At 35.4% G+C, this 113,648-nt stretch overlaps 3 protein-coding genes and 1 pseudogene across 19 annotated transcripts; 2 read left to right on the plus strand and 2 right to left on the minus strand.

Annotated features, from left to right (window-relative positions):
- Positions 1-4,407: 4,407 nt before the first annotated feature.
- On the plus strand, positions 4,408-44,750 carry Supt20h (SPT20 homolog, SAGA complex component). Of its 13 annotated transcripts, none has more exons than XM_078016088.1 (26): positions 4,408-4,567; positions 6,897-6,987; positions 9,766-9,801; positions 10,384-10,442; positions 11,177-11,243; positions 13,764-13,893; positions 14,776-14,879; positions 17,553-17,669; positions 17,786-17,839; positions 19,796-19,935; positions 21,995-22,151; positions 22,237-22,293; positions 24,043-24,114; positions 25,337-25,494; positions 26,474-26,500; positions 27,009-27,041; positions 28,441-28,558; positions 29,056-29,158; positions 29,457-29,615; positions 31,318-31,624; positions 32,107-32,261; positions 34,370-34,425; positions 36,752-36,889; positions 41,692-41,797; positions 43,452-43,555; positions 44,286-44,750. In XM_078016088.1, the coding sequence occupies exons 2-26, from the start codon at positions 6,985-6,987 to the stop codon at positions 44,415-44,417; spliced, it is 2,592 nt and encodes an 863-aa protein (XP_077872214.1). In that variant the 5' UTR covers positions 4,408-4,567; positions 6,897-6,984; the 3' UTR covers positions 44,418-44,750. The 13 variants fall into 13 exon arrangements, with proteins under 13 accessions (XP_077872214.1, XP_077872221.1, XP_077872217.1 ...); XM_078016095.1 differs by having other exon boundaries at positions 31,555-31,624; XM_078016091.1 differs by having other exon boundaries at positions 13,767-13,893.
- On the minus strand, positions 44,674-51,659 carry Exosc8 (exosome component 8). Of its 2 annotated transcripts, XR_013423436.1 has the most exons (12): positions 51,541-51,659; positions 50,502-50,538; positions 50,271-50,334; positions 49,888-49,961; positions 48,746-48,791; positions 47,930-48,035; positions 47,799-47,844; positions 46,957-47,053; positions 46,119-46,239; positions 45,928-46,024; positions 45,226-45,332; positions 44,751-44,884 (listed from the first exon to the last, which is right to left on the minus strand). XR_013423436.1 is itself a non-coding variant. In XM_078016103.1 (11 exons), the coding sequence occupies exons 1-11, from the start codon at positions 51,555-51,557 to the stop codon at positions 44,769-44,771; spliced, it is 831 nt and encodes a 276-aa protein (XP_077872229.1). In that variant the 5' UTR covers positions 51,558-51,612; the 3' UTR covers positions 44,674-44,768. The 2 variants fall into 2 exon arrangements, 1 of the variants encoding a protein (XP_077872229.1); XM_078016103.1 differs by lacking the exon at positions 45,928-46,024 and having other exon boundaries at positions 44,674-44,884; positions 51,541-51,612.
- A 2-nt stretch (positions 51,660-51,661) lies between these two features.
- On the plus strand, positions 51,662-92,517 carry Alg5 (ALG5 dolichyl-phosphate beta-glucosyltransferase). Of its 4 annotated transcripts, none has more exons than XM_078016102.1 (10): positions 51,662-51,798; positions 57,269-57,438; positions 57,763-57,809; positions 58,824-58,892; positions 63,236-63,328; positions 67,008-67,121; positions 80,489-80,548; positions 84,617-84,768; positions 89,439-89,524; positions 92,316-92,517. In XM_078016102.1, the coding sequence occupies exons 2-10, from the start codon at positions 57,345-57,347 to the stop codon at positions 92,429-92,431; spliced, it is 831 nt and encodes a 276-aa protein (XP_077872228.1). In that variant the 5' UTR covers positions 51,662-51,798; positions 57,269-57,344; the 3' UTR covers positions 92,432-92,517. The 4 variants fall into 4 exon arrangements, with proteins under 4 accessions (XP_077872228.1, XP_021586148.2, XP_077872227.1 ...); XM_021730473.3 differs by lacking the exon at positions 51,662-51,798 and adding an exon at positions 51,809-51,942 and having other exon boundaries at positions 57,269-57,440; XM_078016101.1 differs by lacking the exon at positions 51,662-51,798 and adding an exon at positions 51,821-52,048.
- On the minus strand, positions 67,947-75,422 carry LOC101978148 (large ribosomal subunit protein eL42-like; annotated as a pseudogene).
- Positions 92,518-113,648: the final 21,131 nt, after the last annotated feature.

Here is a 113,648-nt window from a genome sequence, read left to right on the forward strand (position 1 = left end):
AAAAACCCTAAAATCTAAAGTTCTGAATTTGAATTGGAATATCCATATAAGTTAATGATCTATGTTCATGTCGTATGTATTTTATTTTTATTCATATTTATATCTACACTTATTTCCTAGCTCCGTCCATTGAAATTCCTAGAAACAATGACTGATCCCAGAACCGTGAGCACTACTAGCACCCAGGTTGTGATTATTTCACCCTCAAATGATCAGGGCTCAGTACAGGTGTGAGGCCTTTTTGTTTTCTTTTTCAAAATAATATATGCTAGGCAAAGTATAGGCTAGAAAGAAACATTCCTTACTCCTTTTTATGGCCACTTATTACTCCATTTTGCAGCCTTTGCATGGCTTATTCATGTCATTTTTTGACAGAAATGTGGTACCTGTTAGATTTGTGCTATTACAAATCATGCCCATAATGATGGAGTCCCTGCCTTCACATTGTTTGATATTTTTTATTATGTTCATGTATTATTTGTCCAACTTTTTTAAAAAAATTACGAAGGAAAAAAAAGACAACTTTACCAACAATTTGAGTGAGGCTGAGATGGGAGATAGTGGGTGAGCCGGAATAGGAAGAACATGTTGCAAAAACCTCTAGTCATCCTGGTGCGAATACAGTAAACCAGAATGGTTTACATCCCCAGCCCTCTTTTGTATTTCATTTAGAGACAGGGTCTCACTGAGTTTCTTAGGGCCACACTAAGTTGCTGGGGCTGGCTTTGAACTAGTGATTCACTTGCCTTGGCCTCCAGAGCTGCTGGGATTACAGGCGTGTACCACCATGCCTGGCTGAATATTATTCTTATAACCTAAAAAATCTCTATTCTACCCAACTTTATGTTATTAGTCTTTTGAGCTGCCATAATAAAATGCTACAAGCTAATGGCATAAACAATGAAAAATTAATTTTCTCACAGTTCAGGAAGTTGGATATGCAAGGTCAAATCACCTATAGGTTTGGTTTCTCTGGAGGCCTCTCCCCTTGGCTTGCAGATGGCCTCCTTCTTGCTGTGTATTCCTATTCTTTAGTGTATCTCCTTATTTTTCTTTTATTTTTTTTTCCAGTACTGGGCACTTTACCACTGAGCAACATCCACAGCTCTTTTTACTTTTCATTTTGAGACCAGACAGCATCTTGCTAAGCTGCTGAGGACCTCCCTAAATTGCTGAGGCTGACCTCAAACTTGCCATCCTCCTGCCTTAGTAGCTTCAATTGCTGGGCTTACAGGTGTGCACCACCACACCCAGCTTTTGGTATATATCTTTGTGTCCTAGCCTCCTGTTCTTTTTTTAAATTTTTCTTTATTTGTTATATATATATATATATATATATATATATATATATGACAGTAGAGTCTATTTTGATGTATTATATATACATGGACCCATTCTAGTGGTTGTACAAAATTTGTATGTTGAAGCCAAAACCACCAGTGTTACTGTGTTTAGAGATAGGGAAGGTCTATAAGGAGGCAGTCAAGATTAAATGAGGTCATAAGGATGGGTCTCTGACTCCTTGATAGTGTCTTTATAAGAAGATAAACCAGCCAAATGCTGTGATGCACAACTGTCTTCACAGCCACTCAGGAGGCTAAGGCAGGTGGATTGCAAGTTTGAGGCCAGCAGAGGCAACTTAGGGAGACCCATCTCAAACTAAAAAATAACAAGGGCTGGGGCTGTAGCTCAGTGGTAGAGAGCCCTTGAATTCCATCCTCAGTAAACTAACTAACTGAATAAATAAATAATTGTACACCAAATGACATTATCAAGAAAGTGTGGCACATGTCTATAATTCCAGTGGCTTGGAAGGCTGAGGCAAGAGGATCATAAATTTGAGATCAACCTTAACAACTTAGCAAGGTTCTAAGCAACTTAGTAAGACCCTGTCTCAAAATAAAAAAATAAAAAAGGTCTGGGTATTTGGCTCAGTGGTTATGTGCTCCTGGGTTCATTCCCTGGTAGCAAAAACAACAACAAAAAAAAGACAACCTACAGAATGAGAAAAAGTATCTGTAAACAATAAACCTGATGAGTATCAGTATCCAGAATCATAATTATTACCACAACCTAAAAACAAAAAGATAAGTAATTCAATGTAAAAAAAAATGGGCAAAGGATGTGAATAGAGTTCTCTAAAGAAGATATACAAATAACTAATAAAGACATGAAAAATGGTTTCTTTGACCTTAGGGAAAGCACATCAAACCTACAATGAAATACCACTTGATACCCATTGGGACTGCTATTGTTAAAATACTGGGAAATAATAATGGTTGGCCAGGATGTAGAGGAATTGGAAACCCCTTACAATGCTGTTGGTGTGTAAAATGGCTCATCTGCTCTAGAAAAGCTTATGGTCCTCCAATTATTTGAATATAGAATTAGTAAAACATCCAGAAATTCCACTGCTATGCATATGCTCAAAGGAACTGAAAACAGACTCCAACAAATACTTTTACACAAATGTTCAGAATGGCCCAAAGGTGAAAACAACCCAAAATGTTCATCAAAAACTAGATGGATAAAATATGGTTTCTATATACAGTTGGGGTTGGGTTCTGGGTCTCGTGAATTTGAAGAATAAAATACACAGATACAAAAGTGATAGCAAAGTTACAGGATTCTTTAAAAACAGAGCAGAACTCCCAAAGAGGAAGGGGTCCAAAGAGGGGGATACCAAAGAGTGGCTATCATCCAGGGGTTCACTTCAATCTATAGATTTAAAGAAGTCAGCACCGCCCCCCACCACCACCTAATCCAGGGTATGCCAATCAGTGTTCACAAAGTATTCATGTAGCCTTTAGTCCAAACAAAATATCAATTGTAGTGGCACCCCCTTTCTCCACAGAAAAGTCTTAACTGGGCTTCTCCAGAAATCTTCACCATGGCTGATTTTAGGACTGTGAGTAAAGAGTCTCTACAAGAGTTTGATGTAGACAAACTTCCTGTTTTCCTGTTGTCCTGTCTTACTTGGCCACCAGCCAGGAAGAAATCAGCATTCCAGTGCTGGACACTCCCATACTAGTTTTTCACAAACATGTATCCAGCATACTAGTTTGTAAAATATGTAAACAAGGCCTCTGGCCTTGAGCTAGGCTTCAAAGAGATGTCTACATTTCTAAGATAAGGGAAGTTAATATTGTGGCTCCATGGTAACAGCTGGCAGGGGCAGGAGAGAAGGGGGAGATGAAGCTCTCCCCCTCTCAGGTGTTGTCCTTGAAGGGTTAATCTGCCCAAAACAGTGAAAGAAAAAGCTGCTTTTATGTGAACTTCTACAGACTGTGAACTTCTGAGCCCCTCCCCTTACACGCAGGATATTAAATTCTAAAACTAGCTAAACTCGAGGCTCAGGGGATTGATTGATTACAGCAAAAGCTGTGCCCTCCAACCTGGCTGCAGCCAAATAAAACTGTTTCCTGCTATCTTCTGTGCCTTCTGTCCCTACAACACAACCATGCATTTTTCCTTCTTGGGGAGGCATGGACCCCAGTCAGTATGTCCTGATTTTAAAATAGCCTTTTCATAAGTTTCTTAGCAAATATCTACAGGTGCTGTTTGTACTCTGGTGCCCAGGAAGTTACTCAGGAGCCCACTCCCTATCCTTCCTGTCTCCTCCTCCTGCCATCAATATTTGCCATAAAAAAGGAGTGAAGTACTGACATATGCTACAAGATGTACAAGGGAAACCCAGAAAAAAATCCTCTGTGGAAGGACACAGAAACAGAAAAAAAAATTCATATATTCCATTTATATGCAATATCCATAATCTGAAAGCTGATTGGTATTTGCCAGAGGCTGGGCGAGAAGAATCGGGAGTAACTGTTGGATGGGTTCACGATCTATTTTGGGTCAATGAAAATATTTTGGAACTAGTTAAGAGGTAGTGGTAGCACAACACTGTGAATATACTAACTGCCACTAAACTGTACACGTTAAAATTGTTCATTTGTTGTTAATTTCACAATTAAAAAAAAAGAAACATTTATTATTCAATGACCAAGTTACAATCAATTACAACACGCACTGATAATGCAGTTACTAAATTGTGCAATCCATCTCTGGAATGATTTTTTCAAAAAAGCATTGAATTCATTGGTACTTAATATTCCTAGGAAGATTGTACGGTTGTACAGAGTGTGCTAACAAATGTGCATTAAGCTGTCAGGCGAAAAAGATAATTGGCTCTAGAAATTCAACAGGGTTTCTCTCCCGTCCCCCCAAATAACTGTGCTTGCCCGGCCCATTTTGTAGAAGCCGGAAACTGGGCCTGAAAGAATGCTCAAGAGCACTGTCCCCCCCGCGTGGCTCCGGAACCTGAAATTCCGTGGCCTGGTGGGAATCTGTACACTGCTGCACTTCTAGCCAGGCCTATGTCTTCCGGTCGCGGCCCCGCCTCCCAACCTCACCTCTTCCTCCGGCTCACCGCTCCAGTCGGAAGTGCGGCCTCCTGAACCGGCGGTTGGCTGGGTAGCGGCTGAGCGCCGCTGAAGCGGTGGGTGGGCGTTGGGGCCCAGTGTGAAGGCCCAGCGCAGCCGCGACCAGCGAATGTGGGTGGGGACAGGTAGGTGGGCGGGTCTGTGGTGGGCAGGTGGATAGGTTATTTTCGCGAGATCCCAGTTGGGCAGAGGTGAGGAAGCCGCTTAGTGGGCTGCTCTCCGGATCCCGCGGGAAGAAGGTACTGTCCTCAGTGACCTGGCAGTCCCGGCTGCGGGCCAACCTTTCCGGAGGACCCCACCCTTTCGTTTTGTGGTGCTGCTAAGCCGCGCTTTTGATTTTAGTTCGACTTCTGAGTTGCAGTTACAGGTATTTTCTGAAAAACTCACAAGAATTTTGCGTAGCTCTTGATCGGGAATGGGTTTCTTGGTGTCCATATTGAAAAAAGGCCACCGTGGAATTGGCGTTTTGCGGGTAAAGCCTAAGTTGTTACGGAAGTTGAGTTGGGAGACACCCAAGTCTATCAGAGAAATAGGTGGAATTGATAGCTATATTTTGAAGCAAATTAATGAATTATTGGACCTTGCCGTGGTTACTAGGCTTTCAGAAATGAACTTGCACAATAGTTGCCTCTGAAAGCCATGTCCCTTAGCCACTGTTTAGTGGGGGTACATCAAAGTCTCTAGTGGGACTCGAAATATACAGTTATTTGCAAAGATTTTCGGAATTAGATTGAGTACAGTGTACTTTGGTTGGTCACCGTGATGTTAAAGTTCGATCAAAATTAAAATTATATTAGTCTGAGTAAAATCAATTTTTTATTTGAAATGCTTTGCCTGAAAAAAAAAATCTAAAAAAATGAGAGTTGATTTGAACGGTGTGAAGGTTGTAATGTTAAAAGGTAAAATTAAAAATTTTGAAGGCTGAATTCCAGTCTAATTCTGTGATCTTGAGAAAGCCATTAGTTCTGAGTGCCTTTTCTGTAAAATGGAGGTGTTGATAATGATTATAACAGTTTTCTCATCTATAGGCAGTTTGCTTTCTAAGAGATATACAGTTATTTGTTGGTTTGTGCAAATACTTAGTTACCCATCCCCCAATTTAGTAATAACAGATCTTACTATCATCACATTTTGTCTGTGAGTATAATGTATATTCATCTCTATTTAGTGACTGGGATTTTTTCACCTTAACCCAATTTCAGCTTAAACCTTCTATGAGCTATTTGAAAGTAGAACTAATGCCATTCTTATTTTTAAATGATTGTTCCTGGTACCTGTACAGTGCTTATGATGTATTGTTAGCTAAGCTCCCACCCCCACCTCCTTTTTCTTGTTTTCTTTTTTTCAGTTTTTTCTTTAACCTGAATTTGCTAAAGCCTAAGCTTTGGGGTTTACCAAAAAAAAAAAAAAAAAAAAAAAGTTCGCAAAATTATTTACATGGGGAATCTTGTTTTCTGTTACCAGAAGTTGTCCTTTAGCTCAGCAATGTACATGCAGCAGTAGTTACATGGGTTAGATGAAGAATCAGACTAAGCTTTATTTATCATCACTCGGATAGCAAACCTGAACCATCTCTGTGGTAGGCAGAGAAGTTACAGCAATGGGCTTCGACAGTGGCATTCCCTTTCAATCACTTAGGGGAACTCAAAGGACTGACCCTTGGAGCCCACTCTAGACCAACTAATCAGAATTGGGGAGATAGGGCATGGGCATCCTATTTAAAACTCAACAGCTTACTCCACTTTGCAATCTAGATGATAACCCCTTATTAGAGGAAATAGGTTCTTTAGGAGTCTAAATAGGCCCAGAGGGATTGGAGCTCCATCTGAAAAATTTAGCCTGAAGTGTTTAAGGAATATCATCTTTTTTTTTTATCAGCAGGCATAATGAAATCTGTGACTCATAAAGTGAACTGTAGACAGGCTATTAGAATAATCCACAGGAAAAGTAAGAGCACCAGAAGTAATTATGAGAAGAGATTTTAAAAAAAAATTTTTTTTCTTTCCAGAGGTTTTTTTTTAAAATATGAATAATTATTTTTTCAAAAAAAAATTTTTTAGTTGTTGATGAACCTTTATTTTATTTATATATTTATATGTGTTGCTGAGAATTGAACCTAGCGCCTCACCCATGCCAGGCAAGTGCTCTACCACTGAGCCACAGTGCCAGCCCCTTGAGTAATGATTTTAACTTGCAAACTGTGTTTGGCCTAACTAGCTACTAACAAAACTAACAAAACTACTAACTAAACTACTAAAACTAACTAACAAAACTACTTTTCAGCAATGAATAGATAGGTTGTGGTACATGAATTTTTGTTACAGATTATTTAAAAAATATGTTGGAAATATATGTGCCTCAAGTTATCTTCCTTGTTAACTACTAAATAATCTTATTTATTTCTCTTTATAGCCTTATGTTAACATGTGGGTTTCATTGTTTTTACTTTTACAGTGTATGACTGATATTTAAGACATGGTTTTCACCTCACTGCATCAACGCACATAGGTTTTCTCTTTTTGGATCCCTATCTTATGCCACAATGGTAAGCTTTGGCTCAGTATGTTCAAGTTTGGATTTTAGAATATTATTTTTGTCTTTATAAATATAAATACCTGTATTACAGATCAAGAAATGCTCTTGTAAGCCACTTTATCCTTATTGGTAAATTATTTAGCAGTCATGTATAAAATGTGTGCTCATTTCTCAATTTAGTGTTATTATGATGGTCACATCCAAGTCACATACATAATCTGTGTATTTAAAATTTTATTTCTAACTATTTTGCATTTATTCCAAGTCATTGGCAAGGAGGATGGCTATAAATACAAATAGTCTGGGGCCTTGTTGATTTCTCATTTTAAAGTTCTTACCGCCCCCCCACCTTCAGTACTAGGATTGAACCCTGAGCACTTTACCACTGAGTTCATCCCCAGTGCCACTTATCCTCCACCTTTTTAAAAATTTGAAATAGGGTCTCACTAAGTTGCTGAGGCTGGTTCCAACTTGTAATTCTGCCTCAGCTTTCCTAGTCACTAGGATTATAGGTATGAGTCATTGCACTCTGCTCATTTTTTTTTTAATTTAAAAATAAATGTAACCCTGTTAGTGCATCCAACATTTCAAGTAGCACCAGTGCTAGCCTTCTAGTGTCATATTTCTACTCACTGATTTATAGTCACTAAGCATTCTTACCTATAGACATTTAACTTTTGTCATTAAGATGTTAAAGACTTGGGGGGGGGTACTTTTTAATATTTGAAAAAAGGAGCATTTGAACTGGACACAGTGGCACGGACCTATACTCCCAGTGATTCCAGAGGCTGAGGCAGGAGGATCTCCAGTTTAAAACCAACTTGGGCAACTTAGATTCTGTCTCGAGATAAAAAGGTATGATTCCCTGACATACTACACAGAAAAGACTTAACTACCCAATAGCCACTGCTAAAGACACGCCAGAAGAAAAAGGTTTTAAAGAGAGGTGGTCAGCACTAGATAGCTGAGTTCAGGTTTCTGCTGCTCAGCTATGAGAATCTTTCTAACCAGGCACCTTAGTAAGTACTTAAGTCGCTTACGTATGCCAGACACAAAGCCAACAGAGAAGTCAAGTTGTGAAGCTGAGCGACGCTTTACCAAACAGCCTCGGGAACCCATTTGCCTAGCTTTTCTGGGACATTGAGTGTGTCACCACACCCACATGCATGGACAGTGCTCACAGTGCTGGATCAGACACTAGATGGGCTCCTGGTTCTGCCATAGTTACTCAAAACCCACTATTATATATAACTACAATGTACCTATAAAATTTTTCTTAGAAATTTAAAGGAAAAAAAAAAGATGAAAAGGGGTTGGGAATATAACTCAGTGGTAGAGAGCCATAGCTTCAATCGTCACTACTACAAGCAAACAAAAGAAGAGTTTGACAGGAGAGTAAGTGAACACTGACCACCATGTTGAATAATCTTTCCTAAAAACTCTGTCACACAAACTTAAAAAAAAACACTTTCCTTTTCCTTTTGGATCTTACCTTGCCCTGTTAGAGAAAAGTAGAACTGTCATACTGGGATTCTGACCTCATATTATATTTTGCATCTCTATTACTTAATGATATTCTCTCTTAAGTATTTGAAGGAGTAAGTGAATGAATGAGGCAAAGCATATCTCATTATATCTTCTGAAGTTTTAATTTCAGAAGATGAAATATTTACTTCAGACAACTGGTTATTTAAAATTATCCTAAGAGCTTATATTTGATTGTTTACTATAATTTTATATAAACTCACTTTAAAGTTTTGTGGCCAAAATTTAAAAGACCATATAGTTGTCAAGAGTATGTATGTTGGGGCTAGAGTTGTGGCTCAGTGGTAGAGTGCTCACCTAGCATGCACAAGGCACTGGGTTCAATCCTCAGCACCACATAAAAGATATTGTGTCCACCTGAAACTTAAAAATAAATATTTGAAAAAAAAAAAGAGTATGTATGTAGAGTACATTTTCTTGGGGAAAATGAGTTATGCTCAAGAGTCTTATTCTGAATCATGGGAACCAGTTTCTCTGGGAAACTGTTCTTTGATTTTTTTTGGTCCTGGAATTGAACCTAGGGGTGCTTAACAACTGAGCCACATCCCTAGCCTTTTTATTTTGAGGCAGAGTCTCCCTAAGTTGCTAGGGTCTTGCTAAATTGCTAAAACTGGCTTTGAACTTGAACTTGCCATCCTTCTGCCTCAGTGCTGGGATATTTTGTCACATGCAAGTTGGTAGATTGAATTATTGGAATCTAAAACATACTGTAAATAAAAATAGAAAGTTCTGTATCTCTGAAGTTTTGAAAGGACTGTCATTGTAAATGAAAAATACTATGACTCTACATAGTACCTGAAGCAACCCTAGAAAAAGAAATCACTAATGGTATATTTATTTAACTTTGTTTGGAACGTAGTATTTTTTATGTGTCTTTAGAAAAGTTTCATAAATAAAGATATAGTTTAACTTTATATTTCTCCCTCTTACCTTAAAATGAGGGTCTATAAGAAGTAGATGAAAGATGTAGATCTGTTAATTTCAATTATTGTAGTTGTTATATCCAGCCATTTTATATATTAGCCTCACAAAAAAACACTTACCCTGTCCAAGGGTGCTATATTTTCTCTTAGTTACATATCTTGATCATTCACTAGAATGGAGGAGAAAAATAAAGAATACATTGGACTTATTTCAGAAAATGAAACATTTAAGCACTTAATTAGGAATGTCAAATCCTTATTAAATTATTATTAAATTAATTTTTTTATGAAAATAATACTGCCAAATATACTTTTTACAGCAACAAGCCTTAGAACTAGCTTTGGATCGTGCAGAGGTAAGATACAACTAAATTACATATTAAACTAGTATTGTTTGTAATTGACAAAAAATTCAATTTTAAGAGATTTTTGTGTGTTATTCAAAGGAATATTTTAATTAATATAGGACAAGCATGTAGATAATCTGTAAACGTAGAAAAATGTAAGGTAATGTTTGGATTATCTCTTAACTTGGAATCCTCATTTGTTTTTCTATTTTAACAAGTTTTCTAACAGCTAAACAAAATAGTGCTTGCAATTAGATATATATTTTTCTATACATTAAACATATTCTGAACATTTATAAAACATTGATAATGTTTCTGATCTGTGTAATTACAATTCTTAGAAATTAAATACTGTACTCAACATAAATTTATGTGCAGCATAAATTTCACTTGTTTATAATATTATAAATTAAGCAGGTTTTTGTTTTTGTTTTGTTTTTTTTATTATTTTTGCTGTAAGATATAATTTAACATGAGAGACTTGTGACTAAATGGCCTGTTTAGTTTTGCATATGTTTTAGATATACAGTACTTAATTTGTTCATACACAAAGCAAAAAGCAAACTGTTTTCATAAACTTTTCTTTTTTAGTATGTCATTGAAAGTGCACGACAAAGACCGCCTAAAAGGAAATATGTATCTAGTGGAAGGTATGAACATTTAATTGATAAAATCTTACATTCCTTGAAAAATGATGTCACCATTTATTGCTCTTACCCGGATCTGGGCTTGAAATGTTATAGCTTCTTTGAAGATCCTAATCTGGAATTCTGAAATACTGGAAAATCTGAAACCTTTTACCCTGACATGTGGTCACAAGTGAAAAATTTCATATCTAACCTCATGTGACAGGGCAGATTGTAGGCATACTAAAAATATGAAACTACCTTCACTTCATTTGTATTAGTGTATATGAAACAGATGATTTTCATTTCTAAGCTAGGGTCTCAAGAAATCTATTAGATATATATCAAATATTCCAAATCCTAAAAAAATCCAAATATTTTGGTCCCAAGCCTTTTAGATAGGAATATTCAACCTGCACTAGTAATTTCTTTCTATTTTGGTGGTGGAAATTGTACTGGGGGTATTCTACCACTGAGATACATCCACAGCCCTTTTTTATTTTTTTATTTTGAGATAGTCTCATTGAATTGCAAATCTGGCCTTGAACTGGCAATCTTCCTGCTCAGCCTTCCTAGATGGTTAGATTATAGACATGTGCCAGGATGCCTGACTGCATTAGTAATATCTAAGTTTTTTTTAAATAACATATCCAACCCAGCTCTGCCCCCAACTTTGGGAATGTGGGGAGATCATTGAAACATTTATTTTATGATGATTAATGTTATTTTGTATATTGTCTTTATTAATTTTTTTCTAGAAAATCTGTGTTTCAAAAACTTTATGACATATATATTGAAGAATGTGAAAAAGAACCTGAGGTTAAGGTAAGTGTGAATTTTTTTATGGTATTGTGGCTTTTGGAATGTGTAGTAGAACAGAGAAATCTGGAGGAATTAGGTTTGAAACAGTTAATGATTTATATTTTTGTGGGTAAACCAGAAGTTTTTTCCAGCCATACTCTAGTGGGTTCTTAACTTTTCCAGAATCCTGGCTAATCTGGCATCAGGCATAGGTCACCTGCTGAGGTAGGAACAGGATACAGTGTTAACTGAAAGCAGAATATCTCACTGGCAAGTCATGAGCAAAGCCATAGTATGTATCTTTTGCTGTTTCTTTCCCTGAAGAGGTGATTTGTAAACTTAAGGTAGGAGAAAAGTAACCTGTTTCCTCTTGGTGATTTGAACTAGAAAGTCAAAAACTATTACAGAACATATAGGAAATTCAGATGTTGTAATAAAAAGTGAATTTGGTCACAAAATATGCTTATGACCTGTTTAATTCATATTTATTTAACATAAAGGTGTCTGCTATAGGAACATGATAAAATTAACTTCTTGATACCTTTTGAACTCTCAGGTTAGAAGGACCTTAAAGGGTTCTATGAACTTCTGTTCTGTCTTTAATTCAAAAATGAATATTGCTGAGTGTGGTAGTGCATATCTGTATCCCAATGACTCTGGAGCCTGAGGCAGGAGGATTGCAAGGTCAAAACTAGCTTCCACAACTTAGCAAGGCCCTGTCTCAAAATAAAAAATAAAAAGAGCTGAGATGTGTCTCAGGGGTTAAGTGCTGTGGGTTTAATCTTCAGTATCCCCCTCCTCCCCAAAAAGTTAGCATGCTGACCTAAGCTTTAAACTCTTTACATTGATTAAATTTATAAATATATCTTGTGGTATGTTTTTCATATGTTTTATTGAAGCACATGTGATATAGCAATGTATTATATATGTCTAAAGTCTACATTTTCATGTTTTTACATGCATAACTTATATATACTCCCATGAAACCATTGGCACAATCAGTACAAGTGCAAATCTATCACCTCCAAGACAGAACTAAGATAGGGGAGATACGTATATATGTCAAGATTCTCTAACCCACTTCATCTTTTCATAAATGAATCTTTACCAGAACTCATCACACTCATTTGTTTACATTTGTCCATAACTGCGTTTGAAATACAAAGGCAGAATTGAATAATTGAGAACCCAGACAATATGGCTCATCAGCCTAAAATACTATGTGGCCTTTAAAGAAAGGAATTTTCAACTCATAGTCTTAACTGGGAACCAACATATTTTTTTAAGAAGTACACATGCTATCAGAATTTATTTTTGCCTTAACTCAAATTATGAAGGTTTTCTCTATCCTCGAAATATTAAAAATTTTTAGGATTTTTTGTTTTTTGTATCAGGTGTTGAATCCAGGGGTGCTTAACCAATGATCACATCCCCAGCCCTTTATTTAAAATTTTATTTTGAGATAGTTTCTTACTAAGTTGCTAAGGCTGACCTTGAACTTGCCAACCTCTCACCTCAGCCTCCTGAGTTGCTGGGATTACAGACGTGTTCCACTGCACCTGGCTTTAAATCAAAGTGGTTAAAAGTTGTCTGCCTTTTGTGTTTTCATTTTCGGATTGCATAAAGTTCTTATAATATGACGATAGGAATTTATAATTCTTTCAGTTTAATGTTAGTATATTGTTATGCAGTTAAATGTAAGGTACTCAAAACTGTTTTTTTTTATTCTACAAAAAACAAATATTCTGTTGGCTAAAGTATCTTTCCTAAATAAGATTTGATGAAAGAAATTATTCAACCTACAAGAATCTACGATTGGATAGCCCATTAAGTCCCAAGTTTTCAATTTTAATATTTCAACAAAATTGTCCCAAATACTTTAAAATGGTTGGAAATCATAATCTAGAGTTTATATATTTTTTTAATTATTCATCTATTTTACCAAAAGAATAGAACTCTAAAAACATTTATTTCAAAAGTTACCATAAATGATACATTTATTGCTCAATTAAAGTTTTTTTTTTTTGGTGTTGGGGATTGAACCCAGGGCCTTGTGCATGAGAGGCAAGCACTCTACCAACAGTTATATCCATAACCCGCTCAATTTAAGTATTTATAGCTGTTTGACATCTGGAACAATGGGACTTAACTAGGTTAATCATACATCTTTCTAAAATTGTGGATTTTGATGTATGTGCATTTTATTTCCTAAGGGATGTTTTTTTAAATAATTGAGGTTTTTAAGATTTTTACTTTCTGTTTATATATTTGAAAGTACATTTTTATGTTTGTTTTTATTGTTTTCTAGGTTATACCAGTTTTCTTTTTGACATGAATTAATTTTCTAAAATACAGTAGTAGAAACAAATTAAGTCTACATTGCTTTCTATGAATAGTGGCCATAGCATATGATCTTCCCCATATATTTAGGATTATAATGTGGAAGAAGTGCCAAAAGATTATTCAGATAGGATTTTGTCAATTCATAACATTATTTTTCAAGGTTATAATGGATTATTGTCATCAGCTTTGCCTCTTTTAAAGCAGAAATTAAGAAGAAATGTGAACTTGTTAGAGAAGCTTGTTATGCAAGAGACTTTGTCGTGTTTAGTGGTCAATCTATATCCAGGAAATGAGGGATATTCTCTGATGCTCAGGGGAAAAAATGGATCAGGTAAGACCCTACAAAGTATAAATGACACAAAATACCTCTGCCAGGCAGGATGTGCTGCTTTTTAAAATTAGTTTCTTAACCTGCTCAGTGGTTTGTCCTTTGAACCAATGATGACTTAGTGGTAAAAGCACATTTTTATCTTAAAGTTTTCTTTATGACTTTTGGTAGAATGTAAGAAATTACTCTAATACTTATGATTATCCTTCCTGAACATGCATTTGAAAAGTATTCTAATTTGTCTTCGAGAAAGACATGATTTCTAAATAATATCAAAATTTCCTTTTGTTCAGTTGCTGAACAATATTTTAAGATAGTATAAGGTATCTTAAGGTATGTACATTTTTATATATTATTGAGTCTAAAACTTCAAAATTAATCAGACTCACTGCCTTTTGAGTTTTAAAATATACTCAGATTTAACTAAAGAGTCTCTTAAAAAATTCATATTGTATAATAATTTGAGTTTTATAAGGAAGTCACGCTAGTCAAGAATTTTTTCTTTGTTGAAAATTAATTAAAATGTAACACCAAGAGAATTCTTTTCTTTGGTCAGATGAGGTACCAAATTGTCATTCTAATTTCCAGACACTAGTCTTCAGTGAACTTTCAGTTTCTTTGATCTTGGAGTTTTATCATTTATGAATACTGCTGACTGTGATTTATTGTGATGTTATGCCAGATGTTTTTCCAAAATGTCAGGGTTTTGTCCTCCTCTTTTCTGAAGTGCTATATACAGTATAGTTAACAAGTTTTTTAGTAAATGTGGTTAATTTATAAGGTTTAAAGGTCATTAGGAGAGCCTTTGGCTTTATTTACTTATTTATTGAGAAGCCTTTTGGTGAGTCTAATCATTTTCATATACTTTTATGTTTTAAAATTAAGATTCTGAAACCATTCGACTGCCTTATGAAGAAGGGGAATTACTTGAATACTTAGATGCAGAAGAATTACCTCCTATTTTGGTTGATCTTTTAGAAAAATCTCAGGTATAAATTTTTTCTCTTTAAAATGTCCTGCTGGTACATGGTTTATGCCTGTACTCCAGTTACTCAGAAGGCTGAGGCAGGAAAAACTCTTGAGCTATGAGTTAGAGGCCAGCTTTGGCAACATAGCAGAACCCAGTCTCTAAAATAAGTTTTTAAAACTCTGTGGTTTTTTTTAGTATATACGTATGCAAATGTTATATGAATCTAAAGGACCGTATGGTTATTTTGTGATAAATGATATTTAATCTTTACCACTGTTCCCAACAGTGTTTAGAACTCGAAATGAGACATTATACATCATTATTTAGAAATTGATTTACTATGGAATATTTAAAATTTTTGCTGTACTGAAATGTACAGATTTAGTCAGTTTTTTTAAAATTGGCTACAACATTTAGATTATTGATTGAAATCTCCCTATAGTTACAATCGAGAAAATATGTAAGAAACTACTCTTAACTATTTGGGTGTGGAGGAGTGGTAACCAGGCATTGAACCCAGGGGTGTTTAATCATTGGGCCATATCCTCAGCCCTTTTGAGACAGTCTTGCTAAGTTGCTTAGGGCCTAAGTTGTTGATGCTGGCTTTGAACTTGTAGTCCTCCTGAGCCAACTCGGATTATGAGTGGGGGGTCACTGTGCCTGGCTTCTTTGGCTATTTATGAAAGTTTTTTAAATTGGGGACCAAAAATTGGTCTTTACATCTGTAGTTGGTTTTTCTCTCTTTTTTTATGGTATTAGGGATTGAATTCAGGGGTATTCTACCACTAAGTTACAGCCCCAGCCCTTCTTTATATACCATTTTAATATAGAGTCTCTTTAATATATTGGATACTTCACTGAGAGGAAAGAAACAACTTCAAATGAGAATTCCCATTTTTCTCCTAAGACTAGTTGACCAAAATCACTTTATGTCTCTCTCTACACGTTGCCTTTGCCTTTCTATTAAAATAAACAAATGCTATTCCTAAGATGTTCCTTCATTTGTTTTCTAGGTCCTTCCTTTTTCTAGGACTTACAATTATAAACTCTCTTTTCTATGTTTTTTTTCTCTGTTAGATTCAGAATGCAAATATTCTGTATTCTCAACTTTAAAAAATTCTATCTTGACCCCAATTCCTTCTCCTGCTATTGCTTTATAATTCTCCTTCTCCTGATAGCAAAACTAATCAGAGTTGTGTATAGTCATCGTCTCCTTTCTATCCTATTCCACTCTTTTCTCTACTCACGTTTTTGGCATTTTAACATCTACATTCTATAGAACCTGTTTTGTCAAATCACCAGTTATCTCCATGGCAGGGAATCAATTGATCAGTCTTATGTTCTAAATTGATCTCTTAGCAAAGTTCAATGCAAATAACTATTTTCTTCTTGAAATGCCCTTCTTTGGGCTTCTGCGATATCATATTTCTGTTTTTTTTTCTTCTTTACCTATTCCTCCAGTTCTCTTTGCATCATCTTTGTTCCACCCATAAATATGTGTGTTTCATAGTTCTGTCCTAGGCCCTCTGTGCTTTAATTAACAGTCTCCCAGGGTAATCTCAGTTCCTGTAGTTTTTAAAATGTTACTTAATCCCATGCTTATATGTCTGTTATTATGATCATTCCACCAAGCTTTATACTTACATATTTACTTGGATATATAAGTTCCCCAAACTTAACCTGATGAACACAGAACTTTTTATTTTATTTCCCAATCACTAGTCTCTTTCATTCTAATGGATGGCCCTACCCTCTCCTTCCATCTTCAGTCCATCAGCAAATATCATCTCTCTCTTTAAACTGGTCATGATATGCCATGGTTCCCTTCCTAAACTTCCTGCTTTCATTCTAAAATCACAGAGAGCCAGATAAGGTTTAAAATCCTCCTCTCTATGCACTCTTAACTGCACAAAATCTCTGCTCTCCTGTTTGCCTTCATCTTCTAATTCTGATTTTTACTCACTACACTCCAACCTGCCTTGTCTTCTTTCTGTACTAAATCAAACCAAGCTTATTCCTATTGGAAGGCATTTTCTTTGCTATTTCTCACTAGAGTGGTTTGCCCTGGATCATTCTTGTGATTCAGGTTTCATGTGAAACTCACTCCTCTCAGAGAGGTTTTTATTTTATTTTCTTTAAAGCAGTTATCACTGTCTAAAATTATCTTGTTTAGTACCTGTCTTTCTATCCTGAGAGCAAGAGTCTTACCACTGTATCTGTGAAGCTTTTTGAATAATTCCTGTCAGAGTATACATTGTACTTGGTCAGTAAATACTTGTTAAAAAGATTGAACACAGGTATGACTGACAGGTAACATGAAAGTCCCAGTCTAAAAGTTCTAAATGGATGAAAAACATGATGGTGTGAATGTGACCATGGGAAGTCATCCTTAGGGGCTCTTATATTTGGGTGTAGAAATAGGTGGTTTTTAATTTGAATTTATAGTTGGCTTTCCTCCTTTTATTAATAAGGTCCAAATACAATCCAAGGATCTGTAACTCCACTAATGTGAAAATGTCAAAAGTTGATCTGTTGATATTGTAGATGCATCAGTCTAGAACTAGAAACCAAGAATATAGGAGTGGCCAGAAATAATGCATAAAAATTGAAAGAATGTGAAACATTTAGTACAAAATACTTACATAGATTGTTGAAAAAATGACATTTGCTTGAATATTTTTATTCTAAACAGGTTAATATTTTTCATTGTGGATGTGTCATAGCAGAAATTCGTGACTACAGGCAATTCAGTAATATGAAATCTCCTGGTTACCAAAGTAGGCACATTCTTTTACGTCCAACAATGCAGGCAAGTAATGTTTAATTAGAAAGTGGTTTTTAAAACTTTAGTTAGTCTTATTTATTAAATATTTATGTTTGTGTAAATATATGTTAATGGATTTTTAAAAATTTTATTTTTTCCAGACTTTAATCTGTGATGTCCATTCAATAACAAGTGATAACCATAAATGGACCCAGGTTTGTTGTTTTGTTTTTGGGTTTTTTATATATATATTTTTTTTTTTTAAGTTGTTGATAGACCTTATTTATTTATTTATATGTGGTGCTAAGAATAGAACCCAGTACCTCACACATGCCAGGCAAGTGTGCTACTGTTGAGCCATAGCCCCAGCCCTGTTGCTTTGTTTTTTAATTCCAAATGAGCAAACTATAGGGTAAATATTAAGTAAAAGCTACTTTGTGCTCATATTTTTACTCATGTATTAAGTTCTTCCTGCAAAAAACTGGGCTTCTTTTATGAGTTTTAGAAGTTAAGAGTATCTTTATATATGCAGTAAATCCCTCGAGAAACTTTAATGATTTGGTCCCAATTGCTTATGACTGAGATCCCAGTTAGGCTGACCTGATGTGTAATGTGAAACTTAGTTCTTTTATCTTTTTATTTAGTTTGTTTTTTTCCATTTTTACTGGTTGTTTTGGCACTAGGGGACCTCTCCTGCTCCTGAGGTTTGGCTCAGCAGTGTTTGTGAGATGTCTAGTTATAAGGGTATTTACTTATTTCTCTGCTAATTTAGAGAGGAATAATTAATAAAGAAAATTATTCTGTCTTTGAAATGTGATTATAAAATAAGAGTTCATCTGTAACTGTTAAGTGTTGTGTTTTAATTTGATGTATTATTTTTTCATCTCTAAGGTTTTAAAAATATTCAAGCATAATCTTCATTGGTTAACATTTATGGATGTTCCTATTCTGAGAATTGAGAAAGTAGAGAGTATAATATTTATTCTATTATTTCTGTATAAACTATTTTAGGCAGCTAGATAGTATCTGAGGGAAGATTCTTTAGGGAAATTGCAACTAAATAAGTGTAAGAGAAATGGTAGACTTTCAAAAAATAAAACTCCCATGTGAAATAATACAACTTCCAAGATGTATTTTAAATTTTTCCAGCAAAACAAAAACAAAGTTTATGAAGATGGTCATTAAATGAAATTAAGTCATCACACTTTTCCTTTTGTGTGTAGAAGATTCCATAATAAAAAGAACAAAAGATTTTTTCAAAAGTTTTAGTTTTCAGCAATATTAATTTACTTACTTGACTTTAAAAGAATTATTATAGCAGGTCTGGGGTTATGCCTTAGCAGCAGAGTTCTTGTCTAATGTGTTTGAAGCACTGTTTTCCCTGATCCCCAGTGGTGAAAAAAAAAAAAAGTATTAATAAAAATTTAAAGTGTTAAACAGAAGAATAGAATTCAGTAAAGTTACGTGATACTAGTAAAAAAGCCTGTATCTTGTCAAGTGTGAGAGCATACACCTATAATTCCAGAAGCCTGGAGACTGAGACAGCATGATTGAGAGTTCAAAACTAGGCTCAGGAAAAAGCGAGACTGCTAAGCAACTCAGTGAGAATAAAATACAAAAAGGGCTGGTGATGTGGCTCAGTAGTTGAGTGCTCCTGAGCTCAATCCCTGGTACCACAAAAAAAAAAAAAAGGCTGTATCTTCTTTGGATTTGGACATGGATATATAGAATTTGCCAGTATTAATATAGTCAATTTTTTATTATTATTAAGTAGTCAAGCTGAGTTTAGAATGGGAGTGTTCCTTTTCAGTTACTGAAAGAACTGTAATCCATCATGACCTGGTAAGCTTCATAAGGGCAGAGGATTTCATCTATTTTGTTCATGGCTTTTATTCCCAAATCTTAGAACCTAACATGTTTTAGGTATTAAGTAAATAAATGTTGAATTGATGAATATTCATTTTTATAATTAACCATTTCATACAGTTTTACAGATGATGAATTTCAGTAAGTTATTTTACATTGTCAAGTTCCAAAGTTTACACACTAATTTTGCAACTTGATTTACTGTGTTTTACTGTGATCTTTAATAGAGTTCCAGACAATATTTCTAGCTTAAATATGTATGATTATTTTAGTCCGATACTGACATATACTTTTATACATTTCAGGAAGACAAACTTTTACTTGAAAGCCAACTGATTCTAGCTACAGCTGAACCTCTGTGTCTTGATCCTTCGATTGCAGTAACTTGTACTGCAAACAGACTGCTCTATAATAGGCAAAAAATGAATACTCGCCCAATGAAACGGTAATTGCCTTTGGGGAAAAGAGTGAATCAATGTCAAGCTATTTGATAAATGGCTCTAAATTTTGCTATTTATAGTGATTTTCTCTTCAAGGGAATAAGTGCTCTTGATTTTTTTTTAATTGGAAAATAGGTATTTTCATATTGTTTTATATGTTTTGAATTTGTAATATTTGCTCCTGTAATATATTTTCTAGTCTGTTAAAAGAACTTACTGTAAATTTGTAGTCTGTTTACCAAAAATGTAGAGAAGCTGAGAAGAGACCAAGTGTGAACAAAAGAATAATTTCTTAATTACTTTCTGATATTCAATAACCAGTTTAGTTTTTGTTAATTTTACTTTTGAGGAAAGAGTTTTTTTTTTAAGATTTGAGAAAATAGCAGCTTTAGAAATCTGTTTCTCTTATAACATAGCAATTTGTCTTATGTTTTAGTTATTTCTTCTACTTAACAAAAGAATGCATATTTGGGCTAAGGGAATGGTTGGCCCATCATTAATTATTTTTTTATGAAATTATTTGGATTATTCACTTTGAAACTTCAGATTCGAAAAGGTTCAAAAATGTACCCATTTTCTAAGTTTCATAATTTACTACAAATAGTATATTAAGAGAAAAAGTTTACAGCATTGGAAATATTGGAGTAAATTCATATAGGATTTATTGGCAGTTCTGTAGCTTCTTTGTATCTCTGTCTATATCTCTCCAGGCCTGTTGCCCATACCTTATTTCAAACCACCATCATCTTCCCCCTCTAATAAATTTATAATTGATTTTTCTATTTCAGCCTTTATTCCCTCCCAGTCTGTTTGCCATTCAAGTAAACTAGATCATACTTAAACTTAAGCCCCTTAAAACTTCCCCCAAAGCATTGCACTTCACATTAAATCTAAATACATTACTATTGGTCTGTAAGATCCTTGCCTTGATCTCTAATCTTACCTAACCTTTAGTGCTTTAGTTAAACCTAGTTTTCTGTTTCTGAAACAGATCAGATTTTTTCCCATTGTAGTACCTTTTAAAATTATTCTCTCTGCTTCAAATACTTTTTCTCCCATCTTTCAAAATGATTCCTTTTCTCTGGGCATGGTGGTGCATGCCTGTAATCCCAGCTATGAGGATCGAAAGTTCAAGGCTGGCTTTAATGAGTTAGCAAGACCCTCCCTATCTCAAAATACAAAAAAAAAAAATTAAAAGAGCTGCATATGTGTAGCTCAGTGGTAAAGCACTCTTGGGTTTAATCTCTAGTACAAAAATTTAAAAATATTTATTTTTTTCTTTGCCCTTTCCTTGTGGGAAGAATGAGATTTGTCTCCATTATTTACTGTGAGACCTCTTTAACCTCTTAGAGATAAAACTCAAAAAACTGTGTGGCCTCCCAGTGACTGGATCTCCCCATAGTTTTAATCTCATACTTGACCATGCTGAGCCTCCAGTAATTGATGAGTTAACTTTAGGTTACAGTGCCCCCAGCACTGGTTACCAAGGAAGTTTGTTCCTCAGCAAGCCAAGATGTTTCAATTGGCCTATTCTCCAAATTTGGGGACAGTGATTTGTCCTGTGACCTCACCTCTTTGATAGATCAAAGAATTGTTGGTTTTTGGGTTTATTAAGTCTTTTACTTGTTAGGATGCAGTGATGACTTCCAGCTTCTTACATGTGTGGATCTGAAATAATCCTCCTTATCCAGGTCTTTCTATGACTAGTTCCTTCATTTGTGCTTAACTTATTTCATTTCTTCAGAGGGTTCTTCCCTTCCCTAAGTATTGCCCTCCTTGTCACTTATACACCACAGTATTCTGATTTTTCTCCTACTGCTTACCATTCCCTAAAATCTAGAATTATCTGTTTACTTGGGAATTGAACATCTCTCTCCCTCTCTGGACTATTAGCTAGCCTCACGATAATGGGAATTTTGTCTGTCTTGCTCATTTTTATTTTACCAGTGTCAAGGACATTGCTTGGATATGATTTAATTACATAGTCAGTGCTTGCTAGTTTAAACCCATATGTATATTGTGAGTTTATTACCTTTGTTTAGTTTAAATTTTTTAATATTGCAGATGTTTCAAGAGATATTCCAGGTCCTCTCTGAATCGGCAGCAAGACCTGTCTCATTGTCCACCTCCTCCTCAGCTAAGGTTACTGGATTTCTTACAGAAACGAAAGGAAAGAAAAGCAGGTCAGCATTATGACCTCAAAATTTCTAAAGCAGGAAATGTAAGTATTTTAAATGAACATTACCATACCAGAAAACTTGCCTTTTTTAATTTTTGGTATATTTATACTGTTTTTCACTTTTTAGTGTGTAGATATGTGGAAAAGGAGTCCCTGTAATTTGGCCATTCCTTCTGAAGTGGATGTAAGTCAGTTCAATAATTGCTTTTTTTTTTTTTGTCTGCATAAGTTTCTAAATTTGATCCTTGATAGTTAGTACTATCTATCTCAATAATTGATTTATTTAATAAATTGCTCATTTTTAAAAGGTGTATTTTCTTCACATTGTTATATCAGAACATAACCTTTTCTATGTTTGGAGCCACGATTACAAAACAGTTTAAATGTGGAAAAAAATGGTATAACATAATATACATGAAATGCCTCTGTTTTTTTTTGTTGTTGTTGTTGTTTTGTTTTGTTTTTTGGTATTTCTTCATAATTTTCTAATGATGCTTTTTTTTCTGAATCTGGTTGCGTTTATTAATATTGGAGCAATGGCCAAAATTAGGAACAATCTTAGGCAATATTCTTTACTTGTCCATAATACACATCAACTATAATTGATTTAAGATATGAGAGGAATATTGTGAAAAGGGTTCTATATTTTACTTTTCTGTTTCTTTTTGTGTTCTTTTTTATTATTCACCCACTTTTTTACAATTGTATTCTTTTCATATATTTGCTATTCTCTCATATCTTCCTTGGTTAGTACATGTACTGTTCTTAAGATTTTGTAAAAAGTTGTCCAAAGCAAAAACACAATAGCATCTATAGAGTGTGTATACAACTCTGAGAATAGATCATTAGTGTAAGTTGTAAAAATGGTGAAATTTAACTTTGGAGGGAAGGGTAGGTGTCTAAAGCAGTATTTCTCAAATTTTAATGTATATATTACCTGGAGAATTTATTGAATTGTTGATTCTCAAGATATATAGTTCAGTGGTAGAGCATTGTGCATGACACTGTAGGTTCAATCCTCAGCATTACAGTTAGAAAACATCCAGGTTCTGTTTCAGGTCTGGGCTGGAACTGAGATGCTGCCATTTTCACAAGCCTCTAGTTTATGTCGTAAGGCCTATAGACCACAACTTTAAACAGCAGTGCCCTAATAACAAAGTTTCTCAGTCTGGCTCAGTCAACAGAATCATACAGGATATCAGACATACAGGTTTCAAACCCTAGTTCATACCTACTTAATTGAGATCTCTAAGAGAGGACATAAAAATCTGTATTTTAAGTAGGTACTCAGGTGAATCTAAATTACTTTTTTCTTTTTGTTTTGAGGGTTTTTTTGGGTGGTCCTTGTGTATGCTGAGCACAAGCTCTACCATTCAGCTACACCTCAACCTCAAATTTTTCTTAAGATCATGGTTACCAAGATGGTGAGAATATTTAGTTCACAGTCTTATGAATGCAGAATATATTGCCCAATTATGACTAGAAAGTAGAAAAAAATTAAAACATCTTTTCAATTTTAATATTTTATCTTTCTTAATCTCCTTATAGTTTGTGTATTACCACGAATACATGATAACTCCTGTTCATTTAAAACCCTGCCAAAAAGGACAAGATCCTGAATTTTAACTCTTGATATTCTAGTTTTCCTAAAGGAAAGTCTCTAAACAACAAATGTGATTCATCTTATGGAATAAAAAATAGAGGCAGAAACATAGCTGTGTTTATTAAATTTATATAATACCTGAAGATATTCTAATTTGACTTGTATTAACCATGTTTTTATAAAATAACAGGAGAATTTTAAACTAGTAAACATAATTATTTGGTATATTATAATGATTCAAGAATTCTTATGTTGGTTATATTATTGAGTTACATTGTTCCATTCAGTCTGAAAACTGATCCCATTGTGTCTGTTGTCTTGATTGTTTAGGTGGAGAAATATGCTAAAGTGGAAAAATCTATCAAATCAGATGACTCACAACCAACAATTTGGCCAGCCCATGTAAGTAGTCTTTGGTAGTCTGTCTTAATGATGTTTGTTTGTAATCTGAGATCTGAATTTATTAAACATAAATTTATTAAACATTGCTTTTAACCTGGGACCTTAAAAAAAAAAAAAGAAGAAGAAAAAGAATTTTCTAGGGATTGAACTCAGGGTGCTCACTCAGCTATATGTCCAGCCCTTTTTATTTTTAATTTTGAGACAGGGTCTCATTAAGTTACTGAGAGCCTTGCTAAATTGCTAAGACTGGCCTCAAGATCCTCCTGCCTTAGCCTCCCAAATCTCTGGGATTATAGCTATGCACCACTTCTCCCAACAGGTTCAGTAAATTAGAGAATAACTGTTTTGTCTATATGGTTTCTGTTTTAAGAAAAATTTTAATGCAGAACTGCATTTTTACTTTTGGTTGCATGTTGTTAGTCCTTATTTGATTTCTTTTATGAATTAATACATTCATCTGAGGATGTTTTTTTAATGGAAACGTTCTAATTTTTTCTAATTGCAATAACAGCTTTTTAAAGGGAAAAGTAGGCATAATGTATTAAATTAGATGAATCCTAGGAATGAAGTAATAAAAGAGATGTTTTGTACATAGGAATATTTTATGTGTGACAGGATAGGCTATGACAAAAACAGATCTGTTTTCGAAATTTTATCCTCTATTTTTTCATCCAAGTTACATATAGACATATGTATCTCCAATATATGGAATTCGGCCATATTTTTCTCAGGCTTATTCTATTGGAACTCTCATTCCTAAAGTACCATATAAAAATCCCATACCTCCCTATAGAACATAGAGTGGCAGGGCAGCACTAAGGTTTAAAATACAGGGTGGAGGATCTCTCCTCATTTCCTTCATCTTTAGCATGGAGGTAATAGTGGTGAAGATTACATGAAGCAGTACCTTTATAATGTTAAGAACAGTGTTCAATAAATGTTTATTGTTAGCATTTTGATTATTTAGGATTTTGATTATATTAATAAGTAATGTTATTGATCATTTATTAGTATCATTACATGTTCATACCTAACATATATGTTTATACTTTATCAGAAAAGAACCATTCTGAGCTTTATTAGGCAGACTTAAACATTTCTATAGTTTAAGTTCCATGTGTCTTTCTATTGCCAGACTTTAGAGTATCATTTATTTCCAACTTTTGCTAATTCTGATTGCTTGCTTGAGAAGGTTTTGTTTGGGATGCCCTATGTTTTTCAGGATGTAAAAGATGATTATGTATTTGAATGTGAAGCTGGTAATCAGTATCAGAAAACAAAGCTGACCATCTTGCAGTCACTTGGTGATCCACTTTACTATGGTAAAATACAGCCATGTAAAGCAGATGAAGAAAGTGACAGCCAGATGTCTCCATCCCAGTGAGTTCTGTTAAATATGTAATGGACAAAATCAGTCAACCAGAATTTATTTAGCAACTGCTGTTGAATTATTAATGAATACAAATTTGCCTTTGAGGATTCAGTTGTTAGTTAATTATATAACTCTTATATGTAGCACTGATGTGAGTAAGTTTATATTGTAGTTGCCATGTTGTCAGAGTTTTTTAAAATAATGATAGTTACTTTTTTTAAAACCCCCATGGTACGATTATTTTTATGTTAGCGCTAAAGGATCTTCCTGAGATATCCTTCTTGGTATATTTATGTTGGCAGTTTATATAGTTAATCTTCCAAAATGTATGTGTTATGCATATTTAGCACAGAGTGGCAGTGTTTAGTTTTCTTTTTTTTATTTTATTGCTGATCTTATATACACATTATGGCTTTATTTCATACTTGGGATTAAACCCTAGGCACTTTACAATTTAAATCATTTTGTTTTTTAGTATGTGTACTGCCAAAGCAAGCAGAGTCATTTTGTTTTTTAATTTTATTGATACTGCTTTGAAAAGAAGCAAAAACAGCATCTGAGCAGAAAAAGGTGGGGACCTGGTCTGTGGAGCAATGTCACCAATACCTAAAATAAAGTCAATAAGAATAGAAAGTAGTAGTCAGGGATTTCTCAGCTAAAAGAATACAAAGATTAGTTATTTTGATTACATGCTTTAAAAATCTTCCTAAAAAGACTTACATTGCTTATTTAAAATTTGTAAGTTTTTCTGGAGTACAAAGGTATAATATGTTTTCTTGTGAAAAATTAGGTCCAAAATCCAACTAATACTTTGTTTGACAGGAAGAAAATTTGAATCTTTGGCCATGACATAAGGGGGTTTCTGGGAAAATGCTGCATGATTTATTATCTTCCAATTATTCTATATTCATAAATAACCTTATTTAAAAACTGTGAAATCACAGTTTCATTTGCATTAATCAAGCTTTTTTTCATTTTATATTTCAGCTCATCCACAGATGATCATTCAAATTGGTAATTAAAAAACCATTTTAATCTGTTAAGAGGTCATAATAAATGTCAAACTTTTTAAAAAGGATTTGGTAAAGATAATTATTTGAATTGGCAACAATTCATCTTCTTTGTCTGAAAATATCCTAAGGTCCTACTGTGTAGATAATAAGAATGATTTCTAGAATTGAAGATTAAAATGAGCAAAGAACACCAAAGGCCTTTGCACAGTAGTTCAATGATTTTATTATGGCACGTCTAGTACTTGGTGATTTCCAGCCCAGATTATATTTCATAAATAATTCTTCTGACAAAAATACATTTCCTTAAGTTAAATCAGCCAAATTCATCACATGACTATGTCGTAATGCATGTAAAACTTTGCTTCATAACTTTAAATGTTTTTCAGACATTTTAATGATTTAAAATCAGTTTATAATATTATCATGACTAAAATAAGAAAAGGCACAAAACTAATCTTGGGACTTCTTAAGACATTTATTTAATCCTTTTTGTCTCTTTAACATTTTAGGTTCATTATTGGGTCAAAGACTGATGCTGAGAGGTAAAAAAAGAAAAATGTATTTTTTCAAAATCTTTTCATTTTGGGCAGGATAGATATGAAAAGGTTTTTTACCTTTATAGGATAGAGGATTTGATCTATATTATGAGTCATAAACTTTTATTTTAGTTATGCCTTTAATTGTTTGACTATAACATCATTTAATATTTGTGGGCCCCAGATGTAAAATTAGATAATTGAACAATGAAAAGTCTTAAGGTTTTTTTCTCACTTCAAAATCCTGTGATCCTAGGATCACTGATAAGATGTGATATATTAGACTATTAAGAATTGTTATTTTTTTTGGAGCTGGGGTTATGGCTCAGCGGTAGAGCACTTGTCTGGCATGTGTGAGGCACTGGGTTTGATTATCAGCACTGCATATAAATAAATGAACAAAATAAAGGCCCATTTAAAAAAAAAGGAATCTCTTTTTTAAAAAAAGAATTGTAATTTTTATGGGATGAGATTGCAGACACAAGTGCTTTTTCCTGATACTTTAAGTATCTAGGGTGTTTTTCTCATAGAATTAAGAAAATAATTAAAAGAATTATGTTTAAAATATAGGGGCTTTTTGTTTTGTTTTGTTTTTGGTATTAAGGTTTGAACCCAGGGGCACTTTATCTCAGTCCTTTCTTATTTTTTCTTTTGAGACAGGATCTGGCTATGTTGCCGAAAATAGCCTTAAATTTGCCATCCTCCTCCCTCAGCCTCATAAACAGTTGAGATTACAGACATGTACCACCATGCTCAGCTAGTTTTATTTTAAATTAAAAGAAAAACATAGATAATTTGCTATAACTAAGGAAAATGGTTTCTTGATAATACTTTATTTAATCCAAATCTAACAGAAAGGCAAAATGAGTACTTTCTTTACTGCTTATTGGTTAAATTGTTCCTTATAATTTCTCTATTGAAAATACAGCTTTAGACTATTAATTAGCAAAATATTTTACACATTAACTTTTCATTTAAAAGATTAGAAGAATGCACTTTTAACTCAAAGATAAATTGCCTAATTTTAATTTTTTGTGTTCAATTAGGTGGAATATTTTTTTTTCCAATAATAGCATCACTCATTTGTTACATAATAAATTTGTGTTAAAAACAGGATTAACGGCCAGGTACAGTGGCACACATCTGTAATCCCAGAAGCTCAGGAGGCTGAGACAGGAGAATCATGAGTTCGAGGCTAGCCTCAACAATGGCGAGGCACTAAGCAATTCAGTGAGACCCTGTCTCTAAATAAAATTTAAAAAAAAAAAAATAGGGCTGGGGATGTGAGTCAGCGGCCAAGTGCTTCTGAATTCAATTGCTGGGAATCTTCACCCCACTCCCACCCACCCAAAAAAACAGGGTTAGCTAAATCCTTACCTATACCTATTTTCTCCTGATATTTCAGAGTTGTTAATCAATATCAGGAATTGATCCAGAATGAAGCTAAATGTCCAGTCAAGATGTCGCACATCTCTAGTGGCTCAGCCAGTCTGAGTCAGCTTTCTCCAGGAAAAGAAACAGAAGTATGTTTGGTTATTGATATTTTTTGTACCTAATTGATTATTAGATCTGAGAAATCTAAGGATCATATTTTGAGGGTTTAGGGGGAGTTTAGTTTTGAATTTACTTTTTTAAATTACTTAACTTTTTATGATCAAAGTATTTCAAAGTAGACATAGAGGAAAGTATAATGAACACCTTTGTGCTAATCATCTGGCCTCAACAGTTGTTATTTTCTTAGAAAAATAAAGCGGTTAGAAGTTTTGCCTTTATCTTTCTATTCTACTCTTTCTCAGACTTTTTCTCATTATTCTATTACTCTGAAGTCTTTACCTCATCCTATATGTGTGCTGTAAAATATTTCATGGATCACATGTAAAATTATATTCGTGTGTAAAAACCTGATGTTAAGTCTGTAACCACTAAGATCATTTTGTAAAGTTGATAAATTGTTTTCATCTTGGAGTATGGTGATAGTAATTCTAATTTTAACAAGTATGTTTGTTGTTTTTTCTTGTAGCAGCCTGAAACCGTTTCAGTTCAGTCTTCAGTATTGGGGAAAGGAGTAAAACATCGACCTCCACCCATCAAACTTCCCTCAAGCTCAGGAAATAGTTCATCAGGTATTTAAATTCTTAGTTTTGTATAATGTAGAGTAGTGGGAAACATACAATTGTAACCTCTTTTGTAAAAAAACAAAAATTAAAAAAAAACTACTTCATACTTTGGTTTCTAAAATTTATGGGGCTGGGGATATGGGGCTCAGTGGTAGTGCGCTTGTGTGGCATGTGTGAGACACTGGGTTCGATTCTCAGCACCATGTATAAATAAATAAAATAAAAATCTATCAACAACTAAAAAATTAAAATTTATGGAATTTTGGATTATAATTGTAAGAGATAACTTTTATGTCCTTCTTAGGTAATTATTTTACACCACAGCAGGCCAGCAGCTTTCTTAAATCTCCAACTCCTCCTCCATCTTCTAAGCCACCAAGTCTTTCTCGGAAGTCATCCATGGATCTCAGTCAAGTTAGCATGCTTTCTCCAGCTGCCCTGTCTCCTGCCAGCTCATCACAAAGTGAGTCATAAACTTAATTCTTCATTAAATTATTATAAGCTTTTGCATTAGTTTAAGACAACTTTTTTCAACCTGTGAAAGTGAAATCTGCATGTACTGTGTATTCAAAATGTATAAGTTGCAAGAAGCATCAGGCAGAGCTCATGTTGATTGTATGTACTGTGTTTTATTGTAATTGTATTTGTTTTTCTGTATCTATGTATGCACTCTGAGTATACTTTCCTTTTAGACTTGCAACCTACACCTCTCCTTAAAAAAATAATCTGGTAGTTACACGTGGGCAATAAGAAACCAAAATATTTTTTATTTCAGTGTACCCTAGGATCATTTTTACATTTTATGTATACTATGTGACTGATACGAAAAAAAAATGTCATTAAGAGTTGTTGCTACAGGTCCTACCTTTGTATATGTAAGAAGCCAACTGGTTTCAAGGTGATGATATAATAAATTGAAAACCAATATTTCAAAAACACTTCTATAATCTTTTATAAATTGTTGTCAGTTACTAAAATGTGATTATCCTGAAGCATTATTCTATAGACATTAAAGTGTAATTTTTACTACTGGTTTCTTTTTTTTTTAACATGAAGAAGAGTTATACAAGAATGTAGGAATTAGTTTTGGAGAATCTCTTCAAATTAATAAATAAGAGTGTTTCATGTATCAATTTGGGAAAAAAGCATTCCAGTTTTTTAGATTTTTTAATAGATAATCACGTGCTGAAAGTTTTAGTACACTGCACAGTGATAGGATGGTCTTTGCATTAGATATAAACATCTTCATCTTGATAGCTCAAAAGGTGTCATTTTTCTGCCTTCTTGTTTTGCACAAAGAAAAATATATAAATTTTCTGAAAGTCTATTCACACTACTTATGTTGTGGGTATGGATTATGGTAATCTACTGCACACAGTTGTTACTTTAAGTAAGGGTGGAGTGACAGCTTCTGGACATTCACATTTCTTTCCTTTCTTTCTGCAGGACATGAAAGCTAAAAAAGAAAACACCTCAAGAGCTTTTGGTTTTACTTTTTGGTTTTTGTTTTTTGTTTTCATTTTTTTTAAATTGATAAACTGTGCATACTTCATTCACAACAGATTTTCTAAACATTCTACATTTAAACAGAAGTACACAGTTACTGTTAAAGATGCAGTATTATCTATCAAATATTTGCTTTGCTACTGTTTTTTGTAAATTTGTTTGTCAGGATAAACTTGATGTGTTAGGACTTAAATACATATATTTAGGTGCCAAATAAGATTGTTAACTATATGTAATTTATTAAATGTTTATCTCAGACTGTTACACTAAATAAGCAGTATTTTTAAAAGAAGTCTTGAATTAGTGAAATCATAAATAACAAAAATTAATTTGAATTCCTTTTGAACTTTTTAGGCCAAAGGCAGCATGTGGGAAACTAACTTTTAAATGGGTATTGTGGTAGAATACAAATGTATATTTTTACTGTTACTCTATTAGCATCTCGGATGGGATTTTTAGGTGATATACTGCATCCTTAATTGTAATTGAGTGTAGCAACACTCATGTATCATGTGTAGAAATTAACACTTGCAGTTAACTGCTTAAAAAAAAAAAACTGGAACAAATTGTCAGTGCTAAGTAAGATTCCATTAACCTTATTTTAAAAAGGACTGGCCATTTATAACAAACTAGCAATTTTTATTTTTCTCAATGAGCAGGATCTGGAACTCCTAAGCCATCTACTCCTACACCAACCCCTTCATCGACCCCACACCCTCCTGATGCTCAGAGTTCAACTCCTAGTACCCCTTCAGCCACCCCTACTCCCCAAGATTCAGGCTTCACCCCTCAGCCCACTTTGTTAACTCAGTTTGCTCAGCAGCAAAAGTCTCTGAGCCAGGCAATGCCTGTAACGACCATTCCTCTTTCCACCATGGTAACATCTATAACTACAGGAACCACGGCCACCCAGGTCATGGCAAACACTGCTGGACTTAACTTCATCAATGTAGTGGGCTCTGTTTGGTAAGTTTGCAGTGATGTCCTGGTTTCTTTTTTTTCTTTTGTAAAGATAGTCTGACCAATTTAAATTCATATTTGTGAAATTTAGAATAGTGTATTACTCAAACTGAAAGAGAATAGCTTAGGTATGGACAGAAGCTGCCTCACATATATGTTTTCATTTTAGAAATTCCTGTTACCTACATTAAGATATGTCATATTGACAGCAGCTTGGACTTTCATTTTATCCTCTTAACATCTTTTAATCCCTTGCTTAGCACTTTACTTCTCTAAATTGTATTTTAAAATCTTGATATATACTCAAAACTTAATTTAGCTGTCACTTTATGTCGTTAAGATGACACCAAACCTAGAAACTGAGGTAGAGAAATAACTAGTTGAGTTTGTTTTGTAGTTTGTTGTTTTTTAATCTAAGGAAATATGTGGCTGATTTTTGATTTCTTGTTTACAGTGCAAGTTTAATGCTTTGTCTTGTTCTCCTGCAGTGGGGCCCAGGCTTTGATGAGTGGTTCAAACCCCATGCTGGGCTGTAATACTGGTGCCATAACTCCTGCAGGAATAAACCTGAGTGGCCTTCTACCCTCAGGAGGTCTGCTACCAAATGCATTGCCCAATGCAATGCAGGCAGCTTCTCAAGCAGGTCAGAATATTGGAATAATAAACTCTAAAAAAAAAAAAAATTAAAGTACATGCTAAATTTAACAATGTTATTTTAAGGTTATTACAAAAGACATTTAATGTCATTATTTTGTGACATACCCCAGGTATTTCATTTCAAAAGCCTTTAAAATTATAATAGCTGAATCGAAAACTACTTAACAATAAGCCTCTGTGAAGAAACTTGGTAAACCTGTAAGTCTTTGCACATTATATCTTTTGCTTCCTAAACATTATAATAAAATTAATTTTGCTAGCTTTATTGCTATCAATGTAGTCATATTCCAGGGAAAATAAATGTTTTTTAAAAATATATATTGTTCAAGAGCGTCAACATAGTATGGTAGTTAACAGCCTGCATTCTGGAGCTGGATTGCCTCAGTTTGAAATCAAGTTGGGCAAATTACTGTTGAGTAATCTTGGGAAATTATCCTTGTGCCTCATTTTCCTTTTAAGTAAAATGGTGATAGAAATAATTATTTGCCTGGTGGTTATAAAGATTAAATGAGTTAATAAAGATGAAGTGCTAAAGCTATGTCTGAGACATGCATTCAAAAATAGTCATCATTTATAGTAGTACTAGTAGTAGTAGTAGTATTCATTGTGGTATTTTTATTGGAGTAGTTGAGGAAATTTAATAAGAAAACAGTGTAGAAAAATTTATCAAAACTTTTGAATTATGAAGAAAGAGAACTCCAAGAATATAGTTTAAACATGTTAACATGATTTCCTAATTCTAGCTTATATTCTTATTTCAAAAAGCACAAATGTGCTCTAGTAGCAAAAGCCCTGGAGTTAGAATCAAATCTTGAATTTAGAATATGTATGTTGATATGTAATTCTATTAGATGTACTAATTATGAATGGCTCCAATTGCTAAGTGTGGGACCTTCGAGAATTCACTTTATTTTTTATTCCTTAGCCTAAGTTTCATCTGCTTTAAAATGGGAGTAAAATTATTTTAACTTCAGTTGGTTTTATTAGAAATAAATGAAATGTGAAACTGTCTTTGGTAAGCTAGAAAGACTATATCAATGTCATCTACCTTTATGTACCACATAGCACTGAGAAATTTAAATAGACGCCAGTACCTGAAATGTATTTGCACAACAGTGATAGTTTATTTATTCCATTTCTTTTCACAAGGATTTTTCCTGAAAAGGATAGCCAATTTTATCCTTTTATATTTTGATTATACTTTTTCAGTTACTTACACAGTGCTTGATAGTATCATGAATTTCTTGGCTCTCATCTTTTTTTTAATAAAATTACCGGAGAATAGATACATTTTTTAATTAGCGTTCAGATTGATGTAGTAAATAAGGGAGAGTATTTTGTTTTTAGCATTGGGGATTGAACCAGGGGCACTTTACCACTGTGCTACATCCCTGGGTTTTTAAATTTTTTTATTTTGAGACAGGGTCTCACTAAGTTGCTGAGAGTCTCAATAATATACTGAGTCTAGCCTAGAACTTATAATCCTCCTGCTTCCACCTGCTGAGTCTCTAAGATTATGAATATGTACCACTGCACCCGGCTAAGATGTGCTCTTTGTTTTGTCCCTGATTTTGAGGAATAAGTTCAGAATTAACAGAGCATTGTTTCCTGACAGTTAAGTTTTGATCCGTAACAAATAGTCAGCATTCTTTAGCATTCTGATTATTTGCTTTTGTACTTCAGTTTTCAGAGATAAGATTATTATAATATATACACATTACATGGTACTGAGAAGTGTAAATAGATGCCAGTAACTGAAATATATTTGCACAACAGTGATAGTTTTGTATTGATGGTGTCCCCATAATTCAGGATTACTGTTGTTCAACCATCAGTCAGAATAGTGAAAAAGAAGTCTGTTTCTGAGATATAGAATATAATGTACATCCTATATTCCACATCTTTGAATAAAATCTTAGTTTTGAAATTTTGAAGAAAATGTGCTTTTTTGATTTTAAGATATTTTTAGAAGTATGGAAAATAAGAGTATCATGGAGAAAGGATATTAAATATGTTTGTCTTTACTGATGTATAGATTATTTTCATAAGTAATAAAATTTTAATTCCATTATAACCATGAGTTTTATTTAACAGGTGTTCCATTTGGTTTAAAAAATACTTCAAGTCTCAGGCCTTTAAATCTACTCCAGGTAAAACTGAAGCATCATTTTTGATTAAAGTTTATATACTTTGTTTTTTTATATGATCTACCTATTAGCATTTGAAATTTTGAGGTCTCTTCAGAATCTTCTAAAGCTATGGCTATTGCTACCTTTCTGTAGTCAGGTGAATAAGGAGAAAGAATCAGTACTTTTTAGACCCCACTTCCTTTGACTCCAGCAGCCCTGCCTTATCTAAAACTATCTGTTTGAATGGAGAGAGTTTACATTTACCCAGGAATGCACTTATTTATGACAATGGTAGTAGATAACTTACTAATTTCTCAACAGATAATTTATGTATACATATATTATACTGTTTGCTTACAATAGTTTGTGCTTGAATGGAGATTTTAAAAATGGATATGTATTCTTTTCCCAAGGAAAGTATGATTTCTCAATGCAGTGGCAATTACCTTATTGGTCATTCTGTAAACAAACATTTGTTGTGTATAATATGTATCTAATGATGAAGCTTTGCCTTTCTTGTACATGTTGTTTTGTCAGCATATTCATAAAGAAAGGTAGAATATAAAGAGTTTAGTACACATTGTGGACTTGAAATATTCCAGGTCTTATGCTAGGTCTTTTAATTTAAAGAAGGAGTCAGATATAAGCTAGTGGTGTGGAAAATGGATAAGATTATCTATGGAGAATTTAAAGGAAGACCTGAATATAAATATCTGATATATGAAGTGGCATAGCTGTGGATTATTGGGAAATAACAACCAACCTGGTATTTAGGAATAACAAATTTGGAAATTTGTTTAGAAGTTAAAACATAAAACTTAGTTCTTAAAAATTACGTAGTGTCAATATTGGCAGTCTGTAATTGTAGAATAGTATACTTACAATATGGAAAAGACTACATATCATATTGGTTTATTTCTTGTGTGTGTGCATAGTGTGTGTGCATGTGTGCGTTGCTTCGGATTGAACCCATGGACCCATGGCCTTGCACAGCTAGTCAGGCACTCTACCAGTTAGCTACAGCTCCCACATTGGTTTATTCCTACACCATATTGCTTTTGAAATTCTCTTGGGGACTTTCTCCCACTTTTTTTTTTTTTTTTGGTACTGGGTATTGAACCCAAGGGCACTTAACCACTGAGCCACATCTCCAGCCCTTTTCTTTTTTAATTTTTATTTTGAGTCAGAGTCTTGCTAAATTGCTTTGGGCCTCAAGAATCCTGCCTATTCCTCCTGAGTCGCTGGGATTACAGGCATACCTGCTGCACCCAGCTACTTTTTTCCGCTTTTAAGAGGAGTGAGGAAATCCTTATAACAAGAACAGAGCCACTTTATCAGGTCATATTTTTTCCTCCATTTACTGTTTACTAATTGGGGAAGGAACATTCAGCTATGCTGAATGCCTATGCTATGTGTCATTTTACCTACCAGTGATCTGTGCTAGATGTAGGTTTTTTGACTAAAGGATTTTTCTTTTTTTATTTTGGTCCCAACTGTATAAACCTAAGTGTTCTGTAGCTAGAATTTCCTTTGAGTTTATTCTGAGGACCTCAAATGTTTATAACTTAAACCCTTACACAACATAAAATGGAAAAACTTTATTTCTGGTACACTTGGAAAGCATCGCTTTAATTTTTAATCTCGAGTTTTCTGAATGCTGCTTAATTTTTATTTAAATTAATTTAGGTTTGGAGTGTGAGAGCAATTAATAGTCTCTATGCAAATTATGGACATTTAATACATTTTATTTTCAACTCCAGAAGTCCTCACTATGTTATATTAAAATCCATGTATTTTTGTTTTTTTGGCAAAGCTAGAACAGATTTGAGTTGGGTTGTCAATATACATTTCTTATTCACAACTTTTTTCTAATGCATTTAATGCTTTTTGGTATTGATACGACTAAAGAGTTAAATTTAGCTAACTATTAGCTTGAAGCAAAGGATTTGTGTTTAGAAGTGTAAATGTAGGGGCTGGGGATGTGGCTCAAGCGGTAGCGCGCTTGCCTGACATGCATGCGGCCCGGGTTCGATCCTCAGCACCACATACAAAGAAAGATGTTGTGTCCGGCAATAACCAAAAAATTAAATATTAAAAAAAAGAAGAAGTGTGAATGTATTTGCGACCCCAAAGTAATAGCACTTAAAAATTACTTTTAAATAGACTTTTCTTATGAATAGTCAGTTTGTTCTGTTTTTCTTTTTGTTCACTTCTGTTTCTTCAGTGCCTAGAAGAGTGCCTGACATAGTAAATGCTCCAAAATTATTTTTAAAATAAAGAAATACAAATATTTCACAGAAAAACAATGTCAAACTGGCTAATAAATTCTTGTTTAAATTCTGAATAGCTTCCTGGTGGTTCACTCATTTTTAACACCCTGCAGCAGCAGCAGCAGCAGCAGCAGCAGCAGCAACAGCTCTCACAGTTTGCACCACAACAACCTCAGCAGCCCACAACTTCTAGCCCTCAGCAGCCAGGAGAACAGGTATGGGTGTTTCAGCCTTCCCTATGTTTAATTTGTCAGTACTAGCTATCAGTCAGTTTGTGTGTACCTTTTTTGATGTTGTTGTTCTTAGTGGTACTGAGGAAGAAACCCAGGGCCTTATGCATGCTAGGCAAGCACTCTACCATGGAGCTATATCAGGGTGCATATTTCTGATAGAAAAGCTATGGTAAATAAAACATGTCTCTGTCTTATACAGGAATCAGGTTCAGAAAACGGATCACATAAAGCCATACACTGAATGGCAGAACGAGGTCTTTTTGCCCCTGTACCCCATGTATTTTCTGCTCAGTCATTGCCTTCTGTGGGATTTTGTTGCTGTTGGAATAGAGTTATTTCTGTTGTCATGAAGTGTAGGGCAGTGTGAATACAGGCAGATACACATATTGAACACTGACAAATAGAAATTGATTAGAACAGTGGTAATTAAAGTACAGGAAGAAGTACATGTGTTTCTGAACCTTGGCCACACTTTGGAATCATCTGGGAAACTAAAGTACTGATTTCTTCCTGGTCTCACCTCCAGAGTTTCTGTTAGCTCACAAAAATGTTCATCAGTCCATTGGCACAAGTCTTCCTAATTTATCTTGGTTGAATAAAGTTCATTCTCTAGTAGATTCCTCAGAAAAGACACATTTAAAACTATTTTTATTCTTTGTACATTAAGAATTCTGTAGCTGATAAAATCCTTAATTTGCTTTCTTTCATTTTGTTTATTTTTAACCGATAAAATACACATAACATAAAAATTTGCTGTTTTAACCATTTTTAAGTGGCAGTATAGTAGCATTGTGTATTTAACATTGTTGTGCAGTAGATTTGTAGAATTTTTTCATGTAGAAAAACTGAAACTATATATCCAATAAATAACTACTCCCTGTTTTCTCCTCCTCTTAACCTCTGGCAACTACTGTTCTACTTTTTTCAGTGAATTTAACTACTAGTTACTGCATATATGTGAAATCATAACATGTCTTTAAAGATATCATTCTTTAGGATATGTACCCAGAAGTTGTCTTGCTGGATCTTATTGGTCATTTTGTTTTTACTTTTTTGAGAAGCACCATATTGTTTTTCCATAGTAGCTGCACCATTTAACAGTTTTACTTACAATGTATAGGGTTGCATTTTGTTCAAATCCTCACTGGTACTTATATTTTCTAATGTTTTGTTTTGTTTTGTTTATTTATAGTACTGGAGATCAGACCCAGGACCTTGAGCACATTAAGTGTGCATTAAGCTACACTCCTCCCTCCCCCCCTCGTTTTTTTTTGTTGTTGTTGTTTTGCTGCTTTTAATAGCAACCATCCTCATAAGTGGGAAGTGGTAATCTTATTAGTCTTTGTTTGTATTTCCTTAGTGATTAATGATGTGATCATTTTTATATGTTCTTTGGGGAAATGTCTATTCAGGTCCTTTTGCAATTTTTTAAATTAGGTTATTGGGGTTTTATTGTTGTCCTTAAGTTGTAGAAGTTCATTATACATTCTTTATATATACATATCAGATAATACAACTTCCAAATATTTTTTGTATTTTTCCCATCTCCTCAGAGTTAACATATTTCATTTGTGGGTTGCTTTTTCAGTCCTCTGATTATATCCTTTGCACACAAGTTTTTTGATGTGGGTCATTTTATTTATTTTTACTTTCTTTGCCTGTGTTTTAGGGTCTTGTTGAAGAAATCATAATCATTTCCAAATCCATTGTCATGATGCTTTTCCCCTGTTTTTCACTAAGACCTCTGTATAGTTGTAGGTCTCTTAAAAATTGTTGATAATGCGTACCATTGACTTGCTTTTGTATATATTGGAAGTCTGATGTCAGCCTAATTATCTTGCTTTTGTAAGTGTATCTAACTGTTCATGTCAGCTAGAGGCCCCAAAAGGTTTGTCTGTTTTTTCCTTCAAGGTCAAATATTTTCATTATGATATGTGTCAGAATGAGTCTTTTCTAGATCTTTCCTGTAGAGCCTATTGTGTAGGTTCAGGTTTTCTTTATTTCCTGAACATTTTATTGGATCATAGATTTCTGATTTCTTATAATGGAATCTTATATTATTGGCTTTAGGTTCCATTCTTTCCTAAAATAAAAATTTAATTTTATGCATTTACTTTTCAGTAATTCCTAAGCTGCTTTCTATAATTTTTGATACATTATGGCTTCATCGTCATTGCCTAGAAGGTCTGTCATTATATATTCCTCCTAAATGGGCTTTAAAGATATCTTTGATTTCTAAATGTGTGTGAATTTTCTAGATTATTTTTCTGTAACTGATTTCTAGTTTAAATCCACTACCATCTAAAAACGTCTTTTAAGTTTGTTGAGGTTTGTTATATGATCCAGAATACAGCCTGTCTTGATTAACATTCCACATATAGTTGAAAAAAATTTGTGTCACACATTAGTGATGTTCTTTATTAGAGCATTTGGTGATAGTGTTCTGGTCCTGTATCCTTACTGATTTTTTTTCCTATGTATTCTATGAATCACTGAAAGAAGTCTTCAACCCAAACAATGGAAATTTCTCTTTCTCCTTTTGGCTCTTCTATCAGCTTTTGCAGAAAGTTTTTTTTTAAAAGCTGTTTTGTTAGGTGTGTATACATTTAGGACTGTTATGTACTTGATGTATCCATCAGTTAATAAATGGCCTCTTTTAACTCTGGACTTATTAATATTTTTTGCTTTCTCTTGAGATTATGATAGTATATTAAGTATGTCTTTTTCTTTTCATTCTTTCCCAAGTGTTTTTATTTGTAATTTTGTTTGTTATTCAGTGTGTTTAATCATTATTGTGCCTTTTTTTTTTTTTTTTTTTGTATTTCCATTTGGTATTTTATAATGTTCTTTAGTTTTGTGGGCTGTTTTTAGTGGGAGTTTTGTCCCAGCTATAGTTCTTTCATTTTTGGTTTTTATTTTGTTTTATAATAGTTCTATTCTGAAATTGATGTAGTTTACATTTTATATTTTTCATTTCCTAAATTGGATTCCAAGTTCAGGAGTGTCTTCTTAACATCAGTTCCATGCTTGTCTGTGTAATTTCTTTTAACAAAAACCACTCGAGTAATTTTTGAAATGTCTGGCTTTTATTTTAAACTAAAATGTTATTTCACACACTTATTTGGGGTGGTAGCAAAGGTTGTACTTTGCAGAGTGAGTTTTTAACTTAATCACATCCAAGTTAATTTATTTTATATAATGTCCTATGGGTGTGGTGATTGAGAACTCTTACTTTAGCGATGTGTCTCTTAAGATTTTCTCCTGCTTTCTTCTAACAATTTTGCAGTTTTCTATTTTAAATCTGTGATCTGTTTCTTAGTTAATTTTTATGTAAGGTCTGTGACTTAGGTCTAGGAATTTTGGCTGTGAATATTCAGTTGCACTGTTATCATTTGTTGAAAAGCTATCCTTCCTCAGTTGAATTACTTTCGCACCTTTGCTATTTGACTGTGAATGTGTTCCTGGATTTTTCGATCTGTTCCATTGATCTGTGGTCTACCCCTCAGCCAAAATCTTACTGTCTTGATCTCTGTGCACTCTGTCATAAGTCTTAAATCAGGCAGAGTGGTTCCTCCCACTTTATTCTTTTTTATAAAATTGTTGCTAATCTAGGTTCTTTACTTTTCCGTACAGATTCTAGAATCAGCTTGCCTATATTTACAAAAACCTTTTTGGGGTCTTTAAAGGAATTGAGTAATTTTTTAAAAAATATTCCATTTTTAGTTGGACATAATACCTTTATTTTTATGTGGTGCTGAGGATCAAACCCAGGGCTTTGCACATGCTAGATGAGCACTCTACCACTGAGCCACAACCCCAGCCCCAGGAATTGAGTAATTTTTGAAGGAATTGATAAACTATCAATCTCTTTCAGGAAGAATTGCCTTTTTTGTTTTGCAAGTCTTACAATCAATGAACACAGACACACTATGTAGGACAAAATCAACATTTGAAGTTTTTAATGTATATATTTTATTAGATATACATTTATATGTAATTTTTTTTATTCTGTCTTTTTGTGATTGTAAATTGTGCTATTATTTTCAGTTTCCATGTTTACTACTAGTATGCAGTATTGATTTTTTTTATATTGACCTATATTTTGCATTCTTACTTAAACTTAATAGCTTTTTGCATTTACCTTGGTATATCCTACATAAATGTTCATACCATTTGCATATAGGGACTTTTTTTTTTCCATTACATTCTGTATGCCTTTTATTTCCTTTCTGCTAGCTAAGAACTTTTGGTATTAGGTTGCAAGGGGTATTTTAAGCTTTAACCAATTGCTTTAGTGAAGCTTTGTAAAAGTCTTACGGCAACAGTGAGACCCTGTCTTCTTTTTAAAAATCTTAATTATTAAAATGGCATCAAACAATTAGCATTGATTCAGTTTTGAAAAAGTTTCATTTCCTCTCTTTCAAATCTTGCTAATTCTGTTTACTTTGTATGGATGTGTAGTACTGGGGATTGAATTCAGGGTTACTACTCTACCACTGAGCCGAATTCCAGTCCTTTTTTATTTGGAGACTAGGTCTCACTAAGTTGCCAAGTTACCTGGACTAGTTTTGCATTTCTGATCCTCTTGCCTCAGCCTCCCAAGAATTGGGATTAGCAGTGTCTGCTACCATGCCCAACCTAATTCTATATACTCTTAGTCTTTCTAATGTTATTTTTTAAAATAGAATTAATCTATTTTTTTCTCATACAGGAAAGAAACCAATTTCTTTTCATCAGCTCAATATTGTTTTTCCTTTGTATAAGTCATTATTTTTTAAATTCAGGGCTCTGAACAAGGTTCAACTAGTCAAGAACAGGCCTTATCTGCTCAGCAAGCTGCTGTTATTAACCTTACTGGAGTAGGAAGTTTTATGCAGTCACAGGCAGCTGGTAGGTATCTTTACATGCTGAATTTACTAAAAGTATCTAATCTATTAGAGGTCTCACCACTTAAAATTATTTTCTTTTCCTTCCTTGCAAGGTATGATTAGAAAAAGTAAAGCTATATTTAATTTGTGAACTATTAAACAAATTAACTGATGGCTGGCTGAAGTTTCTTTTTTTTTTTATTTGTGTGTGTGTGTTTGTGTTAATTCAGTACTTAAAAGAGCTGTGACTCACATGTAGTTAGAGCAGTTGTGTTTTCCTTATGTTAGTTTGTTGACAAAATTTTATCATGTATCCAAATCACATTTTCAGTGTTTCCAAGCAATTAATTCTAACTCTTGATATTTTGGACTATTTTCTCCTAGAATGCATAGTCTTTTGTCTCATTCTGATAGTTTGTGATTGCAAGACTTAAATCTTAACCATAGCATAACTTCTGTAAGCCACTTTTATCATTTGTTAAAAAAAATAATAAAAGAATTAAACTGAGAGACTACTCAGTGCTTCCAGCAATAAATAGTAAAATGAAAATAATGAATATTGTCTTAACAATTGACAATAATTCTAATTTCACATTATTTAAAATACTAAGTCGTGTGCATAAGAAAACTCGGATAAAGTTTGAAAATTTAATGAATGTGTTGTCAATATTTTCTCACCTGTGGGCTTACTATAATGTCTATAGATTTTTATACAGCACTCTCCCCGGCCTTTATTATTTTGGTAATACTGGGAATTGGACCCAGTAGCACACCACCTCTGAACTATATCCCTACCTAGTCGTTTTTATTTTTTTGAGACAGGGTCTCACAAAATTGTCCAGGCTGACAAATGAAAATCCTTCTTCTCCTCAGCTTTCCGAGTTGCTGGAATTACTGGCCTGCACCACCATGCTTGACTATAACTCCCAGTTTCTGAATTTCAAAGTCCTTTAGGATGGAATAATCAAGGTCTTTGTTTTGAAGATAATTAATTCATACGTAAAGTTTCCAAGTGGAAGTTTATAATTTTATATCTTTACCACACAAAGTTATAAATGTTCTAAAATAGCTGTAGTGTAATTTAATAGAAATAAGTCATGTGAAAAATCATAAAGTGTTTCCGACTCCAGACTTGGCGATAATTAACTTTGAGTTAAACTATGTAGGCCTTCCTTAAATCTTCTCATCTGTACCGGGAAGTGTTGAATTGATTACTGTGGTCCCAGTCAAATATAGTTTTTAGCCATCATTAAGCAAATAGTCTCACATTCATTACATCCTTTATTTAAAGTATTTGTCTACCAGCTGTATCCTTAGTTTGGATTTCTTTCATCTCCTTTTTCATTGAATATATTTTAAAAATACTCTATTTTATGTGGTACAAAATACTTCTATAAAATAGCACCAGTATCAAATTACATTGAGATGCAAGAGAGTGGGTAATGTGCTTTGGCACACATATACTCCCTTACCTTTCTTTGTCCAGAAAGTTCTATAATTGGTGATATCCTCAACTAACAGGAGACTAAATTTATTCCGAAATGTCTGTGATTTGATACTTAAGATTAATCATACTGCTAACTTTTCTATTATTTCATTTCCTGTGTTGTCCTTTTCTAACTCTGGTAGCCTTCAAACTTTTTGACTGGCCTGCTTTCCCCTTCTCCTCTCTGTAGTGTTGTCTCAGCTTGGCTCTGCCGAGAACAGACCTGAGCAAAGCCTTCCTCAGCAGAGATTCCAGCTCTCCTCTGCCTTTCAACAGCAGCAGCAACAGATACAAGTAATCCAGCAACTTCACTCTGATACATTTTTTGATACTCAGATCCAAAAGTACCTCAAAATATCTTGCTTTAATTTCACTGTCTCATAAGACTGTAATTGGTAAATAATTTAGTAAACTTTATTGAAAGTCTTAACATTTTAGCCAGTCAACTTGGAGCACTGGATGTATTTTTGTACATTTAAGCCATACTCTTTTCCTAATTTAAAATTTTATTGACATGCTGGTGGCACCTTACCATATATTTTTTTTCATTTGTAGTATATTTTGAAATAGTTTTAAGTGCCAATTATTAACTTTCTGATATTGTACTGCAAAAAAAGTGTTCCTATTAGTCAATGTCATACCTGTTCATTTAGAAAAATGTTATTAATTTAGGAAGGAAAATAAGCATATTAGAGTTGACAATCTTCATATTCAGGGTGGTTTCATATTGCTATAAACTATCATTATAAAACAAAATGGTAATTGAAGTTGCTGAGTTACTGCATTATAGACTGGCAGGGCAAAGTAATCCTTAAGTTTGCCAAGAGTTATTTTTAAAGCCCTCAGCAGGCTTCTGTGCCACTGGTGCTGTCTGACTGTGCATTGTCTCAATGTGTTATAGTCCCTTTTTGTTATCTTGGTGCTTTCTCCCTTTCAGTTGTGTTGTTTTCATCACTCTCAGAAAAAGCACCTTTCCATACCTGTCTGCTTTAACATAACTTGATTTTTTTCTTTCCTTTTGCAGCAGTTGCGATTCTTGCAGCATCAAATGGCTATGGCAGCAGCAGCAGCAGCACAAACAGCTCAGCTACATCGTCATCGGCATACAGGCAGCCAGTCAAAAAATAAAATGAAGAGAAGCACTCCAAAATTATGAGTTATTTTTTTCTTTTTTAAAAACTCAACAGCATTGAATCAAAATAATTGTTTCTACTTCATTTTTTAAAATGTGTCAGTATTTTACATTGTTAGATGTACAATCTTTATACAGAAGCACAACCCTATGATTTTTAAATAAAAATGGGGAAATGGCTTAAGGAACCAGGGTTGGTTTGCCTAAGTCATTGCTTTTTAAAAATGGTTTCAATGAACAAATTATATATGGAAGTGGCCTAAGAAATACTAGAAACATCTTTCAGAAGAATGTAGTTTGATATTTATTGAGTATAAAAAGTTTGTGCAGTGTAACAATATAGTTTTTACAAATCTGTTTGGAATATGTGACTTTTTATTTGGGTTTCATACTATTAATTACTTCATCCATGAGTTTTTTTACTTCTTTGTGTCTTGTAACTGCACGGCTCATACAATCCTGAAGTTTAGCTCCAGTGAGTCCACTGCCACCTGAAAAATTATTGTGCCAACAATTACTCAGTTATTTTTATAAAACATGAAGTTCATAGCAAATTATAAAAGTAATAGGATAATGTTAATTATGGTCTCAAGACGTGCAAGTTATGTTTTAATATGACCTCCAAGAGATTTTGATCTACAACACAAGTTGTAAGAAATGTAAGAACTGCCACATACAATACATAAGTGTAAGGAACTTGAAGTAGCAAAGAAACTAGTAACCTTACTTTAGATAAATAATAAAATATCGATCATTCCACTTCGCCCACCTTAATAAAGTTTACTGAGCTTCCATTTACATATGTTTAGGACTTGAAGGGATAGGAACGTGCCTGGTTTATGAAGACAACAGAGTCTGCCTTCCTCATCCATTACTATTGTTAAGGTTCCTGTTGCCAGATGCTCCTCTTCTCCAGTAGGGTCAACTATCAGCAAAGTGCTATTTTAAAAAGAAGGGGGGAAAAAAAGTGGGTTATCCCATAACAAATTTTAGTACTTTATTTCTTTAAATTGAACCCATGGCAATATACCACTAAGCTAAATCCCTACTTCTTTTTGTTTTTAGACAGGGTCTCACTATGTCACTGAACCAGGCATCAAAAACTCACAGTCCACTTGGCCTTAGCATCCTGAATCACTGTGGTTACAGGCATGTACCAACCCAGCCAACTGTTTCTTTAAAAGAACATTAAACATACTATTTGCCTTTTTAGCTCAGGTATAAAAAGAGCTAGAATAGAACTGGTAAAAAACCAAAAAATTAAGTAGTAACTTAAAATCTAATACTTGAAAAAAATTCTTAGCTGTTCAGTTTTTTAATGTATTCAAATCCTTGGCAAATACTAAAGACATCATAGAGAACATACATGAAGCAAGTGGAAGGAGTGACTACAAATAATTTTGCAGGGGCTCAAACTGCCCAGGGCAAAATTGGGTGTTATGGCCACCAAAGAAATTTTTTGAGAGAAAGCTGAAAATAACAAGCCATTTCCTTAACACTGAATATAGAAAAATTTTAAAATACATTAACTTACTCGCCAGGCATAGTGGCACATGTCTGTAATCCCAGCAGTTCAGTCTAAGGCAGGAAGATTGCAAGTTCCAAGCCAGCCTGAGCAACTTAGCAACATCCTGTCTCAAATAAACAGTAAAAAAAAAGGCTAGGGGTGTAGCTCAGTGGTAAAGCTCCCCTTGTTTAATCCCTGATACCAAAATAATAACTTACTCATCAAACACAGCAAAGGTAGTTGCCACAGGGTGAGTTCTAATATTCAAATAACTTTTCTTCTTTAAATTAACTTCTGCTAAAGCAGTTTCTTCATTTATAGTAACTTCAGGCAACTGTACTAAAGAAAAGAGAAACTTGTAAAGTCAGTCTCTACTTTTGAGTTAATTTTTTCTTCTATTTAATTTGACCAGAACATTAATAATCTTATTAGTGGAGATGAATATTGTTCAAAAACATCTCATGTTCCCGCCTAGCTCTTGTTAATTTAAAAAAAAAAATTAATTGTCTAGTCACTTTCTACATGCTAGATACTATTTTAAGAATTTTCTCTATATTCATTTAATCAACATTTCATAAAAAGTATTATCTCCCTTTTAATAAACATGCAGAAGCTTCAGCTCAGAGTGGTAAAGCCAGAACTAAGTCCTATACTAAATTTGCTATATTGTAATATTACCATATTATCTTCTTCCTCTAATTATCTGTTATCAATTCAGTAATGCAATGATAGGGGATATGCCTAGATATTAAAATCCTGACGATTCACTACCTAGATTCCTTACTAAGAAACTTTACAGTTAAAGGTTATATTTATGGCCTCAGAGTAAAAAAACAACAGAATCCATCATATTCCTTCTGACACAACTTTAAAAATACTTGTTGACCTAAACTCTGGTTGCAACTATCATTCCCTCAATTTTCATTAATTTTAGAACACATGAATAACTAAACATTAGAAATCTTTGAAAGTTTATTGAGCATATATAAAATGTTTTCACAAAATAGAATTTTGACCCCATTAATAGAAATACTAATTTTTATTATGGTTGCTTACCATTTTTTAAAGCTGCTAATAAAGCAAATGTGCAGGCATCCAAAATGTTTCCATCGTAGTCAAGGCAAATGAGATCACAGTATAGAACCCAAGCAAGCTAAAAATGGTTTGCACAAAAAAGAAATCTTATTGTGGACAGAAAGCAGTATTTGATTGGATTTAAAAATCACAGAACCCTTTGTTAAATAAACAAGATAAACTTCAAAGCTCAAAAACTTAAAAGTTTGACCTTTATAAAGAGGAAACAAAAAGAAAGTGAAAATTTGTTTGATTACCAACCTGAGAAGTGACAAACATCTCCATTCCCCTCAAGGGAGATATAGATGAAGAAATCTCCATTCTTATTGCTAGGTTAACAGATGAGGGAAGTACTTTAGAAAGCCCTATCTGAAACTCAAAAATGTACTTTCCCACAGATAATTCAATATAGGAAATGTTTAGGTTTTAAAATGTTAACTATATGTAATCCAAGAGGAAAATCTCTCTAGGTCCTCCTCAGCCTAGTTTTAAGTGTTCAGACTTTTGGTATCCACCATGTACATTCACCTTTAAACACATTAGCACAATCAAAAATTAATCATTTAAAAAAAAAAAGATGACTACATTTTTCTTCAAAAATTAAGGGAAGAAAATGAGCTTTAAAGAGCTGACAGGCGATCAACTTGTTTTTTTATAACAATTTATTTTGATAATTACAGAAGAAGACTGATTTTAAATGAATTCCATCTAGAATTTAAAAGGCCTACAAAGGCTATCAGAATTTCTTCTAATTGCCCTGTTTGCTGTATCCCCACAAACCCTTCTAAATTGATATAAGTTCATTACTTCTCTATACATCTTACCTTTCCTGAAGAAATGCACAAGTCCTCTTTCTGAATTATCTGTGAACTTGATTTAATGACAAATAGCACAGTAAATGAAAGGTCAAAAACGTTGAAAATGAATGACAGTAAAATTTTATCAATAGTCTTACTTTTCAATGACATCTGCAATGAACTGGCTAGCTACTTGGGCCTCTTCTCCAGGAGGTCCAGACCGAAATCTCGATGAACACAGGGGTGGTAGATCCACATTAGGAACTGTTTAAAGAAACACTCTGCAGCTATGAATTAAACTTCATCTTCTGGTTTACTAAAGTGTCAAAGGTATCAATCCATAGCAAAGGCAACTGTGGCCATGAATAGACTATCCAAGGGGAAAACATTGTAACATTATAATTACCTTCTTTTTGGTCTTTGTAAGACTCTCAGGGTTAAAAAGAAATTGTTTCCCTGATGTTTTTTCCAGCTTTTTAAAATTTTTTAAACATCTATGTTAGGATACAATCATCCTAATAAATCCTTTACCAAAATTTTCCTGGTTTATTTCAAAATAAACTGTTTACACCCAACTTTTTTCTTTTGTTATGCTGGGGATTGAATCCAATGCCTTGCTCATGTTTGGCAAGCACTTTTTTTTTCCCCCAATGTTGGCTCCTACCATAAAGAACAGATCATTCAAGACAACAACAAAAACAAGTATTAGGGAAAACAAATTTTGTAATGACTGCCCTCTGACTAAAAAAATTCCGTTTCCTTTGTTGATGACACAACAAATAACCAAGTTTGACAAAAAGTTAAATTTCAAAGCTGACTTTGACACAGAAAACTTTTTGAGAATATGCTTTACTCCTTGTATTTCTGAATGTTAGGAATTGCTGTCTAAAGCAACTAATAGGACCTTATCAAGAATTGTTAGTATCAAATGTGTTAAACTATTTATATTAAAATTATAAAATCACTGAACTTACCAACATATCCTTTATCAGGGGCATCTGTTGGTGGTGCTGCAAATTCCTATACAAGCAAATAAATGTTTTCTATTGAAAGAAGGAACTAAAAAATTGTGAAGACAGTTTACTAATACAGTTATGAAAAGCTCTACTAAAAACAAGCTCAGCTAATTGCCAGATCATAAGCATCTACTATGTCTGAGGAATTGTGTCAGAGGGTCTAAGAATGTTAGCACCAAACCTTACAATCCCTCTGTGAGGTAAAAAGGAATAATGTACAGAATGTTACCTAGGGATCTTCAAAAAGATTAATTGGGTTTCTGCCCCACCCTTCTACTCATTCAGTAGGCAAGAATCTAAATTATTCCTCAGAAGATACTAACAGCCAGATTTAGGCACCACTAGCATACAGGTCAAGAACCAAAGCTCTTAAATCACTAACCCAGTTTGAATGTCAGACCACACTTACTGAGAGATTTAATAGTGCCTACTTTTAGGGTTGTTCATGATGATCAAATAAAATAAGGCCATTAAATCCCTAGCATAAAACCTGGTAAGAAATAAAAGCTCAAATCTTGAAAATTTCACCCCAACTTTACCAAAGAAGAAAATCAGGTTAAGTAACAGGTTGTAATAAGTTAAAAAGCAAAGACTTTAGAATCGGATTTACGCCTCAAATTCTATTTATGAGCTTTGTGTGTCCGGACAAGTTCCTGAACCACATGTTAAAACAGGAAATGGAAACTAGATAATTCTGTACCCAACCTAATAAGGTACCTGAAAATAACCTCAGGTACTCAGTTAATTCCCTCAAACTTTTCTTTTGAACAATCTCAAGTGCCTGCACATTTACAAACATTATTACTGGCTAAGAAGGCATCACCCTAGTAGTTTCTCAAATGATACAACCAAATTCTTTAAAAACTTAGTTGTGATGAGGATTATGTTTTACTGTGGCCATTTTTCAAATATTCATGAATCATAAGCTATTAAGCTTGGGTCATATTATCTAAAACATGGGTAAAAGCTCCTAGGATACTTAATACAAAAAAATTAACAGATGACTGTAATCAACAGCAGAATTAGAAATGTATAATACTATCTCATAATTATATGAAGCTGATTTAGTATGTCAAATGTCAACAAGACATTAAACCTACCGCTTTAACTCCACAAACTACTGTAGTGTTCCCCAGCTTCACTAAAGCAGAACCATCTGCTGTACTAATTGAACCTGAAAACATAAGTACAGTATTTAAGCAAAATGAAATGTCCTTAAAGGGAAAACAACTACAGCATTATCTATACAATAAACTGTGTTTCTAATACATGACTATTTTGCAACATATTTCAGTTACCTAATGTTTTAAGATTTCCCTGTCCTTGAATTTATGTTAGTAATTTTTATTCAGTCACAGGGCTATTGTACAGATAGAAATCTCTTTACAGAATATCCTAAAATCCCATATACATGGTACAATCTATCTTGGAAAAAAAAGAACTTGGGAATGTCATACAAGCTGAAATAAAAATAGACCCTCACCTATGTTGACAGTTGTGGTTCTGAATTCACCAAGTTCTCTTCCATCAGGACGACAGTTTTCTTTCTAAACGTTTTTTTCAGGAAAATAGATGTGTATTTTACATATAACAAGAGAACCATATTAGACCTCATTAATTCAAATTAATTAAATGAATCTGTCTTTAAAAGAAGCATAATATTGTTATCAAACACTTTACCAAGGAGTAACATATGCATCACCACTTTACTCACCAAAAATCTCCTGTAATACTCCATAGGTTCCACAGTTCTGAAATGTGTTACAAATATACTATTGTAAGTTAATGACACTTTACATAAATCCAAAATCTGGCAGATTTTAAGTGATGTGCAGCACATCACCACAATCTGTAATTTTTTTTTCACGAATTCTGATGATTGTTAACACCTATAAGTAATTACTGAAAGTAGATACCCTTGCAGTAGCAATCACATTCCACTATTGTCCTTAACTCTCAATCATAGGATTGCAATCCAAAACCCTTTTTGAGACATCTTTAAAAGAGGATTAATCCGGTCGTTAAAATAATCATGTCATTCTCGCTCTGAAGGGGGGATTCTTAACCTAGTGATCATGAGAAAGGATCTTTACATTTACTACAACTGAAATTTAGCATATTATTCCACTATAGCTACAAAGTAATAAACCTTGCAACTTCAATATCTACCGAGATCATAAATGTTTTCGGTTTTGTACTTGTGGGAGATATGTTCACGGTTACTTTGAAATTGCCAACACTACACTCGCCATTACATTTTTTTTGTTCAAGGTTTATAACCCGAGTACATAAATAACTATTTCAGCATCACTTGTTCCAAGTAAGATTTGGAATCTTTATTTTGCTCATTTAAAAACTTTTGACAGTCCACAGGCTTCACCAGAGTGGCACCAAGAGTGAAATCTTCCGAGGGAGGCACAATTCTTTTAGAAATAAATTACGGGAAGTGGGAAGCCGGGCGGCACGAGGCTTAAAGGGTTACAGCTGCACCTCCCTGGACTGTGCGCTCACGAGGCACCAGGTTCCCAGCGCGCGGTGGGGACCGGGCTCTGCAGAAACCCTCTACTCCGTCCCGCGTGGGGGGAGAAGCGCCTCTCCTGGCACCCGACTACCGCCGGGTCCCTCCTGTCGCCTAGGAAAGGAGCGAAACCCTGACGGAGTCGGCCTCCAGGACAGAGCACCGAACTAAGGGTTAAGGGAAGCCGCCATCCGCCTGGAAACACCGCTAGGGCCCGCCGGCCGCCAACACTCACTTGAACCCGGCCGCCATCTTCCCGCTCGCGCGCCTGCGCCTGCGCTGACCTCCCGCCCGCGCCAGCTCCGCGGTCGCACTTTCGACTCGAGCTCCCCGGCACTCCCGCGGCGGGAGACTCGGAAGACTGGACTCCGCGAAGCTGGTCCTGGTGGCGCTCCGCACCGCCCTACCCTAGCGAGAGTCTTTCTAGGTTTTCTTGCCTGTGGCGTATTTTTAGCGAATCTGCTATTAGACTAGCGTCCCTCTTTAGAAAAAGGTTTGTAGTTCAGAATAAAACCAACAATTTAAAAGAAAACCGAGTTTATAGCAAAGAAGTCTGTTGATGCTAAACATCATTCCAATGTTTCTACGTCCTTTTCCCGCCGGTCTTAGGCTGGCCCCTGGGATGGCCTCTCCCCAGGTAACCGGCTCTCCGCTCCAGCACCTGAGAAATGTGAACTTTTCACATTCTCAGCGGTTGACTGCCATGACAAGGCTCTCAGCTCCTTCCTAGGCACGATTACTAGGTAAAATACTGGACACCTGGCCAGATGGCAATGCCTTATGTGTAAGGAGAGAAACAAGTGAGGAAATAAAGAGGAGAGACAGCTCAACAGTGACATCGGTTTAGTCGGGACAAACCAGCAAAGGGGCCCAGCGGCGACTGAGACTTGTCTTCCACTTACAGCCTGGAGCAGATACAGGGGCCTGAGGGAGTGGGGGGAGTTTTGCGGTTAGGGGATTGTCAATGAAAGGTTCTATGGGTTGTCCCCTCTATTCTTTGAGGTGGTCACTATTCCATGTCCATCCAGGTGTTTTCAGTATTTCAGTCCCAGACAACAGTTTCCTTTATTTGTATGATGATGAAGTTTTGTTTGGGGTTTCTTTGCATGATGATGTATTGTCTGGGGTTTAAAATCAGGCTGAGTCAGAGTGACTGTGAGGCTCTTCTGCTAAGATGGAGGATATATTTCAAAACGGTGTTTACTGTATCTAGTTCTACCTAACATTATGAACAGTATTTTTTTTTTTAGTATGAATATACCCGCAAATAGTGCATGTTATTAGTTGCTATCAGTGCTGGGAATGGGGGAGCAGGGAAAGTTTGAGTGGTGGTGAATGCACAGCATTGTGAATATAATTAATGCTACTGTATTATACATTTAAAATGGTGGGTACTCAAATTTGTACTGTAGAGCAAAGTATGTGCACGTTCTAATGAGTCTTAATGAATCCTACTATTATGTTTAATCACAGTGCACTGCACCAATAAAAGTTGTGAAAATTAATGTAACAAACCAAAATATTTAAATATGTGAGCTGTGTAATATATGAAATACATCTCACTAAGGATGTTTTAAAAAATTAGTTGTATTGTTGTTTATCTGAAACGCAAATTAAGTAGGCTTTTTGCATTTTACTTGCTAAATCTGGAAAGCGAGCTGCTTGTTCTTCGCTTGACCGCGCGGGGACGCTGTGAACAGCGCTGGCTCCGGGGTCGCGGCTGAGATTGGTCACGCGGGGGCGCTGTGGGCGGCGGGCGCCCGGCCGGCGCGTCCTCCTCGGAGGCGGAAGGCGGAACTCCTAGAGCGCTTCCGCGTGTGTGTAGGTGCTGGATAGGGCGGGAGGTGGCGGCTCGGCATGGAGAATGGCTCCGCTCCTGCTGCAGCTGGCGGTGCTCTGCGTGGCACTGGCGGCCGCAGCCCTCATACTGGTGAGCACCGGGTTGGGGACCGGCGCGACCTGAACTCACGCCCTCCCGGAGGCTGCGGCTCCCAGGCGTCTCCTACTCAGCGCTGCGGGTTCCTGGACGTGTCCCTTTTCACCCTGCTTTTCCCCCAATTCCTCCAGGGCTCCTCTCCAGGATTTTCACCCCACCCCTCTTTTTAATTCTTTTTATTTATCTTTACTTACTTAAGACTATTTATTTGGAATTATATTTGCCTGTGTGCCCGGAGCCTCGGGACGCGCCCACTCAGCCCGGTCATCCCAGACAGCTGCCTTGGCCCTCGCCCACCCGGCCTGTCAGCTCAGACCTCTCCAAGGCCTTTCCCCCAGCCTGCAGTCTCTGCACTTCGGCCCCACCTGGGGAGGTCTTGAACCCCCAGAAGGGTGCCATATGTTAAGGACTGGAATGATTCGGTGGATCAAGAAGAACCTCTGGGAAGGCAGAGTGAGCAAGGGAAACAGGCCTTGTCTTCTCCTCTTCTGGCTATGGGTCCTTAGGTCCCAGAATTAGACACTTCAGATTTGCTGCCTCTGTAAACAGCAGAACAATAGAATTCAAACCAAGATTTCCTCTGCCATTAATCTGGAAGTATAAAAACATTGTAAACACTTGCTGATCTATAGAGAACAGAATACTTGCCAAGTGAACTCTCTTCCACATAATTTGGAATGAGCCTACATCTAGTTAGTAAATGGAGAGTATTTCAGCATCCTTGGCATTCAGATCAGCTGCCTAGACAGCACTGCCAGGAAGGCCACTTTGCCATCTTCCCCAGAGGGTTGTAACCGGCCTCAGCCTCCTGCGTTGCCGGGATTACAGATGTGTATCATACATGGCTATTCTTTGTATTGTTGATGACTGCCATTCTAACTGGAGTGAGATAAAATCTCAATGTAGTTTTGATTTGCATTTCCCTAATTACTAAAGATGTTTAACTTTTTATATATTTGTTGGCCATTTGTATTTCTCCTTTTTTAAATTTTTTTTTTTTAGTTATTGATGAACCTTTATTTTTTATTTATATATAGTGCTGAGATTCAAACCCAGTGCCTCACAAATTCTAGGCAAGCACTCTGCCACTGAGCCACAACCCCAGCTCTGTGTTTCTTCTTTTGAGAGATGTCTGTTTAGTTCATTTACCCATTTATTAATTGGGTTTTTGTTTTATTGGTGCTAGATTATTTTAGTTCTTTATATATTCTGGATATTAAATCTGTGTTGGAAGAGTAGCCAGCAAAGGTTTTTTCCTAGTCTATAGGTTCTTTCTTCATACTCTTGTTTCCTTTCTGTTCAGAAGCTTTTTAATTTGATATTATCCCGGTTTACCGCCTTTCTTAATTATTTTAAACAAGCCCAAGATAATATTATCTATAATCCTCAACATTAATTTATATAAGAGCCTTTTTTTTATTTTTTGTTACTGGGGATTGAACCCAAGGGTGCTTTACCACAAAGGGACATTCTAAGTATTTTTTATTTAGAGACGGGGACTTTCTCAGTTGCTGAGGGTCTCACTAAGTTACCGAGACTGTCCTCAAGTTTGCAATCCTCCTGCTTTAACCTCCCAAATTGCTGGGATTATAGATATGTGCCTCCTACTATGCCCAGCTAGGAGCCTCCTTTAAAAAAAAAAAAATGTTATTGCAATTAGGTGATCACCAATTTTTTTTAACAATTATTTCATTATTTCAAATACCCTATTAATTCAAATGCCCTCTGTTGTCCCATATATGTTTCATTATAAATGTCTCAGTTCTGGTCGGTATTCAACAAGGGCCATACATGGCACTTGACTGATGTTGCAAGGCTTTTTATTTACTAACAGTTTCTACTCCTTTTAAAAATTTTTCTTTTATTGCTTTTTCTGTAGAACTTTTCACAGTATGGATTTCACTGATTGCATCCTCTTGGTTGGTGCCTTTTAATATCTTCCTGTGGCTACCGAATTTCCTGTAAACTGTTAGTTGGAATCTAGAGAACTGATCAAATGCATGTTAGTTTTTCAACCAAGAAAAGTGTGTGAGTGATTCTTACTACTTCCCCTGTTTCAGAGGCATATGATAGTTAGTTGTCTCTGGTGTTTTAAAAAAAAAAAAAATGGTCAGTGGGTTCAGGTGTTGCTAATTAGGCCCTCCAGTTATGAAATTTGTCATCAGTCTAATAATGGATTTAGTGGTCATTTGTGATCATTATCTAAATGCTTTATTTCACTGAGTTGCAAAGTAGAATACTCTAATTGTATCATTCTTTATTGATTACCTAGAATTTTATAATGAAAAGAATCTCATCTTCAGCTAGTTTTCCTGAAATAATTTTTATATATAAAAGATAAAGTTTTAAAAATTATGAGATGGTTTCCTGGCATCTTAAAGGTGACCAGTTTTTATTTTTAGTTTTATTAGGGTTCATGATTTTTTAAAACTTATCATGTGTTTTAATCTATTATAATTATTATCCTTTTTTGATACTGAAATCCTCCCCTGACAGGCCAGTGGGAGGCCCTTCAAGTTGACTGACTCCTTTGTCCTTTTGGCAAAGCCCTTATAATTATTGATAGTCTTTGATTTTTGGCATGATGTGTTATTCTACAGTTGTACATTTCCTGTCCCAGATCTGAATCAACTGTTCTTTTTAGGAGCACTAGTTGCTTTTAGTGAGAAAGTAAATTTAGAAATTGCAATCATGGCATTAGGGTACAAAGCAGGAACATTTTTTAAAAATATTTTTTAGTGATAGACACAGTACCATTTATTTATGTATTTATTTTTAAAATATTTTTTATTAATTGTTGATGAATTTTTAAATTTTATTTATTTATTGGTATGTAGTTCTGAGAATCGAACCCAGTGCCTCACACATGCTAGGCAAGCTCTCTACCACTGAGCCATGATCCTAGCCCCCAAAGCAGGAACTCTTAACCATTAGTTTGGCAACTGTCCCTTTTCTTATTCTAATCAGAGGTATATTCAGTTTCAGTATGTACCTACTTCTGTGTCATAAGTGATCATCAAAGTGCAAATGAGTAGAATTCCAAAAATGTATAGATCAGTTGTTTTGAAAGCAGAAAATACACCAGTAGAAGCAATGTTATAAAAGTGGTTTATTTCCAAAGCTTGCTTCCTTTCTGGGCATGGTGGCCTACGCCTGGAATCCCAGCACTACCCTCAGCAATTCAGCAAGACTTTGTCTCAAATAATAAAAAGAGCTGGGGATGTGACTTGGTGGTTCAATCCCTAGTACAAAAAAAAAAAAGAGAGAGAGAGAGAGAGAAAGAACCAAAACTAACTCCAAAGTGCATGTGACTGAGAGTCTACAAATTTTATGCTTTACTCCAGAAAATGCTGTATTCTGAATTCAAATTTGGGATGAATATCAAAATACATTTTAAGCATTACTGGTCCCAACTGAGGGGGGATAGGGCATCTTCCCTTCTTGTTCTGGGTCTATTTGGTCTTGGCTCGGAGGTCTGCCTTCATCTCACACATTCTGACTGCAATATGAACTTGTCCTCTGTTATGTATAGGCTCTGAATAGGGATGTCAGCTAGTATATGTGCACACATGCATGTGCACTGAGGATTAGTTTTTAAGGCATCTACGAGTGCACTGAACTTCCTGTAGTGACTATTCCCTATCCGATCTGGTACGATAGAGGCCTACGGAAAGAAAAGTGGGAAAAATAAAAGCCTCCATGGGCTGGGGTGCAAAAGCACATGGGAGGCACCGGGTTTGATCCTCAGCACCACATAAAGACAAATAAATGAAAATAAATTTTTTTAAAAAACCTCCGAAAGCATTTGTGCCTTAGCATTGGAAAAAAGGAAAATCTTCAACTCGTAAGTAAAGGATTAATTAGGGTACTGTCATCTTATTACGGAATTACCTCCATACCATTGTTAATGAACCAAATACAATGAATATTCCACCAAAATAAAAAACTCATGTAAATTATATATTCTATGGCGAATGCATATAAAAAATCAGCATCACATAATTTTTTAAAACATGTCTACTTTTAGATTTCCATAGTTGCATTTATAACTGCCACAAATGTGCCACTACTTCATCAACATGAAGAAGAGAAATTCTTCCTAAATGCCAAAGGTCAGAAGGAAACTTTGCCCAGTATATGGGACTCACCTACCAAACAACTTTCTGTTGTTGTGCCTTCCTACAATGAAGAAAAACGGTGTAAGCTTCATTTAACTTTTTTGGTAAGGGGAATTTGGGGGGAAAAGGAAATTTTTGAAGTGTTTTTGAGTTTGCTGTGTTTGCAGACATGGGCTGTGGTGAGTGCATTTTTGGTAACTATAGTACAGAAGAAGGAAACGGCACCATGAGGTAGTGGAACTGAAGTGTTCTAGGAAGGTAGTAAGATGAAGACAGATATTACAAATGAGAATGACTCTGGAGGGACTGTGAAATGAGTTATCAAATAAATTGGGACTTGTTCCATACATAAATGTAGTATGCTGGGGCTTGGTAACTAATTTTCAATTTTTTTTCTTTTAAGTGCCTGTGATGATGGATGAAGCCCTGGGCTACCTAGAGAAGAGACAGGTATCTTACTTTCTTTTTCAGTTTGATGTTTCCAGTTAAAACCAGACCAAGCTAGATGCACCATGGGAGACTGTACTGGCCACACTGATCCCTGAACCACCTTCTGGCTCCCTCTGCTAGCCATCAGCAGTACATAGGAGGCCACCTCCATAGGCCAGCCAGGAGGTGATACCCAGGACAAATCAGAAAACTGAAATTTCTCTTTGTGTATCCTCCTATCCACTTTTTATCCTCCTGGTGATGTATCTAAAGTTAAGTGACAGTGCACATCTGCACATTTTGTATGACAGAACAATGCAGTTTTTACTTCCGTAACTTTTTTAAAAAGAGGTATGTTTTTAAAAGACTTCTTTTAGATTGAAATTCTTTTGTTTCTTTATTATTCTCTAAAGCTCCCCTCTCAGGTATTTTCACCTTTTTTCTTCATGAAGACAAGAAAGTAACACATACCCTTTGTTTATAGCATTAATTGTCTTTAGAATCCTTGGAAAGGCTAAGAATTAAGTGAGCTTTATAACTTGGTTTTTTGTTTGTTTTGTTTTTTATTGTTTTATGGGGTTTTAGAAAATTCTTCATTTTGATTTACTTTACTTTGGGAGTTTTTTGTGTAAAAGGAAGAAAGCAGACTTGTTAAAAGAAAGGGAACTATTACCTACTTAAAAATTAAATTTAGAGAAAAAAGAAAGCAGAGTGAGCCCTTAGTATGTGTGAAGTATCTACCTCTTCTATTACATATGATCTTTATGTCAGCCACGTGAATTAGAAAATGGGCCAAAAAGTTAAGGTGCCCATGGTTATAAGACTAAGGAGTGGTCCAACCGTTGGAATATGCTCTCTCCAACTTCAGTCTTCCTGGGTTTTTTCCCCATACACTTGTAGCCTCTCTCCAGTGGGCCTTAGCACCAAAAGTACCTGGCTTCTATCTGTACATATTAACACTAAAACAGTTGTTTCTTAGTTATAGTTTTATTAAAATTCTTGACTATTGTGCCAGTTTATTTTTTCTTCTTGCAGAAACAAGATCCTTCATTCACTTATGAGGTGATAGTAGTTGATGATGGCAGTAAAGACCAGACTTCAAAGGTAAATAATGTGTTCTTAATCTTGCCAGTAGGTAGAAAATCTGGATTAATTTAGTACATATGAAATCTTTCTTTAGTTAAAGCTGTGCCTAGTACTGTCTGATATTATAGTGTGGGAAGTAGGAAAAAAAAAACAGATTTTATTTATTTATTGGTACTGGGGATTGAACTCAGGGGCTCTCAACCACTGAGCCACATCCTCATCCCTATTTTGTATTTTTATTTAGAGACAGGGTCTCACTGAGTTGTTTAGCGCCTTGCTTTTGCTGAGTCTGCTTTGAACTCATGATCCTCCTGCCTCAACCTCCCCAGCCACTGGGAATATAGGCGTGCACCACTGTGCCTGGCTCAGATTTTATTTATGGAAAATACGTTTATTGTTCCACTGTTTCACGTGGTTAGGGAGGCTTTGAAGATCACCAGATAGGGTGGGAATATACCCAACCACAGTTCACTGTGGCCTCTTTGCCCACAAATTTGTACTTCCTTTTTTCCCTAAGTGTGATTTCTTTGTATTCCACCCTGACTTACAGATTTCTAAAGCTGTCATTACAAATAGGAACCTCTCCTCATATCTGCCACTGGGTTCAAGTATGCCCTTTGGCAGGCTTCATCATGATTTATCTCTGGGAGGTCTTACCTCTGGGAGATTTCCCTCTCACGTCTATAATCCTAGGACGCTTATACCAGAGTTCGTGAGCCAGAACTTGGAGAAAGGGCTACTGACTTACTTAGAAGCTTGGGAAGTACTTGGCAAAGATTTAGATCAGTTAGGATTCATTCCCTAGGACCGTACACATTGTCACTGTGCAAGATTGTGGCCACGTCTGCAAGGAAAAAGGGAACATGCATAGTTAGGTGGGCAACTAAGTAATGGTAACTGTCATGGTACTCCAGTAGGAGTACATATAAGGGTCCATGGCCACATTTGTTCGATGAGAATATGCTCTCTCAGGCACTACAAATACAGCTGGCCCTTCATATCTGTGGGTTCCACGCCTGCAGATTCAACCAACCATTAATTTGAAAATACTTTTTAAAACTTGCATCAGGGACTAGGGATGTGGCTCAGTTGTAGAGTGCTTTCTTAGTATGCTTAGGGCTCTGGGTTCAATCCCACCACACACACTCACACACACACACACACACACACACTCACACACACACACACACACACACACACACACACAAATGCACCTATACTGAATATGTGTAGAGTTTCTTTCCTTGTGATTATTCCCCCCAAAATATAGTATAGCAACTATTTTGCATAGTGTTTGCTTTGTATTTAGTACTATAAGTTGATAGGAAGATATGTGTAGGTTTTGTTCAAACAGTATGCCATATTATATATGGGATTTGAGCATCCTTGGATTTCAGTATCCTGGGAGGTCCTGAACAAATCCCTGTGGAAAATGAGGAATAAATGTATTAACTTTTACCTTTAAGTAAGTCACTGCTGTGGAGGAAGACCTATTATGTGATAAGTAACAGTTGAATGGGAAAATACTTTTGGAGCAAAAGCAACTACAAAATTAGTGTTAAGATTATACTTTTTGAGAGGCTGGGGCTGTGGCTCAGTGGTAGCGCGCTTGCCTAGCATGTGTGAGGCATTGGGTTTGATTCTCAGCACCATGCATAATTAAAATAAATGTCCATCAACAACTAAAACATTTTTTTAAATTGTTTTTTAAAAATAAAAAAAAGATTATACTTCTTGGGGCTGGGGTTGTGGCTCAGTGGTAGAGTGCTCGCCTAGCATGCACAAGGCACTGAGTTCGAGCCTCAGCACCACATAAATGTAAAATAAAGATATTGTGTCTACCTAAAACTTAAGAGTAAATAAATAAATAAAGATTATACTTCTTTTTTGGCTGGCTCACACCTATAATCCCAGCAACTCAGGAGGCTGAGGCAGAAGGATCACGAGTTCAAAGCCATCCTTAGCATTAGCGAGATACTTAGCAACTCAGCAAGACCCTGTCTCTAAATAAAATATTTAAAAGGTCTGGGGCTGAGGCTCAGTGGTTAAGCACCCCTGGGTTCAATCCCTTGTACCAAAAAGAAAAAAAAAATGATTATACTTCTTTTTTCCTGGAAAAATTGAGGACGAGCATGGAAGCCAAGAAAAAGAACTGGTATTTGAGCTAAATCTAATCTGGCCTGACAGGTTGACATAAAGGAAAGCATGTTCTAGGGAAAGGTTTAAATATGTTCTGGAGACCTCAAAACTGCTGATACACAAAGTGCTAATGCAGCAACATAGAGAGCTGAGGCTAAAAAGGTTATGTGAGGCCCACATTGCAGAGGGTTTCATATGCCATGATGAGGAACTCCTTTTAAAAAGTAGGTCATCATGGAGACTTTTTGAACAGGGCTTCTAAGAATCGATTTATTTTCATATTAGAAAGGAGAGTGAATTAGGGAGGCAAGAGACATGGAGACTTCAGGGGATAGGATACTATGGAGTCAAGAGGCAATTCTATTCTATTTTTATACTATTTTATTCTATTCTCAGTACTAGGAGTTGAACCCAGGGGCACTCTACCACTCAACTACATCCCCAGTTCTTTTTATTTTATTTTGAGATAAAATCTTGCTAAATTGCTCAGGCTGACCTCAAACTTATGATCCTTCTGCCTCAACCTTTAGAGTAGTTGAGATTATAGGTGTCATCACCACACCTGGCTCAAGAGGCATTTTAGAATCAAATTGTAATAGATGATAGAATTGGAAAATGAGTCTCAGGTTTTTAACTTGAGCTAAATGATGATGCCATTTGCTTTATGAGAAATTTAGAATGAGCAAAAGTAGGAGCAGATGATTGAAATTCTGGAATTTTTGTATCTAATATACATCTAGGTGACAAAGGGAAGAAGTCTGGACTATAAACATGTGAGATCTTAAACATAATATAAGCAGTAATTAAACCCATGTTAAGTAATTAAACCCATTGTGCTTATTTGTTGAGAAGTGACCAAAGACTGCACATAAGCTATGCAGTTGTACAATGTAGGGTACTTGGGGAATTTTCAGCATTAAAGAAGCAAGCCACAGAAAAGAAGTTAGTGATGAAAATGAAAAGTTACAGTTAGGGGAGAAGGGAAAATGCCAGATGAGAATAGCTTCTTAGCTGTCTACAAAAAAATGATTGTCAAAAGGAAAGGGGTGAGGGCGCCTTCAGTGGGACAACATTGGTAGAACGGGGATGTGGGGAAGCAAAGGGCATGAGCCATGCTATAACAGATGAAGAAATGCAGGTAGCAAATGTAGATTGCTGTTTGACTTTTTTTTGGCAGGGGTAGAGAGGGTTGGTGCTAATTAAACCAAGGACAAGCTAGGCAGGCACTCTACATGTGCTACATCCCCAGCCCATAACTTTGATTATAAATCAGAGTAATGGTAATTGCTTAAGTGAATAGTGAAATTTTAACAATTAAAAAAAAACTTAGGATGCTGGAGGCTTAAGCAAGCTTGTGCAGGAGTCAGTGGAAAAGAAGAAATAAAAGATTTCAAAGAAAAGGACAAGTTATAGTGTCCTTTTCTACTGAGAGGAATTTGAATGAAAATTGGGAGAGGGGCTGGGGTTGTGGCTCAGTGGTAGAGTGCTTGCCTAGTATGTGTGAGGCACTGGGTTCAATTCTCAGCACCACATAAAAATAAAATAAAAGTTCATCAACAACTAAAAATATATATTTTTTTTAGAAAAAGAATTGGGGAAAATAGTCCAGGGTACAGAAAACTTCTCTTGTAAATAAGATAAATTACTGACTAAAATAAGTAAACAAGTCATGAAACAGCATCAAGGGCCCTGTCACAAGTTTGAGTTTTTTTGGCAAGGGTAGGGTGTTGCAGTTAACACATGGCTTTCCTTTTTTGACAGCTCAGCTTAGGTCAAGGAGTCAGGAAGAGACAGTAGCTATCTATTCTGCTAGGTCTTTGTGAGGAATTATATTGTGATTTCAGTGACTAATAAGTGGTTCATTGTTGTATCTTGGCTCCAGGAGCTCTACACTCTGGACTGCCAATGTGTACAGTGGGTAGAATCTAGTCACAAGAAAGGGTAAAAAAAAAACAGAGTTACAGTGTTTGAGTCCAAATGAAAAACCCAGTTTATATAATTTTTGGAATCCAAGTTGATTTTCAAACTTATTTCTTTATTTTTTTATTAATATATATTTTAAATTGACACATAGTAATTATACATGTATGTGGAATACAATGTGGCATTTCATTAACATATATAATGTGTAATAATCAGATCAGGATAACTGGCATATATATCACCCCAGACATTTATCATTTTCCAGTTAATTTTATTCTGACTTTTATATAATTTGACAGGTAGCTTTCAAATATTGTCAGAAATATGGAAGTGACAAAGTACGAGTGATAACACTGGTGAAGAATCGTGGAAAAGGCGGAGCTATTAGGATGGTAATATATACTTCAAATTTTTATCTAAAATGGAAAGGTATTTTGAACAACTTCTTTTGCAGATTGTAATACTGGCTGCATGAATACCAATATTTTGAGTTAGCTACATTATGTTTTTAATAATAACTTTATATATCTTAATCAAATCTGAACTTCATGTCATATCTGTAACATACTGCCTGATTCACAAAAATATCTTTGTTTGTCTTAAAGTTTAAAATGTTATACCTCTGTGCGTGTTTGACATATTTACCAAATAATAAGATTATGTTGTTTTTTTTTTTTTACATTTTACACAATGTTTTTGTGTATTAAGTTTTACCTGCTATGAAGGTAGTATATTGAGATTGGTAGCATGAACCAAGGTAAATCCTACATGGGTCTCTCCTAATGGAATCTACAATCTATTAGGAAAGATAAGCATTTTGATAAGTGAAAAAGACTTAGAAATGAAGTATAGATGAAGTGCTAAGAAGGTCCCCGTCAAAAGAGTCTACTTTCAGCTGAGACATTTCAGGTAGAGATTAAGTTACAATGAAAGTAAAATAAAAAATCTAGAGAACTGAAAGAAAATTTGGATAACATAGTGGCTTAAATGACTTTGAGGTTTATTTTTTCCCCTTGAAAAGAAGGCTTGTTTGTTCAGTAGCTCTATGGTGTCATCAGGAAACTGGGCTCCTCCCTTTTAGCCATTGCATCCACATTCCAAATTGGAAGGGGGAAAGATGTATGCCAGCAAGTTTGCCCCCTTTTGAGGAGCTTTCCCAGAAGCTCCACTCAATAACTTTTGTTTACATCTCATGAGCCAGAACAATATCATGGGCAACCCTATTTCCAAGGAATACTGAGAATTTTTTTCTAATATTTTCATTCCCAACCAAATTAGAATTACATTCAAAAGCAAAAACGAAAGAGTGATTCTTGGGTAGGTAACTAACAGTCTCAGCCACTTGAGGAAAATAGCCAATATCACAAAAGAGGTGTCACTGAGGATAGGTCTCTGGTGATGGTGAAACTAGGTTCCATTTACTTACTGATTGCTTATTTTGAACTGCAGAGTAAATTAACCACCTCAACATAATTATCTTTTTTTTTTTTTTTTTTTTTTGGATATCAGGGATTAAACTCACAGGCACTAAACCACTGAGCCACATTCCCAGCCCTATTTTGTATTTTATTTAGAGACAGGGTCTCACTGAGTTGCTTAGCACCTTGCCATTGCTGAGGCTGGCTTTGAACTCACGATCCTCCTGCCTCAGCCTCCCAAGCCACTGGAATTACAGGCATGTGCCACCATGCCCGGCTCAACATAATTATCACTTGTGATCCTCCTCAGAATTTCTCATAAATTAGGTCCCATCGTTTTGATTATATAGATGAGGAAAGTGAGGCATGGATTGGTAATTCAAGGTCACATAGATATTAGAATCAGTATTTGGAGTAGGTTAGTTAACTGTGAAATTCTTGCTTTTTACCCTCTGTATTTGAGAAGGGAAGGCCAGTCAACAAAGCCAGAAGAGACCGAAGCAGGAACTCTTAGAATATGTACTAGAATCATCAAGTTCACTCTAAGTAACAGGTTAGGCCAAAGAGAGAAAAAGGAAATGGGATTGGGATTAGGGGTGTTGCTCAATGGTGGAGTACTTTCCTAGCATAGGTAGGCCCTAGGTTCAATTCTCAGCACTACGAAAAAAAGAGAGAGAAAAAGAAATAATATAGAATTGATGCAGTTATCATGATGGGTTTTAAATCTGTCCATTTGTTTAGCCAACATTGTACCTCATTAGAGATACTAAGATGCAAGATGCCCATTCTGTCCATAAGGATATCATAATTTTGCAGGGAAACAGTTTTCAGATAGTGTTATAAATGCTTTGATAGAAGTATATACTCAGTGCTGACACCACCCTCTAGTAGGGAACAGCAGAAACTTCCCATAGAAGGTAATTCTGAATGGAGTCTTCAAGGAAGGTTAGGAATTATCTTTATGGAAGTAGGGAAGAGGGATCTTTGCAGAGGAGGAACATGATCAAAAACACAGCAATGTCGACAGATTGCAACAAGGAACCTACCAGTTGTACATGAGGCTTGACTATGGAGATAAGGCCTGAGAGTACATGGGTTCAGGTCATTAACTTTAGGCTGGGAGCCTGAGGTCAAGGTATAATGAATATTTATTTAGGTTATGATAGTGACACAACAGAAGAGGAGGAAGCATAAGTGGGAGATGTTAGAAATGAGACAGAATTGGTTCTGATAATCAAGGAAAACAGAACCTTTTCTAGGAGTTTGGAAATGACACACAGGCCATGTATATCTATATGTAGAATGGGATAATAGCAGGCTCTAAAGAAACCTTACGAAAAAACAAAAGATGAAGCTTCCACAAGTTTGAGTGCAATTCTTCATTAATGCTAAATAATAACCTCCAATTCACCATTATAATGTGTTATTTAAATGATTAGTCCTTTATTGTTGTTGTTTTTCTCATTTCAAATTAAGTTCCAGATTTTATCTTATAATGCTTTTTCTTTTCTGTAACATCATACATGTTTAGAAGCTAAATTTTGATAACTTCTTATTTTCTGCTTTTTTACACATAACCTTAATGGGTTTGATAAAGGGCCATCACCGATAATAATCACTGGGTTTATTCTGTCATAGAATAAATGATTAAATTTCTGTCTATATTTAGATGTGTCTTATCTACAGTCACACTATATTATCAAAGCTGCATTTTACTGTACAAACCATGAATAAAGCAGGCTTGATTGCCTATGTCTATAAGTTATCGGTACTCAAGAAGTTGAGGTGGGGTAATCACTTGAGCCCTGAGTTCAAGTCTAGCCTGAGCATCATAGTGGGACCCACCCTTCTAAAAAACACAAACACAAATATATTTACATTTGAGAAGCAATGAACTCACTAGGATACACCATTGAAATTGAGTCAATGTACAGTTTATTTCTGTGTGAAATGTACAAAATTGTATATCCATAATTTATGCAAAAGATTTATTCAAAAATTCAAAATTGATTAGCATAATTTTGCTAAATGTCACACTCTTCAAATAATAAAATAGTATTTAAATATGATCCAAATATATAGTATTTGCACACTTTCTAAATTTTAGTGACATTCTATGTCTTTATTTAGTGATTAATTTAAAAGCTTTACACTTAATAAAGAATATTAAAGATCTATAACCTTATGATTTACTTCATAGCAAATCTGCAAATGTTATTTTTGTTCAATCTTTCCATTAACATGATCTTTATATGCCGCTTTAATTTGTCCTTGATTCTTTTTAAGCACCATAACACACATATAATAATACATTTGATAAATGTATGTGTGTGTGTGTGTATATATCCACATATATATGATAGATATTTTATTATTCTTAGTGATGCAGAATACTTTTTATTTATCCAAATGTATTTTACTAACTTGATATTTTCCAGTGTGTTAGTAGAATGACCAAACAAGTTTTTAAAAATGAAATAGGCAATAAATACCTTAAGGAACATGTTAGCAAGAATAACAGTGAACTTTGACCTCCTGCCATTTTACACTAGTATTTCAATCTTAGGTATTTCAGTAAAGCAAATAAATTGAAATGTCATTGAATTTAATCATTTTTAAGTAACTTTATTTTACTTGGAATTTTTAAATATAGGGTGTATTCAGTTCTCGAGGAAAAAAGATCCTAATGGCAGATGCTGATGGAGCCACAAAGTTTCCAGATGTTGAGAAATTAGAAAAGGGACTAAATGATCTACAGCCTTGGCCTGTGAGTATAAAAATATAGTGTTAATGATATTCAATCAAGAATGTAAGGTCTAACTAGGCATGGTGTTATATACCAGCAATCCCATTGGCTTGGAAGGCTGAGGCAAGAGAAAGTTCAAAGCCAGCCTCAGCAACTTAGTGAGACCCTGTCTCAAAATAAAAAGGCTGGGGATGTGGCTGAGTGGTTAATTGCCATTGGGTTCAGTCCCTGGTACCAAAAATAAAAAAGGAATATAGGGTCTGAAAATTTAAATGAAAAATCAGGGTTGGTTGTTTACTTTTTTGTTGTTTGGTGAAAAATTGCTCTATGAGTGTTATAGTCCCATAGTGGAGCTAAGTGTTTTGTTATAAACATTCACTGATATTCTGGACACTTTTTTAATATTCTGACCACATCTATTGCTTGATTTCTAATTGCTTTTGCCAGAGTGTTCTTAGTTTTTGTTTTGTTTTGTTTTGAGTACCAGGGATTGAACTCGGGGGTACTCAACCACTGAGCCACATCCCAGCCCTTTTATATTTTATTTAGACATAGGGTCTCATTGAATTGCTTAAGCCTTACTTTTTGCTGAAGCTGGCTTTGAATTCACATTCCTCCTGCCTCAGCTTCCCAAGCTGCTGAGATTATAGACATGTGCCACTATGTCCAGCTAGAGTTTTAATATTATGCATATTTAGTGAGGTCTTATTTAAAAGCATAGCCTGAGACGTCTAGATGAAAATGTGAAATGAACCTGAATCAGAATCTTGTATTTGATGAAGCAAGCAAAAATAAATTCACAAAGGTTAAATATAACTTCAAGGCATAGATTTAAAAAATGAAGGTTTAGGAAAGAAAATCCTGGTGCCGTTCCCACCATTCAAAAGCCTTTTAGAGAAAGAAGGTAAACTTATCAAATCCTGAACTTTTACAAAACACTTCTCAGTCTACAACGAACCTAACTGAGAGAATGAAGGAGGACCCTTAGACAACATCATGCAATACACTTATTTTCTGCCAGGATCTCAGCAGAAGCAAGAGAATTTGCTAGGGCTTGCCAATGTCAGGGTTTCAAGCTAAGTTGTGAGCACAGATCCAAGAGATTAGATCCTTTCCTCGGTGGAGTGTACCCCTGTTCAGGACATCTGACAAAAGTTATAGCAAGGAGCCTGAGTAAGCCAACAATGCCACACAAGCCTCCTCCCTCTTTACTTCCCCTCCATGTAACACTCAGTTCTTGAAACACTAGTTCAAAGGGAAGAACAAGTGTCACAAAAGTAGAAACATATCAAGGAGAATCCATATGTATGGTAGAAGAGCTGCCCATGTTAATCTACGCAAATGAAAATAAATAAATGGCAGTTACATCAATACTTTACTACCAAAAAAAAAAAAAAAAACTAGAGATAGTTTAATACAAAAGAAGATAACCGGCCTGGGGTTGTGGCTTAGCAGTAGAGCACTTGCCTAACATGTGTGAGGCCCTCGGTTCAATCCTCAGCACCACATAAAAATAAATAAGTAAAATAAAGGTATTGTGTCCAACTACAATAAAAAATATTTTTAAAAAAACAAAAACGACTCAGTAGTAGAATACTCGTCTAGCACATGCAAGGCTCTGGGTTTGCTCCTCAGCACCACATAAAAATAAAATAAAGGTATTGTGTCCAACCACAACTAAAAAATAATTTTTTTTTAAAAAAAGAAGATAACTGGTAACTATCTGAAAGGCAGTGTCATTCAAGGAAAAGGATAAAATTACATGTGAGTATTTTGGCTAAAGACAAAATTCTTAATGAAAATTAGAATTCAGCATCACAGAGATTAGAAAGAATTTACAAAGTAAAATTGAAGGCCAAAAGAAGACGAATAGATGGGACTGTCCCTAATGAGATAGACCTAGTTTTAGAAGCAAATATTTTTGTTATATACTAAAATAATTCCTATTAATTATAGTAAAACCCAAACAGTGGAAAAAAGTGAACATAAAAAACCAAAAACAGAAAATTTAATAATAATTTTTAGAAATGCAAATCTGCCTAGAAATGTTTGTTTAATATTAGTTTGTGGGGCCGGGGTTGTGGCTCAGCAGTAGAGCACTCCCCTAGCACGTGCAAGGCCCTGGGTTCTATTCTCAGCACCACATAAAAATAAATAAGTATTTAAAAAGTTAATTTCAGTTTGTGAAGGATTTTTCTCCTCATACCGTCATCCATACCCATTGCCTTTTTTCCTAGCAGATATCATTTATTTTTATAAATGCTAAGTCATTTAACTAATATAATTCTTAAAAGGATATACTGTGAAAATATCCCTCTACCTATCCTGTTGAAAACACTAGCCACTAACTATAGGTGGCTATTTAAATTTTAAAAAATATAGTTCCTCTGTCTCATTGACCACATTTCAAATATTGTGGCTAGCAGCTACCTTATTAGATAGCTTTTCCATCACCACAGAGTTCTCTTGCACAGTGTTGCCATGTACTGTGTGATATGAAATCACTCTTAAATGTTATAGTTCACACTTACTGAAAAGGTGTTTCTTCCACCCTATGGCAAATCATGATAGGATACAGAAAAATGTAATTGGTAAAGTTATTGGGTTTGATTTCATGGTTTTCTTTAGAGGCTCTACAGAGACTTGGCAACTGCTTCTGCGAGCCTTTGGGGGTGGCAGTTGGGGAAAATGACATGGACTTGGACACACGACCTTCTCACCTCCTGGTGACTGGGAAGTATGAGTAGTCTTTTGAGTTTCTGCTTTGTATAGCTCTAATTATGTTCAAGCAGCCCATTCTGTCTCCACTCAGTTATAAAATTCCTCTTAACATTACGTGCAGTCTATTTCCTTTTAACCACCCCTTCTAGTTGCTGCTTTTATTGCTGCACAAAACAGCCAACTTTGTGGTGTGACAGCCCTTCAGAGAGTCAAAACTATTTTCCATTTGTCTTCTCTGTTTGGGGCTATCAACAGTTCTTCAAGTTTTTAAATATAGTATATTTCTCTTTCTTATCATTCTGGTAATTTTCCAATGCCATGGCTTCAGTTTGTGTGAATTTTCTTACTACATTACATTGCCATTGAACTCTGTCTCCCCATCGTTCTGTGATATAGTTGGTGTTTCTTTTGCTTTTTATTCCAGAGTGGAAATATGACTCTTTATCCCCATTATATATCAGCTTGTTAAATTTCAGTCTCTAGTGCAATTGCTATTTCCTTCTTAATTCACTTAAGCCACAAATGTGATAAGCATTCCTTACATGGATTCCCCTAATTCCTAAAAAAGGAGTAACTGGCATAAAACTGGAAATAATGAACAAGAACATGGAGCCAAGCATGGTGGCGCATGCCTATAATCTCAGCAGTTTGGGAGGCTAAGGCAGGAGGAAAATCCAAAGCCTACCTCAGCAACTCAATGAGACCCTAAGCAACTCAACAAGAGTCTGTCTCTAAATAAAATATTTAAAAAGGACTGGGGATGAGAGTGGTTAAGAGCCTCTGAGTTCAATCCCCACTACCTCCCATTCCCTCCCCCAAAAAAACATGGGTTTCATGGTCCTGTCTTAAAGTTACATAAGTGATTTATTAGATGGCAGTAGTTAACTTTAATGCCTTTTGACAATATTTTAAGTGCTTAAGTATTTTTTTCCAGGAACATTTTCAATAGCTTCTATGCCAAACTTATTTTTTTTTTAATTTGCTCCCTTTTCATACTTATATTTCCTTTTAGATTAACTGGGTTACATGTCTGGTCTCACTTTTCTTACAAGGTCAGTTTATAAAAGTTACCTCTGAAGATAATTGTTCTTTTAAGGTTTTAAAAATAAATGTAATTTAAGTAGAGCTCATTATTTCACACAAAAGTAAAATAGAATATTTTCATATTAGTTCCATATATTTTATTTGTGTTCTCTTTTCATTTCGTTTTTTTCCATTTTTTATTGGTGCCTTGTAATTATGTATATTGGTGGGATTAATTGTCCCAGTATCTCCCCTACATCAGTTTTTTAATGTGCAAAGCTTTCCTCCTATCTTTTAAATTTCCTAATCAGTGGTTATTCTGCCTTGTTTAATGAAAATATGTTTGGTTTTGTAATGATTTTTTTAAGCAAAATCTGTGATGACTACTTATTTCATAGATTAAGTATTCAAAATAAAATCCCAAATCCCTGAAGAGGCAAAAATAGATGACAAAAAGTCTGTATTTCATAATTGGAGTAATTCCTCAGGCCATGATTTATACCTTAAATTCTCATTGAGGCATAGATAAACAAGTTTTGTTTTTAACCCTACAAATGTCTAGTGATAATAACATGATAGACACATCAAAGTAAAATTGTATTAGGAAACACTATAGGAAGCCGATACTAACCACACACACACAAACCCAGCTCAGTCTAGAGTGATTACTTACTAATGACCATGATGTCACTTTGCCTTCAAATGGTTTACCCAGTTGTAGTTTGGGTGCACCAATATTTCATATGTATATGCTTCATTTAGTTGTTCCTTAAAAGAACAAGACAGTTACTGCTTTCCTTTTTTTTTTTTTTTTTTTTTAATGGACCATGTGGACAAGTTAGAGGCTAGTCTATTTGTTTTATCTTTGGAGTTTGTGGGTAAAGACCAGACAGTTACACAAACATATTGCTGAGATTTTTGTGAAAATTAAATGAGGAAGAATGCAAAAATAAAAGGGCAGTTTAAAAAATAATTTTTATTATATATCCAGATTATATAATTATATATAAAAATTACAGGTATAGTATATATAAAAACATAACATATATACTCTGTATATAACAGAAGTTTCAGGAGTCTTTCTCAGTATATCAGTGTGTTTCCTGAATTGTTAAAGAAGGTGACTCAGGACTAGAGCTGGCTCTGAGAGCTATGTTCTAATGTCAACAAATCTAATTCAAAAGCGGATAAGGAACAGCAAAATTCTCTGTTAGGGTGATAATCAATATTTTAGACTTTGTGAGTCACTTATGTTTTGTTTCTTCCTCTTCCTCTCTTCCTCCTTCCCACCTCTTCCCTTTAAAAAGGTAAAAAAACAGTTAGCAAGTTGGCTTTAACTCACTGGCCACCTCCATTCTAGAAGATTTAAATATTGATCTTAATAAATGTGATTTTTGTGCTAATCACAGAAATTTTCAGAATCTTAATAACCCAATGATTATCAAGAGATAAAAGGCAGGAAGGGATATAGGATATAGGAGTTGGAGGGATGTAGGAGTTGGAGAATGACTTTTATCTGAAAAGATTAAATTTGCAGTTCTTAAAGAAATTGGCTCGAGTGGAATTTAAGTACATAATATTTAAATTGGTCACTGCCTTCTGCCCCAGTGGAAGATAAGTTTCACTAGAAAAGGAACCTTATCACTAAAGTAGTACAAATATTAGGTGCTCAGTATATACTTGTGGAACAATTGAATACTACCATATATCAATTCCAAGGAGAAAGCCATGTTTTACATTTAAAAATGTAGTCATGAAGGGTACCCAAAAGCCAAATTCTCTTACAGGAATATATGAATAAAATACCAAATTTGTATAACAACTCATCTGGAATTTAGGAAAACATTATGAAGAGGTAGATGCAGAACTGATTGTAGAAATACTGCCAATGTGGCAAATGTTAAGAAGAAACTAGATGTAACATCCAGATAAATAATAGGGTTCTTGGGTTTTTTGGGGGGATGGGGGTGTACCAGGGATTGAACTCAGGGGCACTTGGCCACTGAGCCACATTCCTAGCCCTGTTTTGTATTTTCTTTAGAGACAGGGTCTTGCTGAGTTGCTTATTGACTTGCTTTTGCTGAGACTGGCTTTGAACTCGAGATCTTCCTGCCTCAACCTCCAGAGCCATTAGGATTATAGGCATGTGCCACTGCACTGGTTTCTTGTTTGGTTTTATTGTTTATATAAGGAAAGATTAGAAACAGCCTCAAGAGGAAAATAACTAGCCACATTCCATCACCCAGAAATAACTAGTGTTAATAAACTTTTTTAATGGACCAGTTTTTTTCTGAATATTTATATTTTAGCAACATAGTAGAGTTCTAAATATACTAATATGAAAGCATAAAGATTCACCATGGAATCGTTGGTAGTAAAGAAGTGAAAACCTTAAGTAGAGTGAATAATAGAATGGTTCCTCTCTTCATCCATCAGCCAGTTATAACAGTTACCAACATTCTGACATAATTCTTCATCCTCCTTTTTTTTTTTTTTAAGAAAAATTCTATTGTTTTAACACAACCTCAAGATTTTATTGTCTGCCGGGTTTCTGTTCTCGAGACTAAAAGGCTCAGGGGTCACTCTAGTTAAACTGGGCTAACTGGGCTGCACGAAATAACCACACAAGAGACACAAATACCTTTTTTGGGGGGGTTGTTGTGACGGCTCCTCTGACCTTAAGGGTCTGCAGAAAGAGAGAGAGCGCGAGAGCACGCGCTGACCCCTTTTATTGAGGAGAAGCTATTCAAATGAGGCAAGGGGTCAGGTTTCAGGGGGCTGAGTCCATCTTCATGATGTCCACTGCCAGCAGGTTGACTGACACTTGGGTAGGCCACACCCAAGGGCACAGTAAGAGGAGGGGACACACACAAGGCACTTCCATGGAAGATTCAATCCTAAATAGGGCAAGGGGTTTTATTACAAAGGAACAGGTGAGCATAGCTTCACCTATGGGGCTGTAGCAAGACACACCCATTTCTGTGACTGAGCGCCTCAGCACCCAGCTGGGGAGTGTAAGGTTGGCCTCCCACAGTTGTCTTCACAATAAAAGATGAAACTCTGAAGTGGATCACTTGATCCTTTCTTTTCTTCTCTCTTCATAGTTCAAGATGCTTGCATCTCTTGGTAGCCATCAGTCTCTTAGATGTGCAATTGGTCTTGACACACTCAAGCCTCAGCACACTCTTTGTACTTCTGCCTTCTTCCAGAAAACTCAGCTTAGTCTCTCCACCATAACCACTACTTCCAGTGATAACACCACTTTCCCTGGGCATACAGAGAGACTCCTTGCCCTTTTTCTACAGGGTCACTTTGTGGGGTTAGTGCTTGCCACACTTCTTACAGAAAGTACAGCAGGTTTTAGGAACATCACCACATTTGTTGGAGTGCTATTGGCATGGAAAGGGCATAGCTATATATTTTTTTTTTTTGGTTGTAAATACAATTTGAAAAGCTGTTTTTGCCAAATGAAATTTTTAAAACTAATTTCAACCATAGTATCTTATATAAATGAATGCATGTTATACTAGAGCCTTTTTAAAAAAAAATTATTTTTTAGTTGTAACTGGACACAATATCTTTATTTATTTGTTTATTTTTTAATATGGTACTGAGGATCCAACCAAGAGCCTCGCTCGTGCTAGGCAAGCGCTCTACTACTGAGCCACAACCCCAACCCCACTAGAGCCTTTTAATACTCACTTTTTATCAAATGAGAAAGAAAAGAGTAAATATCAAAATTATATGTTGAGTCTGTGTAAATTTATGTTTCTAGAACATGTTGGAAACATGAATCAGCAGTTTTAAATAATTCATATCCATCAATCCAGGAATACCAGTGACCCATCTTTGAGAAATTTATTGTAAGGAAATAATTTAAAATGTGTATAAAAGTAAATTTTTGCGTATTTTTTTAAATATAGTAGTAAATCTTAATAAGAGTGAAAATTTTAAAATAAAATATCTATTATTAATTTACACGGGCTAGATTTACTGTTATAGGATACCTGTACATTATATATAATTAAGTAAAAATGCAAATTTTAAATACCTGGAGATACATAGAAAGACATGTAATAATATTAACTGGCTATTCAGAGATAATCAGTATTAACATATTGCAGTATTTATAATATTTATATGTAATGTATATAAACTGATATATGTATATGCTGTATAATATTTATATGAAATCATGTTAATATATTTATGTATTATATAATACTTATATGCATAATAATCTACTAGCATTAGTTATCTGAATGGTGGAATTACAGATATCTAATTTTTGTTCTTTAGATTAATTTATTATTTGTTTTTAACAATGAAATTACATTGCTTTTGAGAAAAATGCTCAGGGGACAGAGCTTTTGTAATCAAACCTTTACTCTTTAACTCAGTACTTCACTTTCAATACTAGCTTTTCTGTTTCTGCCCATATTGGATAAGAATGATTAATTTTAATACCTGATTTTCCTGTTATTAATTCCTAAAATTGATTCAGCTTTGTTTCAATGTCTCTACCTCATTTGCAGCCACTTTGTCTTTTGGAATGCCTATGCCAGTTTCTGTTTCCATTTCAGTGTGTTTCTTTACTTTGGATGTGGAATTCAAACAGACCTATGTTCAAATTTGATGTGATCTTGAACGAGTTAATCTATTTACCTCACCTACCTGTTTTATGATGTATGAATAATGAGCCCAACTTCCTAATCCTGAGGTCATGATTGAAGCAAAATGTTTAGTTTGTGTTCAGCACTTTATAAATAGTGCCTCTCTTTTAAAAATTTTTTGATACTGCAGATTAAACCCAGGAGCACTTTACCACTGAGCTACATCCACAGCCCTTTTTTTATTTTAAGAAAGGTCTCACAGAGTTGCTGAGGCCAGCTTCAAACTTGTGATCCTCCTGCCTCAGCCTTCTGAATGGCTAGGATTACAGGCATGTGACTGTGCCTGACTATAGTACCTCTGATGATTAATATTAGTCTTTGTGCTTGATTTTTTTCCATCAGAGCTAATTCTAGTGTTACTGTTTATGATTGTTAACACAAATTGAATTTATCTATTTCTAGTCTATTCCTTCTCTGTAGTGACTTATAAAAATATATTTAACAGCAAAAGTACTAGAAAAGAGTTTGTTATTGTTGTTGTTTTGTTTTGTTTTTGGTACCAAGAATTGAACCAGGAGTATGCTTAACCATTGAGCCACATCCCCAGCACTTTTTATTTTTTATTTTGAGACAGGTTGCTTAGGGCCTCTACTGAGGCTGGCTTTGAACTTGCAATTCTCCTGCCTTAGAGATTCTGATTAAATCTTTTCCTTCTAGAATATAATAGTACTACTTTTTATCACTTTTAAAAGCTGACTTTCATAGTAGTATAAATGTTTATTTTGAAAAATCATAAGAAATTCAGGTATGTTCTAAATGAAGCTTAAAAGAAAGAGACTTGATGCTGTATACATTTTCTAATGTGGGAAATTTTTAAAATACAAATATCTTTCATTCCTGAAAAACAGCCAACTTTTTGAAAAGCCATTTAGATTAATTCCAATGATAGTGAGATCCGTCTCAGGGATTCAGTACTTGCTTCAGAATTCTTCATATATACAAAATTCTCTTAAAAGCTTTTAGGGAATTATGCTGGAAGAATAAATGAGATTTTAAATGAAAGGTTTTGCTTTGAAACTGTTTTTAGTGTGATTTACGTTTTAAGTCAAAATTCATTTTTATCTCTTATAAAAAATGTTACTGTTCTTTTTGGGTTCAAAATTAAAGCTTATTTTCCATATTCTGTTTGAACTATTTTAACATGGATTTTCTTTAAGAAAACTATTCTCTCCTTTTCTGTACAAAGTACCTTAGCCAGATGTTTTAGTCGGCTTTGTCACTGTTGTGACTAAAAGACCCATCCAGTACAGTGTAGAGGAGGAAAGTTTATTTGGGGGATCCTGGTTTCAGGGGTCTTAGTTCAAAGGCAGCTGGCTCCATTCCTCCCAGCTCCAGGTGAGGCAGAAGATCATCACAGAAGAGTATGGTGGAGGGAAGTGGCTCACATGATGATCAGAAAGCAGAAACTCCACTTGCCAGATACTAAATATATAGCCCAAAGCCACATACCCACCAAGACTTACATCCTCCAGCCACACCCTACTTGCTTTCAGTTACAATACAAGTTACCCTACTAGAGATTAATTTACTGATTAGATTAAGGTTTAGATAACCAGATCATTTCTTGTCTTGCATTGTCTCACACATGAGCTTTTGTGGACACTTACATCCAAACTATAATACCAAAGAAAGAAGGGCATAAATTATCATTACTACTAAAAATAATAGGCAAAGAATATAACCTATAATTCTCAAGAGAAATTGTAAGACTTTCCAAAAGTTTTGTTGTTTTTTCGGACAGAAGGGAGTTGAACCCAAGGACCCAGGGGCACCTAATTCCTGTGCCATATCCCCAGCTTTTTTTTGTTTTGTTTTTTTTTGTTTGTTTTATTTTTGTTGTTGAGGGTTGGGTCCCAGAGATTGAATTCAAGGACACTCGACCACTGAGCCACATCCCCAGCCCTGTTTTGTATTTTCTTTAGAGATAGGGTCTCACTGAGTTGCTAAGTTGCTGAGGCTGGTTTTCAACTCTCAATCCTTCTGCCTCGAGTCTCCTGGAGCCACTGGGATAACAGGTGGGATTACTATGTCCCGCAAGGATGTGATGAAATAGTCAATATCATATCCAATTAGTGGGAATGCAAAGACTCTTTTACAGAAAAATTTGACCCATGTGCATTAAAAAAAAAAAATCATTTAACTTTTAACTTAGTACTTAGATTTGAACTTAAGAATTTGAACTTCGTATTCTATTTCTGTTATTTTTTCCCCCAAAATTCAGAAATCCAAAATACAGATAGTTTTATATTGGAAAATGTTTTTTCAGTTACCTTTATAATTATAAATTAGAAATGTCCAATGAATAGGCAGAGAATGAAATTATGATAAATCTGTCCAATGAAATAATATCTTGACCTTTCTATTGGCATAAAAAGTAAAGACTACTATGCATCGCTATTATGACAAGTTTGGGGGGTTTTGTTTGTTTTTTGTTGTTTGATACTGAGGATTGAACCCAGCAGTGCTTTACCCTGCTAAGCCACATCCCCAGCTCTTTTTATTTTTGAGACAAGGTTTCACTGTGTTGCTTATGGCTTTGCTAAATTGCTGAGGCTGGTCTTGAACATGAAATCCTTCTGCCTCAGCCTCTAGAATTGCTAGGATTACAGGTGTGCACCAACATGCCTAGTTTTGACAAATTCCTAAAAATAATCAAACCTGAATCTTATCAAGCCTCTACATTTAACTGTGCGTTTAAAACTGCTGTATTAAATGTCACCATATGGAAGTAGCAAACTCCAAAACCTAGGAAAGGACTAATTATTGATTCCTTCAACAAATGGTTAGAAAAACAATTTTAAAGAGATAGGGAAGTTCATTGATAAAAGATGTATTAACCAATTTGCATAGCTTTTCTTTTGCTTTTGAGTCAAAGAAACTGAAAATAATTGTGTGATCATTGGGCAAACTTGAAAACTATGTATCTGATGGTATTCTGGTTTGGATATGAGATGTCCCCCTAAAGTTCATGTGTGAGACAATGCAAGAATGTTCTGAGGTGAATTGATGAAATGATTGGACCTGAGAGAGTAACCTAATCAGCCCATCCTAATTTGGGACTGACTGGATATAACTATAGGTAGGTGGGGTGTGACTTAGGTCACAGGGAGTATGTCTTAGAAGAATGCATCTGCCTTTCAACTTCTTCCCTCCTGCCTGACCCCTCATGAACTGAGTGACTTTCCTCCCATCGGCCCTTCCACCATGATTGCTACCTCCCCTTGGTCCCAGAGCAGTAGAATTGCCCACCTTTGAACTTGCAATCCTCCTGCCTCTAAAACTGTGAACCTAAATCAACTTCCCCTCTAGGTTGTTCTTGTCCACATCCATGGTAGGGCTGATGCAGAATTCTAAATCAGAATTTCTGAGGTTTAACTATGATCAGGCCTTTGGACCTTATTGGGCGATGTCTACTCTAAAAAGATTAGACCAGTACACCCCCTAGGGCCAGGCAGATGCCAATCTCTGCTGAGTATCTTTAACTCACGGACCTCCTGAGAACTCCACTGGTAGGGTGGGGTAACCAACTCTTGATAGGTCTCACACATTCCACCACCCATAAATATGACCTTTCCCTCAAAAAATTCTCAGCCCCCTGTGTCTGGACCCTCTTTAGCTAGTCATATAAGCCACCAGATTCAAAGGAAAAGCCAGCTACATTAATGTGAATCCCCCTGGGAATAATATTCTCCGTGTCTGTTTCAATCCCACTCTCTAGGTACACCCTAGGCCACATGTAGGCACTAACTGGAGAGTATGCAGTTTTACTATGATCTCCCAGGATCCTGCACAGCAAGCTACAAAAGGGGCTCTTTAAGATGGCCATGTGCCTCAGCTCTCCACTTGCCTTTTGAGAAACATGGAGCACTTTTCAAACACGAGATAGCTATTCAGCTTCTGGTTTAGCTAAGTTCAGACTGCTCTTCTGTTCTACAGGTTTTCCCATGCCAAATTTGTCTCCTACATTTCTCTCTCTGTGTTACCCCTCCCATCTGTGGTGACTTGGCACTGCTGCCATCTCTGGCTTGGTTCTGTTGTGCTTTTGTCTTCTGTTCAAAGTACCCGAATTTCTGAATCTCTATAATTCTCTTATCAGTATTGAATTTCAGTGAATTCACTGTCACCTACCTCACAAAGAAGCAGTACTTCTGCTGTTTGAATCCTGAGGATAGAACAACTAGAAAATACACCACCATTCCTCTAATCCAACATCTTTATCTCTCCTTGGTTCTTTATTATTCAATAGTAACCCTAAAATCTGTTTTTCTAGTTCAATGAAATTTATTTTAGTATATTTATTGGCATAGCCTTAAGTTCACAGATTAACAAGCAGTAACTTTTTAATGCTGTCATATCTTCTTATCCAGGATCCTAGTATTTCTTAAATTTTGGTTTCTTTTGTTTCCTATGGTATTATTTATATATTTATTTGTTGCCACATTTCTTATAAAGTTTATTTCTGAATTTTTCTCTTTTGTTGATGGTATACTTCCACTCTATCTTCCGAGTATTATTTGTACAAATGAAGGCTAAAGTACTATACATATATTCATTTTATGCCCACTCATTCTTTAATTATGTTCGTAGTAGTTTTTAAATTATTAATCTTGGATTGGTAGCATATATAACATTTGTAGGTGATTCTTTTCTTTCTAATACCATTCATTTTTTTTTCTCTCCAATGATATTGATATTTTTATTCAGGAAAAAATATCATTTAAAGATACACATTTTAAACTAGTGCTTTCTCCTTTATTTAGCCCTATTCAAATTAAATTCAGTGTCCTCTTACCAAGTATTATTAGACTATTCAAAGCTATGCATATTTTGACCTCCTCAGTAAACTTTTAAAAATGTTTAAGGTTATTTATTTTTTTTAATGTTGCTAAAAATAAGATATTACATTGAAGATTTAGATTTGGAAATAATACTTAAAATGTGAAAAACTATTTCATTGCTTTTTTTCCTTAGGATCAAATGGCTATTGCATGTGGATCTCGAGCTCATTTGGAAAAAGAATCAATTGCACAGGTGAGAGTTTGCAGTAACTGGCATGGAATAGCAGATCCCCCAACTCCTTTTTACATGTAAATTTAACAAGAAATAGGCTCATATATTTAAACTCTTAAAAATGAGGTTCACTTCAACCTCATTTAAATTTTCATTAGCACATTTCTGAGTTGATTTTTTTTTAAGTATATAGGAAGGATATAGATTTCATTTTGACTTAGGAGATAAACAATTCTTTTGATTTTCTTTTTTTAAGATAAAGTATCCTCATTCAGTCATAAGTGTGACTTATGTGTTTTGTGGACCAGTCAACTTGCCTTTAGTTTTTCTATATCAGCATATTTGATACTTAAGTGAAATACAAGTAGAGCATCCTTAACCTGAAAACCCAAAATCTAAAACCTTGAACACTAACATGTTACCGTAGATGGAAAATTTCACAGATAAAACTTTGTTTCATATACAAAATTATTAAAAATTCTACGTAAAATTTGCCTTTAGACTATTATATAATGTATGTATGAAACAAATTAATTTCATGTTGGGGCTCAAGCCCATCCCCCAAAATATCTCACAATATAAGTGCAAATATTCTAAAATCTGGAAAAAACATGAAACAACTGGTCCTAAACTTTTTGAATAAGGGATCCTCAAACTATTTTGAGATTCTTTCAAAGTTTAAATATTTTCTTGTTTTAACTTCGTTTCTGTTAGAAAAGCACTTTGCCTTAAAATTTATCAAATTCCTGACTCTCCTTTTTAAAAAGATTTATCATTAAAGATGTTAAATTCTTTATTTTATAGATTATGCTAGAAAAGATAGAGCAACTTGAAGAGGGAAATATCTTATTAAGGAATTAATCTATGCAAAATTTTTGTTTTTTAGAGTTGATTTTTGTTGTTGGTGTGGAGTAGGGTGGGGTGGTGGTGCTAGGAATGGAACCCAGGGCCTTGCACTTTACCACTGAGCTATATTCCAGACCAGAATTATTCTATAAAAATTTTTAATTCTTAATCATTTTTTTCATGTTTGTAGGTTTCATGTTTCAAACCCAATGATTATTCATTATATTTTCAGTGGTTAATCTAGTATAATGGTCTGGTAGATTCGATAATAAAGCTGTATTAATCAATGCATGACAAAATTATCTGGAGAAAATTTTTTTAATGCATATAGGCCAGGACAGTCACACTGAATCAGACTATTGGGTTGGGACTAGGTGTCTGCATTTTTAACAGTTTTACAGATCACCTTTATGCACCTTGGGCTTGGAGAACCATTGGTATTAAAAGTTGACTCTTTTCAATGATATTCAAATAAGATATGAAGGAATTTTAATATTTTTTAAAATCTTAATCAAACATCTTAAGGATTATGCATAAGTATAGAAACCTAGACTCTGCTTTTTTGGAAATAAATATTTTAACACCCTCAGCATCTAGTCTAGTATTCTGTATACCTTATAAATTCTCACTGGTGTTTGAAAAAGTTTAATCATTTAAACTTAGAGAATATAACACTCCTAGAAATTTAAAACTAAAAGAGGATTTATAAGCTAAACTTTGTTTACTGATGCACAGAGGATAGAGAAAGGAGAAAGTTTTCCAAGATGTTCAACACATTATTTGTAGCCACAAAATACAGAAACTATAAAGCATTAAGTTCCCACAATAGAAAGCACAGTTGTATTTCTTACATGAAATATATAGGCAATAAATGCTGATGATAATGTAAATGATAACATGGCATGTTACTAAAGTATTAGTTTGTATGAAAAAAAGAATATAAATACAGTTTAATTATAAAAATAAAAATTGTTTTTTCAAACAATTAATGAAAATAGACTTAATTTAATGGTTTTGTGATAATTTTTTTCTTTTTTAAAAAATTATATTAATGGGAGGGGAAAAGGGATACCTTACTTAGTGAAGGAAAACATGCTGGAGAAATAGGAAGCAAGAGACAAATTGTTGGTGGAAGTAGAAAGGAATTGTTATTTTGGTACTGTTTTTAATTATGTAAATTCTTTTTACTTAAAACTTCCAGTAGTTGAAAACAGTTTGAATTTTTCCAAGAAATAGTATTTAGATGAGACTGTACTGTGGTATAAATCTTCTTGAATCTATCCCAGGATCTAGGTATTCATAATTTATCTTGCCTCCACCCATTCATTTCTCCATCTTTAAAGCATAATGATCAATTTAGTGGTTTTGGTCCCAAAAAATTGGTTACTGCTCTATAGAAAGAAAGGATAACCTGGCCCCTTCACTAGAGAGCAGCAGTTGTCCACTGAAGGTGCTGTTTATAACTGCTGTTCAGTAGGCTTCTGTCTAAGTCCAGATTATTCTCATAGAATTATCCTTGATCAGAGAAGGTCGTCCACCTCCAAGAAACAAGCTGTGCATCACAACATGTCTGCTTTTAAATAAACAAAACAAAAAGTTATTAACATCCAAACAAAGGCAGATATAAGGATTTTTATTTGTTGATGAATAAATTTACCCAAATCACATTTAAAATGATTTGGGAAGAAGAGTTTGTAGCTATTATTCTACCTTTAATTTTTATTTTTCTTTTGATTTCTATTTGTTCCTTTCCTAAGCATAAATGCTCTTTTGGAGGTTTAATCAGTCAACCAGTGTTTATTGGAAGTATTTTATATGGAATGCACTGAGCAAGCTGTTGTGAGGTTCCCAAAACATTTTAAGATGAGGTTTCTGCCCTATCTACTTAGAGAGGTAAGACATATTTACATCGAAACATAATGATTCTAGGTGATAAAAAGTGCTAGATAATTTTCTTAAGTTTGCTTTACATACCTTATAGATAAGTATTTTATTCTCCCTTCCTTTCCTGAAGGTAATTGTAGTCAGGAGAGTAAGGTAAGCCCTCAAGCTTTCTTCCTCTATAAAACCATTATTGACTTTGTGTGCCAAACACTTGACAGCTTTAACATAATCTTAATAATAACTTTGTGAGGTATACATCATCAGCCCATTTTAGGAAACTGAGAGTTGAAATAACTGCTCAAGGTCACCCTGCTAATCAGTAGTAGAGCCAGAATTCAAACAGGAATGCCCAGTGTGTTACCTTTTCTACTATGTCATATTACTACTCTTTTTGATGATAATAGAAAAAGCCATGAGAATGAAGAGTAATACCGAAGATTATAATTATGAAAAGCAAAAAGGAGAAAGCAACTCGATTTTATAAGATAGTGTTTCCCATAGACCCTTAATAATTTGTTTATGCACATAGTAATATATCACTCCTTAGGTCCATTACCTTAACTATAGAACACTTTAAGAAATTGTCTTTTTTTTTTTAATCTAAATGAGTCTTAAATACAGTGATAATTCATAATCTTAATTTTTAAGATTTCCAATGTTGAATGAGTAAAGGAATATTATTTCCTGTTACTACCAATAGTAATCCCTGATAACAATAATGAATCCTTAGATGGATTAAAAACTACTTAAGGTTATATCCAGAGTATTAGAGAATTCAGACTGCATTAAAGAATACAGTCTGATTAGGCATCTGGCATACCTAATTAGAGAGACAGGTTTTTGTTTCAAACTCCTTTGTAGTTTGTAACCTCTGTGATAACTCTGCTGTACTACTTCTGTCAGTATTCTCATTTGCTAGGTATCAAACCAAAGGTTCAAATCTTAGTGTTTTGTTTTTCCATTACATTCTAGGGCCTGCTTTGAAACCAAAATGTGTATGGGACAAAGAGGCATAAAATATGTAGGTAGATGAGATGTTCTCCTTACTTGTAACAGCTCCAAACCTGTTTCTCCTGGTAGGTAGAAACACTGGCCTCCCACAGGTTCTGTGATTTATCTCATCTGACTCTGTCTCCAGGGAATCTGTGACTGCTTCTCCAGTGTCTCTGCTCTGCTCTAGGCAGTAATTATCCTAACTGTTCCTTTAATATACTTTGTTGGTGAAGCTGATGGAACAATGATGTCCATATGTAAGACCTGCCCCGTCAATGAAATATTAAAATGCAGTTGTGTGCAGCCAGATGTTTACTACTTTATAGATGAATGGAAAAGTCATTTCTATTTTGTCTTTGTTTTCAGCGTTCTTACTTCCGCACTCTTCTCATGTATGGGTTCCACTTTCTGGTGTGGTTCCTTTGTGTCAAAGGAATCAGGGACACACAGTGTGGGTTCAAATTACTAACTCGGGAAGCAGCTTCACGGACGTTCTCATCTCTACACATTGAACGATGGTAGGTTTTTAACTAGAATGTATCTGGTAGATCTTATTACCCAACAATTATTCCAGATAAGAAAAGCAAGTCCTGTATTTTCATAATGAACATTCAGATTTAAACAAAATGTGCATTTACATTTATAAACTTAATCTGTGCCTTTATACCTTTACTCAAACCCAACATATGCTTTAGTTGTATGTTCACCTTAATTTTATACAGTATTAACTGAGAAGCCTAAAAACATCTTGTTTTTTAAGCTTTCTTTTCTTTATTCCTTTGAATTAAAAACATACACACACACACAGAAATACCGAGCAAAATAAAGTCTCCATTTCCACTTCTTCCCCTCCTTTTACAGGAGCTAATGTCTTTCTCCTAGGCCAGTCCTTCACCTTCTGCATCCTTTTCTACCTTCTCCAAAACCTAATCCTGTTCATTTCCTTTTCTCTTTTGTGTATTCAGCCTTTTCCTCTCAATCACATCTTTCCCAAAGCCCCCTACTCATGCCCTTCTAGCTCCGTACCACTACCATCCCTACTCTTCTTCCACAGCCAGCTTTTTCTTGAAAAACAGGTCTGTAGTTCACTGTTTCTATTTTCTCATTTCCTTCTCACTCTAATAATAACGCACTTTAATATGGATTTTTTTCTTATCCCTCTTACCTCAGTGACATTAAATCCAGTGTTCATGTTAAATGTTTTCATACCTAACCCATAATGGCATTTGATACTTCTGCTCCCTCTTTTAAAGTACACTATTCCCTCCAAATAGATCTACCCCAGACCTCGCTCAGCTCTCAACCCATATTCAGTAAGTGGCACTATTATACAGAACCTAGAAACCTTAGTGTCAGTCCTGACTTTCCCCCGGCCCCTGCATATATCCCACCAACGTGACCAAAGAATGTTGGTTTTACCTTTTGGGTTTTACCTTTTATGTTCCTCTCTTTCTCTCCATCTTCACCACCACCATCCAGGACACCATCCTTTCCCAGATGACTAGGTCGCAGCCAAACAGGCCTTTTCAGAACTTAAAAGGTGATCATGCATCTCTTTTGTTTAAAATCTTCCAATGGCTTCCCATTTCTGTGGAGGTGCTGCAGTCTGACCCCACCTGTGTCTCCATGCACACAAGCCTTCCTTCTCAACTTGTCCTCCACATCCTCCGCAGGCAGCCTGCCCTCACTCTCCACACTAGCTCAGGTTTCCCAATAATATGTTATTGCTACACCATGAACTCTGTTCCTGTCACCCATTACATCTATAGTTCTTTCTTAATGCTTCTTTTTCTCTGTTAAAGCATGAGCTCCACAACACCAAAAATCCCATTTTATTTTGCTTACTAGTTTATTCCACCATTGAAAGAGTATCTGGTACATAATAGGTGCCCAGTAAATATTGTTTGAAAAATTAGTGATTTTGTCATGAGTTCTGGTGGGTATCTTTATAATTATTCCAGTATATGTCCATTTTTATAGTCTCTACCAGTTTTCTATGTTTCCAAAGACATATGTCATATAATCCCCCCAAAAGTATTTTTATTTATTTATTTGTTTGTTTGCTTATTTTTGTACTGGGGATCAAACTTGGGAGCACTTTACCACTGAGTTACATCCCCAGTCCTTTTTTTAATTTTTGAGATAGTATTTCACTGAGTTGCCTAGGATCTCACTAAGTTCTTGAGCAGACCTTAAACTTGCAATCCTACTGCCATTCTTATAATCCCCAAATAATTATTTTAAAGAAATTAGTTTTAGAATTAAAATTATTTAGACATGTTTTAAAATCTTTTTCCTAGATTAAAAAATTTTAAGTAATATAAATTTGATTTTCAAATTCAATGTTTTTATTATATTGAAAGTATAAATTAAACTGATAGTTGATGGGACTCCATAATCTGAAAGTCTAACTTAAGAAGCAATTCTGGAGTAATGTCCTCCATCTGCACTAGACAGCTGCCAAGTGCAGAATTAGGGTCAAAGAACTTGGTTCCTTGTAGTTGAAAGAAAGGATTTAGAAATGAAGGACCCTGTTTTTCACTGTTGAGGGTCTTTTAGTTTTCTTGAAATATAAACGATTAGAGTTAATTACCTAAAAATCATGAAGTTTCCTGTCAGGATTATTCTAGGTGGCATTATCTAATAGAAATACATGAGATACAGATGCAAGCAATATATTAAAATATATTAGAGCTATAGTCCTGTAGCCACATTAAAAGTAAAAAGAAACATATGAAGTAAGTTTTAATAATATATTTTAACATAATATATCCAAAATATTGTCATTTCAGCATGCAATCATTGTGAAAAAAAAAATGTTGAGGTATCTTTTATTCCCTTATGTACTGTATCTTCAAACTTATAGCAATCTCAGATCAGACCAGCCACATTTCAGGTACTCTGTAGTTTCGTATAACTACTGGACACTCTACTGGACAGCAAGTTTCTGGGGTTTTGTTTTTGTTTTTTGTAAGTTGAAAACCCAGTATCGGATTTTTTTCCTTTTGAAAGTTATGTTTATGTGCATGCCTTCTTAATTATTTGTTTTGGATTTCATTAACATTGTATTGACCCCACTGAAAATTTTAGACTCACATTTTTCTTTATGGTCTAGCTATGTTTATTTTGCATCTGTAAAGGAGAACCACCAAATATTTTATCAACTTAGCAGCATACCCTTCCCCACAGTTAGTAGTTTGTCAGTGCTTGTTATTTAAACACCTCTACATTTAAACGTTCTGCATATGGATATCCAGTTTTCCCAGCACTGCTTATGGAAAGAGGCATGTTCATGAACATGAAAAAAACATTCTTCAATCATGGCTTTGACAGTCTCTTCTCTTTGTTTTCTCTATCCTCTCTTACAGTAGAACGTCTTTGCTGGTCCTATAATTTCATCTTTTCCCTTTTATATTTTAGTTCTTTTGAGGAGATTCTAACAATTTTATTATCCAGCTCTCCTTTTGAGTAACTGTTTCTGCTTTAATTTTTTTTTAACAGTACTAGGGATTGAACCCAGAGTCTTGTGTTGCATCCCCAGCCCTAAAACATCTATTCTTGTTTTATGACTACAGTATCTTCTCTAGCTTACTGAATGTCTTATTTAAAACTTCAGTGTTTTGTTTGTTTGCTGCATTGTTCTCTTGCCTTCACTTTTTTTTTTCATTTCCTCATTTATCATTAAAATCTTTCCTCTAATGCCTTTATTATGATAGTAAAACTTTCATAGGTATCTGTGCACATATGCAGAGCCCCTAATTCACTGATAGATTTCACTACAAGTTAAACTAGTAAAGCCACATGAAAGTCCCACCTGTTACTATCCTTTGGACTGAGCCCTTTTCCCTAAAGTGGGATCCTTCAGTCTCCTGCCTAGGAGTCATGAATCAGGCTGTCAGTATTCATAGAACCAAGTAGGGGAAAGAATGAATGGGGAGAGAGAGAGAGTCCTGTTGCAACTGTGCCTATATCCCCTCCCCCAGACATTTTTAAGGCCTCTGATCCCTGAGCCTGGGGAGAGGGAGGGTTCTGGTGCGCATTAGCCTGCTTCTAGGCTTCTCCACTGCTATTATCCATTTCCCTAGTTACCACATAACCTGTCCAGCTGTTTTACAACTTCCAAATTTTTTACTATCATGTGTGTTTCTTCCATTCTTCTTGCTTTAACTTAGTGACATTTCAGGATCTGCAGTGTTTAACAGGGTCTCAGTATACTCTTACTTCTTTAAGATGTATCTGTTAGTGAGGTAACAGGTATACCAGAAGCCAAGTAACAAAAAGAAACATGGTAGTTCTGCCAAATCCACATTTGCAAAAACAAATTAAGATGCCTTTGATGGAGAATAATCTTACATTGCTTCTGGTAGTACAAGGCTCTGTCCAGAAGTGCATGGTATTTTAGTTAAAATTTGGGTCACATGTAACATAGTAATATGAACTGCAATTTTTGGTTTTGTTTTTTTGTCATGAATATATTTACTTTATTCACATTCTAAATTGTTTAAAGAGGGAAAAGATAGGTTTTAAAAAACATTTCAGTCTAGGATTTTGTTTTTTTTTTTAAATACAACATGATTTCAACTCATCAATGCTTATTTCCCCATCTACTTTTCATTCTTCATTTTTTGTGTTGTTTTGTATCTTTAATATACTACCATTAGAAAAATATTTAATAATGTTATTCAGATTATTGAATATCATTAGAACTGAGTCCAGTAGCTTTAGAAAGGTAAGGTTTAAGCACCAGACTTAATATTAAAACTATTTCCTTCTTTCATAAGTACCATAATTTTGGTAACAGGTTAACAAAAGTTTTACATAGTCCATTTAAAGACACTTTTTATCATCTTAATTAAATATTTTATTTGGATAAGAAAAACTCTTTTAAAAGGTAGTTTTCATATTGAGTTAGCCACACACTTGGAGCCCACATGGCCATTTTCACTTCTGATTGTTTCTGAGTTGTGATAGAGGTACAGCATTTTTTTTATTTGACTGTTAAATAATGACATTAAATCTCTTGTTTGCTTTGAAGCTTCTGAACCACTCAGTGTTCAATTTTTGACCTTCTGTGAATCTGAGCTCAGTTTTACAATGTAAGCTTTATATCTGCCTTGTAAGCTTCTTCAGAACCTGCCAAGGTAGAGATTAAATTACTCATCTTTTGTCGATATATTTTCTATTTCAGGGCATTTGATGTAGAACTTCTCTATATAGCACAGTTCTTTAAAATTCCAATAGCAGAAATTGCTGTCAACTGGACTGAAATTGAAGGTGAGTTTATTGTTTATTTGCAGCTGCTGAGCTTTGTCAGATGAAAGGAGACATCAAATAGTACAACTGACCAGTAAAGTTCAGCTGGGTTTAAGGTTCTCCCCTCTTCTCAAATCAGGGACTTCTCAGCTGTCAGAGAGGCAGTTCCATGAGAGTGTTGCTCGCTCATCCCCTCCTTCAGGCTTGTTCCTTCTGTATGTTTTCAGTATCTTCTTGTGGTCTTCAGCAAGGTTCTTACTCTGGTGAAGAAAGTTTAATAAAACCTCCAGTAGGGCTGGAATTGTGGCTCAGAGGGAGAGTACTCACCTCGCATGCATGAGGCACTGGGTTCCATCCTCAGCACCACATAAAAATAAAATAAAGATATTGTGTCCACCTATAACTAAAAATGTTTAAAAACAAACAAACAAACAAAAAAACCCTCCAGTAGAAAAGGTCATAGTAATGTGACATTAGAAGTAAGGCTGAGGGTTGGGATTGTGACTCAGCAGTAGAGCGCTCACCTAGCACAGGGGGGACCTGAGTTCTATTCTCGGCACCACATAAAAATAAAGGCATTGTGTTGTGTCCATCTACAAAAAAGATTCATATTCATTCTCTCTCTCTCTCTCTCTCTCTCTCTCTCTCTTTCTCTCTCTCTCTCTTTCTCTCCTTAAAAAAAAAGCGAATAGTGTATATATATATATATATATATATATATATATATATTCTCTTGAAATAAACTTTTATCATAAGCATCACCATTTTTTAGTTTTATATTATTTTATCACTCCATGGATATAGAATACCTACAAACCAAATAAGAAATAAGAATAATAAGTGTTTTACTCCAAGTGTCCACAGTCCATCAGAGCCATTTTTAACTATTTGCTATTCCTATACATATTCCAAAAATGTAAAGAGCTATAAAATCTATAATAATTTGAAATTTATCATAAATTTAATACTTACTATTTTTAAAACCTTGATTTGATATATAGAATTTAAAATATATTCTAGTTTTCTACCTTGCTTGCCTTAGAATGAACATAAATTATTTCATGGTAGGGGAACAATTCCTATTACCAGCTGAAGTCTTTTTTTCATATATTTTATTGATGTATTATAAATATATATAATAGTGGCATTTGTTACATATTTGTACATGCATACACATAGCAATATAATTTGGTCGGGATCATTTGTTAATAACTCCCTTTTTCCTCCTCATCTCCCTCCTCCTGGTCCCTTTTCTCTACTGGTCTTCCTTCTGTTTTTATGAGCTCCCTACACATTATTTTTTCCCTGACTTCCACATATGAGAGAAAACATGACCCTTGACTTTTTGCATTTGACTTATTTCATTTAACATTATACTCTCAAGTTCTATCCATTTTCCTGAAAATTACATAATTTCATTCTTTTTTATGGCTGAGTGAAACTTTGTATTTTATATATAAATATAAAATGTACCTACTAAAATGTAGTGTAAATGTATACCATGTTTTCTTTGTCCATTCATCTGCTGATGGACACCTAGGCTGGTTTCATAGTTTGTCTATTGGGATTTGTGCTGCTATAAACATGGGTATGCATATATCATTAAAGTGTGATTTAATTCTGTAGGCTAAATACTGATGAGTTACAGTACAGCTGGGCCATATGGTGGTTCCATGCCTAATCTTGAGGAGTCTGTGTACTAATTTTCATAGTAGTTGCACTAATTTATAACCTCACTAACAATGTAAAGTGTTCCGTTTTTCCCACATCCTGTCCATCAGCTAGAGACTTTTTTTTAAAAAGTCCACCTTTCTCCTGAGCACACACATGGTCTTCTCTTTGAGAGACATTGTTATAGTAAGCCATTATTTTATTGCCATTATTGCTCTGTAACCTCAGTTTAGAACAAAAAAAAAGGTTAAAGACCAGTCATGAGATTATACAAACCATGTAGTTTAGAAGGATTCAAACCTCTTGGTGTCTTGCTGAGTCAAACAAAGTTTACAGAAATTTTACTATCTCCACCATTATTAGCCTAGACTCAGAGGACTGGGAAGCAGGTCAACTCTGCTAACTTCTCTGTGCTGGTCTAGGCTTAATAATAAAGTATAACACCAATATCTACAAAGTCCTTTGGTTAGTGTTTTCTGAAGAAAGCTGTTATATAAATTCAGAATAGTGAAAAGATTTTCTTGAGGTGTTGCAATAAAATGTAATTAACAGTAATGAAATCTTAAACCTTCCTCTCGATACTCACTTACCTGAAGGTATAATACAAGTAAGGCTTGTAAGAATCCACTGTGGAAAATGGATCAGACCCGGAATTAGGCTGGTATTCCTGAGTAGCCTGAGACCACGAAGTCTGGACTAAATGATTTGAATCCAGTCACAGGCTATATTTTTCACCATTTAGACTGGATGATAGGACTGAGGATGTAGCTCAGTGATAGAGCACTTGCCAAGCAGGTACAAAACCCTGTTTTCAATCCCTAGTTCCAAAAGAAGAAAAAGTTGGGTCATGTATAGAGATAATTATATTCATCCATTATGTTTTATTTTCTGTTGTTCTGTATAGAATTATTGCTTTTCATTAACAAGCTTTCAGTGATCAGTTTTTATACTAGGTGTTGCCAGAACCCTTTTCAGACACAGTCCCTTCTTTCCTATTGAAGTTCAAAAAATTTTTGGTCATGATTTAAATAAAGTGTTAAAAGCTCACAACAATCATGTAGACTGACTTCTAGGATGTGGTTTTAAACTGACATTATCCCCTAAATTTAAGCTTATTTATTTTAATTTGTTTAAATTGCAGGTTCTAAATTAGTTCCATTTTGGAGCTGGCTACAAATGGGCAAGGACCTACTTTTTATACGACTTCGTTATTTGACTGGTGCCTGGAGGCTTGAGCAAACTAGGAAAGTGAATTAGATTGTTTGAGATCTTTGATTCTTATGTATCAGTGTCACATTATTTCAATTGAAATTAAATTTTAAATAAAGCTGTGATAGACCTGTTGTCATTGTCTGGCTTTGGGTAATTTTAAAGAACTACCATACATAAAATTTATACTTTGGGACAGAAATTTAAAAAAAAAAAAAAGGTTTGAATCAAAAGTCAGATTTTCTTTTCCTCTAACATTTTTTTAAATATAGTCTACTAGTCATTATAATTTTGAGAAATGTAATTTTAAGAAGACAGAAGCAATGATTCTTACTCTGATGTGCCTACATAATTCTCATGAACTTAAATATAAATCACATTCCTGTAACAGTTTTCGGTCATTTAAACATGAAGTTAGTATATGAGTCTAAATTTACACAAACTTAAGCATATCAGAGAAGCCTATATTTCAGCCCGTGAAAACTCTGAGAATTAATTATGTTAAAGGTAAGAAAATAGACTCAACTACCACTTAGGAAAGTAGCCACATCCTAAGACAATCTTAGTTCTCTTCCTCCCGATTTTATCTACATGTATTGTACTCACTGTCTCACCTTCTACACTCTTCCCTCTCGATTTCATGTGATGTAGAAATTCTGATTGAAAAGATAAAGATTTTAAAATATTAATAAATATATTTACTTAATGCCAGAAGCCTGTGTCATTGAGATATTATACGGCCTAGTAGCAATTATAAAATAATGAACCTCAAAAAAATCAGAATTAGATTATTTCTGACATCCTAGAGAAATAAGATGATAATAGTAATAATAATAATTACTATTATATGCCATAGTTTGGATTCGGAATGTACCCCAAGACCCAAGTATTGAGGGATTGGTCCCCAGCTTTCAGTGCTACTTCAAGGTTGTGGAGCCTTTAGGAGATAGGGCTTAGTGGAAGGCTGATAAGTACCTTGGAAGTTAAGTCATGGCCTTGAAGGGGATATTGTAACCTTGGCCCCTTTTCTCTCTGTGTTTCTCCCCTTCCCAGTTGCCATGAGGTGAACAATTTGCTCTACCATGCACTCCTGCCATAATGTGCTGTCCTGCCGCAGGCCCCAAAGCAACAGGGCAAACTAACCATGGACTGAAACAGCCAAAATGAACCTTTTTTTTCCTTTTAAGTGATTTATTGCATGCATCTGTTACAGCAACAGAAAGCTGATTAACATAATACCTAACATTTAAGGAGTGCTGACTGTATGCCAGCCACTGTTCTAAACACTTGGTATATAATGACTCATCTTAACAGAAGAAAAAGGCATAAGCAAGTATTTGCCCAAGGTCATAGTGGAGTCATAGTTCTAACACAAATAGTCTGGATCCAGAACCTACATTTGTTAATGATTATGTTATAACTTCAGTTTCAGAGGATATGAAAATCAGGGATTATATATGTATGAAGTTGCAGAATTGCATTAAACATTTTAATAGTAATTTGTAAGTGGGAGAATGACCCCAGTACTTTGAATACCCAATGATAATATCACAGCTATAGTAAACAATAAACTGAAAATAAAAGCCATTTCTCACATAAATTAATATCCCCAGCACAGTGCTTAGCATATATAAACAATAATGGGTAAATGAATAAACAAATTTTATTTACTACCAGATTTTGAGAACATTTAGTCACTTAAATGCACAAAATCAAGCTTATGCAAGTAGAAATAATAGAAAGCTAATATATGAAAGGCCATGAGCATTTATATGAATTTAAAGTATAAACCTTGAGCCCAAAATAACATATTCCAATGAACTGTAAGGTAATGAAATGATTAGTTATTGCTCTTTGTAAGCTAGTGATAACAATGCATATTTTGCAGCTTAATAAAGGGATATTGTAACCTTGGCCCCTTTTCTCTCTCTTTCTCCTCTTCCGAGTTGTCATGAGTTGAACAATTTGCTCTTCCATGCACTCCCGCCATAATGTTTTTTGGAGGAAAATGTCAATACTTTTTATGTAGTTCATCTGTGAGCACTATTAAAGGTTTCTGATACCTTTGATACCAACTTTTCTAAGCACAGATATGCTAACAGCATAGTACAGAACCTGACAGGAAAAAAAATAGATTCATTTCATTTACAGAGCCTGCTAACAAAGATAATAAGCAGCAGTAGCAAAAGTGAAAATATCAGCTCCTGTCCTTTAATATGTGTTTATTTGACTTGATATCACATCTCATGTAGTTTTGTACTTCTACCATTTATAGTTGATTCTTCAGTCCTATTTTCCATTTTCTTTATTGAGTTGTAATTTCCTTAGGAGCAGAAACTTTGCTATTTATTTTATTTGTGTGTCTCCTTAGCATCCTAAATTGTGATTGCTCAATAAAGGTTTCCCAAATGGCTAAGTAATGCTAGCATTTCAATTCACTTGTCAAAAAATAATTATATGAATGAGGTTATTCATTTTATTGACAGCTAAATCTCCTGAAGGAATAGTCTAGTGGATAGCTTTGTTTTTATACGAATCTCAAAAGCAAAAAATCTACAATTAATAAATGTATTTTGTTAATCCAATAAGAGCAATTTGTAATTTACTGGTTTTGAAGTAAAATTCCAGTTAGTATTTTAAGGGTAATAAAGTCCAATACTTTCCTGGATTTGAGCCTATCTGGGTTCTGATAGGATTGAGGACAGAAAAAAGGACAAAAAAGAACAGCCATGGTCCTTACCTGAGTGCTATCACAACATACCTCAGAAATCCTCCTGAATGAATAGTTTTCTGTGTCCCTGACTCAAATTTCTACAGTAACAAGATGTATGTACATGGAGGACGGGTGAATGTCATTGCTGATAATTCTACCATCATCGCAGGAACAGTCAAATCAGGTCCCCAGAGTCTACAAAACATGTTGACTGCAAAACGTGTCCTCCTGTCTAGAGGTATGAGTTTATTCAAGTCCTCCAAAATAAAACTAGGCAAAGTAAAAGTTCTTGATGTAACAATACAATAGCCACCACTTATCTCCAAAAAATACAGGCCAGGACTCTACAAGATACCTGAAACTTGATAGTAGTTACAAATGCTGTTTTTTCCTGTACAAACATACCAATAGTAAAGTTTAATGTATAAATTGGGCACATAAAAGGTGAGCAATAATAAAATAGATCAATTATGACAATGGACTAATAAAATTTATATAAATATGCATTTTCTCAAAATAACTTCTTGTGATGTTGTGACCCATGGTTCATATTAACTGATTGATGGCAGAATGTGAAACTGTGAGGTTGGGGGACTACTATATTCACTGTCAAGTATGAATCATCCATTCTTTTTTTAATATTTATTTCTTAGTTTTCGGTGGACACAACATCTTTATTTTTATGTGGTGCTGAGGATCAAACCCAGTGCCCCTCACATGCCAGGCGAGCGCACTACCGTTTGAGCCACATCCCCAGCTCGAATCATCCATTCTTTTACATACCTAGTGAATACATACCGAGTGCCCAATAGCACTACATTTAAAAAGGTGTCTACCTTTACATAGTCTTAGAAAGAAAAGAAAATGTTAAGCATTTAAATAGCAATGCAAGTTCCTGTATATCAGCAACAAAACTTCTGAAATGGAAATGAGGAAAACCACTCCATTCACAATATCCTCAAAGAAAATAAGATACTTTGGAATCAACCTAACAAAAGAGGTGAAAGATTTATACAATGAAAACTACAGAACCCTAAAGAGAGAGAAGAAGATCTTAGAAGATGGAAAAATGTACCCTGTTCATGGATAGGGAGAACTAGCATCATCAAAATGGCGATACTACCCAAAGTTCTCTACAGGTTTAATGCGATGCCAATCAAAATCCCAATGGCATTTCTTGTAGAAATAGATAAAGCAATCATGAAATTCATATGGAAAAACAAAAGACCCAGAATAGCAAAAGCAATTCTAAGCAGGAAGTGTGAATCAGGTGGTATAGCGATACTAGATTTCAAACTATATTACAGAGCAATAGTAACAAAGACAGCATGGTACTGGTACCAAAACAGGCAGGTGGACCAATGGTACAGAATAGAGGACACAGAAACCAATCCACAAAAGTACAACTTTCTTATATTTGATAAAGGGGCTAAAAGCATGCAATGGAGGAAGGATAGCATCTTCAACAAATGGTGTTGGGAAAATTGGAAATCCATATGCAACAAAATGAATCTGAACCCCTATCTCTCGCCATGCACAAAAGTTAACTCAAAATGGATCAAGGACCTAGATATCAAATCAGAGACACGGCATCTGATAGAAGGAAAAGTTGGCTACGATCTACATAACTGTGGGGTAGGGCTCCAAATTCCTTAATAGGACACCCATAGCCCAAGAGTTAATAACAAGAATCAACAAATGGGACTTACTTAAACTAAAAAGTTTTTTCTCAGCAAGAGAATCAATAAGAGAGGTAAATAGAGAGCCTACATCCTGGGAACAAATTTTTACCCCTCACACTTCAGATAGAGCCCTAATATCCAGAATATACAAAGAACTCAAAAAAATTAAACAATAAGATAACAAATAACCCAATCAACAAATGGGCCAAAGACCTGAACAGACACTTCACAGAGGAGGACATACAATCAATCAACAAGCACATGAAAAAATGCTCACCATCTCTAGCAATCAGAGAAATGCAAATCAAAACCACCCTAAGATACCATCTCACTCCAGTAAGATTGGCAGCCATCATGAAGTCAAACAATAAGTGTTGGTGAGGATGTGGGGAAAAGGGTACACTTGTACACTGCTGGTGGGACTGCAAATTGGTGAGGCCAATTTGGAAAGCAGTATGGAGATTCCTGGGAAAGCTGGGAATGGATCCACCATTTGACCCAGCCATCGCCCTTCTCGGACTATTCCCTGAGGATCTTAAAAGAGCATACTATAGGGATACTGCCACATCAATGATCATAGCGGCACAATTCACAATAGGTAGACTGTGGAACCAACCTAGATGCCCTTCAATAGATGAATGGATAAAAAAAAAAATGTGGCATCTATACACAATGGAGTATTATGCAGCACTAAAAAATGACAAAATCATAGAAGTTGCAGGGAAATGGATGGCATTAGAACAGATTATGCTAAGGGAAGCTAGCCAATCCTTTAAAAAAATGCCAAATGTCTTCTTTGATATAAAGAGAGCAACTAAGAACAGAACAGGGAGGAAGAGCATGAGGAAAAGATTAACATTAAACAGAGACGGGTGGGGGGAGAGAAAGGGAGAGAGAAGGGAAAGCATATGGAAATGGTAGGAGACCCTCAATGTTACACAAAATTACATAGAAGAGGATGTGGGGAAAGGGGGGACAACAAGGGAGAGAATTGAACAACAGCAGATGAGGTAGAGAGGGAAGATGGGAGGGGAGGGGAGGGGGGATAGTAGGGGATAGGAAAGGCAGCAGAACACAACAGTCACTAATATAGCATTATGTAAAAATTGTGAATGTGTAACTGATGTGATTCTGCAATTTGTATTTGGGGTAAAAATGAGAGTTCATAATTCACTTGAATCAAATGTATGAAAGATGATATGTCATGGGCTTTGTAATGTTTTGAACAACCAATAAAAATAAATAAATAAATAAATAAATAGCAATGCAAGTAATGTAAGTTCAAGGAACCAGACACATTCTGAAAAGGGATGAATTTTTGTAGTTCAAAATGAGGAAAATTTTCTGTATCTCTATGGGACTCTCTAAGCATAACGCACAACTTCAGTGAAAACAGACTCACCTCCATCTAGGAAGACAATTTATATCCTCTCAGTTCCATTTGGTCTTTGTCATTCTTCTGAAATAAAACAGCAATCCTACTTGTTCATATTTTGCATTGCATTCCTTAAGATCTGTAGAAATATTTTCCCAAGAATTTTGGTAAAAGGGCCAACTGAATCTGAATAATGAAACAATGACCAAAAAAAGTAAAGTAAGCACTTCCACTTCTGGGAAGATGGAGTAGATATTTCTCCTGCTAAATACAGCTGAAAATAATGGACATTATATCTAAGACAAACATAGTTATACTCTGAAATACAGGGCAGACTACTGATCAGGGATCTTGAGACTCAAGGAACAACATGGAGTTGAACTCCTTGGATTTTATTTTCATCGTAAATGCTCCAGACTTGGAACTCAAGCTGGAAACTTAGAAAGCCAATGAACACTGACTGGAAAAATCCTCCCCAAATGACTCTCTTGCCAAAGAGTCAAGAAAGGGACAGACTAGTAGGGCAGAAAACTTGCTTGTTGTTTGTTTGTTGCAGTACTGGGGATTGAATCCAGGGTCACTTACCACTGAGCCCTTTTTATTTTGAGACAGGATCCAACTAAGTGGTCCAGGCTGTCCTCAAACTTGTGATCCTCCTGCCTTAGCCTCCCAAGTAGCTGAGGTTATAGGCATGCGCCACCACAACTGTCTCGACAAAACTTTTGGGCAATAATTGCTCCGTTCTAGCTAAACACGACAGGAAAATGGTGGCCCCCAACTTTACTGACACCAGCAAACCCTGAGTGGGAGACTAGACTCAAATCTCCATCAGGCTGGTAACCAGGCATCCAAATAATCCTTCCAGGATGATGTCAGAGAAGACCAAGTAGAGAGTAGGACGTTCATCCCCACCTAGTAATGGGTTCTGTACCAGCATGGTAACAGAGAAGTCTCGGCTTCTATGCCCACCCTGCAGGAAAAGGAGCTCCATCCCTACCCCCCTGAGGTGGTGTCAGAGGAAGCCTAGTAGAGCCAGCCATGTGTCAGAGAGGTCTTGTTACCTCTGTAATGAGATCATCCCCACCGCGGTAGCAAAGGCTGCATAGTGAGCCAGACTTCCCACTCCTGCCCAAGAGCAATAAGCACAGCCCTGCTCTTGGTTGTTAGCCGAGGCTGAGTGGGGGAGCTTTGTACTCACACCCCCCACTCAGCAACAACAGGGTGGTGCTCCACTTCCCCTGCTGGAGTGGGGTCAGAAAATGCCAGCTAAAACAGAAGGTTTAAGATCTCAGGCCATTGTAAAATTGTCCAGATTTCAAAAGAAAATCATGAGATCAAACTTAAGAATCAGAAAAATCTCCATTTGAATGAAGGGTGTGGGAAACAATAAATAGACACTAATGCTGATATAACTGAGATGTTAGAAATATCTAACAAAAATTTTAAAGTAACCCTCTTAAACTTTTATTTTTTATTTTTTTGTGGTGCCAGGGATTAAACCCACCGACTCATGCAAGCCAGGCAAGTGCTCTACCACTAAGCTACACCCACATCCCCTTTTAAATGATTTACAACAAAGAAAGCAGCAAAGAGAAAGTTTCCGCAAAATAACAGAAGATATACAGAAAAAAAACAAATTAAAATTTTAGAATTGAAAACTGAAAAAATTCTTTGGACTGTGAAGGGAGAAAGGAAAGAAGCAGGAAGTTGGGTGGCAGAAAAATCTGACCAACAAAGAGAAAAAATAATGTTTGGTTTTTTTTTTTTTTTTTTTGTATCAGGCATTAATCTCAGAGACACTTAACCACTTAGCCGCATGCCCAGACCTTTTCCTAATGTTGTAATTGAGACAGGTTCTTGCTAAGGTGCTTAAAGACTCACTTAGTTGCTGAGGCTGGCCTCAAACTTGCAATCCTCCTACCACTGCCTTCTGAGTTGCTGGGATAACAGGCATGCACCCCTGTGCCCTGCAACAAAGGGAAAATCTAATGGAAAAAAATAAAACAGAATATCAGAAACCTGTCAGATTGTAAAAATATCTAACATTTATGTAACTGGAATTCCTGGAAAGGTCAAAAACAATCTTGAAGCAATAACTTCTGACACTTGACAAGAGATGTAAACCTATAGGTTCACATCTTTACAGGATCAACTCAGAGTTAGCCATGCCAAGATACATCATACTTAAATTTCTGAAAACCTTAAAAAGTCTTGAAAGTACTCAAAAAAATACATCTTATCTATAGAGGAAAAATGATTTAAACAGCAATGAATTTATCATCATAAATCATGTAGGCCAATAGCACACATTTTTCAAATGAAGTAGAAGGGAAATAGTGTATATGCATAGAATCTATAAAAACCATCACACTTAATCATCAAAAAACACTTTCCTCCAAGATCATGAATAAGGTGAGGATGTCAACTCTTCCCTCTCCTATTCAATATAGTGCTGAGAGTTCTAGTCAATGTAAGAAGTCAAGAAAAGGAAATGCACACAGATTAGAAAGAAAAAATGAAACTCCTATTTGTAGAAAAGATTACTATTTACATGGAAAAGTCTAGTCTGTTTACAATAAAACAAATTCTCCTAGAACTAGTAAGTGAGAAGGACAAAGTTACAGATAGGCATACAAAAATTTATTAAATTTCTAGATACTAGCAATGAACACATGGTCACTGAAATTAAAAATGCAATATCACAATAAAAATGAGTTATTTAGGGCTGGGGTTGAGGCTCAGTGGTAGAGTGTTCACCTAGCATGCATGAGGCACTGGGTTCAATCCTCAGCACCACATAAAAATAAAAACAAAAATAAATAAAGCTATTGTGTCCACCTAAAACCAAAAAATAAATATTTATTAAATGACTTATTTAGATGTGAATCTAACAAAGCATATACAGGATACATACACAGAAAACTATACAATGCTGATGATAAATCAAAGAAGATTCAAATAAATAGAGACTAGCATACGCCATGTTCATGTTCATGGATTGCAAGATTCAACATAGTAAAGATGTAAATGCTCAGTAAATTGATTACCATCAAAATCCCAGCAAGATGTTTAGATGTTGACAGTATTATTCTAAAATCTATAGGGAAAAGTGAAGTCAAAGTAAAGGAACTAGGATAGCTAAAATGATTTTTAAAAATAAGAATCCAGTAGAAGGAACCAATCTATTTGACTTCAGAACTTATTACATAGCTATAGCAATCAAGACCATAGTCAGACATAGGTCAATGGAAAGAACAGAGGATCTAGAAATAGGCCCATACAAATATGCCCACCTGATTTTTGAGGAAAGTACAATAGCAATTTGGCAAGGAAACAGTCTTTTCCAGCAATTAGTACTGAAGCAGTTGGACACTCTTAGCAAAAAAAAAAAAAAAAATCAACCTAAGTCTCATACCTTACACAAAAACTAGTGCATCAGGCTTACTTGCAAACGGTCATACTTGTAGAAAGAAAAGCAAGAGAAAATCTTTGGATCTATAGCTAACACCTTAGGTGTTAGAATTTCAGCATAGTTTTGTTTTGGTGGCATTGGTTATGAGCCCAGAGGCATCCTACCACTGAGCTTTATCCTTTTTTAAAATTTTTTAATTTTGAGACAGGGTCTTGCTAAATTGCCCCAGCTATCCTTAAACTTGCCATCCTCCTGCCTCATTCACCGGAATAGTTGGAGTTATAGGTATGCACCATCATGCCCAACTAACATAAATATTTTAAGAAGGCACATACATTTAGTTAATAACACATGTGAATATACATAAATTTAAAAAATTAATTTAAAAAAAGGCAGGTACTTTGGCACACACCTGGAATCCCAGCTACTCAAGAGGCTGAGGCAGGACTATCACAAATTTGAGGCTAGTTTGGTTACTTAGCAAGACCCTCTCTCAAAAAATAAAATTACAAAATGCAGCTTAGTGGTAGAGCACTTTGCCTATCATGTGTGAGGTCTGGGCTTCAATCCCTGGTACCACCACAAAAAAAGGAAGGCAAAAGCTTAAAACTGCAATAACTGCTAGTTTGAATTCAACTATTTCATTTTAATGTGCATGGATTTTTTAAAAAAATATTATTTAAAATGTGGAAGTCCTGGTCTTCTTATGATGTGAGTTTGAACATTGGAAGAGGTCTGGTGATCCTATGCCCCTATGGGCAGTCTCCTGCATCACAGTGGGGAGCTGTGACCCCATTGTTGGAGAATCAGTACGTTAAATGAGTTATTTAGGGCTGGGGTTGAGGCTCAGTGGTACCCGATTTGTCTTTTTTAAAAAATAAAAGAAGTATTAGAAAAATCATTCAAGCTAGTCAGAACGCATCGAAATCTTCATACATACTACTCTAGAAGTAGGAGGGGAAAATTGGGGCTCATTACCTCTTTTAGTATTTTAATATCTCTTTAATATCTCCTAAATTCTATAAATTAAAGATAAATTAATGATCAGTGGGTGGACCAAAGAGTATAAAGATGGTAATTCTATAGAGAATGGCAAAAAAAGCATTCACTAATCAATTACTGCAGAGAAATTAGAACTTCTCAGCTATGACTAATTTTTTTCTTCCCATAGACCAATTATGTAAAGAGAAAAACAAACTGAAATTTTGAATTTGAAAACTTCCATTTCATCAACTCTAAGAAATCTTTTTACTCTAATACCTACCTATTCATCTTTCTGATTGTTAGTAAGTACATGATAGTTGAGTTTTAGCTGCACCCACATCATTCACTATTTTTATGTAAATTTTATAAAAGATGCTTCCAAAAGAAATAGAATTTTATTTATATTTCTTATAGGAAACACAGGTTAGAAAATTTAATTTCATTTAAACAATATCAGATTTCTTAGGAGTCATTTTCCTAAGAAAAACTGATATTGTTGACAGATACTGTTTTGGTGAGTCATGTGAGTTTTTTTCAGTGATAAAGGCTGTGTACATCCCAGTGTTCTTCTCCATGAAGTAGTAAGATGAAAATATTACATCACTTCCTTCCAACAAGGTAACCATGAGTATCAAACGAAGTAATATAATCTTCAGCTTCAAAAACTAAAGTTTTATGAAAATATAAGATAATACACATCCACATATCAGAATATTGTGGTATTTGCTAAATACAGAATATTCTATTTATTGTATTTATTTGCTTGTGACCTACCTTATTCTAAAGGTAATTTTAAAAGATTATTTCTCTACCCAAATTTTTCTTTAAGGAAGAAATTAGGAGACTGGGGTAGAGTACTCACCTAGCACGTGTGAGCCACCGGGTTCGATTCTAATCACCACATACATCTACAACTAAAAATAAAATATTAAAAAAGAAAAAAGAAATGAGGGTTGGGGTTGAGACTCAGCAGTGGAGCACTAGCCTAGCATGTGTGAGGCACTGAGTTCGATCCTCAGCATTGCATAAAAATAAAATAAAATAAAGGTATTGTGTCCATCTACAACTAAAAAAAATTTTTTTTAAAAGAAGAAGAAATGAAAAACTAAGGGTAAAGTAAGTGTCTGGATCTGTTTTCTTCTTTGTTAAACTAATTTCTTTACTTATTTTACTTATTATATTTGTTTTGAAGTTTCTGCAAATGAACCCAGAGCTTCTTACATGCTAGGCAAGCACTGGGCTGCTGAGCTATACCCCCAGCCTTCTATTACTTATTTTCTATGGTGTTAGAGGTCAAAACTGGGCCTTGTACATGCTAGATAAGCAGTCTCCTACTGAGTAAACTCCCCAATCCCTCTTTTATTTATTTTTAAATTGACTACTCAATAAAAATTGTATATATTTATGGTGTACAACATGATGCTTTTATTTAGGTACATTGCAGAGTGGCCAAATCAAGCTACTAACATGTTCATTACCTCATTTTGTGTGTGTGTGTGTGTGTGTGGTAAGAACACTTAAGATTGACTCTTAGCGATTTTCAAAAGAATAATATATTGTTATTAATTATAATTACCATATCATAGGACAGAGGGCTTGATATTATTCCTCCTAACTAAAATTGTCTATCCCTATTTTCAATAGAGGCCTAAAAGCAAATCTGAGTCATGAAATGGGGCTGAAGGTGGAGGTCAGTGATAGGCTGCTTGCCTAGCATGTGCAGTGACCAGGGTTCTATCTCATACTGCACCAAAACAAGTTTTTAATATATTCGTTGAAGGATATGTGAACATAGAAAAACACATCATCAAGAGGAAACAAAATGAGGTGGTTTATTAGTTAAATGCTTAAAATTCTGTATGAACATGAAACATTTTATTTATTTATTTTTATTTTTTTTAATTGTATATGGACACCATATAACCAACTATAATTCTATAATTCTTTATTTTTATTTGTTTATTTTTATGGTGCTGAGGATAAAACCCAGGGCCTCACACATGCAAGGCAAGCACTCCACCACTGAGCCCAACCCCTGCCCTGAACATGAAACATTTTATCATATAGAAATTGCTTTTAGAGATTCTTTTATTAGTATTTTTATACCTCTTTTAGTATTTTAATATCTCTTTAATTTCTCCTAAATTCTATAAATTAAAGATAAATCAATGATCAGTGGGTGGACCAAAGTCTATAAAGATGGTAATTCTACAGAGAATGGCAAAAAGGCATTCACTAATCAATTACTGCAGAGAAATTAGAACTTCTCAGTGAGGCAGCACATAGGCAGGGGCCTTGCTGGTCTAAGGGACTCAGCTGGTCCTTCAAAGGAAAAGGAGAGACTTTCCCTAACCAATGTGAATCAAGAGCAAAATATTGATTTTAAACTAATGGCTTGGATTTCCAATTAATAGAGTACTAAACCAACTATAATTCTATGATACTGTAGGATCTTGATCTTTATTTCAGAAAGTATTGCACAGGTCCCATTAAAATTAAATTTATCTTTAATTTAAAACAAAGTTTTACTATTCATTAAAAACAGAAAAAAGGCCAGGTGCAGTAGCTCATGCCTATAATCCCAGTGGCTAGGGAGGCTGAAGCAGGAAGATCGTGAGTTCAAAGCCAGCCTAGCAATGGCGAGGAGCTTAGGAACTCAGTGAGACCTTGTCTCTAAATAAAAATACAAAATAGTGTTGGGGATGTGGCTCAGTGATCAAATGCCCCTGAGTTCAATCCCTGATACCAAAACAAGAAAAAAAGAAAGAAAAACGGAGCTTGTTATATGGAGATCAGATATCACAAAATCAAATATCCCCCTCATAACCCATACAAAATATATCTAAATGAACAGAATTTAAACTCTAAAAAGCCCTTTACAACTGGACTTGAGTTTGTGCCACATATACCATAGAATAATTAGATCCCACATAAAAATACGAATAAACCTTGGTTTGGGCCTTTTTATAGAAATAAGTTTTGTGCGTCATGCTTCTTTCTTCCCCCTTAACATGCCTGCCATTTCTGTTTGTGACCACAAACCACCTCCAAGTTATCCCCCACCCCAATCCACCCCTCCCCACCCCACTCCACACATAGTTGTCAGTTTTCTAAGACCAGCGGTAAGCATTGCCTTCCCTTGCACTTCTGGGCACTGGATACCAAATGTGTCTGTGACTCTAAGCTCAGGACCACTCTCTCCTTTCATTCCTAGAAAACTTTCATATATTTAACAAGTAGTCAATCAATATTTACTGTATGCTACAAAGTACTATAGCTGTCATTGGAAATAAGAACAAAACTAGACACACTTCCCATTCTTTTCAATATTATAGTTCATTCAAGTGAGACAGACATTACTCAAAAAATTAAATATGGTATTGATTATGAATAGAGACACATAACCTATGACATTATGAAGCAGGATCCAACTGTGTCAGAAAGGATCAAGAAAGCCTCTCTAGGATGTGACACTTGAGCTGAGATGCAGAGGAAGAATAGGTGTTAATGAGTCAAGGAGGGGAAGGAAGAGCACTCCATGATAGAGCCAAGTGAGATTTCAATTGGGAGTTAACCATGGTTGAATAGTTCTTGCCATTTAATTAAGTAGAATGTTTTCTGTTCTTTTTGATCCACGTCGCATCCATTTACTTATTGACTTAATTTATTCAGCAACTTCATGGCAGCAGAGGTAACAAGAGTGAGGATCAATTATAACATCAAACCCACAAGCATGGCTGGGTATGGTGGGGCACTCCTGCAGTCCCTGCTAGTTGTGATGCTGGCTTAATCAGGATTTTTGAAGTTGGGACTAAAGGACCCAACCAGAATGACTATAGAGTTTCTGAGGTCTCAGTCCAAGGACAGCAGGTTCCATTCCTCAGGGATCAAAGGGAGGCTGAACATCATGGTGGAATATGTGGCAGAGGGGAAGCAGCTGACTTGATGAACAGAAAGCAGACAGACTCCACACTCCAGATACAAAACATTTACCCGATAGCCACAGCCCAAATGAACTACTTCCTCCAGCCACGCCCCCACTAGCCTCCAGTTACCACCCACTGAATCCCATCAGAGATTAATTCACTGATTAGGTTAAGGCTATAGCCCAATCATTTCTCCTCCAAACCTTCTTTCATTGTCTCATACATGAGTTTTGGGGGGACACCACATCTAGACCATAATAGATGCCAATGCAGAAGGACTCCCGAGCCCTGGAGTTGCAGGTCAACTGGAGCAACACAGTAAGATCTGGTCTCTAAATAGACAAATAAATAACCAAATAAAAATAAATAGAGGGCTGGGGTTGTGGCTCAGAGAAAGAGCACTCACCTAGCATGTGTGAGGCACTGGGTTTGATCCTCAGTACCACATTAAAATAAATAAATAAATAAAGGTATTGTGTTCACCTACAACTAAAAAATAAATATTTAAAAAAATAGAAATATACAGCATATTTTCCAAGCAACGATTTGAATGAATGGATTTGGTTAATTCTAATAAAAAGCAGAATTTAATAAATAATAAAGATGGTTCAAAATAAAAAAGGAAGAATAAGGATCAAGAAAACTCACTGAATTGATGATTACTGGTGACCTCTAAGAATAGTGGGAACTCACTGAAATTAAGGCATGGAAGGCAGAAATAATGGATAGGCTAGGTGGGGCCTGGGGATGTAGCTCAGGGGGAGAACACTTGCCTACCTCCCTCTCGGTGTGAAAATGTCAAGTTTAACATTGGAGGGAAGGATAGAAGTTTAGAGAGAGTCTTTGTCCCGAACTCCAAGGTCAGAAAACTTGATGTAGATGTGGGAGACCATCACATCATGTGACCAGCATTTTTCCTCTCCTGATAGTTTGAGGCACCGTTGGCCATCCCCCCCAATGATCTGGCTACTCTTCAGTTGCTGAAGGTCTTGAGGGTAGAAATAATGCAACCAAATGTGCCTTCCTGCAGTCCCATGGGTTGAGCTTCGCTCACCTGTTCCTTTGTGATATTACCCCTTGCCCTGTTTGGGATAGAATGTCCCATGGAAACACCCTTTGTGTGTCCCCTTCTCTTACTGTGCCCTTGGGTGTGGCCTTCCTAGATGTCAGTCAACCTGCTGACAGCAGACATCTTGAAGCTAGACTCAGCTCCTTGAAACCTGACTCCTTGCTTCATTTGAATGGCTTCTCCTCCATAAAAGGGGTCAGCACTTGCCCTCTCTCTCTCTTTCTCTGTCTCTGCGGACCCTTATGGGCAGAGGAGCCATCACAGCACCCCCAAAGAAAAAGGTATTTCTGTCTCTTATGTGGTTATTTTGCGCAGCCCAGTTCCCCTGGAGTGACCCCTGAGTGTTTAAGTCGCGAGCAACGCAGCATGTAGAGATCTTAGGTCTTGTTTCTCTCATGTTAAAAAAAAAAAGAAAAAAAAAAAACAGAAATGGAGAGATGATGAAGGAACTAGAGAGAGGGTAAACCTCAGAGGGTGTACACTGCTAGTCAAATTTGGCTCCCAAATGTTTTCTTTGGCCTGTATCTTAAAAGAGAATCTGGGTTAGCTGGCAACATTTTGTAAATTTTAAGATTTTCCATAAAACTCTGGATGTCTGTTATCTCTAGAAACTATGTCCCCATTCTCACAGGGCAACAGCAGGATTGAGCTATGTGTCCAGTGGCTCCCTGGGAAGGGACATGATTGCTTCAGTCCCCACCCTGAAGTCTCAGGAGACTGACTTCAGGTATTGACATTCCCTTGGCCGTCATTGTTGAGGTCCTGGTTTTGCAGAGGAAGGGATTGAGGAAGTTGTGAGGAATGGTGGGAGAGATTTGGAGTAGAAAGATGAGCAATACAACTGACTGTGAGTTATCATCTTTTTACCTCTGGAGGGACTCCTCACTGTTGTGGTCACTGTGACCAAAATACCTGACAAGAATAACATAGAAGAGGAAAAGCTGATTTTGGCTCAGGGTTTTGGCAGTCTTGGTCCATACATGACTGACTCCATTGCTCTGGGCTGGTGGTGAGGCAGGACACTATGGCAGAAGGGTGTGGCAGAGGAAAGGACTTGGCAACCAGAAAGCAGAGAAAGCTCTGCTCATGAGGAACAAAATCTATACCCCAAAGAACACTTCTTCAGTGACCCCCTCCTCCAGCCACTACTTACCTGCCTATAGATACCACTGGGTTAATACCCATCAGTGGATCAATTTATCCACTGATTAGTTTAAGGCTCTATACCCAATATTGCCTCACACATGAGCTTTTGGGGTTTACTAATACTCTTTTGTGAAGCCTCTACTTCTTCTTCTCAATCTCATAGTCTTTTTGTCAGGGATCTCATTCATTCTAGAGGTTTCTGCCATCACCTCTACAGATACATTCCCCAAACTTCATCTCTCCTCTGTTTTTTTAAAAAAACTTTTTTGTAGTTGTGGATGAACAGAATGCCTTTATTTTACTTGTTTATTTTTATGTGATGCTAAGGATCAAACCCAGTGCCTCACACATGATAGGCAAGCGCTCTGCCACTGAGCTACAGCCCCAACCCCTCCTCTATGCTTTAAAAATATATTTTTAGTTGTAGATGGACACAATACCTTTATTTTACTTATTTATTTATTTTTTTGTGGTGCTGACATTTGAACCCAATGCCTCCCATGTGCTAGGCAAGCACTCTACCACTGAGCTACAACTCCAGCCCTCTCCTCTATTTTAAACCACATTCCAAGCATGTCATTCACTCAACAGATGTTTATTGAGCACCTACTATTTGTCAAGCATTGTTTCAGGCTGTGCTGACACAGTAGTAACTGACAAGATCAAAACAAATAAATACACTATGGAATTTCATGTTGCTACCAAGTAAGAGAAAAAAAAGCAATGAATGTTTGAGGACAATGTGGGTGGGACAGGAGAATTTTGTATTTTTTTTTCCAAAGGTGCTTTATAGCACCTATTTCTTCCCAAGATAGTACTTTTCTCACAAACTTGATCTTTGATTCCTTCCTCCAGCTTTTGTTTTGTTTTGTCAACCTCTATTGATTTTCCTTTCATGGTGTCCATAAATGCTTCTCTCCCTGTTTTTCTAGAATCTCACAGATGATGTCCTGTAGCAGACACTCATTGTCTCATGACTAGCTGGTTTCTATGGCTTCCCACTGTTCTCCTTACCTTTGCACTACCAACTTTCCTCCCCAGCTACTTTCACTTTGTAAACTATGTGGATTATTCTTCCTGGAACATCCCTGCCTGTGCCTCATTCTTCTCAATTTACCATTCCACTTGGAGTTCCAGGGAGACAGTGAAGTACAGTGGTCCAATGCACTCAGGCATTGGCAAAATTAATTTCGTGTCTCAGGCTCCTCATCTGGGGATAATTCTCATCCCAAGAGATATCATGGGCTGGGGCTGGGGTTCCGCAGTAGTGCACTTGCCTGGAATGTGTGAGGCACTGGGTTCGATTCTCAGCACCACATATAAATAAATAAAATAAAAGTCTATCAACAACTAAAAAAAAAAAAGAGAGAGAGAAATATCATGATGGTGGATAAAGAGGAAGTGTATAAAATGCTAGCCCAATTCCAGGGGAATTTCACAGTAGATGTTTTTCTCCTTTTCATGGCTAAATGAAGATGCTCTATCATCTTGTCTTAATCCCTCAGCATTTATTAGCAATTAATTACTATTAACACTCCTTTTCTTATGTAGCTCACTAGTTTGACAGTTCTCACAGAAAAAAATAAAAAACTTAGGTTTTCACACGCAAAACCTTAGGAAATTCCGCAAATTGTAGGCATTCTGGTCTGCCTTTATGGTTCTTCTAGTTGTGCCAGCATCAGAGTGCCTGGTCAAGGGGGTGAGAGGGGCTGAAATCCAGCCTGCACTCTGCCACCAGGCCAGAGCTCTCAGAGCTGAATTCTTCAAGGGCAGGGGCAGGGGGTGCAGGAGAGGTAGACATCCATACTGACTTCTCAAGGTGTGGCTGGAACTTGCCTCTGTGCAGTACTTTCTGACACTTGCCCATCCATGCCCACGTCCCTACAGTGACACATATGGTGTGTGATGATCATGGTATGTGTATCTCTCCTGGTCAAAGTTGACAGGGCCAGTGCTCTATGGTCCAGGCACCAGATGCTCAAGGAAATGTTCAGTGGGGTTATGGAATGAATGATGACTTCAAGGAAAGGAAGAGGGAGAAGCAGAAAAAGTGCAGAGTCATGACAGAATTACAGACAAAAAAAAAAAAACGCAAGAAGGAGATTGAAGTGGGAGGGGAGGGGAGGCTACAATTCCTATTTAGGACTCTTGAGTGAAACCATTAGAATGCTACATCACATACAAAGTACAAGAGCTGTACAAACAGATTCTGGATCTGTGTTAGTCAGCTTTGCAGCTCTGTGACCAAAATATCTGACAAGTACAACTTAGGGGATAAAAAGTTTATTTGGAACTCAGGTTTTCAGAGGTTCAGTCTATCATCTGCAGCTCCAAGACAGAGACATCATGGTGAGAGGGTGTGCAAAGGAAAGCTACTCAGCTGAGGACAGCCAGGAAGCAGGACTGGGTGGGGGAACAAGGAACAAGATATAATCCTCAAGGGAAGGTCCCCAGTGACCTACTTCCTCCAGCCACACCCCACCTGCCTATCTTTACCAACCAGTCGTCTATTCAAATTATTAATCCATCAAATGTATCAATCCACCGATAAAGTTTCAACTTTCTTAAATCTAATAACATTGCTGTGTTGTCTAACATGAGCTTTTCGGAGGACACTTCATACTGGAACCAGAAGAGCATCTATGGACGACTTTGGACTTGACTACAATCTTCTTTTATGCTGAGCGTGAGTTTTCCATCCCTGTAACAAATATTTAAGATAACCAACATTAACAAAGATTTATTTTGGCTCATGGTTTCAGAAGTTTGACTTGGCCCTGTTGTTTTGGGACCTATGGTGCATGGTACATCATGTCAGGAACATATTGTGGAGGAGGATTTCCCTAGTGGCAATTGGGAAACAGAGAGACAAGAAAGCAGCCAAGGTCCCAGTCTCCCTTTCAAGGGCACATCCTCAAAGACTTAACTTTCTCTAACCCCTTCTCTTAACCCCTTTTCTTATGTGTCTAAATAGTTTGACAGTTATGTCCTATATTCTATTATGTCCTAAAAGTGCCAAGGGCTGAGGAACAAACCTTTAGCATATGGGCCTTTGGAAGACACTTTTGATCCAAATTATAGCCCTGGGCATGTGGCAAGTCTGAAGAACCAGACCTCCCATTGTCAGGAAAGGTGCCCTTCCTTTTACTGTTTCATAGACTGAGGGAGCCAAGCCCTTATAATCTTTCAGAAGAGGGAGATTTTAGTTTTGCTATGATTTTGAGACTCAAAATTTTACTGAAGTTCCCACCAAATCACAACTGCTGACTGAGTCTCACCTCTCATATGATTCCTATAATATAATGTTTTCAAGGAAATTCTATTAAGCACTAAAACTTAACTCAAGAAATCACAGGAAAAGACAAAGACTAGTTTGGTTTTTTTTTTCAATAACTACAAGTGTATGTTAGAAGCTAGTAAGCAGCTTCTGAATTATGGAAGCAACACTGAGTCTTCTTTCCTAGTGCCAGCATTTTCTCTTGGAACTCACCGAAGTTTTTTTTCTTTGCTTATTTTTTTTCACTAAAGTAAAAAAAAAAATATATATATATATATATATATATATATTTAATGCTTTTAAATGTATTTTATTGGTTTATTATAGTTGTACATAATGATGGAATTTATTGTTATATATTCATACATGCACACAACAATATAATTTCATCGGTATCATTCCACCAGAACTTACTGTACTCCAGAGTAAAGGATTAACTTTCTATACTAGTTTTGAGGAATACATAAGAATTCTATTGGTGACAGGCTAAACTTTAGGGAGGAAAAAAATCGCCAGTGTGCAAACATTGCCTGGTATGTCAATGAGAATGTACAGAAAAAGCAGAGTACACACAAGCATGGAGCCTGTAAATCAAATTCCTGCCTAGAGCCAAGAGAATTCCGTGAATTTAAAAAGACTATGCCAGAAGCATGAGCCAGCACTGCAGAGGGTACAATTTCTTTCTCTGCATTACATTCCCTGCATTGTGCTCATATAAGAGAAGGAAACTGAGCATCAGATAATTTATATTCTTAATATTATTTTAAAAAATAAAAACAGGAAAAACCCCTGAGCCACAAGGTATCAATTCTGAGTACCAAATTAGTTTACTGCCAATAAAGTGACTATTCACCACAAGATTTAAGATACATGCTTCCTGGGGTTTTTCCAGGGCCATCTCAAGCCTAATACCTAGTCTGGAGCCTATGTATATGGGCCAGGTGTAGAAATATGATTAAAATTTGAGGTTTAAGCATGGTATTTAAGGTTTCACTTCCGTGTGTTTTAAACAAGGTCGTTGTTCAACCACAGCAGAATGATAATGCAAAAACTGCATCTGCCCCAAAGTGCAGAGCTTTTAGAACTAGAAAAAGCAAACTCAGGAGGATCCTCAAGAGGATCAGGGCCTCCTGAAAGGCTGGTTTTTGCACACACAAATGGAGCTGAGCTGAGGCTTTATTTTACTTTTGCCTTTGCACAAAATTCCTTTTCTGTGATGAGTTCAGGGCTGATGGGGAATCAAAGGCCATCAGGATATTGGTGGTATTTTCCAAATGGCATTTGGGAGCGAGTTCTGGGAGTCCACTGAGACTTTAAGAGACATGCTACTTAGGGGCAACCAGGCCATGAGGCAAGAAGGTTGTACATTAACATCGTTGTGTACCCACAAGGTTGTATCTTTATTAGATTAGATAATATTATATATTATGTACTTGTGTAAGGAAATTACAATCCACATAATTACATGACTAGTTTGAGCCACTGCTCACCACTCAAAGTGTTTAGATTTTCTTTTGCCTGGGCCAGGACAAGCCTATTGCTCTGGCACTTTTGATGGGTGTAGGGACCTCCTTTACTTTGAAAAGCAAACAATGAACAAATAGCTAATAACTGCGCCCAGCAGGGCCCAGAAACAGCGACTCAGGAGGGTTTTCAGGCTGATTTGTTGGTGGTCCTGTAT

This window comes from Ictidomys tridecemlineatus, chromosome 6 (genome assembly GCF_052094955.1).
Source record: "Ictidomys tridecemlineatus isolate mIctTri1 chromosome 6, mIctTri1.hap1, whole genome shotgun sequence".
NCBI lineage: Eukaryota > Metazoa > Chordata > Mammalia > Rodentia > Sciuridae > Ictidomys > Ictidomys tridecemlineatus.

Coding starts and splice junctions, on each gene's coding strand:
- Alg5 (XM_021730473.3), top strand. CDS start 51,865: ATGCTAAACATCATTCCAATGTTTCTACGTCCTTTTCCCGCCGGTCTT. Junction 51,943..57,268: donor CTGGGATGGCCTCTCCCCAG/GTAACCGGCTCT, acceptor GTCTACTTTTAG/ATTTCCATAGTTGCATTTAT. Junction 58,893..63,235: donor GTAAAGACCAGACTTCAAAG/GTAAATAATGTG, acceptor ATAATTTGACAG/GTAGCTTTCAAATATTGTCA.
- Supt20h (XM_078016088.1), top strand. Junction 26,501..27,008: donor ACAGATGATCATTCAAATTG/GTAATTAAAAAA, acceptor TTAACATTTTAG/GTTCATTATTGGGTCAAAGA. Junction 32,262..34,369: donor GCAGGCAGCTTCTCAAGCAG/GTCAGAATATTG, acceptor TTTATTTAACAG/GTGTTCCATTTGGTTTAAAA.
- Exosc8 (XM_078016103.1), bottom strand. Junction 50,335..50,501: donor AGTATTACAGGAGATTTTTG/GTGAGTAAAGTG, acceptor AAAAACGTTTAG/AAAGAAAACTGTCGTCCTGA. Junction 48,792..49,887: donor TAGTTTGTGGAGTTAAAGCG/GTAGGTTTAATG, acceptor TTGCTTGTATAG/GAATTTGCAGCACCACCAAC.